Source organism: Balaenoptera acutorostrata, chromosome 9, assembly GCF_949987535.1.
Source record: "Balaenoptera acutorostrata chromosome 9, mBalAcu1.1, whole genome shotgun sequence".
Taxonomy (NCBI): domain Eukaryota; kingdom Metazoa; phylum Chordata; class Mammalia; order Artiodactyla; family Balaenopteridae; genus Balaenoptera; species Balaenoptera acutorostrata.
Genome location: NC_080072.1, coordinates 52293729 through 52428960, shown reverse-complemented (window position 1 = coordinate 52428960; position 135232 = coordinate 52293729). Strand labels below are relative to the sequence as shown.

The 135232-nt window shown below is 53.1% G+C and overlaps 1 protein-coding gene across 5 annotated transcripts; it reads left to right on the top strand.

The window, feature by feature from the left end:
- Window positions 1-34801: 34801 nt before the first annotated feature.
- PDE2A (phosphodiesterase 2A) lies at window positions 34802-98525 on the top strand. 5 transcript variants are annotated; one of them, XM_007173678.3, is made up of 31 exons: window positions 34847-34965; window positions 45877-45938; window positions 67616-67705; window positions 71066-71154; window positions 78208-78317; window positions 79077-79132; window positions 84419-84478; window positions 85086-85239; window positions 85393-85445; window positions 85643-85717; window positions 85820-85861; window positions 86395-86463; window positions 86718-86848; window positions 89502-89613; window positions 90093-90132; window positions 90272-90335; window positions 90768-90840; window positions 90989-91166; window positions 91389-91501; window positions 92177-92254; window positions 93130-93252; window positions 93712-93782; window positions 94063-94185; window positions 94512-94599; window positions 94831-94878; window positions 95906-95980; window positions 96150-96249; window positions 96507-96619; window positions 97000-97038; window positions 97175-97281; window positions 97627-98525. In XM_007173678.3, the coding sequence occupies exons 1-31, from the start codon at window positions 34947-34949 to the stop codon at window positions 97835-97837; spliced, it is 2766 nt and encodes a 921-aa protein (XP_007173740.2). In that variant the 5' UTR covers window positions 34847-34946; the 3' UTR covers window positions 97838-98525. The 5 variants fall into 5 exon arrangements, with proteins under 5 accessions (XP_007173739.2, XP_007173740.2, XP_057409827.1 ...); XM_007173677.3 differs by lacking the exon at window positions 45877-45938 and having other exon boundaries at window positions 34802-34965; XM_057553844.1 differs by lacking the exons at window positions 34847-34965; window positions 45877-45938; window positions 79077-79132 and having other exon boundaries at window positions 67660-67705.
- Window positions 98526-135232: the final 36707 nt, after the last annotated feature.

Below are 135232 nucleotides of genomic sequence, written 5' to 3'. Positions count from 1 at the left end.
TCCTAAGCCCCCTGCCCACAACTGGTTGTTTTTGAAAAGCAGGGGTGTGGATGCCAACTGGGCAGATGCCGACACTCCCATCTACAAACTAGATTTGGCTGAGTTCCTGAGGTCTCTGATCCTCAGTGTTCTCTTTTGTACTTTGGAGATATTAATAGCACCCACTAATGGGAGGATTAAATGAGCTAATAAGTGTGAAGTACCTAGCACTGTCCCTCGATAACCCCTTCCCAAATATGTCTGGGGAGGCATCATGGCATCCAGAGTCCTTTCCAGGCCCAATATATTTTCATTCAACAAGCATTTCTTGAACACCTACAGTGTGTTCAGGGCATCACTGAACAATGAGCCAGAGCAGATGAATAAGTCGCGTGGGGGAAGGAGGAGCTCTTCTGGTTGGGGGAATTGATCAAGAAAGACTCTGAAGAAGAGGTGAGCCTGGAAGGACAAGCAGTGTTTCTGCAGGTGGAGTTGAGAGGGAGATATTTCTGGGAGAGGGAACGGCATGAGCCACAGGCAAGGTGATGTGGCCCTGCAGCGAGCAGCCTGTTGTGGTTGGAGCTTAGTGCACCACTGTCACTCCAGGACCTGTCCCCCATGCCTCTGGTGTTGGGGTCTTCCCCAGCCAGCTTCCTTTAGTCAGCTCTGTGACCTGAGTGACCCAGACTTTGATCTGGGGTATGTTTGTCTGTCTGTCATATACATAGAAGGATAGCTGGCATGAACCTCCCAACCTCTCTTCCAATATGACCCCTCCTTCAGGAAGCTCTTCTGGATTGTTCTTTCATCCAGAAGAACTTAGGGTGCACTTAGGGTGTGTGTGTGTGTGCACACATGCATGCACATGTGTGTGCCCTGGCCACTTGCATCCAGCTAGAGACTGGCCCAGAGAAGAGCTGTGAGGGACAGGGTTCCCTGGTCAGACCAAGCTGGTTCAACCCCAGCGTATTCCCCTCTCCCATGCCACTTTCAGCCTGTGGAAATTTCCGCATTTTCTCTGCCATGGTTACAGCTCCTACTGCTGTATTTATCACCCTGGAGACACAGTGGCACAGGCACACACATGCCACACACACACTCATGCCCTGCACACACGTGGTGCCTGCACACTTTCTCCTGAACTTACACACACACACACACACACACACACACACACACGCTGCACGTGTATGAACGCCCCTGCACACAAAGCTCTCTAGGAAAATTGGCCCCCTCCCTCCCGCTCCTCCTCCTCCACTCTGTCTTCCCACCGCCACCCACCTCAAAACACTGAGACCAAAGAGATGGGCTGGATGGTGCCTCCCACCACTTGTCAGCTTGGGAGGCCCTTCCCCCTTCCTGACTACAGTGTGTTCTTCCCCACCACCCCGCCCTTCCCCCTTCTGCGTCTCCCCAGCTCTCCCTACCCTTCCCTTCTCTCTGCCACTCCTCTGCACTCCTGCATGTCTCTCCCTTCACCTCAGTCACTCTGAGTCCTCTCTGTGTCACTCTTTTGACCCTCTGAGGTGGAAGCTGTCCTGTCTCCCTGCCCTCCCTCCTGAGGGGCACAGGATGGGGACCTCACAGGCACTGATGGAGACAGAGGGACAGGCCAGGGGGGCCCAGGGCCTGAGCCTCCTCAGCTTCTGTCACTTCCAGTCCCTCCTCCTGGGTGAGGGGAGCGCTGTGTGCCTAACACCATGGAGACCAGCGTCATGGCAACAAAGCCCGGTGGGCATAGCCTTCCTCCTCCGGGGGCCCCCAGAGCCCCCTAGGAGGAGCTGCCAAGAGGCCCTGAGGAGGTGGGCCTTGTGCTGGTGCCCAGCACTGCCTGCCGTGCCCGCCTCCGGCTCATACCACCCCCAGATCACCCCCATCCTGACCAGCTCTCCTGCAGCTTCCACTACCACAGGTCACTAATCCCAGTGGGGTAAAATCTTTTTGCAAACATGAACTCCAGAGCTGGGGACCCTGAGGGCTCATTTATAGACTGAGGGCCAGAGAGGGCAGGGATTTGCCCAGGGGCACACAGCACGTCTGGCCGAGCTCCTGACTCTTAGATCTCAGTTCTCTCCTCTGGCCTCCCACCTTCCACTCAGATCAGCTGTCAGTGGGGTGAAGGGGTCACTTCAGCCACCTGGGAGGTCTCTAGCCAGTCCTTAGTGTTGGCAGTAATGACGATGCAGATGACGATGCTGATAAGCCCTAATGAAGCACCCACCACCTGCTGGGCTAAGGCTTTGCATGTGTCATTTTATTTAATCCTTGTAACAAACCCTATAAAAAAGTTACTTTTTGTTCTCCTTTTATCCGTGAAGAAACTGAGGCATAGACTTGCCAGTGTCAGGTGACTAGTAAATGGTAGAGCTGGAACAGGAATACAGGTCTTCCCCAGCCGGCGCGGGCAAGCCAAGGCTTTATGCCTGGTTTCCTCCCCAGCAGGCACTCTTCTAAATCAGTGACAAACTGTGTTTTCCGTTCTGTCTTTCCTTCTGGAGAGAGTTCCTGGGGGAAGCTCTGGGGCTTAGTCTAGGTCTGGCCTTAGGGTTTCCAGAAGTCAGGAGGTTTCTTTTCTAAGGTGATGGAGAGGGAACAGCATGCTTAGTTCTAGGGAAAACCTCCCTTGCGGTCCGGCAATGCATAAACTAGTTCGCAGTCTCCAGGTTCTTTTAGAGTCCTGTCTAAACCCAGGCTGGAGCCTCAGGATGGAGGGAGGAGATCCTCCCTCCTGGGCCCAGACGCAACTTCTCTCCCGACCTTGATGGAGTCACGTTGCAGCTGCTTCCCTGCTGGCTTATGTAATCATTCAAATATAGCAGCTGCCTTTATCCCACTGAGTCACACCCCCTCCTGCCCCCCCCCCCACTCAGGTGCAGGGAGCTAAGGGGGAAGAGGTAGATTAGGGCTGAGTGGGTGGCTCGGGCCTCCTGGTAAGGAGGATCCTAGTGTGCTGGATTGGAGGGTGGTGGAGGTGAGGGAGCTGGGCCAGGGCGCCAAGGAGAGTAAAACCTTCCCCAGAGTTGGAAGCCACAGAGTCACTTCTGACCTGTCCCTGCTGAAATTACACATTCCTGGGGATCCCTTCCCAGGGTTACAAGCTGTATCTGCAGATTTCCCTCCCAGCCCTCTGTCCAGCTGGAGGAGGGGAGGAGGAGGAGGAGAGGTGAAAGATTACAAGAGGAGGAGCTAGTCCAGTGGGGCAGTGACCAGGAGTCCTTGGTCATAGGCCCAGCCCTGCCCTTTACTCACTGCGACCTGGGTGTGTTTCTGCCCTCTCTCACCTGTTTCCCCATCTGTACAATGAGGGATTGGACTCTACTGGCTCTAGCACCTTATGCTGCCTGATCCGTATCCCAGGAGATGACCTTGACCTTAGGCAGAAGGCACTTCCAAGTGTCTGGTCCAGCCCCATCCTAGGCTGACATCCCTCTCCTCTTTTCTGTGCCCACCCTAAGTCTGCCCATCTTCCCTGGGCCAGTTCAGCACTACCACCCCATCCATGGGGCAGTGTAGGTAGAATGCTAGGATTCTGAGCTGAGGGGCTGCCTCTCCCCTCCCTGAACTTGCCACCTGTTCCACCACTTCACCCCCCCTGCCTAGCAGGAACGGGGAGCTCACTGCCCCCACCTGAGGTCACCCCTTCCCCCATAGGGCAGCTCTGGCTGATCCTGGAACCTGAAGTAGGCCCACAATGCCTCAGCCCTCAGTTTCTGCATCCCCAAAGCCACCTTCCTGAGATGTGGAAGAAGCCATTCTGGAGGCAGTGGTGGCCTTTTGTTCCTTTCAGCAAAGGCCTTGTCACCCATGGTGTGGTGGGGTCTGTGCTTAATGTGGAAATACAGGGAAGTATGCCAGGCCCCTGCCAAGGACATGGTGCTCCTCTAGCCATTGTCCTTGGAGCCACAGTTGGCAGCTTCTGGCTGAGGAGGAGAAGGAGAAGCACTGTGAGATGGTTCCCTCTGATGCCTTCCCCCACCTCCCTGCTGAGATCTTGTTGCCAAGATCCAGATGTAGACATCCTGGCGCCCAGCCAGAGGGAGTCACCCAGGAGTTTTCGGGCCAACCCTCCGTGAAACCCGTGTTCTGCCAATAACCAGCCTTCCCCCTGGAGAGCAGTGGGCTGTTTCACGCTCCACAGCTTCAGTCTTTTCCCTACAGGGGAGGAGAATTCCCACGGCAGATTGGTAAGGCCTGCACCACCTGTGTCCTCACATCCACCTGCAGCCTCTTATTGAGGGCTTGCTCCAGTGTGTCCTGGACTGAGCTCTGAAGTGCCCCATCTCGTTTCCACACTCACCTGTGTCTCCTTCCTACTTTCCTACCTCAACATTTCTCACTTGTATCTGGTGAGGCTGCCCAAAGGCTGGGGCCTGGAGCTGAGGTGAATAGGACTTCGGCCTGTCCTTGAGGAAAATGTGATCCAGTAGGAGAAAGGAGATGGGCCTGAGCAGGGGGATGAGGTGCTGGGACAGGTGGCAAGTTAGGGAGGGGAGAGACAGCCAGACATGCTCTGCCCAGAATCCAGTTACCCCTCCTGCCTACCCTGTCCCTGGTGGGTGGGGGCAGGTGTGTGTTGAATTGGCCTAGGAAGGCTGGGCCAGGATTTGGGATGGGCAGAGAAAAGGAAGACAAAGGGAAGTCAGCCTAGGAAGGGAAACAGACTATACCAAGTCAAGGAGGAGGAAATGACTAGCATGTGCTTAGGGACTAGACCCTGCTCCACCTGGAGCAGAGGGTGGAGAGGTCAGCCAGGGTCGATCATGAGAAACCTCAGATGCCAGGCTGAGGAACTTGGCCTTTATCCTGAGAGCACTGGGAACCAAGCAAGGGTTTTGAGGAGGAGTTAACATGACCAGCTAGATGTCTTAGAAAGTCAGTGCTAGAGGCAGGATGGAGATGGAATAAAGGGATTGAGTTGGAGTAGGGGTCTGGAGAATGACCAGGGAAGGGGGAAGTAAGCTGGGGCTCAGCACAAGGAGGGAGTGGATAAATGTGAGAGAATTACAGAGGGAGAATTGACAGGCCTTCATGACAGATTTGACAGAGGAAGTGAAGGAGAGCGAAGAGTCAAGGCAACTTTGAAGTTTCCAGATTGGGGATTAGACGTTTGCTGATGCCTTTGATAAAGACAAAAGATGTGTTGATGTTGAATATTTGAGTGTGAGGGGCCTGTGAGATGTTCCCAGAGGATATGTTCAGGAGGTAGCCTGTACTGGACAGCTGGAGCTCCAGAGAGAGGGCTGGCCCACAGGGGGCACTCGGGAGTTGGGGTGTTGGGGGAGCGCTCCATGCTCCGTGGGGGTGGGGTGGATAATGAGGGGAAACAGGGTCCGGTCCTCCAGAGAGGGGGCAAAAATAGGAAGAATCAGTGAGGGAGACAAAGGAGCGGCCGTGTGGAAGGTGCGAATGAAACAGCCGCCTGGGAGGGGCCGGGGAGGACAATGAGACGAAGCCGCCTTCTTTGGCAATGAGGAGGTAGCTGCAGCCTGTGGAGCCTGCGGTCCTCGCGAGGCGGTGGGCGCGGAGCGGAGGCCGGATCCCAGAGGCTGCATCCTCCCGTCGCCTTTGGCAGCCACCCGCCTCCCAGGAACGTCCTGCTTCCCTCCAGCTCCCCAACAAGCAAAAAAATGTCTGCTGGCCGGCTGCGGGGCAGCGCGGTACAAGCTGATCAGCACCCTGGAGAGCGACCGGGGCGGGGCCTGCGGTGGGGCGGGGCTTCGCCGTAATCTCACAGGGCCTTTGGTTCCCGCACTGGCTGGTTTTGCAGGCCGGTTCGAGGTGGAGGAGTGAAGAGCAGGCCCGGACAGTCTCAGGCCTTCTCTCTTTTCAGCACCTGCCCCTTCCCGACACTGCCTTGCAGGAACCCCTACCCCAACATTTGGGGCTGTTACTCCCTTGGCGCCATCATTTCAGCCTCTTTAGGGGAGGGAAGGGGAGGAACGCACTATGTACCAGGAATTTTGTGGATGTTACCCAAACCTCACAACTCTATGAGTTTGGAATTTGTCACCCATCTTTCAGGTGAGAACACTAAGTTGAAGTTCAGAGAGGTTAAATAACTTGCCCAGAGCACATGGCAGAGCTGGGATTTGAACTTATACCTGCCTGGCTCTAAGTCCTGGAGTGCGCATAGTCCTGGATCTTGCACCTCATTCCTACAGACTCCTTACTTCCGGGGCAACTGTGGAGGCTGGTGTGGCAGTGGGGTGGGCAGGAGACCCTCCCTCCCCCCTGATTTGCTTGAGCATAATCCTGGGAGATTTTTGAGGATGAGACATCTACCATCATTTCCAGAGCAGGAGAGGAGAAAGAAGGCTGAGAGGCAAGTAAGGCCTCAATGCACCTGCTCCCCTCCACGCCCAGGAGGCACCCTCCTTTGAACTCCTCTGACTCAGCTTCTGACCGCCAGGCTCCTCAGGGCATGAAAGGGAGCTGTGCAAGGCCAAAACTGGATGTGGTCCAGGGCCTTGGCTTTCTGAGCCCATAGAATGCCTTACTAGCTAGCAGGCATGGAGGGGCGAGGTCCTAGGCATGGGCCAGGTTGAGGAAACCATTTGCCCAGAGCTTTCGGAGATCTAAAATTCCACCTTCTGGGGCCACAGTGGGAAGCAAAGGCTCCCTCACATTTTCTTTCCTGATGCTTCCTAAGTCACAGACAACTGCTTTCTGTAGCCCTCGGCCTGGGCAGGCCTCCTGCACAAGCTCGCTCATTCCTGTCCACCCCCGTCCCTGGACGCACCCACACCCCTCAGCAGGGTCAGGTTTCCACTCAGCCTCATGGGCTTTTCTGCCTGGAGCTCGGTGTGTGCGGCAGGGATTACTCCCCGCCACAGCTCAGAGAGGTGGGGTTACTGGTGAGGGTTATGTGTAGCTCCTCTATCCTGGAATACACCCCGTTTTCCTGGGGCTCCCTCCTTGCCTTAAAAAACCCAGCTGATATCCTCTCTTCTAGAAACGCTTGCCAATTGCTGGACTCCCTCTGGGCACCATGGACCCTGTGCTCCCCTCTGTCACACAGCAAGTACCCCCTTCCCCTTGCCTGGGTGCTGTTCCAAGGCAAGGCACAGTTGAGTCATATCTGATGAGGTTGGCCAGTGGTAGGTGTTCCTGAATGAATGAATGAGGAAGTTAGTGGTGGAACCAGGACTTGAACCCCCATCTCTTGCCTCCAGGTGTGGAGCTTTCTCTCCTCTGTCCAACAGGAGCTTTGCTGAGACAGTTCCCTATATGTCCCATTGCCTAAAATGCCCCTATTCCATTGGGTTAACGCTTCCTCCTCAGGAGTCAGGAGTCTGTCTGCCCTCAGGGACATGGCAGAGGTGAAGCAGGCCCTCCCCTATGCCTGTGGACAGTGAAGCCATGTGGGGCGTGCTGTGGCCTGGGTGCCACAACTCCTAGTAGAATTCCGTGCTCATGCATCAGCTCCCACAGTGTCCGAGCTAAATAGAACCACCAAGAGGTGGACTCTGTGATGAGGCTTTGAGTCCAAAGGCCATCAGCAAAAGACCCCTGAGCCTCCTGTGTACCCAACTCCATGCTGAGGATGCACCCTAGGACATGATACAATCCCAGTAAGGGAGGCCAGAGAATCTAGTTCTGCCAGGAGGCCCTATGGCCCTTCCATACTTGAGGAGGGCATGGGAGTGTCCCCTTGACCTGAGGGTCTCGGTTCTGTCTACCTGCCCCTCATACCCAGATCTCATCCTAGCTCACAAGCATTGAAAATGCCTCAAAATCCCTTATCTTCACATTTCTCTCTCTGGGCTCCTCTATCAGCTTTTTCTCTCTCTCTCTCTCCATTTCCATGTCTTTTTTCCCCCCTGTCTTTGTTCCTCTGTGTGTGTGTTTTCCCTATGCCTCTCTGATCTTTTGTATTTCCATCTTGATCGCTATGGGGCTCTGATCCCTCTCTCCTCTCCTTCATGTGTTTCTCTACCCCTTCCTGTCTCTGTCTGTTTCTGTCTCTCAGTCTCTCCCTGTGTGTGTGAGTCTTTCTTTTCCTCTCTCCCAGCCAGAGTCTCTCTTTACCCCTCCCTCCCTCTCTCCCTCTCTGTCTGGGCCTCTCTGTTCCTCCTCCCTCCTCCCTCCCCCTTCTGCATTATCAGACCTGCTCCAGCCTCCTCCCAGAGTAAGCCTAGCGGCAGAGGCAGTGGCAGCCGGAGAAGCAGGAGCATCCAGGGCAGCAGGGCTGGATTGGGGTGTTGAGTCCAGGCTGAGTCGGGGACAGGCCACTGCTCTTGGTCCCCGTGCCTGCTGGGCCAGGCGCCCTGCCTGGAACCCCGGGCAGGGTGGACAGGGCGAGGTGCCACTCTAGTCTGGCTGGGGAGGCAGATGATGAGGAGCGATGGGGCAGGCATGCGGCCACTCCATCCTCTGCAGGAGCCAGCAGTACCCGGCAGCGCGACCGGCTGAGCCGTGAGTACTGTTGAGGGGCTGGGGTCCGGGTGAGTGGCTGCAGGAGGTGCCATGGACAGGGTCCTGGGAGTCCCTCCAAGGAGCTGGGGTTGGTGTAGAGCTGAGCCACGTGGGAGGATCGATCCTGCTCCAGGGCACCCGGTTGCTGGACTATAGCATAGAGGGGGGGTCTCTGTGCAGGGCGGGGGTGCCTGATATCAACCGAGGGCGTGTTGGGGCTGGGGTCCCATAGAAGGGGATGGTGGCTACGGGAAGGCTTGATAATGAATGTGAACCATCCCTTCAGGCGCAGGGGGTTGGGGAGGTCTGTGTGGGTGGGTGGCGGTGTGTGTGTGTGTGTGTGTGTGTGTGTGTCCAAGGAGCCCTGGAGTCTGATAGACTAATTCAGGACTCTGGAGAGGGATGATGTCCCAGACCAGGGCGTGTGTGTGTGTGTGTGTGTGTGTGTGTGTGTGTGTGTAGAGAGAGAGAACATGAATTATGAATAAGAGTGGCCCTGGAGCAGGAGAGGGTCTGGGGCAACTGCTCTCCATGGAATGAGGATTGGGATTCAGAGCTGCCAATTTAGGCAACTTTGTCCCCAAAGCCCCTATCCCAGAGAGAGTCATGGGGCTGGTTGGGATGAGGCTCCTGTGCACCAGCCTCGTGAGCACCCACATGCAGCAAGATGCATGTGCAGGTGAGTGGAGGGGGGTTCTGTGGAGATGCCCTTTCACCATCTGAGGGCTGCCGAGGTAGCAGGCAAGTGACATGTGTCTCCAAGTCTCCAAGTCAGTGGCGGTGCAGGTCTATGCCAGGCTATGTGAGGGGGTGTGTGTGTGTGTGTGTGCATACATGTGGGGGGTACAAGGGACATGTGGGGTGTAGAGGGGCATGTAGAGTTCTGGGGTCCTTGGTGGTTGGATGTGCAGCAGCCTGTCAGGGTGTGTGAGCATCCCGGTGTGACTCTCAGAGTTTTTGTGAGAGTATGTGTGCAGGGGTGTGTGTGTGTATGCGTGTGTGTGTGTGTTTGAATTTGTATATTGGCATGCATGTTAATATGTGTGCTGTGTCTGCAAAATAGAGTGACTCAATATTGAGCATGTTGTTTGATTCCATGTGTATTCATGTTTGTGTGTGTTTGTTAGTGTGTGAATATTAGTACTACCGTGTGTGTGTGTGTGTGTGTGTGTGTGTGTATACGTGGGTGTCTGTATTAGCATGTGTTCCGGTGTGGGTGAGTGATCATGGTGCTAGTGTGCATGAGTGTGTATGTTGGTGCTTGTGTGGCTGGTGTGTGTGTGTGTGTGTGTGTGTGTGTCTATATTGTGTGTTCATCTGAGTGTGTGTGGGTGGCTGTTTCCTTCCCCTGGTGGTTGAGGACACAGTTGGGACACTGGCCCACCGAGGCCGGGCGGGGGAGGACAAATGTGTGACCACCTGCATGAGCTCAGGACAATTCATTCTACACCCTGTGGGGAGATGCAGAAAAGGAATAGGCAATAATGGCTCTGCTCTCTGGGGCCTCCTAAGCTTCCTAACATAAAATAGCTTGAAAATAATTAAGCAGTAAAGACCAAGATCAAGCTAACAGGTGGGGGTGGGGCATGGGTACAGTATAAGCAAAGGCCCTGGGTTGGGATGGGGTGTGTGCCTGGAGCAATGAGGAAGCTGGAGGGGTAGGCAGGAACCACATCGTGCAGGACTTTGAACTCCAGGCCTCTTGGGCTTTATCCTGAGGGTCCTGGGGAGTCCAGAAAGGTTTTGTGCAACAGAGGGACATAATCAGATTTGGGATTTAGAAAGCTGCCTCAATGGCACTGTCAAGGTTGAACTGGAAGGGAAGGGTGGGAGCCAGGAGGCCAGTGTGGAGGCTAAACCAATGTGGGTATCAGTGAGGTCTGGGGCCACGTGGGCCAAGGAGCAGATGAGACCAGGGCTTTCTGAAGGGAGAGGTTGGAGGGCTTGGGAAAGGGGATGGGGAAGGGGAGCATGGAAGTGGCTCAGGCTTGGGCTAGGGTGGAGGGGTGTAGTGGCGGGACCTCAGAGGGTCCAGATGTGGGGAAGGAAAAGCTCTTGGAAGGCTCAGACAAGGAAGGTAGTGAAGGGACCCTTGCAGGGTTTCTAGCCAGGGTGCAGAGGGTCGGAGACTGTGGAGCCATCTCTTCCCAGACAGGGAAACCAAAGCTGTGGCATTGTCACTCTCCTCCGGCTGCGAGGCTGGTGCTGAGCCTCAGTCCTCTTCCCCTTCGGGCCTGCACAGGACCTCTTGGTTGCCTGAGCTGGATGGCTCCGTGAGGGTTAACTGCCTTCATGCTCCTGCACCCCCCAGCTCCCCCTGCCCACCAAACAGCTCCTGGCTCTCTTCCTGCTTCCCACTCCAGCCTCTTGTCCCTGGGGATTACTGATGGCTTGGCTGGGATCTAGCCAAATAGGGGAGGCAGAACTCCCAGCAATACCTCCCTTCAGTCTTAATGGGCTGGGAGTCTCACCCTCAGCTACGCTGCTGTCACGTCCAGCCTGCACTCCTCAGGCTTCTGCTGCTTCGGCCTCTCCAGTCTACCTACTCAGTGTGCTTCCATTCCTGCATCTAATCATTCATTTATTGATTCCTTTACTCAACAGAGATCCCCCAGTGCCTGTTTGGTGCCCGCTGGGTTGGCCTCTGAAGACACAGGACACTGACTCAGACCCTGCTCTCAGGGAGTGCCCAGTCTGATGAGGAAGGCAGCAGTGGAAACTTACAGTGGACAGTGCTGGGCAGAGAGAAGCTGTGGGAGTGGGGCCCGCACCAAGCCAGGGCTGCCCAACAAGAGACATTTGAGCTGGATCTTGAGGGATGGACAAGAATTGCCCAGGCAGGGAAGCGCAGAGGGAAAAGCCTGTAAAAGTGGGTAGATGTGAGAAAGCACAGTGTGTTCAAGGGGCAAAGAGAGTTTGGGTTGGCAGGAGTGAGAAGGGAGTTGAGAAGAGGAAGAGAGGCAGAAGGGGCCAGATTCTGTAGGGTCTCAAGTGCAAGGCTAAGGGGCTTGTAGGGGCTTGGATTTTCCTCATAAAATTAGGGAGCTAGGGAAAGGCTTCTGCATAGGAAACCTCCCCTAGGAAGCCCTCCTTGGTTTCCCGCTCCCTCTGACCCCATGACCCACCCTGAAGTCTTTCTCCCTGATGGTACAGGGTCAGGAATGCAGCCCCGATTCAGCCTTCCCCTGTGATGTGCCCTGTGTGTGAGCTCCTTACCCTGCCAACCAAGGAGTTCCTCAAAGGCAGGAGCCACCTCCTTGTGCTTCCCCACCCCACTCACAGCACAGGGCTGGGCACCAAGGCTCAGTGCAGCCTCCAAGGGGGAGAGGACATGAAGAGCGTCTGGGCCACCTTCTGGCAGTTACTTCACTCCTCTCTACAGCTTGGCCGCAGATCTATCCAGCCCTGCTTACATACCCCCAGGGGCAGGATGCTCATCCCTTCCCTCTTGGGCAGCCCTTCCCTTGTAGGCCCAGCTACTCCAGGCTGCCTGGCCTTGTGTCATTTCTCCATCCTGGGTCACTGTCCTTCTTCCAAAGCAGGGCCAGGCTGGGACATAGTGGTTCAGTAGTGCTATGAACACACCCTGGGCACAGAGTGGGGAGAGATCAGTGGCCTTTATTCCAACTACAGATGGTAAAACTGAGATTGAGCAGTCCCTGCGCCCTCTCCAAAAATAAAGAAGCAGGCATGGCCAGAGTAGGGAATGAGGATAGACAATGAGGAGAACTTCCTACCAGCACAGAGGGCCTATGGAATCTCCTGGCTTCACAAGAGCGGGCTGTGGGCATGAGGGGAAGTTTCCCAGGACAGGAGGGGGAGTTGGAGGCAGAGACACTATTAGCCCCACCCCTCCTGCAGGTGAGTGATGCCATCCAGGGAGAGGGGGACTGGAGGGGCTCAGATAGACAGGGGAGGGGGCTCAGGATTCATTCCTTCCTTCTTTCAGCAGCCATTCAATGGATTGCTGCCCAACCAAACATGGCAGCTCTTCAGGGAGAGGGACAGAGCCAGTGACCACTTGGAAGCCTGTGGTCTTTCCTACCTCTGCCGGTGTCAGACAAAGGAATTTAGGAGGAGGGGCCTTGGGGCTGGCCTTAAAAGGAAGAGTCACTTCTCCAGGCAGAACTGAGAGACAGCTCCAGGAAGAGGGAATGCCACAGGCCTTGAGGTGAGCACAAACATGGTTTTGTTTATGTGAGGACTATAAGAGTTCAAAGTGGCCTAAGTGTGAAGTTCAAGGGTGGGGGAAGGACTGGGCAGAGATGGAGTAGGAGAGGAGTGAAGGAATTGAGGTTAGAGTAGAGGAAGCACTTTCTGCCACCAAGGTGTCCCCCAACAGCTTTGACATGTAGGCCTGGTGCAAAATCTTGGGCCTGCTGAGGGTCTCCTCCTTGTTTGAGAATGGGGTGTTCAGTGAACAAACAGAGACTCTGGAAATGAGGGAGAGGCAGCGGCTGAAGAAAGTGGGCCCCTTCCAGAAAGTGGCATGCAAATGAATGCAAAGTAATATGCAAATAAACCAGCTTGGGCTTGGCAGCTTTGGCTGGGAGGATGAAACGTCACCCCCTTCCATGCTGGCCTCCCACCCCCTCTGCCCCAGCCCCCAGGACAGCCGGAGCAGCCTTGTCTGCTGCTCTGAGCGCCTCAGTTTGTCAGAGCCACAAGATTGTGGCCTCCAGGACAGGGGCTACAGGCTCCCTGTCAGCAACCCCATCCTCTCGGGAAGTAGATGTATTTAGTAACGGATATTTTCAACACATTTATCTCCCATTGTTCAGCTGCCCATTCCCTGGGAGAGGCCAGGTCCCCAGGGATGTGACCCACTTCTTTAAGTCCCTGAAGTCACCCTTCTCACTGCCTACCCTGAAAAACAGGAGGCAACTGGGGCTTGGCGCAGCAGAAAGGATTTAAATCAGACAACTGGGAGGACTTCCCAACAGTGTAGTTGCTGAGATATGAGAACGCTGTGTCTTCTGGGCTCTCACTCTTGAGATGGCTACCCTAGGTTCAGAGGAAGCTTTGAAAATAGAATAGAGAAGGTAGCAGACAGACATAGGTTCCAGTTTCAGCACCTTTACTCTGTATGGTCCTGGTCAACTTAATTAACTTCTCTGAATCCCATGTGGATAACGGAGTGGGAATAATAATACTTTCCTGGCGGGAAAACTGAAGGATCTGGAAGTGGAGCACTTAGCGCCAGGCATGCAGCAGGTGCTCATAAAGGTTCGCTGCTGCCATTATGAACCACCCACACTCACCTACCCTTTTAGAAAGATTCAGTGGGGGGCTGGAGGGGGAGAGACCAGAGCTAGTGAGCCCAGAAGCTGTCATCCCGTGGGAGAGACAAAGAGGTCTGAAATGGAGCAGTGGTGGTGGGAATGGTGAGAAGTGTGGATGCTCCGTGGGAGGGGCCGAGGGGCCTCAGAGACATGTGACCACTTCCCTGGGCTGCCCTGTCTGGTCTGAGACTAATCCCCAGGGAAAACAATGGAGGAAAGGGCCTGATGAGGGCTTAGGTCTGTGGCCGCGCCCATGGAAGTCTGTGAGTCGTTCTGGGAGTTGTAGTTTCCAGTGAATTTGCAGTGAGTACATTTTGTACTGCCACCTTGGATCCAAATCCACACCCTGCTGCTGAGGCTGGTGGGGCAGGCCCTGGTGAATGTTGGAATATTCGAGGCCCAAAGGTGAAGCAGCCTCCATCCCTTCCCTCAGGAATCGCTCAGCCTGCTGTGTGTTGGCGGGTGCAGGGATAAAAGGATTAAGCCATAATTATGACTCTTCACACGTTCACACAGAAGTTTACAGCTTCCAGAGTACTGTTTTCACATCTATGATCTCATTTAATCCTCACCACAAACCCCAGAGACTGCTGTCTTCTGGATGAAGAGACAGGATCTGAGAGGGGAAAATAACTTGCCCAGAGGTATTCAGCTAATACCGAGAGAACAGGTCTGTCTGCCCCCCAAAGCTCCTGCCCTTTCCATGGATTATTGTCCCAGATGGCAAAGGCCAGGCCTCGAAGGACAGGGAAGATATGGAAAATTAGACATCTCAGCAAAGGAGCAGCTGAGCAAAGACCTGGCTCAAAAGTAAGAAGCAAGGGCTGGTCTCTTTGGGATATGAGACTAAGAGATGGACTGGCCAGCCCCAGAGACCTAACTCCAGGCTGAGTTTGGACTTCTTGCTGTGGCCCACTAGGACTTACCCAAGGTTTTGAGCAGAGGCAGGACCTGATTAGAGCTGGGCTTTGGGAGAATTGGACTTGCAGTCCTGGACTGATTGGACTGGAGTAGAGAAACCCAAGAGAGCCTGAGGCTTCTGAACTCCATTCTTGGTGCTCCCAGAATTTTGCTCCTCTTCTTCCAGCACACTTCTTCTCAACTTCTCCTTCTTCCTCTCCCCCATCCTCTTCTTCCTCTCCCTTCTACCTATTCCCCTCCATCACTGGGGAGTGATGACCATGTATCATAGAGCTGTGCTGTAATGCCACATATCTCCAGCAGGGGTGCTGTCACACACAGTCTATTCTAGCCTTCTTTATGTTTGAAGAGGCTGGATAAGGAGCAGAGATGAAGGGTGGGGAGAGGGCAACCCACTGTTCTCCACTTGTGTTGTGCTGGGGGTGAGAGGGCCCTGCTTAAATGGCATAGGGAGGAAGTAGGCTGGAGAGACTGGACCCCAGTGTCTCTGGCAGGGACAGACACACTGGAGGGGTTGAACCTGGAAACAAGAAATTTTTTCCTCACAGTTCTGGGGCAGGCTTAGATGTGGAAATGGATTTAGATTGACATTGCAGTTGGTGTCTGGATTTCTATTGGATGATGATTTTCTTGATACTGAGATGGGGGCGAGATTGGTTGGTTTCTTTGTGTTTCTGTGTGTGTGAATGTGAACTTCCAGTTGTACATGTGTGTATATGGGTCTGAGAGGGTAAGAGTGTGTGGATCAGTGTTTGTATACAAGTGTGGACATATTCATATGTGTGAACATGTGAGTGTCCATTTTATGCCTGAGTTATTGGTAGATGGTGGCTTGTTTGTATGTGTGCCTGTGTGTAGAGTGTTATGTACATTGTTCTAGTAACACTGTGTAGATGTATATGTCTGTGTATGTGGGTGAACGTGTCCGAGTGGGAGAGCACAGATGAGTGGATGTGTGTGAAGGTACCTGCTCTGCTGACAGCAAGGCCATGCCCAAGGTATAGCTACTCAACACTTTCTCTCCTGGGTACCACCTGCCTAAAGGGAGAGACAAGATGTGTGTGGACTTAGGCTGAAGGGGCTGTCATGTGCGGGGCTGGGCTTCCCCCCAGGGACTCTGGCCCGCTTCTAGTCAGTGAGGGCCCTGGAAGGAACAGATTGTCTCTGTGTCCAGGCTCAGGTGGGGCCAGCCAGGATCCTGGGCCATCAGACTGAGATGCTGGACATGGCTGAGAGGTGTCTAGCTTCCATTCTCCCTGGGAACTCTTAATGTCTGTACCTGTTCCCCGCTAGAGAGTTTCAGGGACTCTCAGTCCAGTCTTCTCATCTTATAGATGCATATATTGAAGTCCCAGAGTGGGGTTAGTGATTAGGCCAAGGTTACACAGCAGGATCCAGGGAGGGATGGCAGGGCTTGGAGCAGAGAGAGGGAGTATGTCTGGCCTGGAAGGCCTCCCTCCCTCCAGCCTCTGGAGCAAGCAGGGAGCTCAGAGTAGAGATTCAAGTCTGTGACATGAGGCCACCTCCTGTACCTGGGCATTTCCACTCCTCCCAGGCCTCAGATCTCCTTTGAAGTTTCTACCAGAGCTTCTGCTTGCTGTGAGACTCCTCCCAGGAGCTTGTGAAGTCTGTCATTCCGTGGAGTATGGAGACTCGATGGAGAAGAGTCCAGCAGTGGGGTGGAACCAGGGAGGGGCCTCCTCTAGAAGCCTCAATGTCCTTATCTTTGTATCAGATGTCTTTTTAGGTTTCTATTGTTCTAACATTCAAGGCTTTCCCTAAAATCTCTCCTTGGTCTCCTAGTACTGAGACTTTGCTGGGATTTGGGGGAGTCCTGGAGGCCCAGCTGGCTCAATGTGAGGGGGCCAGGGTAGCCCCGTAGGGAAGGGGCTGCCCTGGGAAAGAAGGATGAGCTTCCTGTCCATGGGGTAGGGAGGTGAGAGCAGGGGCTGGGCAGCCTGGTTAGGGACGTGGAAGATGAGACTCCTGCCCTAGCAGGGAAGTTGGTGGCAAACTCTCTGAAGTTTGTTAATCTGTATCTGCCCTGGAGGGACCAGAGGACATGCCTCTGCCCATTCTGCAAGGGGAGGTTTGAGCCCCAGAGTGCTCCCCCTGACGGCCTGGGCAGTGGGAAGGTGTGAGGTTAGACCATCCAGCTGGAGGCAGGGAGATCCCCTTCCTAGGGGGAGCTGGAGAGAAATTTGTCTTCCTGGAGATTTGGGATTGGAGGCAGGGGGCTGGATGTGAGGACACTCTGGTGGAGATAAGAGTGCGATAGGTAGGACTGGCCAACTCTGCGGTGGTTTTGCTGGTTCAGCACTGGCGGGGAGGGAGCAGACAGGCAGACAGAGACGCAGCTTCCTTTGTGCTGAGTCGTTGGGGGCCTAGGGTGGGAGGCCCCTGGCTGGGGGCTCAGACATTGGATCTGGGTGGAGCAGGGATGGAGGCTTTCTGTTGCTGGGGGCTGGGCGGGAATTAGGGTAGCAGAGGAGAGGAGCAGGCAGCCCAGTATTGCATCCTTCCAAAACCAGAGAATTACAAGTTATCTTTTCTTTTTTATAAATTTATTTGTTTATTTATTTTTGGCTGCATTGGGTCTTTGTTGCGGTGTGCGGGCTTCTCATTGTGGTGGCTTCTCTTGCTGCGGAGCACGGGCTCTAGGTGCGTGGGCTTCAGTAGTTGCAGCACGCGGGCTCAGTAGTTGTGGCGCATGGGCTTAGTTGCTCCGTGGCATGTGGGGTCTTCCCTTACCAGGGCTTGAACCTGTGTCCCCTGCACTGGCAGGCAGATTCTTAACCACTGTGCCACCAGGGAAGTCCCCAAGTTATCTTAAAACTTCAAGTGGGGTGGGGTTTAGGGACTAGATGGAGAGAACAATGTTTACAGAGTGCCCTTTATGCAGTTGTCCCTCGATATCCTGGTCCCTCTGTGAACACCAAGCTCCGAGAATGCTTAAGTCCCTTATTTAAAATGGCATAGTATTTGCATATAACCTCCATGTACTTTAAATCGTCTCTAGATTACTTATAATACCTAATATAATGTAAATGATCTGTAAGTAGTTGTAAATACAATGTAAATGCTATGTAAATGGCAAATTCAAGTTTTGCTTTGTGGAACTTTCTGGAATTTTATTTTTTTTCAAATATTTCTGATCCATGGTTGGTTGAATCCAGGGATGCAGAACCTGCAGACTGGAGGGCCAACTGTATGTTCAAGTCACCTCCTTCAGTCACCTCAACTAGCCTTCAAGGAGCTAGCCCTATTTTGTAGAGGGGAAACAGATGACACACTCAAATGGTTTAAATGAAGGCAGTTTGATGCAGCAACGATTACAGAGGTGGGGTAGGATTAAGGGAACCAACAGGGCATGTGGAGGCACTTAGGACTAGCATCTGAGAGGCCCAAGGAGCAAGGAGAGTGCTCCAGATCCAAGCCGGGTCCCGGATGAGGGCTGCCCTACAGAGGCTGTCAGAGGAGGTGGGGTGGGAGAGGGTGTAAATACCCTGAGCCCCCTCACTTCTCTCTCTGCTCTCCTGCCCTCACTGGCAGAACTGGATTGGAGGCTAGAGGGCAAGGGAGCTTGACAAATCAGCGTTAGAAGTCATCCTCTGGGGCACAGAGAATGGCAGAAAAGGGTGGAGATTTGGAGGGACAAATGGGTGATGGGAAACTGAAGCCCAGAGAGGGTGCCGACTTGCCCAAGGTCACACAGCCAGTAGGTCTCAGAGCTGGAGCCAGAAGTCAAGCCCTGCCTCTGAATACCCACTTTGTCATGTCCAGTGAGGCCTGGTGAGTGTACCCAGTCGTCTGCTGTTGGGTTGGAACTACTTCCTGCCATGACTGCCCTGCTCCCTATCTGGGCAGCACTGGGGCTGCTGCAGAATGTCACTCAGGCCATGGTCAACTTCAGGTTTAGGAAGCTCCAAGTGAAGGGTGAGTTAGAGGGGCCAGTGAGGAGCCTGGTGTGGAGACCCAAGTGAGAGGCAAGAAGGCTGCATCAGGGGTGGCAGAGGATGTGAGTTGCATCAACAGGTCAGGGGAGGAGTGACAGCGCCCACCCCCCAGCTCACCTGCCTCAGCTATGGCCCTAGTTCCCCAGTGTCTGCCCACCTATGCAGGGATGTGTGACAACTCTAGATCCCCCTCCAGGGGCATTCCTCCCTGCCTCATCCTCCCTGAGGCTTCCACACTCCAGAGCACCCATCCATGGCACCCATAAGCCATCCCCTCAGACCGTGGCCCCCGAGAGCAAAACTGTGTCACTGCTGCCTCATCTCTTAATAACACTTATGACCTGTCTACTGCCAAGTCTAATTAAAGTCCTCCCTTTTGAGACCTTCATGCTGGAGTTTGATCTCAGTCCTTCTTGCTGTTCAGAGCTTGGGCCTCGGGCCTCCCTGGGGGATGAGTCAGGGAGGTGGCCCCTCCTGGTGCTGGAGCTGTTAGGGGCCTTGACCAGCCAGCTCATCCGAGTGCCCTGTGCCAGTGGGGACCCACTTTCAGCCTCTGCTGGACCTCAGGCTGCTGACTCATTATCAGTGGTAATTAGTATCTCCAGTGCAACATTCCACCCCACTAAGTGCTTGACAGTCGTTAGGTGCTATTGTGAGCGGCTGCATGCCGGCTCTAGCACCCCTGGCCCAGGCTTCTTCTCAGGGACCAAGTGCCCTGACCACAAAAACACAGCTCCAGGCATGGGAGAAACAAACCCAAACAAAGAGAAAAACAGACACAGGAGCCAACATACAGAGAAGCAGACCGCAGACCGCAGACCACTGCCCACAGACATGGAGAGTCCCACAACACAAACACACAACACAAATATCAATACACGCTGAGAAACAGACACAGGGTGAGTCTAAAGGTCGACCTAGACACAGAAGAAACAGAATGAACCACAGTACCCTTGCATATAACCCAGATACACAGACCGCAGACATGCAACACAGATGCGGATTCAGCACATGCATGGTGCACAACCACAGAAACACTCATGCTAAGCATAAACACAGAATACCCATCAGGTAGCCAGATCGAGCTACCTTGGATTCCCCACCTCTTACCTCTGGACTGTTGCATATGCTGTTCCTTTGGCCTGGAACACCCTTCCTCGACGCCCCCTCCCTTCACTGGCTAACTCCTATCATTCAACAGGTCTTGGTGGTCCTTCCATACTCCCCAACCTCGGAGCTCTCCTGTGCCACATGGCATCACTGCTATGTTTTCCAACCAGTCTTTACAAGTTTGGGGATGAAGGCTTTTGGCCTGTGCCCCGTGAGATGGTGACTGAGTTCTGAGTGGGCTATTAGGGCCGAGAAACTAGGCAGAGAAAAACTTTGGGGGGAGTGAGTCAGGAATAGCAGCGAGGAGCCCTGGCTACTCAGGGCCTGAGCAGGCATTTAACTCACTGGATGGCACAGCTGGATGCCCTCTGCCTCATTTTTTCAGACTCTGATTTCTTTTGCATTTCTTCCAGGCTTGTTACCTGACCCAGTTCCCTCCTTCCCGAAGGTGGCTCTGCCTCTTGCCACCTCTCCGAGCTCACACACACACGCTCACTTGCCATCTTTGCTTGGGTGTGCTCCCCTCTACTTCTAAGCCTAGTGAAAACCTCATTATTGGAGGCCTGGGGTCAGAGGCACGACTTCCGTGCATGGCTTCCTAACCCATGCCACTTAGTGTGGGAAAGGGAGGTGGTAGAGGCGAGTGATTATGAGCCCAAGCCTTGGGGACTGCCTCCTGGTTCAGCTCTCAGCTCCTCCACTTCTTAGCAGCAGGACCTGCGCTGAGTTCTACCACCTTTGTCTCCTTGTCTGTAAAAGGGGGATGATAATAGAGCCCATCTCATTAGGGCTGCTGCAAGGATTAACTGAGACAAAGCTTGTGATGCACATGGCGCGAGGTTCAGCTCCCTCCCTGGGCCACGTGAGAGCAGGAGAGCTAATGAGATCAAGTCAAGTGCACCCAGGAGATGTCTAGTGAGTCCTTGCTAATTGGAACTGAATGAAACCAACATCTACAGTGTGAGCACCTACTATGTGCCCTCTGTAGCTGGTTCTCTGCACCTCCCTGCCTCAGTTTCTGCATGGCTGCCAATTTTGCACAGCTGTTATGCGATGGGGACCCAGAAGGTGGGGGTGTGACTGCTTTTTAAAATTTTTTTTACATTCATTTTATTGAGGTATAATTTACATACAATAAAATCACCAATTTAAAGTATATGATTCAATGAGTTTTGGTAAATCTCTACAGTCATATAACCACCCTTTCAATCAAGAAAAGCATATTTTTATCATCCCCCAAGACTTCCCTTGTGCCCTTTGCAGTCATTCCCCATTGGAGGTGACTTCATCTAGGGCTGTGAGAGGTGCTGGGGTTTCCTTGAGCTGACAACCTGGGCACAGAGAGGGGACTGCCTCTGTATGCTGGGAGACACCAAGGAACGGCTTGCCCTTTCTGAGCCTTGGTTCCCGTGGACTGGTAGAGGCCAAGAGGCAAGAGGCCAGGGAAAGGAAGGGATGCTCAGGCCATAGTATCCTGAGGGCAGGCTCTGGGTCTGAGGGCTGGGTCAGCTGTGAGTGGTGGCCTCAGAAATCTACAGAGTGGGTGACAGAGATTAGGGAGTTGGTGTTCCCCAAAACCTGCCCCTGCATGCATCAGGTGTGCCCTGTGGCCCAGGTGGAAATGGCCATATATATTGGTCCAGACTGGAGCAGGGGCTTGTCCGACATGATTCCACTTGTTTCCTTATCTCCACCAGGGGCCATAAACTCCCCTGGGGACTAGCAATTCCCCTAAAAGAAGGGGAGCTCTTTTGTTCCCCAGTCCTAGACCCAAATATTAAAGCAATTATGTAACTAGCAATAAATTACTTAAAGTAATGACTCACTCAGCTTAATTAGAGCACGAGCAGGGAGGGATTAAGGTATTTTTAGAGCACGCACCTCACTCCCTCCTGTGGAGGGAGACCTCTGTGCAAGGTAGGGGTGGAGAAAGGGCTGGGAGCTCATGGAGGGACCCCAGGTGTCTGCAAGGGGATGAAAGCTGGTCCTCTGACCCACTGAGGTCCCAACAAAGAGAGGGCAAGTCAGAGCTGCAGCAGGAGGGACTCAGGTAAGACTCAAGGAACACTTTCCAGTGGTGCTGATTGGAGAACTGGGACAGGTAAACTAGATTATGAACTCTTTGTGGGCAGGGACTATGTCTGTGACCCCTTCTCCACCTAGGAACAGAATAAGAATGAGACTTGGGGTCAGTCAAGCCTCAGTTTGAATCCCACCTTTACTGGATACTAGCTGTGTGGCCTTGGACAGTTCCTTTATCACCCTAAGCTTCCATTTCCTTCACTGTAAAATGGGCATAATAATATCCACCTTTGTATATATTGTAAGGATCAAATGAGTTAATGTGACATGTAAAACAAACCACAGTACTGACTTTACAGAACCAAAATCTCCAAAAGGGCAGGAATTAGGTCTGTTTTGTTTACTATTGTATCCCAAGCTCCATTCACAGGGCCACGCGTAGTAGGTGTTCAATAAATGCTTGTTGAGTGAATGCATGTTAGTTTCATTTCCATTCTCCAGCTCCATATGGGTTCCTTGTTTCAAGGTTTTGTGAATAAAGGAACTAGGTGAGAGGAGGGCAGAGGTACCTCACAGGTGGCATCTGACCTTTCTCTCGCAGGCTGAGAGGAACAGGTGACTTCCAACAGAAAGAACCAGACTTCCAGGGAAAGGCCTGGTAGGGTTCAGGACCACGGACAGCCCCAGCCTCTGTCTTCCGGTTGCCAGGAGAGTTCCTGGGATGAAAGGGTCCACCGTGTGTGCCCTACACAACCCTGGCTGGGAGGAGGAGCCAGCAGTCCAGTCTGACTGGGGAGACCAGAGCCTTCACTCACCATCACTGGGAGTTCAGAGGAGGGGGTAAGAGTGCTGTGTGGGGCATCCTGAAAGGCTTCCCAGAGGAGGGGATGGAACTGGCCGGAAGGATTTAGACAGAGAGAACATCCAGGCATCTGCAAAATGCAGTAATAATTCCGACCCTGTAGGTTTTCTGGGAGGATTAAATGAGTTACTTCTTAGGAATGCCTGCTTGGAGAGGGCACAACATATGGGTTTACTTCCTTCCACCCCTTCTCAACCCCTGTGACATGAGGAGGGATGTCCCCCTGCTCTACTGAGGACAGCAGGGCCTGGACACTGCTCACAAGCCCTGGGGTGGGGACTTCCTATTCCAGCCTTCACTGACCCCCACCTCTGAGGTTGGACTGAGATGGACAAACAGTAGGTGCACAGGACAGACTGGGGAAAGGTCTGGGCTCCTCCTTCCTACCAGGGCATTGGGAGGCTGAGGGAAGGACACAGCTGGATCGGGCCGTTAAAGTTTAATCCCTGACCCTCCCCCAGGCCCACAGCCCCAAGGCTCCTGCCCCAAGTGGCTGCTCTGATCAGTTCTGACCAGCTCTCCTCACACCTCACTGGCTTCCCAGGGCCTGGGCGATGAATTACTGATGACAGCATCGCAGCATCACTATGACGACCAGGCATTTTCTTAGCCTCCAGTCAGAATGCAGCGGCAGAGGCCAGAGACCTCTTTGACTCTGGGCCTTTGTACTGGTGTGTGTGACAGGGGCCAAAGGGGAGTGGGAGATGGGGCAGGACCAGGCATGGGGGCTCCATCTGGAGTGGACTAGAGTTCATTCAGATTGTTAGATCCAAGGGGACCTTGAGGACAGTTGTATCTCTCTGTCCCTCCTTTCTTATCTCTTTCTTTTCATTCCTCCCTCCCTTCCTCCTTCCTTTCTTCCATGTCCCTAAGCCCCTTCCCTGTTGGAGGCCCTGAGCTGCCCACCACCTTCATCCCCTGGGAATGAGGCCCAGCCTGACCCTCACCCTTGGGAGCTCAGAGTGAAATGGGGACATAGACACTTCCTGGTCTAGGCTCCAGAGAAGGTGTGTCAGCCACTGGTGGCTCTGTTTGGGGGGTCTGGCTTAGCTCTGCCAGGGGCTGTGCAAAAGGCTTTGCAGAGGGGGTGATACTTCTTCTAGCCCTATTGAGCGAGGAGGGGATTTTCCAGTGGAGAGACAGAGGTCCAGGGAATTCCCTGGCTGTCCAGTCTTTAGGGCGCTGTGCTTTCACTGCCGGGACCTGGGTTCAATCCCTGGTCGGGGAACTAAGATTCTGCAAGCCAAAAAAAAAAAAAAGAGAGAGAGAGAGACAGAAGTCTGGAGGTGAACTGGTGAACCACAAGGCATGAGTCCAGAGGTGAAACCTAAAGAGAGATGAGAGATTGATAAAAGTCCAGAACAGCCTAAGTGTGGGGTCTGCAGTGGGGAGCACGGGAGGAGTGGAGCCTGGGGAAGGACTGGGAAGGAGTGGACACAGTGAGGAGTTTGCAGTTTGTCCCACAGGGTAAGAGGAGCCCCTGAAGAATTTTATTGTTGTTGCTTGTTTAATTTTAGGGATGGGAAAACTGAGGCTCCGAGAGGGAAAGTGACTTGATTAAGCTCAATGAGGTCCTTAGAGACAGACTGAGACTATGGGCTCTGCCAGGGTCCAGCTAGACCCCAGCTAGGACCTCTCGCCCCAGACTTGCTGGCCAGAATTTTTCCAGATAACCACTACCTCCAGTGGGTGGGGAGGGCCCATGGGTGACTTTACCCTCAGTTTTAATGAAATTTGCATAGGCAAGGGCTGTGCTTATGGCCCTTCCTGCCTTGGAAGGATTGGGTGTGGGTGGGAAGTTAGTGGGGGAGGGCATCCAGGGAAGGACCTGGGGAAGTCAGGGGCTTGGCTAAGGTCAGCCAAGAGATTAGGGTCAGAAATTGAATCAAACTTGGGTCTTTGGGCTGCCAGCCCCGACACAGTGCCACATCCCCTTACTCCACACCCTCAGGGATCCTTGACTGAGTTGGGCACTGGTATAAGAGGTAAGGGCATCTCTGAGCTCCTCACATTCTCCCCAGGGCTCTCCCTGGCCCTCGTCTGATATTGGGCCTGCTGAGGCTGGAACTTATCTGGGCAGAGAGAGACATTTAGCCCCATTGTTCTGATGAAGAAATTGAGGTCCCAAGATAATCACTCAGTAACGGGTCAGCACTAGACTGGGCCTGGCTGCCTGGCCCTTGGCTCGTCTACACTTCCCCTACCTGAAGCTGTCCCTTGCTTCTCTCCGTCCCGCTGTGCAGCATTGCTGGGCCTGCCAGCTTTGATGGATGGCCCCATGGCTCAGTCTCCCTCCCATTCCTTTCCGGATGCTGGGCCGTTAGCCTCCTAATCACCAGTCCCACCTGGTGGCCGCCAAGCCATCCATCTCTCCTGCACAGCCTCACCCAGCACAGGTGGGTTTTTTGGGGTGCAGCAGTTCTCCCTTCTCTGAGACTGAGCTGAAAGTGTGGCTGCAGACCCTACTCTAGGGGAGTCAAGGGTTAGGGAGCAGTTTACACCCCCTTGCTAGAGTTCCAGAAATCCCCCCTGGGCCTTCCAAGGGAACCTACACATGCATACATGTGTATGTACGCGCATACACGCTCACAGTAACAGTATTAAAAGCTTTCATGTATCAAAAAATACTGTATGCCAAGCATTGTGCCAGAGCTCTGCATGTATAATCTCATTCATCCTGTTAGTTGAGTACTATTGGTAACCCCACTGTACAGATAAGGAAATTGAGGCTCAGAGAGGTTAAGTAACTTGCACAGGGTCACATATCCAGAAGATGGAGGAACTGGGATTTGAACCCAGGTCGCGTGGCTCACTTTTGTATTTGCAACTCCTCTCTTCTACTGACTTAGCACATGCACACACCAGCCTCCATGTCAGCCCCTGCACTGCCCATCTACCTGGACCAGGTTCCTGAGGAATAGGGAGAGTGCTGGGCTGAGGAAGAGATGAGGGGGCCCTGCTTATTGTCCAAAGGCGGCCCCCAGACTCTCACCCTGACAGTGACACTGATCAGCCTGAGAGGCTGCATGGAGGAGGCAGCCTCCAGGCAGCAGGAAGAAGTTGAGAGGCAGTTGATCGATCATCCCTGCAGCGCTGCCTTCCAGGAACTTAGGCCCAGGGGAGTGTGGTGCCGTGGGTCAATCATCCGGGCTGTGGCCCAGGTTCAGTGTGCGGGGGGTGTGTATGTGGAGTGAGGCTGGCGTGGGTCCCCTGCCCGCCCCTCCCCCTGCTTTCCCTTTCACCTCCCTCTCACCTTCAGCCTGCCAACCCTGCACCTTCCCCTTGCTCTCCCCACTGCCCCCCACTGTGGGCCCTGCAGCTGAGAATGAAACTACCAGTTCCCAGACACCTATGTGTACCTATTGCTGTGGGGTTACCCTGCCCCAGAGGCTGATCCTGGGGTGGGTGCTGCGAAGTTGGGGGAGGGCAGGCAGGGAGGCCAGGGGTCAGGAGCTGCAGGAGGTGGAGGCGAGCCTTCAGAGACCTCAATGGACAATTTAATGAGATAATGAATGTAGAGTGCTTCTTATCACCAGGGCATGCAGTAGGCACTTAGTCTTTGCTGGTTCCTCCCTCAGGAGTCTGGAGAGAGTGAGGCTGATGGGGGCAGATGGGGCGCCTCTGAGGGCACACGAGCTCCCAGAGTAGCTGCCAGGTGCCACTGACAGTGTTAACAATCACAGGAAAAATTAGCTCTGAGAGAGAGAGAGATTAGTACCTGACAGGTGACAGAGTCTAGCCAAGCACTATCATCTTTCTGACATGGGGAGAGGGACAGCCGGTGCTGGGAGGAGTGGTGGCCAGAGCAGGGCTTGGGACCCGCCCCACATTCCTACTGGGAAGTACCCCTGAACAGGCCTAGATAACGCCCCCTTCCTGGAGCAGCTGCTTCCACCCTGGCAGAGGGGCTTCCGCCATGCCCTCCAACTTTCACTAACCCCAAAAGACCTGGATTCAAGTCCTGGTTCAGGCACCTGCTGGCTGGTAGTGGTTAGGGCAGTCGCTTTCCTGTCTTCTCATCTGTAACAGGTTACAGTGAGGATTAAATGAGATGTTCCCTGTCCAGTTCCAGCCATTTCCCTGCCCCCAAGGGGCCATGCCTTTCTGAGTTCCCCAGAGCCTGTCTTCCCTAGTTGCAGCCCTGAGAGGGAGAGCTGTGGGCCATCTCTCCACTGGATGCTGTCTGCTCCATCCTTGGGTCCCCACTGCCCTGACACAGGGCCTGTTGTTGAGGAAGAGAGAAGTAAAGGGGGTTCCATATTAGGCTCTGTCATCTTCTCAGTCACTCTGGTAGGGGGACAAGTGTGCCTCTCTGTACTGATGGTGCCTCCACAGGTAACCAAGGCCTAGTCTGACTCAGATGGGGGCGGGGAGTGGGCTCTGGACTGGGATTCCCAAGGCCTGACTTTCTGCTGTTCCAGATACTGCCTCACTGTACGAGCTTGCACGTGACCTGTCCCTGGGGAGTAAGAGACACATGGAACCTTTCTGACCAGCCTCTTTTCTGAGCGTCTGTTCCTAGATGATTCTGTGTTCTGGGGGAGAGGCAGGGTGGTGGGCTGGTGGTACAAGGCTGGTGACGCCCATGCCGCAGATGGGCAGACCCAGGAGGAGGGGCTCAGGACGGGGGCCAGCCCAGGACTCTGTGCTCTTGGTGCCCTTGTCCTCGTACTGCCCCTGCCGCTGTCTGCTCTGCCTTCCAGTCCACGTTGTGTTGCCCCGCCTGCCCCTCCATTTCTGGTCCTCTCTTGCTTTATTATCTCTCTATTGCCTCCTGCCTCAGGCTTATCTCCTCCTGTCACACTTCCATCCATCTCTCTCATTCCCCTGTGGCTTCCTCCCTCTCCCTCCCCAGGAGTTGGGCTTGTCTGGGAGTCAGTCCCTCTCTGCCGCTTGTCTGTCTCAGTGGTCTCTGAGTCTCAGCTCTTGCCTTCTTCCACCTTCCTGAATCTCCCTCTCTCTGATGGTGTCTCTGCCTTTTGCTGTCTCTGAACCCCCTTAGTCTATCTCTGTAAGTCTCTCTCTGCCCTTATCTCTGGGTCTCTGTCTCTCAGAACCTGCCTGGTCCTGCCGCCTCTGCCTCCCTTCCTCCCCTTGCCAGCCCAGCCAGGGCAGTGGGTCCAGCCTTCCAGCCAGGAGAGCGGAGTGGTCCACCCTCCCTCTCTCTTGCTGGCAGCCTCCGAAACCCCTGACAATTGCCCTCCGCCCTGCACCACGCGGGGCCTCGTTGCTAGGCCTTGGGCTGGCAGCACCTGGCTTCCATAGCGACGGGTGCCTAGAAACAAAACGCGAAGTCTCCCAGTCCCACACGGAGTCTTTGCGGATTGAGCTCCTTTTGATCAATCAGGATAGGAAACGTGGCCGACTCTTGGCTGCCTCCAGCTTGGAGAGGCGAGAAGAGGAGACCACGGTCTCTGCCTTCTGGAGCCTGGGGGGCTGCTGGGGTGGGAGGAGCTGCTCCAGTGTGGCCCTGAAGCCAAAGAGGGAGCCCCCTCCCCCTGGGCTCTTCTCAGGAGTTGGCCTGCTACTGGGAGGCATGGGTTTGCAAGGGACCGGGATTGGATCGCTGTTCTACTGTTTCTAGCTGTGAGACTTTAGACAAATGACCTCATGTCCCGGGACCTCAGTTTTATCAACTGTAAAGTTGGGCTAATAATATCATGAGAATTAAATAAGAGAATCACCCGGGTGGCCCTGGCACTCAGTAGGTAGTCCCTGACGGCATTGCCCTCCCTGCCCCTTTAAAGTTGTCTAAGATTTAATTAGCAGAGAGGAGGGCGATGGAACCCTAGGCCTGGACGGTAGTGTGAGCAAAAGGTGGAGGGTGGAAGGCAAGTGCAGGGGCTCACAGGGGCCCTCACCTCACCGGGTATTCACAGAGACGCAGCCCACAGACCATCAGGCTCTGAGGGCTGTGGAAACACTGGAGCTAGAATCCTGGAGTCCCGGCACTACAGGCAGTTAGAATAATAGAATGTTAGAATCTTGGGCTCCTCCATTCTCAGGACTCCAGGCTCTCACATTCATAGAATGTAAAAAGCACAGACTCTTCTAATAATGGGATTTATAATAGAGGCTCTGATTTTCTTAGATCACAAAGCTCTGGGAGTTCTTGGAACGTGGAAGCCACAGACTGGGGCTCCCTCTGTGACAGTGTCTGAGCTGGCAGGGAGTTTCCAGAGCATGGAGCCTCGTGTCCCTGTTGCTTAGAATTTCTTGTGCCTTGGCATTCCTCATGGGCTCAGCTCTGAGCAGTCCTGGTATGTGTGTGTGTGTGTGTGTGTGTGTGTGTGCACGCATGGGGGACTGGGGTCAGTGACCAACTGCAGCCTGAGGCACCTCTGGAGCAGGGCCAGCCCAGGAATAGCTGGTGAAGGAAAGCTGGGCAGCTTGTGGGCTGCAGCTGTTCAGGCAGGGCTGGGTGGGACTCTGGCAGCCACCCTTGGCTGAGGACCTGCTCGCCTTCATCCACCCAGCCTGCCCAACAGGGCTCAGGAGGAGGCATCTCCATGGGACACTAGAGGGCTGGAGTTAGAGCAGTCCCGCAAGGTCCTGCAGACTGGAGGGCAAGAGGCCCCGGTGAGGGGAGGAGATGGGGTGTGGGGGGGGCTTGAGGGATGAGAGAAAGAGTGCGCTCAGTGAGGGGATGGGGCTCAGTGGAGTCTGCTGAAGAGTTTCTCAGCACTGAACTCTCTCTGCACTGCCCCAGACTCCTGGGGATAGTGGTTGGTGTTGCGGAAGCCTGAGCACCTTGAACCTACTTGCCTATAGTAGCCTGGGGCAGGCTGAGAGCCAAGAGCTCCTTTTCCCACCTCTGCCCAAAGCTGGGAAGGCTGGTAGAGCTGTTGGGAAAGCTGGGATCTGCTGCTCCTTTTGCTCATCTTCCTTCCCGTTTTCCATGGGAATCATGGCTCAGGATGATCAGGATTTGACAGGATGGCGCTGTGGGAGGAGTCAGCACCAGGCAGAGCCATCCCACATGGAAAGGGGTTGGCTGCAAAGAAAGTGAGCTCCCTGTCCCTGGGAGTGTGCAAGCAGAGGCTGGATTGCCAGTCAGGGTGACTTCAGAAAGGGGCTCGGATGGGGGAAGGTGGTCAGGAGGCCTCTTCTCCGGGAAAGGTGGGCTTTGTATGATCGGCCAAGGTGGCCGCCCCTTCTAGACATCCCTGTGTCTCGTTTAGGGGGTCACCATCTGCCCCCCATACCCCACTCCTGCTGTGTGTGCCTGGCCCCATGCTGGATCTGCTGCATACGGACACGTGGAGCTGAATCAGACCCAGTCTCTTTTGGGTCTGATGGGGGAGGCACATAGGGAAACAAATACAGTTGGGCAGGTCTTCCATAAGGAGGCAGATCAGGTTGGAAGGAGGGTTCTACCACTGATTCCTATAGTCCACAGATGTCTTCTTGAGCAATTCATCTGGGTCAAGCCTTGTTCTAGGTGCTGGGGCCACAGCAATGAGCAAAACGGAAAAAAGAGTCCTGCCCCCTGGAGCTGACAGCATAGTGGGGTGGTCGAATGCCTGGTAAAAGTACAGAAGTGTTGGTTGGAGGATTGGTGAGCAGTGAGGGGTGTGGCCAGAAGGCAGAGTGTGGGGCATGAAAGGATGGTTTGGAGGCGGGATTAAGGACCAAGAAGGGCAGGACCGGAACTCCAACTTTATCCTGCGGGCAGTGGGGACCCGTGTTGGGTATGGGTGAGGCAGGGTCAGACTTGAGTGAAGAAAAGATTACTCCAGCAGGTATGGGCATCGGGGAGAAGGAGACACAGTGGTCCCTGAAGGAGGTACTAGGGCAGGTGTGCCCACCAGTGTTCTATGTGCAGGAGCTGTGTGAGCAGGCGTATAGGGATGTGAGTCTGTGTGTAGGAGTGTGTGTGTGTGTGTAGGAGTGATGGGAGTGTGTGTGTCTATGGAAAGACAGTGAGTGTGTGGATGATTGTGTGTGGCCTGCGGCAGCCTTGTGTGACAAAAGGCTCTTGGGGTTTGCAGAGGATAAGGAGCAGATACCAAGGTGTGCCAAGGCCTGAGTCCCCTGGACCTCAGCCCCGATGTGAGCTGGCAGGTCCTGGACTAGTCCTGGACTAGAATCCTCCAGGCTCCCTTCCCCCGCTAGGGTCGTGCAGCTGGCCATCTGCTGCAGACAAGATAAATGTGTATGCAAATAACATGGAAATGGACGAGACCTGTGGTTGACCCACCCCTCTCCCCTCATCCCTTGAGCCTGAGCTCACTCAGCCTGTGCTCTTTCCCAGTTAGAGCTGCTGCGGGGGCTCTGGGAGCAGGCCCTGCCCACTCGGAGCCCAAATCCACATTGTCCCCAACACCTGCCTGCGGCCAGATCCTTTCTCTGTAAGGGCCACCGCCACATCTGGAGCCAATGCCAGCGGACACACAGAGCTGACCGGGGCTAGTGGCCATGAGCAGCACCTCTGTTAGTTGTGAACTTGAGTACATGCAGACTCACACATTTGCATCTATGTGCCATACTTGGACTCTTGTGCACACACACAATTGTATACACATACTTACATGTGTGCATACACACTCACACCTGTGCACACCTACCTGTCTGCACACACACACACATATGCACATTCCTGTAGATACACACACATCTGTATACACACACGCAAGCTCAGCTGTACAATGAAAGCATCACATATCCTTACAAAGATACAAACTTACAAAACTGTACTCTGCCTTCACCCACATCATGCTCACAGACCTGCATGCAGGACCTTACACACATGCACACACCAGGGCTAACTAAGGGTGGCTCACAACCATGCCCTCTCCGGGGCTGAACACTGCAGATGGGCTCTAGCTGGACACAGAACCCACAGAGATGTCAACTTCCTCCTGGGCCCTTCTTGGACTGTCCCCGGGCAGGGCCCCTTGGATGGTGGAACCCTCTTTTAGTCCATGGGCCCCACCTCAAGTCATGGAGACACTGAGCCACACACACTGCCTCCTGAGGAGCTCCCATGTTGGGATCTGGCCCTCGCTCACAGTCCTTGGGCCTGGCATGCCCGGGCAGGCCTGCCTGCCCCAGAGAGCTGCCTTCTGCCCCGCTAGGCCTACCTGGATCCTGCCTTCCTTCACCCGAGCTGCCTGAGTCCTCAAAGAGAACCAGGCCAACCTTCACAGGGCCAGAGCCTTGCATGAGGTCACCCAGCATGTCAGAGCAGGGCTCAGGTTTGAACCTGGGCTTCTGGGAGTCTGACCATGGCTAGCAGCAAGAGGATAGATGCATGTCAGGCACACAGACAGGCTCCTGGAAGCAGGACACATGGTCATGGAGGATGGGAGCAGATTTGGGGTCTTTGGAGGGCCTGCTGGTGTCACGCTCTTATATGGAGAGATGACGAGCATGAAAGTCTGCTCACCAGTCCTGGGTGAGGAAGTAATTTGTAAGCACAGTGGTCCAGAGAGGGGTCATTGTTAGGAACAAGGAAGGGCTGGTTCTTGGACAGGGCCTGAGGTTGAAGGGCCCAGTACCCAGGTTGACAGGCTGTCAGCTGAGTCACCTTTTCCTAAAATACCGAGTCTGAGGTAGCTGGGCCACTGGACAGCTTAGTGTGACCTGTAAGGTGGGGAGATGAAAAGAGGTGGCTGTGGAGCTGAGCCAGGTACCCCTGAAGCTGGGCTTCCTCATGGCAAAGGCGGGCCGAGGGTTCAGGGGCTGGGAGTGTAGGACCCTGACTGCATTCTTGGGGACAAAAGGAGAGGTGGGAAAATTAGTTTTTCTCACGTGCCTTTCCTCAAGAGGCAGAGAATGAATATAAAGCACAGATTGGAGCCAGATGGCCTGGGTTTGAATTTTGGCTCTACTACTTATTAGTTGTGTGACTGTGGGCAAGTTACTTAGTCTCTCTGTGCCTCAGTTTTCCTTATCTGTAAAATGTGGCTAATAATAGGTCCTACCTTATAGTGTTGTTGAGAAGATGAACTGTGAGTCACAGAGTAAGTGCTCAGCAAATGTTAAAGCCCAAGAGATGCTGGCTGTGCCAGGCCAGGGTTGGCCCTTGACTGTGAGGTCTGAGATGGCCTCTCCTGAAGAACAAACACCTCTGGCGAGTGGCTGTAACAGATGCCTCCTGGATGCCTTTGTCCCACCCGCACTATCTGGAGCCCAAGACTGAGCTGATGACAGATGCTCAGGATTTACCAAGAGATTTGTGCACTGGCCTCAGACTCAGTCCTTATAATAGCCCTTACATTGGTCACTCCCTTTACAGAGCAAGAAACTGAGGCCAAAAAAAGAGAAGGGAGGCCCTTTTCTGGGCCAGAACCTTTACATATCTTAGCCCATGTAATGTTTTCTACAGCGTTAGTAAGTAGGACAAATTGCCCCCAGTTTGAAGATGCAGTAAAATAAGATGCAGTAAAATTGCCCCCAGACATGACTCTTAGGAAAGATGCAAGAAGGGGGACCCAGAGGACTGAGGTAGCATTCAGGGAAGGCGTCCTGGAGGAGGTGGGCCTCCGACTGGCCCCTGAAAGATAAGCAGGCTGATAGGATCTAGAGGACATTAGGGTTGGGGTGGCTGGGTAAAAGCCTGAAGGTGAGAATGAGTCAGTCACCCATCTGAGTAGAGCAGGAAGTATAAATTTAAGGAACGGTGGCAAGAGGGTCAAAGCTGAAAAAACAAGTTGGGGCTAAGTCATAGAGGATCTGCCATGTCAGGCTGAGGGTTGGGACTTTATTGTGCTGATGGTAGGGAGCCACTGAAGGTGTGTGAGCAGGGGAAGAGGCATTGTCCAGAGTTGGCCCTCAGAAAGAGAGGTGGGAGAACTCTTGGCATGGAGGGCTTCCCCCTGAGCTGTGACACAGCTAGGACTCTGCCCAGCCTGTGTGCCAGGTGCCTGGACTGTGCCCAGGACTGGGCTCAATGACTCAACCTTGAGGAAATCACTCCCCAGGGAGAAAGGGCCCCGATGAATCAGCCCAGTGAAGTGGGGAGCTGGGAAGCTGGAGGGTCACTGAGTCACCCTCCAAGAGGGGTGGCGGGTGAGGGTTAAGGGGAGAATTGCAGAGAGAGGGGACCGCAGTACATGGGAAGGATTCAGATCAGACCACAGCGAGGGCTGTCAGGGGACTCTGGCTGCCTTCGCACCATTGTGGGGTTGATTCTCCTGGCAGTCTTGTGAAAGAGATGGGAAGACTGAAGCCCAGAAACCAACTGGGGAGGGGATCTGACCAAGGTCATGCAGTAAGTAGCTAGCCGGCAATGGCCAGGAGACACCCAAGAGCACCCTCCAGTCCAGACACGTCCCACCGCCCCAGCCGACCTCATGCCAAGCGGAGGCTAGGAGCCGGTTGGGTCCAGGCAGGGAGCTGGCCCAGGTGACCCCTTTCCCCTCCGACACCCGCCCCTCCCGCGCAGATGGCAAATCGGGCCGGGCTGCGCCGCCGCGCTGGCACAGCAGGGGGCGCAGGAGCGTCACGGCTGCAGCGGGTGCCTGAGCACAGAGGCCGCTCTGCGGTGAATTGCGCTTCGGGGTCTCAAGTCCCACCGCGGAACTGTGGACTGTGTGGCCCTGGGGCCTGCACCCTCTCTGGCTTGCGGGGACGCCAACGCAGACCTGCCTGCCCAGTGCCCCTACCCACAACTTGGGAATGGTGCGCCTGTGTGTGCGCTCGCGTGTCTGTGCGCACGTGTCTCCCTCCCAGATTTGCTACTGCTCCCAGGGCCTGTCAGACTCGGAGCGACCTCTAAAATTTCCCCTGATTTCCCCCCTTTTTCCTGGAAGAAGAGCAAGCCCAGGGCTCCTTGTTCGTGCCAGTGGTCCCTTCCCCTCTATCTCCCCCTCCGGACCGCCCCCCCCCCCGCCCCCTCACTGCGCTGGTCTCTGCCTTGGGACTGTAGCCTGGCTTCAGGACTTTGTAAGTAAGTGGTGGAGGGAGAGGATGTGATCAGGAGAGAGGCTCAGAGAGGCGACCCCTGAGAGGTAGTGAAAGGAGTGGCGAAGGGGCAAGAGAAGGGAGCGAAGGCTGAGAGCCGGCTATCAGGCGGGGGATCCTAATAGCGCACAAGCTGGAAGAATCTTGAGAGCGGAGAGATAAGGGAAGTGAGAGCTGGTGGGGGGCTCTGGTGGGGGTGGGAAGATTGGACGAGCTAAGAGGTGCTGTCCACGGTTGCGGAAGGTGGGCGGGGCCGGGGCGGTCGGGGGGCGGGAAGTGGGCGGTTCGGGGCGGGGCCAGGGCGGACACTCGCGCGGACCAGGCGAAGCTGTCGCGGACGCCCTGGCCAAGCGCAGCGGCCAGGCCGGCGGGCGGGCGGGCGGCTGTGAGCATGGTCCTGGTGCTGCACCACATCCTCATCGCTGTTGTCCAATTCCTCAGGCGGGGCCAGCAGGTCTTCCTCAAGCCGGACGAGCCGCCGCCGCCGCAGCCATGCGCCGACAGCCTGCAGGTAGGGCCCCCCCGCCCCCGCTCTGGGCACGAGGGGAACGGGGTGTTGGGTGAGCGCCCAGCCGGGTCCTCCGCGGAGCGTGCTGTCGCCGGTCCCAGGGTCTACCCCGTCCCTGAACCCTCCTAGGGTGGGGACCCCTCCCCTAGCTGAAAATCCCACTTCTGTGCTGGGACTGCAGCTCATATCCAGAGACATTGAGTCCTCAGCTCACAGTTCAAAACCTCACGCCAGACTCTGAACCCTCTTCAGATCTGGGACTCCACCCCCAAGCACTGAACTCCCAATCCACAATGGGACCCCTGTCCACACCCAAGAGTTCTGTTTGAGCCTGGAACCCCCTGCCTCCCAGAATAGTAGAGGACCCCTGCCCATACCCCTGGACCCCCAATATATTTATCAGACTCCAGGCACACCCAGAACACCTGAACCCCCGACTCTCAACCAGGACCCCACCTCAGAGCTGGGGCCTCATCTCAAGCCCCTGAACCCCTACTCCACAGGCCTCATCTGTGTCCTCACCCAGATTCCCACTCAAACACCTGGACTTCAGTCCTCACACCAGACCCCACCCAGGGTCCAAATGCCTCTTTCCATTACAGTTTGTCTCTCCTTCTCTGCAGGATCCCCCTCCCACCCTCTTCCTGCTTTCCCTCCTCCCTCCTGTATAGAAGATCCTAGTCTTTTCCGGCTTGTCTCACCCTCTCCTCTTGTTTCTCTCTGGGTATGGTGGCCCCAGTTTCTCCTCCGGCTTCTCTGAGCCTTTCTGGGCATCTTCTCCCTCTGCTCCTCTATTTCTTTCTTGTTTGGTCTCTTTTGCCCACGTGCCCGCCTCTCTCAGTCTGCCCATCACTCCCCCAATTTCTCTAGGTTTCTGTCTTTGTTCTAGGGCCTTTCCCTGTGGTCATCCTTCCCCTTATATCAGCCTCTACTTTGGGGTGGTGAGGGGACAGGCTCAGAATGCCACGCTGGTGTCCCCAGGACCTCTACCCCTCCCCTGTTGTCAGGCATGGCATGGTGTGGGTGCTGGTGGAAGGGGCTAAACATGGAGCAAGCAGCCCTTGGGCGGTACCGAGGGATTTAAGGTGGGTGGGGATTGTGCAGTGAGGCACTGGGGTTCATAACTTATAAACCCCCTCATCCCTGCTGAACTGGACTTGGGAAGCCGGGGGCTTGGGATGAGGGAGGGGAGGAATAGCCTGCAACCTGGTGTCAGTCACTTGTGGTGGGAGGTGTCCAGGGCTGGGCGAGTCTGGGTGGTATGTGTTTGAGTAGGATGAGCTGGGTTGTGTGTGTTGGGTGTGCCTTGTGTGTGATCATGTGTGTTGTGTCATGTAGTATTGTGTGTGTCATCAGCAGTGGGATTATTTGGGGGAATCTGGGGGGGCTTATGATGAGTGTGAGGACTGTGAGTGTAGTGGCGTTGCATGGCGTGTGCAGCTAGGGAGGCCGAGTTGTGAGTGTGGAGTGGTAGATGTATGTATGACTGTTGTGTGTTAGGGGAACTTATGTGTACGTGGTTATGTGTCATCGTGGGGTGGAGTAATTGTAGGGGCAGCTTACATGGGGGATTGTGTGTGTATTTGTGTGTGTTATGGACTGTTGTGTGTAACCAGGAAGAGCCACTGGAGGGATCTGATGAAAGGTTTCATTGGATGTCTTGGTAGAGGGGAGTTGGGGTGGGAGAGCTGTGTCTGAGTGCGTTTGCAGCCTAGGTGACTGGCTTCGAGTCACCGAGTTACATCCTGGAGTTGCTCGGGAAATATATTGGGACGTGTGTGTTGGTGTTTGAGTGTCATGTGTCTGTGTGATGACTGTTTGTACAGCTCTGGGTAGGAAGTGTGCAGCAGCCAGGGTCCAGGGGGCCAAGGCAAGAACTTGTTGACTACGTGTGTGTGTGTGTGTGTGTGTGTGTGTGTGTGTGTGCATGCCCAAGTGCATGTGGGGAGGAGGCAGTGTGCAGGCAGGACTGTCTGTGCTAAGGAGCTGTGTGTGCCCACAAACATTTGACATTTTGGTGTGACATTAGGTGTGCACATTATCTATGCAGGGTGTGTCTCTATGCCTAGGTGATGTGTGTGTATTGAATTTAATTGGAACTGTGTGTCTGTGCTTGGAGAGGTGAGTGTCGGGTGTGTGAGGTGCGCTGGGAGGTTGAGTGTGAGTGTGGCATGAAGTGTGGGTGTGTGAGCTGGCTGGCTTTTCGGTGTGACACGTGGATTATGTGATCTTCTCTCCCTGTGAGCTGTTTACGTGTGAAGGGTATCCAGTTAGCTAGGGTATGTGTGGGGAGAGGGGGGGTGGAGGGCTGTGGAAGGTGCTGCAGGGGGTGAGGGAGTGGGTGTATAAGGTGTGTGGGGTGAGGAATGAGGTATGTGATGTTCGGGTGTGCAGAATACAGCAGGTGTCCCATAAATGTTTGTGGAGTGACGTGTGTGTGCAGGGAAAGCTTGGCTGCCATCCTGTTCTCGCTTCCCTCCCAGTTAGGTCCCCTGAGATGCCCAAGCCAGGCTGCCTCTACCCTTTGCCCTTCATCCTCCCCGCTTTCACCAAGGCCTTTGTCTTGGGTTTCCGGCTGAACAGGCGCTGGACAGGCGGGCGGCGGGCGACGTGGAGGTCCTGGAACCTTTGTTCTTTTCCTCTTAGCCTGTCTCATGTTTTGGGCCGGGATTGGAAGGGGCGGGGAGAGGATGCACGTGTCTCGGGCTCACTGTGTTTACTACCACCTCATGGTTCTCCACAGAGGGTGGGGGTCCAGGCGCAGGTGCTGAGACCTGGGTGGTATCCCCGGTGGCGCCTCCTCGGCGCAAGAGCGGCTGGGGCTGGGCTGGGAGTTAGGCAAGTTTGCCAACCATGATGTCTTAGTCCCAAGTGTGGCCCAGTGCCCTTCCTTCTCATGTCATCTCCGGGGTGCTGAGAAGCCAAGTGCCCCCTTCTGCATGCTGCCCGGTCCTCTTCCCTTCTCTGTGTGGCGCCCAGAGAGGGTCACTGGGCTGGGAGGCAACCAGGAAGACCTCAATCTATCTCCACTTGTGTTGACCCCATATCTGATTGGGGGATAGTTCCTTTCCTCACAGAGACCTTTTTCTGAAAAATGAAGCCAGATCACACCTTTGGGGACCCTCTAGTCTGATCGACCCAGTAGGAGGATCCAGGTCATACCCTCCAGAGAAAGCTATGGGGAGACCTAAGTGGACAGCCTGCCAACAAGGACTCGAGAACATGAAAGGCCAGGACTCCTTGTGGTTGGAAGGCACAGAAACCATCACAGTCAGTCAGGGGAAGGGGCTCGGGGCCAATGCCTCAGCACCACATTCCAGAAGGTTCTCTGAAGTAAGTGGGCTTGAGCTGAGCCTTGAAGGGGGTGTTGGATGGGCAGAGAAATGTGGCCTGAGGCTGAGGAAAATTCTAGCCCAACTGGAAGAAGGAATCTTGAAGACTGTTGATCATTCCCAAGCAATACTGTCTGGTTTTGGATGGCCATCCCTGGGCCTCCTACCTTCTCAAGCTTTCATGTCCAACCTTTTCCCATCCTGTTGTCTTTGGGCAGAATCATCATTGTCATCATCTTCATCATCACCGTTTAGGCAGCTCTTTCCAAATTCCAAGCTCCTTTCACAAATGTCTCCTTTAACAGGAGCTCATTCTGTTGTCTGAAAGCATTTATTGAGCACCTGCTATGCACCAGGCAGGCACAGTGTTAAGTGCTGCAGTCATAGCAGTGACTAAATAAGCCTCATGGGGCTCCCATTTTCTGTGTCTAAGAAACCCCATCTTCGTGGCCCAGCCACACTGTCAGCCCCTCAGGCCTTGGGCAGACGGCCCTCCCTTCTGTTTCCCGCAGCCTGACATGCACATGATATGCTCCAGGCATGCATCCCATGGTGTTGGGGTCTGGCTCCTGCCAGAATTCGAGCTCTTGAGAGGCTGGGCTGGGTCTGCCCCTCCCATGTGTCCTGAGCTGGGCTCAACATAGATGCTCATATTGATCATCAGAGGTCCCTATCCCCCTGTAGGGGCGGCAGCCCTACTGCCATCTAGGGAAACTGAGGCCCAGAGCAGGGAGATCTTTAGGGAGCCTCCTCTTAAGACCCTCCTTTGACCAGCATTACCAGAGACCAAGAGAGGCCAGGTGACTTGTCCAGGTTTCACAGCAAGGTGGCAGGACTGGTCCTAGAATACAGCTCTCCTGGCTGCCAGGCTGGGCTCCGGCCCCAGCTCCATGCTGCTCCCTGGCTAGCCTCCGTGCTGCCTGTGGCGGGTAAATGATTATTAATGACACCCCTGGCAAGGAGACAGGAAACGTTTCCCAACCACAGCTGGGAACCTGCTCCCTGCCAGCCCCAGCCACCCATACCCACCCTGGCCATGGTGTCAGCACTGATGTTATCTCCATGCCGCCTTGGCCTTCTTTCTTTCCTCTTGCCCATCCGAATCCCACCTCCCTTTCCTTTAAGGGGTAAAGGACAAGAAGGAACAGAGCTTTCTCTTTCACATCTCTGTCTCCAACCTGCTTCATCTCCACCTTCTCCCCTGCCCCAAACCAGCCAGAAGTAGCTCCTTCTCCAGGAAGTCTTCCCCGAATGCACCACCAGCCCCTCCAGTGGCCCTGTCCTGGGCTCTGGTCACTGAATCTCCCTCATTGCAGACTCTGGTCCCACTCTGATGGTTTGCCCTGATGGCCCTAAGGCTGGCTGGGGACTTCCTGTGGTCTGTCCTCAATTGCTGTTTTAGGACTGACATGTGGAGGATCATCCCAAATGCTTCCTCCAGGAAGTCCCCAGCCCAGCCCAGGGACTCTCACTTCCTCTGAGCACCCCAGCCCTCCCTGTCCGTGCCACACACTGTGTACTGCCAGGCCTTAATAGGTAGACAGTTAGTGAGCACCTACTCTGTGCTCAGCAGAGAGGGTAGGTAGAGAGAGCATGGTGGGGGCCTTAAATTTCGGCCACACATTCTGCCAAGTCTGAGCAACAAGGCGTCTGCCTCTTGGCAAGTAGACAGACCCAGGTACCAGGGCCAAGGGTGGACAGGTGATAGGGTGGCGGAGGGGCACAGACAAAGATTGATGCTGGTAGATTGTGTGGGGGGAAGGCAGCGATGGGGAGAAACTTGGGGGCCATGGTGGGACAGAGCAGGGGCCCCGAATTCAGCCCAGAGTGGGAGGGAGGGCAAGTTGGGAAGCTTCCAGGAGGAAACATTTAAACTGAGAGCTGAGGAATGAGCCAGGAGAAAGTTCTGGACAGAGAGAAGGAGAGAATGGCGAATGTGAAGGCTTGCTGGTGACAGACAGAGGGAGGGAAGCATTCCATGGAGCTGGATGCTGGACAGCCAGGGCGGCTGAGTGATGGAATTGGTGTGTGTGTGTGTGTGTGTGTGTGTGTGTGTGTGTGTGTGTGTGTGTGTGTGTGTGTGTGTGTGTGTGTGTGTCCTGGGCACTAGGGGAAGAGATGAAAGCAGGTCAGGCACTGTTCAGACCTGCTTGTTATGAAGCTCCCTGGGCCATGGGGTGGGGAGCACATAGCAGGAGTGAGGCAGGAGGCTGAGGCAGTGTGGTTCAGACATGGGATGATGAGGCTGAACAGGGAAAAACCAAAGTTGGAGGGGAGGGGACAGAGGGGGCAGAGGTAGAGGAGGGAGCCGGTCAGCTGTAGAGGTGAAGGGAGAGAGAGCGCCACCCCGGGGTCTGGGTGGCCACATGAGGGAAGACAAGGGTTTGAGGGCACATGCCTGGGCCTGGGTCAGGGCCCTCTAAGGAGCAGAAGGTCTCAGAACGGCGTCCCAGGTCAGGAGCTTTGAGGCTAAACAGAAACCAGGGGACCTGGATCCCACTGGGGGCTGCTGCGTCCTTGTCTGTAGCGTGGGGATGCGGGATCTGCCCTGGGCGAAGAGCGTTCAGAATTCAAAAATTAAAACAATCTGTAAAATATAATATTTAATAAAATTCAAATTCAAAAATGTATGAGTACATTCCAAAACGAGTTAAAATGTAAATTTATGAAAACGCTAAACATACATCCGTGATGGTTTAATATCAGCGGTAAGCCTTCACTGCTTCCCTCCTCTTTGATTCCAGCTTCCTTGAAGCTGCTGCTTCTGGTGCGCCTGGACCCCCAGGGGGTCCAGGACGTTCTGGTCTCTTGTTCAGGGCACCTCCTCTGGGGAGCTTGCTCTCTGGCTGGTAGCTTCAGGGGGCAGGCATTTTGCTTTTCTTGTCCTCCACCCTGAGAGACTTGACCCCTCGAACTTCACCCATCTATTGTTGTCTTTATTTGAGGGGCCTGAGTACAGACCCAGGGAGGGGGAAAGGTGAGGGAGTTGCAGGAACCAAGGGTAAGAGGGGTGGAGAGATGAAGTGCCAGCTGCAGGGCCCAGTGGGGGTGGGGTTGGGAGGGAGGAGAAATGAGCAAAGCTAAAAGAGCAGCATCACTCCAGCTTGAATATCTGTATTCCCGAAAGTAAAAGTTGCGCCATTTCCGGAAGACTGGGTTACTGAGGTCCCATCTTGCAATCTCGGAGCTGGGCATTGCTTGGCTCCTACTGTCCAGTGATCTTGCATAAGGCCACTTTCTGGGCTGCATTTTCTCACCTGTAAAAGGAGGAAGTTGCGGTGGATGAGCTCTCTGGAGAATCTGGCATTGTCAGTTAGTGGGGTTCCAGCCTTCCATGACTCTCAGCTCCCGGCCAGGGCTGTGTGGATGCGTGGTTGTGTGATTCCGACATTCTGTGACTTTAAGTTGCTGAGACTCTAGGAGCCGAAGAAGCAGACGTTCTGTGATTCCAGGATTCTAGGATTTGATGATTTGATGATTCAATGATTCTAAATGGGGTTGCTGGGAAGAGCTGCAACCACCTGCCTTGTTAATGTCGATGTTCAGTTATTAAAAACATAGCAAAAAGCAATGGAGACAGCTTGGGGGTGGCGGGGTGGCCCCCACCCCCAGGGAGGGAGGGGAGGAGGGGCTGGCTTGGTGTCAGTGGGGAAGGAGACCGTCTCAACCTGGGTTGCACGGATAGTTTCTCCTGCCACAGCAGAACTGGTGTGCGTGCGTGTGCAAGATCCACCACTCCCTAAGCTTTCAGGGTAAGGGGTCATTTCCTTCATCCCTCTGCCTCCAATCTTCAGTCATTTCAGACTATGGCAGAGAGAGGAGTACCCTTTCCTTCCAGCCCCTAAAGCCTCTGGGGGAAATGACCACAGTGGAGGAAGGAGAGGCCTGCTTACCCCCACCCTCTCCTTCCCTGGCAGCCTCGGCCTGAGGGGGAAAACAGGACATGAACACTTCCTGGACACAGACACGGGAATGCACGAAGCCCTGCCTGTGAGGGCCCAAGTACAAAGGGCCTCCGCCTAGGGCAGAGGCCAGGCAGCCAGAGGAGCAGTGTGGACATCGGCTAGGGGCCCATCGGCACCCCTTGAGCGCAGGCCAAGGAGGGAGGACCCTGCTTGTGCCCTGGGGGTGGCTGTGAGAAGGGCTTACGGAAGGAAGGTCCCAGGCCAGGGGGCCTGGAGGGCTGATGACCGATGGGGGCTCCCTTGTAGCACAGGCCTCCCGCCCAGCACAAGGCCAGCTCCTTTGTCCAGCGGCTTGCTGCCTCTTGGATTGTGCACAGTCTCAGCACCCACATCAGAGGTGGGGGAAGAACCTCCAGGCAGGAGAGAAGGATCTCAGCTCTCTAGAGAGCCCGCCCTGGCTGGGTCCCTCAGAACCCAGTACTGCTGTGCAAGACCCAGCCTGCTGGGTTCACAGATCAAGTGATGGAGGCTGGGAGTTGGCCCCGATCCCACAGCACAGCAGGGCCTGAAACATGGCTTCCTGATTCCCAGTCCTGGGAGCTCCCCTTTGCCTGCAGCTCCCCCCTTTCCCCTGGAACACCTGGAGAGCTGGAGTGGAGGCAGGACTCAGGTCAGGGGGGCAGAACATTTGTCTGTTACCTACCATCTTTCTCCTCCCACAGACCAGGAGACAGGTGGGGTGGTGACAACTGCTCCCTGTCATGCGCAAGGCTGCATTGTCTACCACGTCCTGTCTTGGCCCTGAGGACAGGGTCCCCAGCAGGGAACCCCTCCCCAGCTCCCTGACCCACGATGGGCCTCCCTGGGATTCTCCTCTCTCGTCCTCCTGCCATCCCACCCCTCGCTCTCGTCTCTTCTTCCTTTTGGGCTCTCTCCCCATCTCTATAAGGTTCCATCTCTGGCTGTCTTTGTGTGTCAGTCTCTCCAAAAGATTGTTAGACTTGTAAGGGCCCTAGGAGGTCATCAAGTCCATTCCTTTTATTCTTCAGATGAGGACAGTAGCTCAGAGAGGGGAAGGTCCTGTCCAAAGTTGCACAGTAGGCTGTGGCAGAGCCCGGGTCACGGAAGCACCCTGTCTTGGCACCAGGCATCTAGGGTTTGAGGACTGACTGTGTCATGACCAACCCGACAGGCTTCTCTCCTCAGCCCTGAGCTGTTCTCCCTTCTTTTTCTTTGTCTTCTTCTCTGCTGCCTGGCTGACCCCTACCTCAGGCAGACCCTGCCCTTGGGACACAGACCAGAGCTGGGGACTCCATGACTGGGATGCACACCCATGCACACATGGACACAAATACACTTGCAACTACATACAGGTCCCAGGTACAAACCTATACCACGTAGTTAGGAAGCTGTCCTGGAACCTAGTGTTCTCTTCCTGTGAGGTACCACACACCTCCTCCAGGAAGCCCCCCAGGACCTCTCTGCAGAGTCTCCATCCCACCAGCCCCTTTGTGACAACTGAGCCCTGTTGAGCCTAGATTCCTCCTCTGTGATCCCAGGGGCACGGCTGAGTCTCTCTCTGGTCCTGGAGCCCCTCCTTCAGTGTTCCCTCCTTCTGTCTCAGGAGGGGCTTAGCTTCCTGTGGCTGGGTGGGGAGAGTCCTGAGGTCCCCAGAGGACAGTGGGACAATGGGGAGGCGGTGACAGATGAGACATTGCGTCTTTCCCAAAGTAGGCTCCACCCTACCCTGATCTCCTGGCTGGTGTCTGGGGCACAGTCCTGGCCTGTGGACCTCTTAGGACTAGGGTCCTGGTCTGACACGCCGCCCCCTGCCCTTTCAGTGCAGAGGTCAGAGCATCAGAGCCCCTGACCTCCAGCAGCAGCTCTCTAATTGGAAGCTGTGGAGTCCAGGTCCCCATGGTACCAGCAGCGTATTAACAGAGTGGTGTAGCTTCCTGGGGCCTCTGGGAGGGGTGAGCTGCTCTGAGTATGGGGTAGGCAGGCAGGTGGTAAACGCTGAGGCTGGGGCGGGATTATGGAGGTGCTGTGAATGCCTAGCCAAGACCCCACTCATCCTGTCCACCTTCCCTGTTCTTGAAGTGGGTGATGGGGACCCAGAGGGCGTGGGGCAGGAGCCTCTTCAGGGAGTGGTGGAGAGCCTGGGGGGCAGTGAGAATCAAGTGAAACTAGCACTGCTTCTCAGGGGCAGGGGAAGGGGCTGTCCTGGGGCAATTCGGTGGTGGTGGGTGGACCATTGGAGGCCAGGGTTAAGTAAAGAAGGCTTAGGCTTTCAGACAAAAGGGATGGGCCCTGAGGTCAGGCACTTATCTTGGTCCGCGTCATTTCCTCTGCCGGACAAGGCTGGGTTAGTGGGGTCATCGCACAGAGGGAAGGAACTGGGCGAGCCAATGCACACGAGGCCCTGCAGTAGACGCAGGCGCATGCGCGACCTTGCCATGCCCTGGGCTGCAGACAGTCCCCCATCAAGGCCCAGCCATGGAGCCATAGTTGCCCTGGGAGATGGTCCTGTGTAGACCATCGTCCCCCATCCCCCCCAGACCCATGCATCCTGGGCGATGCTCAGGCCCAGCTGAAGGCACTGCTGGGTAGAGAGAAGCCCACAGGACACAGGGACACGTGGGACAACCAGACACCTTGCCACAAGCATCCACACGCTAGGTGCAGCTACTGTCACCCCTATGGTCACCACTAAGGAAAACCATAGATTCCAGCAGTCACGGGCAGGTGTCCAGAGCCTGAGTGAGAAGACAGGGGCACCAGGCAGGGAACCCAGAACTGCCCCCCCATGCTGGCTTGTGCCGTTGCCCCAGCTCGCTGAGCGCCTGAGGCTATTTCCTAGCAGGGATGGGTGTCTCATCCCCCCTCCCCCTCCCCATCCCCACCACACGCTTCCGAAGCTGCCAAATCAAATCAGCCCCCGCGCCCGCACCAGGCTGGCATAGCGGCCAGCAGCTGACGGGAATGAAGCCAGGCTCAGAATATCCCGCCGCCTGTGCCTGTCTGATGCCTGGGTATGCTTGTGGATGGGGGTGGGGAGGGACAGCCAGCCCCTGGGCGGTGCCTCCCAGAGCGGCTGGGGTTCTGGATGCCACCCAGGTGGTGGGCTCCTGAGAATGAGGAGCTCCTGAGGCAGTGGCTTCTGTGTGTACCAGCCCTTGAGAAGCCATGGAATAGTGCTTATAGGATGCAGGTTGTGTGTCCGATTGGAGCCCAGACTGGGTTGAGGACTCCCACGTATGGTCCCATTCACTTAGGATTCACAGCAACCCCAGCTGGGAGCCCAGCCCAGTGACTGTGTGAGCTGGGCACTACAAATCCCATTTTATAGATGGGAAGCTGAGGCTTAGAGAGGGGAAGTGAAGGGAGAGAAGCAGAAGTGGAGAGGACCACAGAAGGAGTAAAAATGCGGTTTTCCACTCCTGAGGAGCCCCAGGCTTAAGGAAAGAGTTTAGCTCTGTTCTCAGAGTTGGGGGACTGAGAATACACCAGAGCCAGAGGCCATGGGAAGCAGGGTGCCCTCAGGCAAGGCTCCCTGGAGGAGGCCACCTGTGGGAGACAGGAGGCCCCAGGTCTGCTAGGGGCTGGGGGAGGGGCAGCCTGGGGAGAAGGGGAGAAGGCCTGGCAGGCCTCAGCCCCTGGCCTTCTTGTCTCTGCAGCCAGCCGGGACCTCCTTGCACAGGAGCCAGTGCCCCCAGGGAGTAGAGACGGCACGCTGCAGGTGAGAGCTCAGCGGAGGGAGGAGTGGGTGGGCTTGGGGGGGTGGGGGGCGCAAGCTGGGGGTCAGTCTGAGCATTGCCCCCACCCCTGGGAGGACTGGGAGGCTGGAGCCGAATCCCAGCCCCACCCCCTCCAGCCTAGGGTCACCCCACACCAAGACCACCTCTCCCACCCTAGAGTTCCCTCCCCCTGAGGATTCGTCCTCCTCCCAAGTCACCTGGGTGTCATGACTCCTCCCTTGTCCTCCCCACCCTCACCCAACAATTCCCTATTGATTCTCTGCCCTAAGTATTTCCTGAACTCCTCTCCTGCTCTCCCTCTGCCTGCCCCAGTCCGGGACTGGTCATCCTTCCCCTGGACAGCCACTGGCTGTCTGCTTTCAGTTGCCCCCATTCTCCATGTGGCTGCCAGAAGGATCTTTCTAACACACAAACCTGAACTTGTCACTTTTCGGCTTAAGAATTCTCCATGCTCCCCCTCCCCCTGCTCCCTCTGCAGCCCGGGCAGGTTGCAGTGCCCCCTTCATCCACTCCTGCCTCCCTAGAACCGCTGCTGCTGGCCTCTTCCCCCCTCAGCTTCCCAAATCCTTCTGGGCTCAGCTCTAGCCTCCCCTCCTCCAGGAAGCCCTCCCTGCCTCTCACGCTCCCTCCTCTGAGCTCTCCTGCCCCGGCCATCAGCCGCTGGGGCATTCTGCTGTCTGTGCCTTTAGCACCCTGTTTTCTCCATTATGTGACTCTGTGTGTCTTCCGCTCTGAACTGTGAGCATCTTGAGCCCTGCCTGGGATGTGCCTTTTTCATTCGTGGGTCTCCCACCGCCCTCCAAATGGTACCTGGTGAGGGCTCAGCAAGTGCCTTTCCTTTGAGATGAGGGGTGCCATCCCAGCCCCTGACCATGCCTTTGGGGGGCCTCATAAGAATCGTCAGTGTCCATGGGGCCTTGAGCAGCAGAAATGGGGTGGGCCGGGGGTGGTGAACGTTGGCACAGAGGAGGGGTGTGTATGAACTCGGACCAAACAGCAAACCATAGATGAGCCTCCTTTGTGCCCAGGGCCTGGCTGAGAGGAAGGGGAGGCTGTTGCCGTATCAGCCCCTCCTCTGGGCCAGGAGCTTTAGACACGCTTCCCTTTTAATCCCCACAACCTCCCTGGGAGGCAGGGGCTGTTATTCGTCTACTTTGGGGAAGCTGAAGCCCAGCGGGGTCACACAGTGAGTGAATCGGAGGCAGAGCTGAGAGTGGAGCTGTGTCTCGTCGTGCCCAACCCTCGCTCTCTCCCTGCCCTCGGGTGAGATGGCAAAAGACGCTCACACAGGGCCTGGTGCCTAGTGGGGTCAGCGTGGGCTCACTGCTGGGACATGGAGCCCAGCCCTGAGAGTGTGCCTGCAGCTGGGCGCTGGGGAAGGGGGAGAGAGGAGGGGAACAGGAAAGTCATTATTAATTTATTTATGGTTACGGCATTCCCCATGGGGCGGGGGCTCCCCACAGAGCTGGGACAGATGGTATTCCTGGGAGCCAGCAGTGTCTCAGCAGCTGCTGCCACCCGCTAGGAAAGACTGGATTTGTCATCCTCCCAGGAACTGGAGAGGGGAGAGAGCTTTGGAGAAGCTGAGACCATCCTGGGCAATGGGAGCTGGGTCCCAAGGGAAGGAGTAAGGCCCAGGCTTCTTGTTTATGCCTCGTTCATAGCCTCCTTTCCCTAGGCCCTTGGCCATGCTCCCTGCAAATTCAAGTTCTGCCCTTCCTTTCTTCCCCTCCCCATGAGGCATCCCCAGATCATCCGCATTTGCTCCCTCTGCCTTTCCTTGGCCTGGGTCCTGCTGCCCCCTCTCTCATACTGAGGATCTTGGGCTTTGAGCCCCTCAGTTCTTAGCTCCTAGCTCCTTAGCTCTTAGCTCCGTCCTGCCCCCCAGCCCCACACCCACCACAAAGATGGCAGGTGTCTTCCTGGCCTCTGGGCAGAGCCTGCTCTGTTTCTGGGTTTACTTAGCACCCTTTCCCCAGTACCCAGGCCCACGCTCAGCCCTGCTGGGGAGAGACAGGTTGATGCAACATAGAAAGGATAGGACTGGAGAGAATAGGGACCCTAGGGTGTTGCTCAAACTATTGGGACCACTGGAGGGAAAGAGGGAAGAGGGATGGGAGACTGATGAGCAGCCCTCCTGAGGGAGCAGAGCCTGGGGAGATGACGGCATCATCCAGTGAACAGACCATGGGGTCAGATGGGCATGAGTTCAAGTCCCAGCTTCACCACTTCCTAGGTGTGTGACCTTGGGCCAGTCCCTTAACCAGCCTGGGCATCAGTTTCCTCACCTGTCAAAGGGGGATAAGAAGCTTCATCATTATTGGACATAATCACTATTATTGGGCATAATCACAGCAAAGCTGCTGGGAGAAGTGACAAAGACAGTATGCGTGAGGTGCCTGCCTCAGGCCTGGCCCACAGAAGGTCCTTGGCGGGAGTTGGTACCCTCCCTGCTTCCCTCAAGGGTGAGATCCTTGGAGCCAGGTCTAGACAGCTGTGCTCTGTGAGACAGGGTGCACTGCAGGGCTGGGCTGGTGTTCACGGAGGTTCTGTGGGTACAGCACGTTCTCCTGGCACTGGCAGCACGACAGCCACGAGAGCAGGGCTGCCAGGACCCATTCCCACCTAGCGGGCGTCTGTTCAGCACACCAGCTTGGGATGGCTCCCTGGCCCCTGTGCTAGCTGGCCAGCTTGGGGGAGGGGCTCTTCAGGCACAGTCTGGAATCATCCTTCAGCACCAGGGCCATTACTCTCTCTGGATGTCAGGGCTGAGGCAGCTCAAGTAGTAAGCTGAGCACTCTGGGTCCATGCCCTCTCTGTGCTGGCTCTCAGAGCCTAGATGGGGGCTTGGGAGCCCCAGCTGGGGCAGGGGCTGGGGAAGAGGCAGACATGGACAAGGGTACTGGTATCCACACTAAGCACCCTAATGCTCTGCCTGGCACTGACTCCTCTATTCTTGCCCATGGGATAAGGAAAGACCACACCCTTGTCATGGCATTGCCAGCCATACCTGCTGGACCACCTCATGTCCATCCCTTGCCCCCAGACATGGCAGTGCTCACTTCCAGGACACCCACTCTTCCTGACCTCCCTGACTTTGTTCACACTGACCCCTCTCTCTGGAATACCTTTCCTTTTTTTCTCCACCTACTCCCTTTTCAAGCCTCAGATTAGATGCCACCTCCTCTATGAAGTCCTCTCAGATTGCGTCCTCCACCCAGCTCAAGTCAGCTTCTCCTTTTTCCTGGGCACTCACAACCCCAAGCTTCCCTGAGCTTACAGTGGGATAACTTGTTACCCCATGTGGTTATTTATTCTTTCCCACATAGTTGTAATGGCTATATATCCTTTCCCACATAGTTATAAACACCTGGCAGGTAGGAACCAAGGCTGAGTCCCCTTTTTCTCTCCTGGGCCCACGTGGTATATAGTAGATGCTCAATAAATGCTTCCTGATGGAATGAGAATGGTTGTGGGTGGGGGGCAGGGGGCAGTTGGAGTAGTTCTAAGAAGGGGGCAGTTGCTGTATTGGGTGCAGTCTTGGAGACTTCCTGGAGGAGGCAGCCTTGGAACTTTGAAGGATTGGGGGGGTCAAGGTCCCTGATGAGACCAGAGATCAGCTGGATAGAGCCACATGGTCGACTTCTGAGAGAACCTCCTGAGGGCAACAAGGACCAGCACAGGACTGGGACCAAGAACACAGAGGAGCCTGGAACAAGGACTCAGGGCGTGCTGCAGGAGGCTGGCTCCATGCTGAGAACGCAGCTCCAAACACCCCTTCGCCCCTGGGTCCTGGTCTGAGGAACGCTTGGTCTCAGAGTCTGGAGTGAGGCTGAGGCCAACAATGGTGAATAAGTGGGCCCCCGTGGTGGGATAGCCATAGGCAGGGGCAGGAGCCCAGCTGGTCCTGTCCGGTAGGATTGCTGTGGGGGTTGGGAAAGGCTTTGTAGGTGAGAGGAGCAGCTTGTGCAAGGGCTTGTGGGAAGGGTGCCCCCAGGTCTCCACAGGAGAAGGCTGACATGTGAGTGGAGCCCTGGTTACTATGCAGGGAGCATTGGGGCGAGGCTGGAAGGGCTGCTGCAGGCAGCACTTTCCAGGCTCATATTTAAAATTCTTAAATGAATGCTCCTAACTGGCAGATGTGCCAGCCTCCTCCTGGATTCCGCACATCAGGAGCAAGTGGCCTCCATGATGCCCCACAGCCCCAAGGGAGCTGCTGACAACAAGTTGGCCATAGCATCTGGCATCCCTGGGGGCCCAAGGCCCTGCCATCTGTCTGGGCCCACCTGTCGGGCTGCACAGGCCCAGGGTGTGCAGGAACTTGGGCCAGGGAGGTGGTCTCAGCTGCCACCACAGCCTGTTTCTCTGTCTGTCCATCCATCTGTCCACACCACTGACTGACCAAGGACAAGGCAGAGATGGGCAGACGCAGGTCCTGCCATTAGAGAAGCCTAGTCTGAAGGGGGAGGCCTCAAGCACCAGGGATTTTCACCCAGAGAAGATGCAGCTGAAGCTGGGCCAGGCTTGTGGGCAGGCCAAGGCCCAGGGAGGTCCCCTTGAGGGCTTGCAGTGGAGGTTCAGAGAGAGGTGGGGACTGACTCAGAGTCACACAGCAGGTCTGGGGCAATGCTGGGCCAGATGCTGTGGGCCCCAGGGCTGGACGAGGTTCCTCTGGCTGGCCCCTCCCCTCCCCCCACCCTGCCTGGCCCTTGGCTGTAAACACAGAGAGAACAAGTTCCGTTTCCCGGGAAATATTTATCTTCGGCCGTGTGGGGAGCGTGCGCTGGCCTCCGCCTGTCCTTCCTGCGGGCTGGCCTGGGCAGGAGGTCAGGGGGCTTGGCGGCCTTGAGGGGCAATCTGGGGGGCTCGAAGGCAGGGCCAGGAAGGGCGTGCCCTGCGGCTCCGGCCTGGAGCTGGAGTCTGAATGCTGGTGTGAGAGAGAAGGGAGCAGATGGGAGAGAAACCGTCAGCCTAACCTCACCCCCTCTCACATTCGTATCTTCATCCCTGCCAACCTGTCTCCTCCGGTTCCTGCCTCCAAGCCTTTGCTCCTGTCTACTGCCCACACCTTGGGATGCCTTTTCTTCCACTTCCTTGTCTGTCCCAGCTCTCAGCTGGCTTCCTCTGGGAAGCCTTCCCTAACTCCCTAACCCCCTAACCCTGTGTCCTCCCCCTTTCACGCCCAGTCCCTCTCCTCTGGCTCCCAGCAGCTTCAGTCTGAGCCCCGAAGACTAGCTAAGGTCTTGTCCCAAGCCGCTCAGACAATGCAGACAGCTGCGTCCAGGCTGCCGAAGAGTCCCCCTTCTGGGAAGCACAGGCCTGGGCACTCTGGGAGTGGGGCAGGGCCCAGAGGTCACCTCCTTTCAGTGACACAGCACAAGCCCAGGTACACGGGGGATCCAGGTTGATTGAACAGGGGAAAATCCCACGGGCCCAGCAAGGACAGGGGCAGGTAGAGGGGCCCAGGGCTCCTGCCAGCCAGCCGGCTCTTGGGCTTTAGGCTGTGTACCCAGGCTGGGCCAGGCCTGACTGGGGCCCTGACAACAGGAAATCCTTGAAGGAACAGGCAGTGGCTGAGGACTCTGAGCACAACAACAGGAAACAGCCTTGACATGGGGCAGCAGCTCTGGCGACTGGACCCAGGGGGGTGGGGGTGGGGGGAGCTTGTGGGACCCAGGGCGATGCTGAGGGTGACACTGAGACACTGATTGTGGGGCAGCGGGTATTCTGCTGTGTGATACTGAGCTTGTGAAATCATGGGATACTGTGTGAAGAGTGGGTGAGTCACTGAGTGTGACACTGAGTATGTGACACTGAGTGATACCGAGTGTCTGACACCACTTGTCGAAGACTGTGTGAGACAGTGGATGTGCCACCAAGTGTGTGACACCGATACTGTGTGATACTGATTTTGTGATGCTGAGTGACCAAGTGTGACACTGAGGGTGTGACACCGTGAGGATGAAATATGTAAACACAGATGAATGACACTGTGCAATAACAGGTGTGGTCCTGAGTTTGGGGCTCAAGTGTCTGACACTGAATGGTCAATGTGGGCCCCAGGCATATGGTGAGTCTGAGTGTGCAACCAAGGGTGTAACACAGAGTGACATCAAGTGTGTGAAAACCAGGGTGTGATACTGTGTGACCCTGACCCTGACATTGAATGTGTGATTATCTGTGTAATGGTTGTGACAACGTGAACTGTGAGCACACAACCCTGTGTGTGATGCTGTCATGGGAAGAGCCCGATGGGTTCAGGCAGGGAAATGACATGATCCAGTCTATGGTTTTGAAAGAGTCTGTACTCTGGCTGCAGAGTGTTTGCGGGGGACCAGTTGGAGGGGCCAAGAGGAGACGGGCAGACAGTTGGAGGCTGCTGCAGCCACCTAAGCAGGAGATGGTGGTGCCTGGGCTAAGGGGTGGGCAGAGTTGGAGAGAAATGGACAAATCTTGGAGATATTTGCAGGTGGAAATGACTGAACTTGCTGATGAATTGGAGGATGAACCAGAAGGAAAAAGGGAGGATGGCTGCCAGGTTTCTGGCTTGAAGAACCAAGGGATGGTTGGTGGAGATGTTACTGGGATGGGTAAAGACTCGGGGAAAGTCAGGGTTCATGGGATGGGGGAGGACAAGGAGGCAGAAACTGACAGACCTGTTTCGGATGTAAGTCAAACATCCAGGTGAAGACGTCCAGTGGGCAGCAGAGGCCAGGCTGGGGATATATTTGGGAGTCAGCAGGCAGAGCTGGTTTATTAACCATGGACCTTGCTGGGATGACCTAGGGAGAGAGCATAGTGAGAGAAGAGGTGAGGACTGAGGACTGAGCCCTGAGGTGAAGAGGAGCAGCAAAGAGACAGAGGAGGAGCTGCCAGGGAGGTGGAGGAGACCAGACAGGTGAAGCCGGAAGTCACGGGAGGGGAGAGGTTCAACAGGGAGGGATGCTGCCATGCTGTCAGGTAAGATGGGATCAGGGAGATTGTGCAGGGCTGGGCCACGTGCTTGAATAAGCCTGACAAGAACCCTGTTGGTGACGGGGTGGGGCCAGAAGCCAGATGGCCTGGGCAGGTGGTAAGTGGAGGTGAAGACAGAGCATAGTCAGCCCTTTGGAGACCTTCCACTGTGAAGGGATGCAGAGGAGAGGCATGGTTGCTGCAAAGAGGTGTGAGGTCAAGGGAGAGTACAATTTTTTTTATTATGGAATATTTTAAACGCACAATAGGAGGGAGAAGAATACAATACGCTTGCCATACACCCATCACCCAAATCTAGCAGTTATTAAGATTTAGACATATTTAGTTCATCTACCCCTCTTTTCATTTTCCTTTCTTGAAATACTTTATTTAAAAATTTTTAATTGTGATAAAATGCACATAACATAAAATTTACCATCTTAACTATTTTTAAATGTAGAGTTCAGTGGTGTTAAGTACATTCACATTGATGTGCAGCCATTTTCCAGAACGTTTTTCACTTTGCAAAACTGAAACTTATACCCATTAAACAAACTCCCTCTTCCCCCAGCCCCAGGTAACCACTATTCTACTTTCTGTCTCTATGAATCTGACTAGCCTAGGTACATCATATAAGTGGAATCATACAGTATTTGTCTTTTTATGACTGACATTTCATTCAGCATAATGTCCTCAAGGTTCATCCATGCCATGTTATAACATATGTCAGAATTCCCTTCCTCTTTGAGGCTGAATAATATTCTATTGCATGAATAAACCACATTTTGTTTATCAGTTCATCCATTGATGGACACTTGGGTTGCTTCCACCTTTTGACTCTTATGAATAGTGCTGCTGTGAACATGGGTGTGCAAATAGCTCTTTAAGATCCTGCTTTCAATTCTTTAAGATATATAACCAGAAGTGGAATTGCTGGGTCATATGGTAACTTAATCTTTGATTTTTGAGGAACCACCATACTGTTTTCCACAGCAGCTGTACCACTTTACACTCCCACCAACAGTGTACCAGGGTTCCAATTTCTCCACATCCTCACCAACACTTTTTTTTTCTTTTTTTTAAAATAAATTTATTTATTTATTTATTTTTGGCTCCATTGGGTCTTCGTTGCGGTGTGCGGGCTTCTCATTACAGTGGCTTCTCTTCTTGTGGAGCACGGGCTCTAGACGCCCCAGCTTCAGTAGTTGTGGCATGCGGGCTCGGTAGTTGTGGCGCACGGGCTTACTTGCTCTGCGGCACGTGGGATCTTCCTGGACCAGGGCTCGAACCCATGTCCCCTGCTCTGGCAGGCGGATTCTTAACCACTGTACCACCAGGGAAGTCCCCTCATTGTAGTTTTGATTTGCATTCCTTGATTATTAGTGCTGCTGAGCGTCTTTTCATGTGCTTGTTGGCCATTCGTACATCTTTACAGAAATGTCTATTCAAGGCCTTTGCCCATTTTAAAATCAGGTTGTTTGTTTATTTTGTGGTTGAGCTGTAGGACTTCTTTGTATATTCTGGATACTAACCCCTTATCAGATATATGATTGCAAATATTTTCTCCCATTTTGTAGGTTGCTTTGCTGAAGTATTTTAACACAAATCTCAGACATGATGTCATTTCACCAAAGGTGGATATTTTTAAGGTCAGAAGGTCCTGGATGATGCTGAAATGAGACAGTGCAATACAGAGCCAGCTTGGAACTGTGTGTGTGAGGCTATGTGAGGGTGACACTGGGGACCTTGAGACACAGTGTGTGACACTGAAGGTGGGCCACCCTGATTGAGGGCAAAAGTGATAGTTTCACTGTGTGTGGCCCCATGACAGTGATGTGTGACACTGTGGACACCGTGAAATGATTGTGTGTCACTGAGTATGTGGGACATGCCATATGAAGGTGACAGTGATCGTGTCGCCCTGAGGTGATGAGTATGACACAGAGTGGTTGCTGCGTGGGAATGAGAGGGATTGCGGTGTGTTGTGGTTGACGGGGGTGTGTGCAATCGTGTCGGATCAGTGCCAGCCTCAGCTGCTGACCGTCAGACGGAGGACAGACGTCACAGAGTGGACAAGGAGAAACGCTCGATGGGGACAGAAATGGTGTCTGGGCCCAAGTATGAGCCGGCGTGAGGCCTGTTCCTTCCTCTGAACTCTCCAGGAAGGCTTCCTGGAGGCAGGGCGGGAGCACGGTAGTGGGACGCCGCAGATACCTGTTAAGCTATGGTGTCAGACAACCCTGTCTGGCTGTGACTTTTAGCAAGTCATTTTATCTCTTAAGCCTCAATTCCCTCAAGTATAAAATAGGGCGGTTGGGAGGATTATGTGAAACGGTGCTTTTAAATGAACACAGTGCCTGGCACTGAGCAAATGCTCAGTGGTCTCTTGGGGAGACCACCCCTGAAATCCTTGTGCCCAGGCACCTGGTGTGATGGGAGCGCCAGTGGGTGCGCAGAGAGGGTGCACAGAATGAATGATGTGTTCTATGCCCACAGCCCTCCGCCCTCCCTCTCCCGCCCCTTCTGTCCCCTGCTCAGCATTGTCAGGGCCTCCCCACCCCAGCTTGCTCCCCCCGACTCCTCTCCCTGGCTCCTGCCGTCCTCGCCCGCTCTCAGCCTCCAGTCCAGGCTCCTGCAGCCTCATTCAATTAGGCCGATGCAATTTGCTCAAGAAAAAAATGCCATAATTTGCTTAATCACACCAGTAGGGGATCTGGCCCTGGTGGGGTGGGTGGGGATGGGTAGGAGATCCACCCCAGTAGCTGAGAGCACAGGTCTGGAAGTGCCTGTCTCTCGGGAGAGACCCACCCACTCCCTTGGGCTCCATTCTGGAGCCAAAAGAGTCCAGAGCTTGGGTCTCCCCAACTCCAGCCACAGAGATCTTGAGACAAAGGCTTGGAATGACTGGGTTCACTCGTGTCCCTGGAGGGTCCCTGGCCCTTTCCATGTCTCCGTCTCCCTGTCTGACAATGAGAGTGGGGTGGGGGGTAGTCTCTGAGCCTCTGGCCAGCATAGCTGGTCTCTGCATCCCAGATCTGGTCAGTCCCCCCTTATGGCTTCTGTAGGGCCTTCCCTTGGGCTTTGGAGAGGGTGGGGTAGAGGGTGGGTGAAGGGGACAGAACCCTACGGGCAGTTAGGAGGGGGCGGGTATCCTCAGAGCCTCATCTCTGTCCAGAGTCAGAGACCCTCTAGTCCCAGGCTGCATACCTGGAGCGAGGGCAGGAAGAAAGGGAGCTAGTATTTCTTGGTCACCTGCAGGGCCACAGCTTCTAACCTCGCAGGTTGTACCTTGCTTGCACAGGGCTCCAACAGAGGCAGGGTGGCACTAAAACCCAGCTCATTCTCCCCCACCAATCCTTGCCCCTCAGGCTGCATTCGCCCAGAGGGTTGGGGTCACCTCTTTGTAACTTGCACAGAGGTGGCCTAGCCCCTAGCTGGGAGCAACTTAGGCAGGACCTCATGGTTCCACTTGAGTCTTCTCAGTGGCTCTGGGAGAAGGCACCATTTTATAGATGAGGAAACTGAGCCCAGGGAGGTGAAAAGCTTGTCCAGTGCCACACAGGTGGTGTGTGGCAGGGTACGGATGTGAGCCCAGGTCTGGCAGAGGTGATGGAGGAGGTGGTGGGGTCCACGGGGCAGGAGAATCAAACCCCCCACAGGCACAGATGCCAACAGTCAGCCATAAACTCATTCACTTGCTCGGAGACAAAACCAGCCACTGGTGCACTCACAGTTCCACAGACAGCTACACACTTGCTGCACACACCCAGGCTCACACAGACACTGACAACCCACATCACACATGCATGGGCACCCGTACGTGCAGACGGCTCGTGCACAGATGGTGCCTCAGGGGTGCTCACACATTTACACTTTCACACACATTCTCCCAGAGTCACAGACCCACATGCTTTCACACAGATATCCTCCTAATAACCCAAGGGTCATATTCTGCTGTGGTAACATGAGGGCCTGTAGGGACACGCATTATGGACAACTAATGGGCAGGCCACACATGTGCTTAGGTCACTAGCAAAGCAGGAGCGCCCTACACAGTAGGAAAAAAAGTCAGTTGTGATGAGTGTATTCAGAATTTTGCAATCAGAAAAGTCACACAAATGTGATTTTAATGTTCATTTCCAAGACAAAATTTATATAAGGTCTGGTGAGATTGGGGGACATCCTCATCTTTTTAGGGTTTGGGGGCCTCTAAAGGACCTGCACAGATTCACAGGCACAACAATCACGTGAGATCTCCTGGGCTCACATATTTACCCGGCCCTGGGCTCTGTGTGTGTGTGTGTGTGTGTGTGTCTGTGTGTGTGTGTGTGTGTACACGCACTCAGTTGCTCCCGGATCCTTGAGATATGAGGATATGAGGAGGGAGAGTAGGAGAAATTCCAGAGACTCCGGATGTTTGTTCTGTGGCTTCCTGGGCCCTCCAAAGGCAAATGATTTTGGATGCCAGCCTGCCTTCCCTGGGCGGAGTGGGTGGGGTGGTGGGTTGTGTGAGGAGCCCTGCCTCTGGAGCCCCAACGAGGGGGACCCTGCATAATGATGCGGTGTGACCGAGGCCCACGGCCAGCTTCCTGTGGACTTGTGGACCCATCACCGCCCCTCTCTGGGGCTCAGTTCCCCCATCTGAAAAATGGAGGCAGAGAGGAGGTGAGACTAGATGGGCTTTCACCCGGAGACTGAAATGGAGAGACATTCCAGGCCCAGGGTGCAGAAGAGAAAACCAAAGCTGGGGTGGGGAGATGGAGGGGCCAATAAGGTCCAGGGTTCAGCGCAGGGTGTGGGGCCCCAGAGCCTGCAGTGTCTCCCCAGTGTCCCCTTCCCTGGAGAAGGGCTGTGCCTCAGAACTTTGCTTGGGGCAGCGGTGGCGCGGAGAGGCTCAGCCCTTGCTGATCTGCCAAGGGGAACAGTGGAGGGGAGGTGGGGATGAGAACAGGACCGGGGAGCAGGATAGCACAGCGAGGGGTGGGCCACTGGAGCAGACCTGGGCTGAGCCTGGAAGCAGCGGTCCCCAACCTTTTTGGCACCAGGGACCGGTTTCGTGGGAGACAATTTTTCCACGGATGAGGGCGGGTGGGGGGGAGGGGGGAGGATGGTTCAGGCGGTAATGTGAGTGATGGGAAGCATCGCGGCAGATGAAGCTTTGCTCACTCACCCACCACTCACCTCCTGCTGTGTGGCCCGGTTCCTAACAGGCTGCAGCCCGGTACTGGTCCACAGCCCGGGGGTTAGGAACCCCTGCCTGGAAGGACAGGAGGGGAGAAGAGAGGACATCTGGTGCAGGAAATGGAAAAGGAGGAGCCAAGGCCTGGAGGTGGGGGGATGAAGGGGTTGGGGGGTTAAGGTTGGAGAGTTGGGAAGAGTCTAGAGCGTGAAGCCTGGACCAGGGTGTCAGCAGGAACAGCAGTGCCCTCGTCTGAGGTGCTTCACAAACAACTCCAGCAGGTCCGGGAACTCAGAGCCTATCCCAGGGCCCTGGGAGCTGTGGCAGGCTTCTGCAAGGGAGGAATGCAGCACTGCAGCTATAGGTTGGGGGGGGCTCAGAAAGGCCCCCCGCTCTGGGGAACAGAGTGGTTGGGAGCCCAGAGGCAGGGACATGCCTGAGATGAACCCTGCCCAGAAGATTGCTCATTCCAGCCCCCAATACAGTGGGACTATTTTTAGGAACAATTAAAGTGCTCACACATTCCTGCTGGGGCAGGGAGAAGGAAGGGGGGCCAGGAGCCAGTGCAGAGGGAAAGGGTGGACCCTGCTCCTCCCTCCAATTCTGGCTTTGTCCTCAGGACTGGGGAGACTTGAAGACCCTGGCCAGCCCGGCCTCCCCAGCCCCGTCCCCAGGGTCCCCTCCTGGCTCTTGTGTCTGTCCCTCTGCCTCTGAATCGGTCCTCATCTCTGTCCCAGTCTCTTTCTCATACTCACCCTCCCTCCCAACCCCCACCCCCCACGCCAGGATTTGGGGAACAGCTGGGATGGGCCAGGCCCTGAAGACAGAGCCAAATACAGTCATGGGACCCAGCAGTGAGGCTGTGGGAGAGACACATACCAGAGAAGAACAGACTGAGAGAAAGAGGGACAGATATGGAGAACCCAGGAAGGCTGGGAGGGAAACAGAGGGCTCAGGTCAGAGCCAGGAGAGCCCCATGGCAGTGGCAGCCGCTCTGTCTCCTGCTGTCGGTCTTGTGCTGGAGGAGATGCTCTGCCAGACCTGCCCGCCCTTCACCCTCAGCAGTCCCTCCCTAGGTTAGCCCTTCCTCCCTGCCCTCTGCAGGCCCGCACTGACCCTGGGGCCAGTGCCGTCCAGCATTTACCTCCCACTGTGGGTACTGTGTCTGGCACAGAGGGAGAGACACGAGGCCCTGTCCCTGGCCTGGAGGAAGACACCCAGCCCCACCCTGCACCTGAGAGGGGCTCAGCCCATCCGCTGGCCAAGGCAAGGTACTGGAGGGGCCACTAAGACAAACAGTGCATAGCAGGGAGGGAGCCTAATGTGTCCTGGAGGCCTCTGGACTGGGGCAAGGGCCTCCTGGCTCCACGTGAGACCCTGGGCAAGTCCTGTCCTGCCTCTCCTGGTCTTAGTCTACCCTCATCAAGCCGGGGATTGGGCTCCATGGGCCTGGGGCCCTGTAGACTCTGATCCTGTGGGAATTCTCAGGAGGCCTGGGAAGAGGACAAGTGACCCATCCAGGAAGGCTGCCTGGAAGAGCCTTCATGAAAGAAGGTGATAAAGATAGTGCTCCTCTCGGGGAAGAGCCCCTCCTTCCTGACATGCTGTCCCCTGCCCTGCCTGCACTGGGAGGTGATCCTGAGGCAGAAGAGCCTCCTGGCCTGCAGAGATGCCTTGGAAAGGTTGCCAAAAGTTCCCAGCACAAGGCACCCTCATACCTTAGGCTCCTCTAAGACAGTCACTGTGCCAGACTTGGGAGACTTTGAGAGGGTGCAGCTGTCTCCCCAGCCTGGGGACCTCCGGGAGTCATGGGGTCCACCCCTCTGCTTGGTAATGGCATATACCCTTCACAGCCCAACAGCCCTGGGCACTCAGGAGTCCAGTTATCATTTTATAGCTCAGCAAACACCTCCTGACACCTGTGACAGGCTGCGTGATACCGGGGTCCCCAGGAGGAATAGGGCACAACCTCTGCCCTCTAAGAACCCCCAATCTGATGGGGGAGCCAGATGGACAGTAGTGGCAACTCTGCATGCCATGCCATCATGGGTAGCACAGGGCTGTAAGAGCCCCTGGGTGGGAGGCTCAGATTGGCCTGAGAGAGGGAACAATGACAAAATGTTCCTGGAGGGAGGCCCAAATGAGGGAGGCTCATTTATTCATTCATTCATGTATCCAATTGTTCCTTCAGCCATCATTTCCTGAGAGACATTAACTCTTCTCTGACGCTAGTCCAGTGGGTCACTCGGCTCCATCCTCCTCTCCAGCTTGGGCCACTGTGCCTGCCTCTCAGAGGCTCCTGGACTTGCTTTGTCCAGCTCCCAACCCACGCTGAAGGCCATGGAAGGGGTGAGGCTGAGGAGGGTTTGAAGACATTAAGAGTCATGGAACCCAGAGCTGAAGGCCAGCCAGGCTCATCAAGTCCTTTCTCATGACACAGTCTCCCTAGCAGGGCCCCTGTCCTTGTTTGCACACCACTGGGGTCGTGGAGCTCACCTCCTTCCTGCCCAGGCTTCTCCTTTGTGGTATGACTGACTCACAGCCAGCTTATACCTGCCAGCCCGCTGTGCCGAACTCTGCCCACATGGGCCCTTGGCCAGGAATCAAGGACAGTAGAGGCATCAGGTATTTGGGAGAGCAGTGATGAGGGGATGCTACTGATGTGCTTGGGAGGAAGACTGGCATCGAGAAGAATGTGGGCAATGGGGGTGGAGGCAGCTATTGGCTCTGCCATGTGGATGAGGCAGCAGGACGTGGGGGGCTACGGGAGAAGCCCTGAGCCTGTCCTGGACCCCCCCGAGGCCATCTTCCCCCTCGCACACTCGGCTCTGCCCTCCCTCCCTCTTCCCACTCAGCTGTTCCCTCACCCCATCCTTTCCTCCCTCCAGACCCTGTGCTAGGGACTGAGGGGGCCCAGCGAGTCAGGTCCTCGGAGAGCTGACTGCTCATACAATTCCTGCCTTCCGTCCCCAATTCCTTCCCCTTCTCCTCCTTCATCCAACACCAAACCTAGCCCTTGAGGAATCCAGGGGGGCCTGGGACAATTGGGAGGGCATTTTGGAGGAGGCAGGAGCTAGAGTAAAAGCTGAGACTGGCTTAGAAATGGTGAGGGGCCTGGGAGGAGCTGTCTGTAAATGTTGGAGGGAAGGAGCCCGCAGGATGGGGCCGAGCTCATCAGGGAGGTCGGGGCACGGCGTGGGGGAGCGCCAGGACCAGGCTCAGGTGTATTCTACAGTGCACGTGTCTCCAGTGTGGCTCGGAGGCTGGAGACGCGGCCCTGTTGGAGTAACAACTGAAGCCAGAGTCTGCGAAGGGTGGGGGAGGGGAAAGGGGGGACCCAGAGGAGGGAGGAGAGGAAGAGAAGGAGAGGTAGGAGGAAGGGGGAAGGGCAGGTCCTGCTTTTAGGGCTGGGCCCCTGAGCTCCAAGAGGCCCCTTCCACACACCCCGGTCCCATGTCACCCCACTGTCCCCCCTCACTCCTTCCAGGACGCCTGCCTCTGCCTTCTTTGGGGACCTTCTCTGAGGAGTCCCCCCTCATGTGGTGGAAGTGGCACGGACTTGCTGCCAGAAGCTGGGTCCTTCTCACCCGAGCAAGGCCCCTCCCCTTTGATCCTTAGTCTCCTCACCTCTAAATCGGGGTGGTCAGAACCGGTGCCTCCCAGGGTTGGAAGGAGGATTAGAGAGAGTGTGTGTAGCTGGGCCTCAAAGTGTGGTCCCTGGGCCGGCAGCAGCAGCAGCATCTAGGAATGTGTTGGAAATGCAAATTCTTGGCCTCATCCAAGATCTACTGTATCAGAAACTCTGGGGGTAGGGCCAGCAATCCGGATATTAACAAGCCCTCCAGGGGATTCTGGTGCACAGTCAAGTTTGAGAACCACTGATGGATGCCTCTAGCACACAGTAGGTGCTTGAGAAAGGTGCCTTTTCTCCCCCAAAGCCTGATGCCCCACTCAAGCAGGGCCCTGACATGTGAGCTTGTCCAACTGTGGCCTGGGTCTCTCTCCTGCCGCTTCCTCAGATCAGGTCTACCAAGGGTCACCAAGCCTCTTTCCTCTATTTTCCTGCCCCTGGTCCAGCTCAGCCTTGTTGAGGGGAGGTCTGGGGCAGCAAGATCTTAGCACTCCTGGGCAGCTCCTCGCGTATTTAAGGCCCCAGTGTCTGTTAGAGGCAGCTCCTGGGCAGGCGGCAGGTCTGGGCCGGCAGGAGGGGAGGGAGGAGGAGGGGCTGGCTCTCCTGCTTCCTTGCTGTCTCCTGATTCTACAGGGCCAGGCACGCTGTGAGGACTGTGAGAGTCACAGAGTAAGCTTGGGGTGCTCGGGCTCGGCTGGGGTCTGAAGCCCAGCCCACGGGAGCTTCTCTGGCCTGAGCCTCCAGGAGGCCTCCTTTGGGGGAGCTCTGCCAGTCACCCCGGTGGAGCAGATGGGCTTGCAAGTGTCAGGCACACGCTGGGCTCAGAGACAGATGTGCTCCTTTACCCTTGAAGTCCCTGCTCTCTGGGAAGAGAAGAGACTGTGTATAATGCCCACCAGAATGGGAGGCAGGAAGCAGAAGAATAGATGGCATCTGCCCTGGCAGCCCTGGTTTCTCTCGTCATGGCCACTTTCATGGGTTCCCTCGTCCTGTGGGTGCCCATCTTGGGTCAGGGGCTTTCTCCCCAAGTTCTCGAGGTAACCACTTAGAGGTTTGGGGGAGGAGTGGGCAGGAGAGCCAGGAGTTGGGGGGAGGGACAGAACCATACAGGAGAGAGAGGGCAGAAGCCATCTGAGAGGAGAGAGGATTTGGAGGTGGGAAAAGACATTGAGGTTCTTGGAGACGAGACAGGAGAGCAGCCTGTGACAGAGATGGGCGTCAACTGAGGGAGGCATGGAGAGAAGGAGAGAGACCCACTTGGAGAGATCAGGGAGACAGAGCCTGAGAGAGAGACACAGCCCCAGAGGGAAGGAAAGAGGAATAGAGAGGGAGAGGGGCTCCAAAGTCCTGGGGGACCTTGAAGGTCCCCCCTTTAGAGAAAGGGACACCAAAGCCCAGAGAGAGAGAGCGCCCGCAACCCCAGGCCACACAGGGGACCTGGCACAGGCAGAGCTGGGTAAATCAGTATGTATGGCCAGTCCCAGTAACACAGCTTGTCTTAGGAGGCCCCTGACTGCTGGGTTTGATGTTACTACCTTCTTCTAGGCCGCCGTGGGGGCACTAGGAGGCTTCCCTCCAGAGAGCAAGGGGTGGGCTCTAGGTTCCAGGCAGCAGGGAGAGCAATAGAAGGGTCAATGGAGGTGGGGAAAGACATAGAGACTCATGGAGACAAGGCAGGAAACTAGCTTGTGACAGTGACACTGACCTTCAAGAAGGCCATCCATGCCTGTGCTAGTGGCTCCAGAAGGGATAAGGCCAAGGTCTCTGGCTTCATATAATCCATTAAGGAGTTAGAAGTAATTTTGTCCAGACCCTCTCCCCTGTCCAAATGAGTGCAGAAAGACTGACCCAGCCCCAACGCTGGCTCCAGAGGAGCCCTCACTCAGAACTGACTCCCCTTTCTTGGTATCTGAGGTGAAAGACCAGCGTGTGGGAGTGGCACTGTCTATAGTGCTGAGTGGACCTACCTCCAACAATACAGCTGCAGGTAGGGAGCTGGGGAAAGTAGAAAGTCTCCATCCACCCATCCATCCATCCACCCACCCACTCATCCATCCATCCATCCATTCACATATCCATCCACCCATCCTCACTGAATTAAAACACAAAATCATAGAATTATATGTTGCAAGCTGGAAGGGCCCATTTTTACTAATGAGGAAACTGAGGCTCAGAAGAGGAAAGGGCCTACCAAGGCCACACAGAGCTTCCGCAGTCCATCTGGGACAGGACTGGAAATCGCTGCTCTTTCCTACACACCACAGATTCTCCTCTGGGGTCTGGGATTGCTGGTTGTTATGCTGATATTTATACTGATGGCTGTTCAAAAAAGCTGCAAAAGCAGGAAATGTGACCTCTTTCACCTCACCCTGAGCCTGGCTGTGTGTGTGAGTGTGTTTGCATGTGCGTGTGTGTACATGCCTAAGTGCATATTTATGTGTGCATTGTATATAGGGTTGCATTTTTATCCGTGTGTGTGCGTGTTTGTGTGAGGGTGTGTGCATGGCAGTATGTATATGTATGACATGTGTAGACGTTCATGAGAACAGGCATGGCTCTGTTTGTACTTTTCCTTTCCTCATCTTTTTAAGATTTCTGGGGTTTTAACCTCTGACTTGAGCCTTGTTAGTCCCACCTGGGCCTCCAAATTGGGAATTTTCCTACTTTCCATTCTCAGCTGCTCCCCATTGATTCTCTTCTCCTTTCACTGGGGCAGCCACTCTGTCCTCTGAGCCCCCCATGGACTTTGGAATTTGAGCTATTTCCTCCCTGAGTTGATGCAGGAGGTGAAGTTGCTTTGAGATCAGGGAAGATTCAAGGAGAAGGTGGCATGTGAGCAAGTCTTAAAGGCCAGGTATGAAGTGGCCTTTCCCAGCTGTGGTTCCTGCACTCAACAACCCCCATCCTGGGGCAGGCAGGGCGGGGCCAGGAGGTGGGTGGACAGAAGGATTCCAGGCAGAGAGCACTGGGCTTCATGGGCCATGTCTGCATCCAGCCCACTCAGGGCCCCCTCCCTGCTGCTGCCCCAACTCTCCCCAAGTTTCCTTTCCCATTCCCCCCTCACCGCCATTATCCTGCCCTCTGCCTGAGGAGTCACAGAAAACTGACCAATCCAAGCAAAGGCCAGACAGGCACCCACCAATTCCAGTAAAGGACAGTTCAGGGCATTCCCCAATCCAAGTAAAGGGCAGGTCGAGGAGCCACCAATCAGAACAAAGGACAAACTATTCTCTCTAAGCCCCCTGAGGAGGGAGCTGGGGGTCGGGTGCAGAGCAGGAGCAAGAGAGAGGCTGGAGATCCAGAGTCATGGGTTCTGGACCTGGCTGTGCCCTGACTGGCTGGCTGACCACAGATGGGGCATTGCTTCTTTTTGAGCCTCAGTTTCTTCATCTGTCAAATGGGGACACTTAGCTGTCCTAAGCCTATGGCTTTGAGAAATGTCTACCCCTACATGAGAGCTTACTCCATCACCTTGGCCCCTCTTCTCCAACTTCCACACTATACACATAAACTCCACTGGAGGGCAGGGCCCCTCAGGGCTTAGCTTGTGCATCCCCACTGTCTCCAGGCAGGAACAGACCTAAACCAGCACCACCCTCTGGAGCCAAGCCCTGGGAACCCCAGTCTGAGGAGCCTGGGTTGACAGACTTTATTCTGGGATTATTTGGGGCATCAGCTCTTCCTCCCTGCTTTAGTCTGCAGAATTGACCTTGAAAGGCCACAATAGCCCATGTGTATACTGTGCGTGCAGGTGTTGCTGAGTCCTGGCCCTGTGACTCCATAAGGAAGTAGCTGCACCTGTGTGAACCTGTACGTGTACCTGGAGGGTGTCAGAAGGCAGGCTGGGGCGTTTCTGAGAGGACGTGAAGGTTTATGGCTGTGTGGCTGGGTATGTGTGGTGCTGAGGGTGTGTGAACTGTGATGAGGAGTGCCTAAGGGTCAAAGGACAACTGATCCAATTTGGGGATTGTATTGTTTGGAATGTGCAACTTCTGATGTCCTAGGATGGAGACACATCTTCATGACCAAAATGTGTCTTCACTTGAGCAGTGAGGGGGATAAAAGAGCAGTTGGGGGTTCGAGAAAGCAATGCCAAGTGAGCATTTGGGGAGAAAGCCCACTACTGCCCCCCATCTAGCAACAAAGGACTGGGTGGGAGTGGGAGGGGGGGTAGGGGAGGAAATTGAAGCCAAGAAGATGCAAGGTGAAATCTGGAGCTGATGCCTAGACCCTAGGCTTCATCTGGACCCCAGTGCAGGACTCCCCTCTGTAGCCACTCTGAAAAATGGGCATCTAGCCAATTTTTGCATACCCCCATGTATGGGGAGCTCACTTCCTCTCTCTCTCCTGGTGGCCTCTGCCTGTGCAGCGTGGCTCTGCCTGGAAGAAGTTCTTTCATCTCACTGGGCCAAGGCCAGCCTCCTGTGAAATCCTATGGGTCTCCAGGCTGTCTCCAGGGCCACAGAGTCCAGTCCCCCTGCCCAAGATAGCCTGAGATATTAGAGTCAAATACTGAGACCCCTGGGTTCTGCTCTGCTGCAGACTAGGCACCCCTAGATTCTCCAAGCTTAGTCACATGCAGGACTTGATTTCCAGTTCCCTCCTTACATGGGTCACCTCCTCTGAATGAGTCTCATCTTGTCCTTACCTGGGACACAATGCACTGAGGATGATTGAATCAGCCCCTGGACGTGGAGGAACTCTCATATTCCCTATTTAGGCTAATGGATCTTTATTAATACGGCCTGCAGTTTCAGCATTTTAATGTGTTGCCAGCCACATTTACACTACGGGCTCATGCTGAGCCTGTGGTCCACTAAGACCCTCAATCTCATACCACTTTCACAAGAACGGGGCCACACCATGTGTCCTGCATCCTACAGTTAATCACTTTGCTTTATGAACTCAGCCATCCACAAGGAAGACATCAGAAAGAACTTCCAGGGGATAGCGGGGAAGGCATAGCTGAGTGGATGGTATGAGTCACAATTCTGCCTTGGCCCTGGATCCTCTGTTCCATTACCTTTCTCTTTGATCCCCATGGTTCTGGCCAAGTTAATAGAGCGAGAAGCAGGGACCTTTCTTGTCTCTGTTCCGGCTCTCCAAGGGCGAGGACTGTTCCTGGGACGGGAAGGCTGTGAGGCAGTCAAGGCTGATTTCTCCTTCCCCTTCTATCTTGCCAGGGGCTGGCCTGTGTTTCTCGCATCTTGTGGGCTCACGCACCCCTTGGATTCTTGCTACTCCCAGCCCCTCACTAGGCTGACAAACGAGACTGTGTGAACCACCTCCCTCCTCAGGAAACTGAGTGGGACCCAGATTCAGCAAATGTTTAGCTGAGCACCTGTGTGTGCAGGCACCCTGTGAGGCACTTCTAGGACTCAGTTTCACTTTATCTTCACATTAGCCTGTAGGGGGAGATAGCCTCAGTTGCCCCCAATTTACAGATAGAAGACTGAGGCTCAGTGACTTGACCAAGATGCACACTGCTAATAAATAGTGGAGCTAGGATTCAAATGTGGGACTTTTTGTTTGCTTGTTTTGCTTTGTATTGATGTGGAAGCTTGTACTTTCCCTGCTTTCCTGAGTTGTCCTTGTCTGAAGGACAAGAGACCTGGGGTCTAGTCTAGACTTGACCTCTTGACTCACTGTGAGCTCTTTGCTAAGTCCCTGGCCCTTCTCTGAGCCCCAGTCTCCCCATCTGTAAGATGAGGGGACTTGGACATTCTAGGGCCTTAAGACTGGTTGGATTCTGAGATCCTAAGATCCTGGGATTCAAGTGTCTGCGAGCCTTGGGCTCTGGTTTAAGCTGGGAATTTGTGTTCCCAGCCGCCTGGGTAGGGGGGTTGCCCTGGCCTGCCTGGAAAAGGCCCTCACTGCCCTTTCCTCTCTTTCAGGATGCTTTGCTGAGCCTGGGCTCCGTCATCGACATTGCAGGCTTGCAACGGGCTGTCAGAGAGGCCCTGTCAGCTGTGCTCCCCAGAGTGGTAGGTGCCTTGTCCCACGCTTCCTCTGCCCCCCTAAACCTTTGCCCAGCTCCTTGCTGTACCTACAGGGTTGAGAAGGAAAGAAGAAGCAGGGCCCCCCCTCCCCCCGTGAAGGGTTTGGGTGAGTGTTCTGAGAGGGCTTCCTGGAGGAGGAGGACTGAAGCTAAGCCCCCAAAATGAACTTATATAGGAATCCTGGAATGTCTGGGACAAAAAGGGCTTTAGAGCTTAATTGGAAAGATCATGTCTCAGATAATGGAATGGATTCACCTAGGATAATAGCTAGGACATAGTGGAGTCAGGTGGGCTTTGGAATATGTACAGCAGGAAGGATTGAAAGTAGACATGCAGAAGAACTTCCTTGATGTCAGGTCTGGGAGGTGCTGAAATGGGGCTCAGCCTAGATGAATGGATCTGTGCCAAGTTAAAGTGTCCTGTCTGGAGTCAGGAGGCTGGACAAGGTGTCTTCTAGAAACCTTTAAGCTTCTCTCTGACCCATCCCAACGCCATAGATGAGGTTGCAGACTTGGGGAGACTGTGACCCTCTTCAACTGCCCAGGCCACTCCCCAACCTGGCTCCAGTGGCCACTGTCCATCCCTTAGGCAGTAGGATGGATAAACTGGCCCTCAAGACCCAAAGCAGAAGTGTCTCAGTTGTGCCAGATAGAGGGAAGCAGGGACTGTCAGTCCAGGGAGGGAGGCTGTGACTTACCCTAAGGCGCATGGAAGACTTCATAGAGGAGGAGATGCCTAAACTGAGTCCCCATAGCCTAGAATGTCCCCTCCCCTACTCTAGACATCAGCCACCAGCAGAGCCCATTGTGTCTGAATCTGCTGGGTGGATGAACCACCCAAGGCCCAGAGAGGGAGGGCACTTCCCCCAAGGTCACACAGCGTGACAGGAACAAATGGGGCTTGGCACCTAAGCACCCCCATCCCCTTTCCTCAGCTCTGCCTTTTCAAAACCTCCTGGAAGTTCAGAGCCCAGGAGGAGGGCTAATGAGTGAGCTTTATTGACTGTGAAATTGGTAGGAAATGGGTGGTATGTTGGTTCCCAAAATAAATCCTCCCGGAGATGGGACTGAAGCAACATCTGGCCTGGGGTGGAGAAACATCTGGAAAAGAGGAGGTGGGGAGGTTGGCAGGTCAGCGTCCGCGAGGCTGTGGGAGTGGGAAGGAGGATGTGACTGGCCTGGTCTTCACAGGCAGGATGCCTGGTGGTTGTGCCAGCGTAGACGCCCTGTACTGGATTAATCGTATCCCCAAAGCTGGGGGTTGGGAAGACAGCTCTGGTCCAGGTGACTAGGTTCCTGGGACAGTGGGAAATGTCTGCCTTGGCCCACCCCGGAGACCTGTATGAGCTAGGGAAGCCCTGACTTTGTGGAGCCCTGCTGCCTTGATTGCATGGAGGGGCTCAGCCCTCCAAAAAGGGGTGGGGAGATGGGAGGCCTGCTCTACCCCTAGGGAGGGGTGAGGAGATGGGGGAAGGGTCTCCCTACCCCCCCCCACCCCCCCAGGGAGGGGAGTCGCTGGCACCTGGCTCCCTCATCAGCACCCATTGTGGCAGGCAGTCACAAATGCAGATGGTGCTGATGTGTCTGAAATGGTTCCCTCCTTCTCTGCAATAAACTCAGCTAATTTTAACCCAGAGGGCTGTGAGTGAGGCAGTGGGAGGCTCCTCCCTGCCTCCCACCCTCAGATTGCCCACCCCTCTCTCTGCCAGGGCAGGACTCTCTGTGTGACCCTGGGTGCTGGGTAGTGTTTTAACCTCTTTGAGGGGCCAAATCCTTCAGGCCCCTCCCAGGCTGCTTAAAGAATAAGGAGGCTGCAGACAGATGAGGCGTGGGTGGCTTCCTTCCCACTGATTTCTTCATCCCTGAGCTCCTCGACTAGACCCTCACCCAGGAGGACAGAGGGGCTCCAGGTCTTCCTGTGTCTGCCCTTCTCACTCTCCTCAGGCCCTATCATTTCCGGCCCACGCCACCACTAAGCTTGGCTCAGATTCTCTTGAAGCGAGACTGGGATATCTCCTGGGGGTTGGGAGAGGGTGAGGGGCTGGCTGGGGACAGCCAAAGGCAACAAGAGTGTCTGACCGGATTGTGGACTGTCACAGTGGTAAAAGGCAACTGCTTCTGCTGAGAAGGATTCCACACTTACTGAGGGTGGGCCTTTAACATTTAGCTCCAATGTCACCTCCTCCAGAAGCCCTCCCTGATACAGTTAGCAGAGAGGAGAGCCCTCCATTCTCCCACTGAGAAAACAACGCCTCTCAGGATACTTAGCTGGGCACAAGGGTGCCCCCTCGATAGGGTGTAGGCTCTGCTGAGCCTCTGGGTCTCCCTCATCACCTGCAATGCGGGCAGTGGAGATGCTCTGCAGGTTGTGTTGGTTGTGGGTCCCTAAGTGTAGCCAGTCCTGCTTGGAGGGAATGTGGATTTTCTCCTGTGGGTCAGTGAGGGCAAGTGCTTCTGCCAGGACATAGTCTGGAACTGAAGGCAGGACTGCTCTGGGCCCTTGGGGAGGGCGGATTGACAAGCTGCAGGCTTGACATTCTTCAACCAGAGCTTTGATCTCACTCTGGGGAGTGATCATTCCAAAATACAAATCAGCTCCTGTCTCACAGGGCTCACCAGCCCCTCCCTCCCCAGCAGCAGCCCCTCCCCCTAACACCCGCCCCCAGCTCCCTTCCAGCTCAGCACTGGGCTGACCCCAAGCCCACCTCCGGTGCCCGCTGCCCCCACCATCAGGTCTGTCAATGCTTTGGGCCCTTTACACCTACATATCTATTACTCGGCCCAGAAGCCATTCTTCTGTGCCTCACCCACTCCCTGAATGTGTCTAATTCCCACTCCAGTTACAACTTTAAAGTCACTCCCTCCAGGAAGTCCTCCTGGCTTGGGTCACAGTTTGTGATTTCTTGTAGAGTTGTTTGTGTATCTGAGGTAGGAGGGAAGCTTCCAGGGTGTTCTGAGCCTCTCCTGCAGTATGGCCCTGAGTGGACACTCAGTTATTGTTTGCTGAGGCTGGAGTCTTGGCAGGGAAATATCTCAGGGCTGTGGGGTTGGGGGGATTTGTCTGTACCTTCAGCCCTTCAGACCCTCCCCAGCGCCTTGGATGTGGGATGATAGGTAAGGAAAGCCAGCAGGGTGATGGGTCACTGCCTGCCCAGAACCCCTCCAAGAGGAGAGAGTGAGGTGATGAGGTCATAAGGGAGCTTTCCTACCCTGACTGCACTTAGGATCACCTGGGGAGTAAAGACAAACAGATGCCCGTGAACTTGTCATCCAGACCTGTGTTAGGCTGGGACTGGGCAGCTGGGAGGGCTTCTCCTCAGGATCTCATGAGTGCCTTCTGTCCTAGGAGACTGTCTACACCTACCTGCTGGATGGGGAATCCCGGCTGGTGTGTGAGGAGCCCCCCCATGAGCTGCCCCAGGAGGGGAAAGTGCGGTGAGCTGTTCTCCACCCATTGCCTCTCACACAGTCAAGGGTGACCACAAGGTCTGGTCTGACCCTCCCCATCTGACCTTGACCTCAGCCTCCCTGCCAGGTGGGGTTCCAGTGGCCAGGTCCACTGTCTTCTCTTGTGTTGTGTTGGGGGAGTGGATGGCACAGGGAAAGCGCCAAGTGGTAGGCTTTCTCCTGGAGAGCTGTTCTAAATCGCTGTAGCCTCCTCAGAGCAAGTTTCAGAAGATCGGGGCTACAGTTTATCGGTTAGAACCCCAGCAGGCTACGAGAACTGCCTGGCAGGTTCTCACAGAATCATAGAATTTGGAATCACAGAATGCTGGACCCGCATGGTGTCAACTCTGAGAACAGGGAGATCAGAAGCAGTGTCCCGCTGTGGGTTCTGGAGCCCAACCACTTGGGTTCAAATCCCAGCTCCCATTTACTACCTAGGGCAAGGTACTCAGCCTCCCTGTGTCCTGATTTTCTTGCTTGTAAAATGGCAATAATAATAGTACTTACCTCATAGTACTATTATGGGAGGATTCTTGGGATGATTAAATGAGTTTAACACATGTAATGCACTTAAAACTGTATCCATAATGAATGCTAAATGTCTGTTTTTATTTTCATTATGATAGAACATTGGAATCACAGACTTTAGGAACATGGGCTCAGCACCCTATGGTCCCTTGATACCTCTGAGCTTACTGAATTCAGCCTCCCTATTTTCCAGATGGGCAAACATCATGAGACGTGTCCAATGCCACATACCTGGTGTGAGGCAGAGCCAGGTCTGGGACACGGTCTCCTGGCTCCTGGCTGTCTAGGGGACAGTGAAGGGAAGTGGAGCTTGTCCAATGAGAAAGTGTTGACGGGCAGGGGTGCTGGTTCAGAGGAGGGCAGGCCATGGAGGACGTGGGCACTGCCTTCTAAGCACCGCAGGGCCATTGTGGGCCCAGAGAGCACAGGGTCAGGAGCTGAGGGCTGAGTGGACACCAGCGGGGGTGTTACCAGAAGGCAGCACTCCACTCCAACAGGCCAAGCAGTCAGGGATGTGGCTTTTTCAGGTAGTAGCTGAGGCTGGCAAGATACTCACCTTTCACAGAGGCCGTGGAAAGAATGCCAGAGGTCCTGATGCTGGGGATGCTGGTGGTCCTGAGGTCCCCCCTGGCACTCGGAACCCTGGATTCCTTGATGCTATTCTCTCCTCTGGCGCTTCCCCGTGGAAGGGGCTGGCTCCCCTCCAATAGCTCTGAGCCTTCCCACCTCCTGTTCCCCCATTCGATTCCCTCATGGGGTGGGTGGTGGGTGACACTGTCCCCTTCAGCATCTCCTGACAACTCCTCCCCTCTAGGACAGTGTGAACCAAACCAGCCATGCCCCTCTCTGGCCTCTAGTGTCCCATCTATAAGACAGCAGGATAGGGCTGGGAGGTCTTTGGAATCTTAAGGGAAAAAAATGCTATAATGTCCCTTCTGAGCCTTCCCTAATTAGCCCCTAATCCTTAAGAACTTTGCTTAATATGAGTTTGCCCGATCCAGGAAGTTTCCTCAAAGCAGCCTGGGAAGGCTCTTTTGGGAGAGGGATGCAGGATCGTGGGCTCAGAAGGCAAGAGGTGAGCATCCTTCAGGGTTTGCTCTGCTCCTGAGCCTGTGATGCTCCCCGTAGGCTTCCTACTGTGAGCTGGGGATGGGATGGAGGTTGGGGAGGGCGCCTGTGGTCCAGGCATCTTTGAGGGGGCTCAGATCCTCTGCATCAGCAGCCCTTTCAGTATCCCCGCCCCCAGCCACCTCGGATTCAGTAAAGCCTTTGGAAAAGGTACACACACACACACAAAGCAATTAAAAGTGAATGTTCCAATGCAATTAGCCCAGAGTTGAGTGGAAATGGGGAGGCCTGCTGGGAGATGGGACTCAGAAATCCCAGGAGGCCGAGGAGGTGAGGTGGGTGAGGGGGCAAGAGGGATGAGGCAGTGGGGCGTCCCACCAGCAAGCATTGGGGGTGAAGGTTCAGGCCAGTCCTCTCTTCTGAAATCTGTGCTCTGCACACCCACACACCCACCATGTGTCTGGTGGTGAGCCCACCTCCTCGGCTCAGGCTGAGACTGAGGTTTGTGGAAGAGGCAAGAGCACTTGAATGGCAGTCAGACAGGCCTGGATTCTAGCCCGGCCCCATCCCTTCCCCACTGTATCCCCTTCCAAACCTGTTCTCTTACCTATGGAACGGAGCTAACAGTGGGCCCTGTCTATTAGCTTAATGAGATCATAGCTGCCGAGGGCTTAGCCCCATGCCAGCACACAGTAGGAGCTTAATGATTGCTGACTGCCCTCCCCACCCCAAGTCCCAACACATTTACTCATTGGGTGACCTTGAGAAAATTACTTCCCTACCAGGGTCCTTCCAAAGTTGGCCTCTGTGGCTCTGGCCCCATCAGGAGACCAGGCACCAGCCCCAGGCTGAGGTGGAGCCTGAGCTCTGGCCATGCCCAGTGGAGGGGGCACTCCTCCAGGAAGCCCTGGAGGGCCGGCAGGGCTGGCAAACAGCAGCAGGTGTGAAGTGGAGGTGGATCATAAAGACAGATAAGGGCCCAGGGTGGTGTGGGGAGGCAGGGTGGAGATGGGCCAAGGGGGAGTGAGGAGGCCCCATCAGCTACCCAGCCTCTCCTGCCACTGCCCTGTACCCCTCCATGGGCTCACGGATGCCGTTTCACCCCCCAGTGTGTTTTAGATTCCCTGCCTCCTTGTGCTTGGCTCGTGCTCTTTCCTCCCCTGCAAAGTCCTTCCCTGTACCTTCTCCATCTCTACCAGCCCATTTCCCTTCTCTGCCATGGCCCAGCCAGAGGGCCGCTAGGAGGCCGGCTCCGTAGATCCCCGGCACTAAGGAGGATCCAGTTTTCAGAAAAGGTGTCTGGGTCTTGGTAGCCTCCCTCAGGGATGGGTCTGTCCACGAGAAGAACCCTGGGCTGGGAGCTGGGACAACATGGCTGCAATCACAATCTCATGCACTCTGGGCCTCAGTCTATGCTTCTGTGTGGTGATAAGATGGGACACTGTGATGTCTGAGGGATGGTCCCACTATGAACCCTGAGGGCTGCAAGGGGGCTTCAGGGCTGGAGGGAGAGAATCCTGGAGGGCTGCCTGGGTGAGAGGCTTCCTGGAAGCCTTCGCCTCACTCTTCTTGCTGCCCCAATCTCCCAGCCTATTTCAGTCCCCAGCCCTGCCGCCTTCCTCTTCTCATTGTGTCTCCTGCCATCTTAAAGCCTCTGATTATTTGCTGCTGAGTGCAGTGAAATCTGGGCCTTTCAGGCTGCAACGGAGATACCGCCCACACCGGCCCCAGCTGTTTGTCTCCTTCTGCTACCATTTGGGGGGCCCAGGGCCCAACCTCGAGAAATTTCTTCCTCAGAGCTGACCTGGTCCCCAATCACTGCAGAATCTGTCTGTCCCTCTGATTTATCTCAAGGGACACAGAGAACAGTCTTTTCCCATCTCTGGAGTCTCACATTCTGGGAGAGGGAGAGGGAGAGAGAGAGGAGGGTCCGGGTCCTGGCCTGAATCATAATTCGTCTCCCAGAGAGATGAAAGGGTGAGAGTGAGGTTGAGGCCCCCGGAGAGGGGGGCGGCTCAGTCAAGGGGAGGGGGCCTCACCTAAGAAGGGGTTCAGAGGAGTGGAAGAGGGCCTGGCACTCTTTCCAGGCCATTGACTGTACTCTCCACTAAGCAAATAGTTGTTAAAGGGACGGAACTGTCATAAAATCCACGCCTGTTCCTCTCCCCACTTTGTGCCCATCTGTCTTTATCTTCACTGGGGCAGCCCACGACCACCCAGGCACCCAGGGCTGAGTCACTAGCCTTCAATCTGGAGAGCGGGCCCTGGGCTTTGGCTGGGCCGACCCCAGCATCAAGGTTCACCCCCCAACATCAGCCTGGCAGGGGAGGGGGCCATCAGGAGGGGAGAGGAGGCAGAGCAGGGGCTCTGAGTTGAGGAGAAGTCATAGGGGATGCGAGCAGTAGATGAAGCCCCCAGCCCCAATTGGGTGGGGGAGACACAGCCTCAGAGTCCCCTCCCCCTTCCGATATCTTTGAAACCTCCAGGGGGACAGCAGTTCTGGGAAGGGTGAGGCAGAGGAAAAGGGCTCATATAGGGGTGGGTTGAGGTGAGCATGGCCTGGTGCCAAGGTGTGGGGACTCCTGAGGATGGAGGATCCTTGGAGGCCCCAGTGCTTGGTGGAAGATCTGGACCCAGTCAAGGTTGACCTGCCCCAGCCCAGCCTCTCCTCTGCTGTCCAGGGACTGCTGAGACTACGGGGCCCTCACTGAGACCCGGTTTCTGTCTCTCAGATTCTCCCTCTCCAGTGAGAGTTTTACGCAGCAGCCAGCACGATCAGCCTGAAATTGAACCTGACCTTCACCTTTTCCTGCTCAAGTCCCTCTCAGGGCTCCCACTGTCCTCAGGATCAAGCCCAGCTCCTCAGGGCCCTGGCTCTCTCCAGCCTTGCTCCCTGTTGTCTGGCCACACCAGCCTCCTTGCTGTTGGACCATCCAGCAGACACACATTCTTTCTTTCCTCTGAGCCTTTGCCCATGCAGTTCCCTCTGCCTGCACATCCTTTCCTGTCTGCTCTGCTTGTCCTCTAGGACTCAACTCAGGCATCTCCTCCTCCAGGAAGCCTTCTCTGACCCCACTTCTGTCCTGCACCTGGGTAGGCTGGGGCCCACTCTTCCTTCCTTTCTCAGAGCCCTTGTCCCTGCACTCAAGTGTGGGTCTGTATATCATTCCCCGCACGACACCACGACTCCTCTTCTTATCTTAGTCCTCAGTAAGGAACCTGACCCAGAAGGACTCTGGAATAAATAACCACTCTGTGGAATGACTTTAAGTAGAATGTTCCCATAAGTATTTTAGTTGAGAACACTTGCCCTGACTCTGGTTGGGGGGATGGACTTCAGGGACCCGACAGGAGGCAGGAGGCGAGGGGAGAGGCTGCTGCAGGTTCAGGGGAGAGGTATCTCTGTTTCAGCTGGGCAGTGGCTTGGGAATGGAGAGCAGGGGACAGTTATGAGAGATGCATGGGAGGTGACTCACCCATTGGATGGGGGAGGTGAGAAGAGGAAGGCAGCTAGGACAGTTTGTGGACAAGCCGCAGGGGACCCGGTGGATGGTTGTGCTACTTCGGGGGAAGTGGTGGAGACGATAAGTTCCAGTCGGGACTTGGGGCCTCTGGCAACTTCAGGGACACCCAGGGCAGGCCTCCAGGAGGCCTTTGGGGATCTGGGGTCTGGAGCTTAAGAGACGGGGGAGCTGGAGAGTCATGAGGCCATGAGCACAGAGGAGTTCTGTGCAGAAGAGAAGAAAGGCTGAGGGCAATTCCTTCATCAGGGTCCCGGGAGGAGGAGGGGAGAGGCCAAGGCAGGCCACAGTCTGGGGTTGGGAAGAGAGGAGTCAAGGGTTAGTGAGATGAAGCTGCGGCGCTTACTAACCAGCAGTGCAGGGACCAGCGCCACCTTGTGGCTGCCCAATAACCAGATTGTCCAAGGCCAAGTGACTGGGTGGGGTCCACTAGAAGGGGTTTGGCTGAAGGTCAATAAGGCCAGCCCCCTGCCTCCACGAAGCCCCAGCCTTTATCAACTTAGTCACCAGGAAATGTGGCTGCCATTGCCTCCTGCCACCCTAGCTCCCTATTCCTTCCTAGGGTGATTGGCACAGTTGGACAGCTCAGAACTGGAGCCCAGCCCTCCAGGAGCCTAAAGGGTTAGGTGTGAGGGCTGGAAGGTGGGAGACACCACTGGTTATTGTAGATTCTGAACCAAGGAGCCAGGAGTGAACCGGCTGGGTTCAGAATGTTGCGTGACCTTGACTGAGGCATTCAACCTCTTTGGTCCTCGATTTCTCTAGCTGCTGTGACCTCCTGATCTGGTGACTTGCAGGCTGCCCCCTCTCTTTTCCTCACCTGACCTTTGCTGGGCTCCCCTGAGTGACCCCACATGCACACACCAGAGTCCTAGGCCCCCAAGCTTCTCTTCTCTCCAGTCCAGGCAGTTCCTACAAACACAATTAAGTGGAGGCAGCATGAGGGATGAAGAACCCAGGACAATTAATCATTAGGGAGTGACATTTGGTGAAAAATCAGGCGCTTAATTAAGCAGGAAGAGCCAGAGGCAGGGATGGGGTGAGAGTGGGGGTGGGATGTGTGGTGAGGGCAGAGAGAAACTCATTCTTCTTCCTACTGCAGCCTCCCCTGTCTCAGTTCCCACCTCCCCCCGCCCCCCCATCACACCTATGCCCTTTGCCTCCTCGACATTCACGCCAGTCCCTGTTGGAGGCTCAACCCCCTCAGGTCTTTAGGAAGACTCTAGTGTACTGGTTAGGAGTATGGGCTCTGGTGCCAAATGCCTGGGTTCAAATCCTGGCTCTACCACTTACTAGCTGTGGGACCTTGGACAGGTTACTTAACCACTCAGCACCCTAGTTTCTCCACCTGAAAAATGGAAATGATGGTAATATTTAATCCATAGGATCACTTCGAATTCTGAGTTCATCTGTGTCAGTTGCTTGGACGTGCATTGCCCAATAAACTCCTGAAGTCCCCTTCCTGTGCTTACCACCAAAAGTTGCTCCAAAATGATTTTCTGAGGATGCTGATGTTTAGGATTCTACTCTCTTCACCCTAGTTCTCCCTGGGAGGCTCAGAGAGGTTAGGTCACTTGCCCAAGATCAAGTAGTAGCTGTGGCAGGTTTTAACCCAGACAGCCTAGCTCTGAGCCTTGGCTTTACTCGCTCTGGGGGATTTGTGAGGGATCCTGAAGGTGCCTTTCCCATATCTACCAGCAGGAGGCACCAGAGGCCAGACTGTAGCTGCCTGCTCCTCTACATTGGGAGGGTAGAGTCAGGGTCTGAGACTCTTATTTTTGCCCTCCTCATATCCACCCTGCAGTGGGTCAACTTGTCCAGATCCTCTCAGATGTGCGGGGTTCAGCCCACTGTGTGTCCCCAGGCTGGGGCCTGTTCCTCTTTGATCCAGGGACTGAGAGGTAGAATCATATCCTCTTTTCAGAGAGGCTGTGATCTCCCGGAAGCGGCTGGGCTGCAATGGACTGGGCCCCTCGGACATGCCTGGGAAGCCCTTGGCCAGGCTGGTGGCTCCACTGGCTCCTGACACCCAAGGTAAGGGCTGGGAGCTGGGCAGGGGCAGGGAGGGACTGTGGCCCCTGCTCCCCAGAGCATATCTGTCTTCTATCCCTGTCTGCATCTCTCCGTCTCCTTTCTCTTGCTCTGTGTCTCTAGCAAACCTGCCATCTAATTCTCTCTCTGTTGCGCTACTAACCTCTCTGAGCCTCCATTTCCTGATCCGTAAAATGGGAACAACAGAACCTACCTTGACGGGGTGTTGCTTGTGCTGGTTGTTAGACGGGCTGTAATTGTCATGCTCTCTCTGTCACTGTCTGTTTTTCTTTCTCTTCCTCTCCATGCCCCCTGTCCGCCATGTCTCTCTGCCTCATGTCTCAGTCTCTCTAGGTCTCTGTCCTCTGTCTCGATGTGGAAAGTGCACAAGACTGGGAGTCAGGAGACCTGACTTGCTGTGTGATCTTGGGCAAGTCACTTCCCCTTTCTGGACCTTAGTTTCCCAATCTGTAAAATAGGGGTGCTCAGCCTTACCTGCCTCCCTCCATCCCAGGGTTGCTGGGAGGATCACGAGAAAGTTGTCAAGTGAGGGGGTTTCCTTCTATGCAGGGGTCGTTGCTGTGGTCATTGTTTTCACTGCCTCAAGACCCATCTCTCTGTCTCTCCGGGTCTCTGGGTCTCTCTGTGTCTCTGTCCTGGCCTCTGTCTGTCTGTGTCTTTGTCTCCCTCCCTGGGTCCTGGCTCAGTATCTCTGAGCCTCACTGGCCCCGCAGGACCACCTCATTGCCCTCTCCCCCTCAGTGCTGGTCATACCGCTGGTGGACAAGGAGGCCGGGGCTGTGGCAGCAGTCATCTTGGTAAGAGCAGTTGTGAGTAGGATGGGGGGGAGGAGAGCAGGGGAGGGAGCAAGGGAGAGAGCACTGGATGGAGCCCCACTGGGGTGTGTGTGTGTGTGTGTGTTGAGAATAGCATGCTGGGCTGGAGCTGGGGAAAATGGGGGTCTGGGAGGAGCCTGGGAGGAGCCCTCTGCCCCACCTTAAATGGGCAGAATGAAGCCGCAGGCCCCGTCAGCAACTTGCGGAAGGATGTACAAGCCCCATCTGAACTCTTACCACCACGGAGCCCCTGACACGGCCCTGACCCTACTTCCTCTTTGGCATCCTCCAGGATGGGTTGGGGGCAGTGTCCCAAGAGGGCACGAATGCAGCGAGGTGGGAAAGGACTGAGAGGCGCTGAGGAGGGATGGGCAGATATGACACCAACAGAGACAGTGTGGGAAAGTCAGTCAGAGATTGGGGTGGCTGGAGCTAGGCGGCTTGAGGAGAGGAGGCCCACGGGGCAGGGCTCCTGGGAAGGCATCCAGCCCCAGCCAGACCTATGTCCGAGGCTGGGACAGATGCCAGGCAACGGGGCGGGCTTCCTGGGGCGGGTGACGGAGGGGCAGGGGCCTCAGCTAGAAGGGGGAAACCCTAAGCGGGGGGAGTTAGGCGGGCAGTCCGGGCCAGGGCACCCCCCTGCTGCTCCCTCGCGGAGCTCCCTGCTTTGGGCTCCCCCGTGGGGTTGGCAGAGCTTTGCGGAGTCCGGGTTCTTGAGGTTCTTCCAGTCTCTCCTCCCATGTGGAAGTGGGCGCTCAAAATCTTTGTCCAGTCCTAAGAACCGGAGGGTTAGCGCCCCCAAATCGCCCTCACTGGGGATCGACTTCCGCGGAGGCGGCCGCCACCCCAAGCAGGGGCGCGGACAGATAAATGAGCCGGTCTCGGTGCGCCCGCGGCGGGGGGACTCCTCCCGACCTCATTAAAACGGAATTAAAGGTTTCCGAGGCGCCTGACCTTTCCCCAGCTGCTGGCGAGGGAGGGCGGTGGGCGTGGGGGGGCGGCCGCGGGGAGAGGAGAGGAAGGAAGGGATACTTACTTGGCTTGGTCTCCTCAGCGCCCCATCTGCCTGATTGAGGGGGATGCGGCCCCCTTGGTTTCTCCTGAAAGCTGCTCCCCCACCCCCAGCTTCTGTTTCCCGAAGGGAACGGATCTGCTGTTGGCACCGAGTTCTCAGCGCAGCTTCGCTCCCTCCTTTGGTCCCAATCTGTACCAGAGCTGGTGGCTTGGAGGAGGACCGGGACTAGAAGCACTGTGCAGAGGTGCACGTGGGAGGCAGTGACTCGGTCGCCCACCTCTGTTGACGGAAAGGGGTCTGGGGGTGCCAGGTTCCTAGAAGGACTTCCTGTGCTGGGGCTGCGAGGGCTGGGTCAGTAAGGAAGCAGCTCCTGCAATGGGAAGATGCTTGGAGGGTTGTCTTGTGGGCAGGAGGATGGTTGTTGTGACCGTTGTTCACCGTGGCTCAGGTCTGGCTGGGAGTCCAGGCTTCAGCCTTCTCCTGGGGGTAGGAAAGGCATGTGTGTGTTGGGAAGCGGATGGGTCAGATCAGTTGAACTTACCCCACCCTAGCAAAACTCTGCTCTGGGCCCTGTCCCAGGACAGGTGCTGGGGCAGAGAGAGGAGTCAGACCCATTTCTGCCTTCTAGAAGCTCAGTCTGGGGGAAGGCAGGGTCACCTTCAGACCACCACTGGCCAAATGAAAGAATGCTGCCAGCAGGAGCTCTAGTGGCAGAGGCTGGAGCACCAGGGGGTGCCTCACAGTGCAGACAGCATTTGAGTGGGACTTTGGGACACAGGTAGGGGGTGAACAGGCAGAGAAGAAGGAGACGGATATTCTCAGCAGAGGGCCCAGCATGAGCAGAGGCAGGGTGGTGGAGTGCTGGGGGAAGAGTGTGATCCCTGCAAGGCTGAGAAGGGGGGTGCATGCTGGTGAGCAAGATGCTACCTGTGGCTTTGGCTGCCAAGAGAAGTTCCCGATTACTGTCCCCTCACCTTCTCAAATACCCTGGGCAGTGAAGAGCTCTTGAAAGGTATTTGGATTGTTTGCCATCTGCCTCTCCTCCAAGCCTGAGCCTTCCTACTCAAGTAGAAATGTTCTTCTGCGGGACACCCCCTCCCCGGTGCATACACATCTGATGGATCCCGTCCTGCTGCTCCACCCCCATGCTCCAGGGGCCACAGGATCTCACATCCTCTGAGAGCCAGCATAGGCAGCCCCAGACCTCCCAGCTGTTGCCAGATCCTGAGGACTGAGGGTCTAGAGGGGAAAGGGGGTGCCGCAGGACAGATCTATCGGGAGGGCTGACTCACCAGCTCCTTCCTCAACAAGCCCCATTCCCCTCTCTGGGTCTCTGCTCTTGTATTCATCATCTCTCCATCCATCAACTCACCCAGCCATCAATTGAAAGCATATTTCTTGAGCACCGCCAGGCACTGTGCACTGGTGCTTCAAACACAGCAGCAATGACTGAGACAGACCTGACAGGCCCTGCTTTCACAGACCAAACAGTCTGGAGGGGTGGGCATGCTGGACATTAAACAAGTGAGCAAAATAAAGAGAGAATTGCAAATGACGGAAGTGCTAGCAAGGAAACCAGGGGGCCCTGCAAGGACTGTTGGGGCCTGATAGAGATGGGGTCAGCGGAGGGCGCTCTGAGGAATATGCCGTCCTGTGCAGGGCTGCCTGGCTGAGCTCTGGGACTCTGCAGCTCGCAGGTCGAGGTGCCTTAATTGCAGATTCTTCATGTGGAAAGAGTCTTTGGCTCTGTTCTTCAATTATGGGATAATAAGTCCCTCTGAGGAGCGGGCAGCCCTTGGTCTCCGGCATTTGATGTGTGATTTGCGCCCACTCTTCCCCTGAGCTGTGCCAGCACACCAGATCCTTACATGGGGGTGTGGTGTCCATTAGCCACGGTGAACTTGGTGAGGGTGAGGGGGTGGGAGCTGTGCTGGGCTTTCAACCTTCTCTGCAGCCCCAGTGCCCACTCTTGAGTGCTCCCACTGGGCCCCAGACCCGCCCCCTGGTTAGCAAGAGTAGGTGCAAGAGTATGTTCTGTTAGTGAGAAGGGAGCCGTGTGTGTGCTGGTGATTGTGTTTGCATATCGGTTGGGGGTGCAGGCAGAAGCGTGTGCATGGCTCTCGGGTATGTGAACACAAGTATCCTGTGTATGGGTATGAATGTGCACGTGTGGATGGTAGTCACTGTGAGTGTGGGTGTGTGGATGTCTTCGAGTCTGTGACTGCACTGTGTGTGTGTCTATGTGTGTGCAGGTGCGCACATGCCTGAGTATCTCTATGGGACAGTGAATGTATGAGTGTGTGTGTGTGTGTGTGTGTGTGTATGTGTGTGTTGGGGGGCGCTAAAGGTCTCCATGAAGTGTGTAGTGTGTTTGTGCACATGCTGGGTAGGGATGGGCTGAGGCAGCCCAGGAGTGTGTGCAGGGAGGGGTAGGTCCAGTGGGTGGAGGAGGACTCCATGATTCCTTCCTTCCCTCCAGCCCTCTGAGGCTCTCATTCAGTCTCCCAGCTCTGTACTGGGACCAGGCTATTTCGCCAGCCCAGGAACCCCACAGCCCTAGAGAGGTCCCAACTTTCCCTTTTCCTGAGAGATGAGTCCAGGTGGAAAGAACAAGAAGGATGTCCTCCCCCATCTACTAACAGTAAAATGCCCACATGTTTCTGTAAACCATATGCAAATGAACCATGCTCCCAGCGCCTTTCAACAACCTGTCTTATAGGAGTCATAGATGGAGCTTCATCCAGAGCTTAACCTTCAAACCACCCTTGGCGGCCCAGCCCTCTTCCAGGTCTTCCTGCCTCCAGTCTTGCTCCCCCCAACTCCCCCTACCTCGTAGACCATGGTCCGCAGATGCTAAAGTCTGCTGTGGATCCCCAGTACAATCAAGCTAAAGTCCAATTCCTTAGACTTGCACCCGCCCTGTGGTACCATGGACCGCACCACTGCCCAGGTCCTCATCTCCCCATACCACCTACTACCCAGCACTGCCAGGACAGCCTCCCTCCTGCAATGTCCCCTCCGGGCTCTGCTTGTCTTCCTAGTTCTGGAAGGCCCCCAGGTGCCCTCCCCTCTCTGAGCTCCCACAGCCTATAAGTTCCCACCCACTCAATCTGCCCTCTCCTTCTTCCTCAGGTATGAAGTTCTGTACCCCCTTCATCACATCCACCACTCCATCCCACCCCAGCCAGACTGTGAGCTTCCTGAGCACCTGCTGGTCTCCTCCTCTCCATCTGCTCCTGGCAGGGGACTTAGAGCAGAGGCGGGCAGGGGCTGCTGAGTGGGGAGGGAGGATGAAGGAGGGGACCCCAGTGCAAGCACTGTGGTGAGCCCTGCAGGTGGTGAGCAGCTCTGAGTAGGTGCCCAGGAAGCTGGTGACGCAGGTGGGGAGGCTTGCTGGCAGGGCCTGCAGTGCTCCCCCCTTCATTTTCCTCACCAAGCACCCAAGCAGGGCTGGGAGAAGGGACTTCACAGAGCATGAAAGATGGGCTGAGGGGATTCCAGGTGACTGACACAGGGACGTTGGAGAGGGACAGGATGATGGGTGTGATGGTGAGAATGGATCTGGAGAAGGGAAGGTGTGGGCAGAGAAGGGGAGGGAGTGGGTGGTGCTGTCCCAACTCTGCCACTTTCTGCTGTGTGACCTTGGGCAAGTCACTCAAACTTTCTGGGCCTTGGTTCATCTGCAAGGTGGAAGCTTGCCTTACTTGTTGGTGAGAATCACATGCAAGGCAAAGCACCTTATCACCCCATTCATTCATTCCTTCATTCATCCTCCCAAGTTCTTTAGGCACAGCAGATGCATCATAAATGGTGGACCTCTTCCCCTACCCCAGACTTAGGGGCAGCTCAAATCCCAACTTAGAAAGGATGGAACTGGGAGGCTGAGGCTAATACCACTGATTCCATAATCAGGGCCTGAAGGTCCATAGACTGAGAGATGGAGAGGGGTCCAAGGTCACCCCGTTTCCCTCACTGTACAACTGGTTTGTGCTGTAGATGGAACAGTAGCTGAAAAGGCAGAGATCAGAAAAGTTCCACTTCTTTGGATGAGCCCTCGAAGGCTTCCTGGAAGAGGGGATTTTCCTGAAGCCATCTGCTTGGTCAGAGGATGGGCTTATCATTGAGGCCCACAGACTGGAGTGTGTATGTGTTGGTGGGGACAGGTGTGTGCCGGGCATGGGGAGGGCACTCTGGTAGAGACAAGAGGCTAGGGGAGGTAGGTCACAGCTGGTCCCCTTGTCACTCCCCTCCAGGTGCACTGTGGTCAGCTGAGTAACAGTGAGGAGTGGAGCCTGCAAGCCGTGGAGAAGCATGTGAGTGGGGGTAGGGCCGAGGTAGGATGAGGGCTGCTGAAGACCCTCATCACAACTGATGGGAAGATGATCTGGCCTGGGAGATGGACAGACCTGGGTTCCAGTCCACTACCTTTGGGCTGTGTGACCTGGAGCAAGTCACTTAACCTCTCTGAGCCTCGGTTTCACATCTGAGAATGAGGATAAGGATAGCACTGACCTACTGAGGGTATTGGTGAAATAAGGGGAGTCAAATATTTTGTTATTACTTAGGAAGGGCTATCTACATAATGATATTGAGGCTCTTCCTGGAGATTTTATGATTTTGTGACTTAAACAAGAACTTACGACTCCCCGTGGGTGCTAGAGACAGAGAAATCTGACCCTGTTCTGCCTTGTAAGAGTCTGGGGGCTAGGCGTGGAGACAAACCCTGCACTTATCTGATCATGGACCGAGGGGCGCTCCGGGGGCAGTGGGAGTCCACAGGAGGGTGGAGCGCTGAGGGGTGAGTTGTTTGGGACGCGGGTGGGGGGTGGGGGCGATGGGCACCGCCGGCAGAGGGAAGGGCTCGAGGAAAGGGCGATAAATGTGGGGCGTGTGGCTTGCTGACCGCTCCGCCCGTCCCAGACCCTGGTGGCCCTGAAGAGGGTCCAGGCCCTGCAGCAGCGCGGGCCCAGCGCGGCCCCGGAAGCGGTCCAGAATACTCCAGAGGGGGCGGCGGGAGACCAGAAGGGTGGGGTTCCGTACACAGACCAAGATCGAAAGATCCTGCAGCTTTGCGGTGAGGACCCGGCTGGGGCAGGTCCTTGGGGGCGGGGAGGGGCGGGGTCGAACCTGGAAGGGAGGGGCCCATGGGTGGGCGGGGCCTGAGGGTGGCGCGCACCCTTGGGGGATTCTGTGGGCCCTCTCTCTGACCCGCGCCCCGCCATTGCAGGGGAACTCTACGACCTGGATGCCTCTTCCTTGCAGCTCAAAGTCCTCCAATACGTGAGTCCCTGTGCCCCTCCTACTGTGCTCCTCCCGGGACCGAGGTCCCTGTGAGCCGTCCATCTCAGTTCAGATTCCCGTGTCTTGCCCCTCTTCTCTTCCCTACCTACCCGAGGAACCTCAAAAAGGCTAGAGGGTGGGGAGTGGGTTTGCTCCCAGATCCACTGTCAGCCTCTCGCTGTGTCCCTCCCTCTCAGCTGCAGCAGGAGATCCAGGCATCCCGCTGCTGCCTCCTGCTGGTATCTGAGGACAATCTCCAGCTTTCCTGTAAGGTGAGGGCCCAGGTCCACTGTGGAGCAGGGCGAGGGACTGGGGTCTCTGAGAGGAAAAACCTTGCCCATCCTTTAACCAGTCCACATCGCTCTGCCCATCAGGTGATTGGAGATAAAGTGCTGGAGGAAGAAATCAGCTTTCCGGTGAGTCCTGCACCCCCTGTGTGGGAGTCTGCAGAAGCAGTTAGAGTCGTCTAGGCTCTCCTAGGATCTGCCCAGAGAGATTGGGATCTGCTAGAATCTCTTGGAATCTGATGGAATTATCTGGATCTTGGGGTCTACTTAGAAATGTTGTGAGAGAGCACAGCCTCTCATGATCAGGAGCCATTAGGAGAAATCTCTCACAATCTACAGAAAGGCTCACCTGGGACCAGTTCACTTCTGTTGGAGTATTTCTGGATTTGGCTCTCTTAGAATCTATTAAGATCAGTGAGAATCCTTGGATTCTGCTTTCCTCTCTCCTAGTTAGGGAAGACCCTCAAGTCCTCCATAGGAGATTCTGGCCAAGAGCCTACTCCCCCACCCTCACCCCACCCTCACTCCTCAGTGTTGACTCCATCCACGGTTTGGACTGACTGAAGAGGTAGTTGAAACTTCCAGACTTGGGGGGGAAGAGGTCTGACATCGCCTGATCTTGGGAAGAGCTGGGCCCTGACTGGCTCTCCTCACTCCCCCAGTTGACGATGGGACGACTGGGCCAGGTGGTGGAAGACAAGAAGTCTATCCAGCTGAAAGATCTCACCTCTGTAAGCCATGGCCTGGCTGGACTGGCGGGGAGCCAAGGGGAGAGCCCACTGCCCAGTCCCCAGGGCCAGAGTCTCTGGGCCAGGGAAGCCTAGGGATGGGGGGAGACAAGACCCCACCCCATGTCATAGCATTTCCCACCCTGCATGAGCTCTTCAGCCCCTCCTGTTGCAGAGTGTGGTAGAGGGCGGGGGGAAGGAAGCATATTCCCTCCTTCCCTGCCCTGACTTGCCTCCCCCTTGCCTCCCCTTTGCAGGAGGATGTGCAACAGCTGCAAAGCATGTTGGGCTTCGAGGTTCAGGCCATGCTCTGTGTCCCTGTCATCAGCCGGGCCACTGACCAGGTCGTGGCCTTGGCCTGCACCTTCAACAAGCTCGGAGGAGACTTGTGAGTCTGGGTGGAGTGATGTGGATCAGGAGACGGAGCTGAGAGGCCGGGCAGGGCTCGACTAGGGTAACAGTGCAGGAAGGGTACTGGGCAGGGAGTACTATTCCAGCAGTGGTAGGTTGAATGGTTTGTCTGTGCAAGAGACTGTGAGATTATGGGAGCGATAGACCCTTGCCGCTGCTCCATGTTGACTTTGTAAAATCTTGTTGCAGTCCAGGCAAGTTCCCCTTCTCTTTGCCCACTTCCTGCAGTTTGGATTATCCACTTTTTGGTACTGGCCTTTCCCCCACTTGCCATCCTTTGTTTTGGCATTTCTGCTGGGAATTGCCTGATGGAGGAGCAATACGCTCTAGGATGGGTGAACTCTCTGGGACTCGCAGAGCATCACCGACCCAGTGGACAATGGCTCAACGGAATAGGCATGGGGGCTGGGCTAAGCTGAGGGTCTTTAGAGGCATTGATAGGGCAGCTGTAAGAATCGTGTGAAACAGCGGGGTAGGCAGGACACACAGTCAGGTAAACAGGCTTAGTCCATATCTCAAGAACTGAGGTCAGATTTGAGGCCTAGAAGTGGTATCATAGATTTCATGTCCTACACCAACTCATTAATTGGTAGCAGCTGCCTGAAGCATTGTATTAGTTTAGTGAGAAACAGTGCTGTGATTGATCCGCCATGTCTGTCCTGGGTGCAGCTTTAGGATGTGAATGTTGCCACACTTGGTCCAGCAGGCCTAGCAGTAGGGCGTAGTAGGCAGGTGAGGGGTTGCATTCTGATTCCAGGATGCAGAGAGATGCTGTCAAGATGCTTGGCCCCTGGGGCCCAAGCAAGCAGGCTGGGTCTGAGGGCTCGGACCTCCTGCCGGAAGTGGAGACTGGAGATGTTGGGACTAGAGAGTGTCAGAAGCCCAGGGATGGGGCCTGCAGGGGTGGGGCAGAGATTTGGGAGTCAGAGATCTGAGTAGCAGGACCTGCCAGCATAGAGCTCTATTGGCAGTTGGACGGGCCTGGGAGAATAAAGACAGGGACAAGGCAGAACCTGCTGAGGCAGGGGGGATATAGGATCTGTGTCATTTGTCCCATCCTAGTGGTGGGAGCATTTGTGCCATTCAATAAACACACATTGAGTACCTACTGTGTCTCGCCCTATGCTCCCAGAGGGGAGGGTCCAGCAGGGTTTGTGACCTCTGGCTGCTAGCTGTAGGCTTGGGTACTGAGGTGGCCCTGGACCTGGAGGAGAGGTGGTATCAGAAGGGAAACGAGATGGGGACTTGGTGACAGCCCTGAGGCCCAGGGCAGGGGCAAGGTCATCTCTGGGTTCCACATATTTCAGGGAGTGAGTGCTGAACAACTGCATGAGCCAAGGTGGCGCTCAGCTCAGAGCAGACACTGCAGAGAAGCTGCCTGGAACTCAGAGAACAGGGACTCCAGAATCCCTTTAGCTGGGAGTGTGATGGGGTGGGTGGCAGGGGCAGAGGTATGGTTACAACATTTAGCAAACACTTTTCAAATATCTCCCCTGTACCAGGCTCTGTATTAGACAGGGGATGATACAGTCATGGTCCCTGCCTTCAAGACTTGATGTTTATTTTTAGGGCGTAGAGGGAGGAGGGTGGGAAAGGTATTCTAGGCAGAGCGAACAGTGTGGGGAAAAAGCATGAAGGTGTGAAAGAGCCTGAGGTTTTCTCAGAATGATGAGGATCTCACTGTGGCTGAAGCTGAGAGACGCCCATAGAAGAGGGGAGAGAGGTGGGTGGGACTAGATGGAGAGGGCTCAAATGCCATGGGAAGGAAGGTGGGCAGATAGACACAGGGTGGTGGGGATTGGGGTCTAGATCCGAATCACTGGACGGCAAGCACTAGTGGAGGATACCCTGGCAGAGAGGAGCACTGAAGGCAGCCCCCAAATGGGGAAGGGACTAGGCAGGGAAATCTGGGGGCTGAGAAATGGTCAGAATCTCTGAGGAATGCTCCATCTCCCCATGATCCCCATCTGGAGGAGCTTACCCACGTCCCCAGCCCAGGTCCCACCTCCAGCTTGGTCCATCCAGTCCCACCAAGCTCCCTGGTGACAAATCATTTGGTGACCCCATTGAATGACCTCCTCAGGATTTTGGGCTGATCTTGTCCGTTGTGAGCCAGCTCCATGAATCTGATGGGCACTGCCCTGCCCACAGCACCATAGGACTTGTGGAGGCACCAGATCGGGGCCTGCAAAGTCCAGGGAGGAGGGTAGGACAGTGACAGGAGCTGGAAAAGACAGGGCAGTGCCACCGCCCCTCCCTGAGGCTGGAGGGGCCCCTGGAGAAGAGCAGAACACCCAGCCCCAGTCTGAGGGAGGAGACTCAGCCTCAGTCTGGGTAAATCTGAAGTCAGAGGAGGGAGACATGGCTCTGGCTTCGAGAAGCAATAGTCTGAGGAGGAAAACACATTTTGGTCAGGGGAGGATTAGAACTCCCTCCCTCAGGAGCCCCCAGTCTTAGGGGGAAGCTGGCCCAAGCCGCCTGTGCAGTGAGCAGCCCCAGCAGAGGAGAGTGAGTTTGCTGGTGGATTTCCAAGTGGGCTTCCTGGAAGAATGAACGGAAGTAAGGCAGAATGGGGCGAGCAGTCCGTGGTCTGTCCCTCTCCGGTGACCCCCGCCACCCCACCCTGCCAGATTCACAGACCAGGATGAGCGTGTGATCCAGCACTGCTTCCACTACACCAGCACGGTCCTCACCAGCACCCTGGCCTTCCAGAAGGAGCAGAAGCTCAAGTGTGAGTGCCAGGTGAGTGGCCTGCCTTGCGCCTCTCTCGGGGACCAAGTCGCCCAGCTCTCAGCTCCAGAGAGTCAACCACAAGGGAAAAGCCCATGTCTTTGGGGGCTGGTGGCAGGGAGACTACCTATGCTCTGGCGGCCTCTTAAAGAGGGAGGACAGTAGCTCTTCAAGACGGCACCTCTGGCTGCAGGCACTGTATGCGATCGCCCTCTAGTGTTCAGATTGGGCCCACAGCAACATCTGGGTGGCTAGAGCTGGAGGTGCATGCGCACCTGAGACTCAGGATGTCTATGCACCCTCACTGGGGCTATTCCTCCCACTCCTTCACTTAGTAGCCAAATGATATAATTAGACTCTTCCAGTCTCCAGTCTGTCCAGAGAGCCCTAGGGGAGGAATGAGAAGACCCTGGAGCTGATGGAGGCAGGGGGCTGGAGAGGGTGACCCCCTGCAACCTGATTCCCTGTGATCTCCATTTTCTCCATTCCAGGCTCTTCTCCAAGTGGCAAAGAACCTCTTCACTCACCTGGGTGAGTGCACTGCCCTCCTTCATGCCTAGCTGTGAGGTGGGAGTGGGGGGTGGCGTTTTGAGGAGGGGAGGTGGGCAGGCTTGGCCTCAGCACTCCAGCCTGGTCTCACCACTATCCCCCGTGCTTCTTGCTCCCACAGATGACGTCTCTGTGCTGCTCCAGGAGATCATCACAGAGGCCAGAAACCTCAGCAATGCTGAGATGTGAGTGAATCCACCCCGGGGTAGGGCGAGAGAGGCCTTGGGCCTCAGTAGTGACCTCTTCTTTCCTTCCCTCTTTTTTTCCCCTCCATTGTCTTCTTGTGGGACCCCATCACGTTTTGTGTGATTCTTTATTTTATGCCTGTGTCTCTCACTAGACTGTAACATCAAGTGACAGCAGGGGTGGGGCTTACTTTGCTGGCCATGGGTCCTCAGCTCCTAACACAGTACCTGGCACAGAGTAGGCGCCACCAAAAAAAAAAAAAATCATTGATCTGGACTAATGTCTGGAGTCAACCAGCCCTGAGGAGAGTCTCTCACCATGGGTCACTCCCTCCAGGCCTCAAAATCCAGGCTTTGCCTCTAGTCGTGAGATTTGAGGGGTGGAGGGAGAGGGGTGTCAGGGCCCTGTGGACCAAAGCCATCTCTCCACAGATGCTCTGTGTTCCTGCTGGATCAGAACGAGCTGGTGGCCAAGGTGTTCGATGGGGGCGTGGTGGATGATGAGGTGAGGCAGGGCCTTGAGGAGGGAGGGTGTGGCTGTGGTCCTGGGGGCCGGGAGTACGCAGTGGGCGCTGGGGAGCAGGCCTGATGGTTGATGGTCCGCTCTGCGACCGGCCACCAACTTCCTCTCTACACCATCCCTGGCCCGGCAGAGCTATGAGATCCGCATCCCGGCCGACCAGGGCATCGCGGGCCACGTGGCGACCACGGGCCAGATTCTGAACATCCCGGACGCGTATGCACACCCACTTTTCTACCGCGGTGTGGACGACAGCACCGGCTTCCGGACACGCAACATTCTCTGCTTTCCCATCAAGAACGAGAACCAGGGTGCATGGTCCTGGCGGCTCCGGGAGGAGGGGCGGGGCGGGGCCTGAGCAGGATGGGGCAGAGCTGAGCGGAAGTTCCACAAGCCTTCTCCACCACCCTAGCGTCCCTAAGCCGAAGGGATGGGGTTTCCCAAATATGTGACGTCCCTTGAGGACACCCTGGGAGGGTAGATCTCCGTTGGACATATCCACTGGTTCATCCTAGCTCCTCTTTGGTCCCCAGAGGTCATCGGTGTGGCCGAGCTGGTAAATAAGATCAACGGACCATGGTTCAGCAAGTTTGACGAGGATCTGGCGACAGCCTTCTCCATCTACTGTGGCATCAGCATCGCACATGTGAGGAGGACAGGGGCGTGCAGGACCCTCTGTTCTCCTCTCCACATTGGCTCTCCTTGCTCTGTCCAGACGGGTCCATGCCCTGCCCTGGGGCTCAGAGCCCTGCTGCTGGGTTGCTGTGCAATCTTCAGTACCTACTGGTCACCTCTGGCCTCAGTTTCCCATCAGAAAATCGGAGATACTACTTCCTGTCCTGTACAGTTAGCCTCCCAGGACTATGGGAGATCTGTTTTATTTCCCTCCGTTCTCTGGAAGCAACCTCAACCCAAGCTCCTGGTTATTCTTTTTGGGATATGTTGGGTCTCATTATCCAGAGCTGGGAGCTCTGGCCCAGGAATCCAACCCCTAGGCCCCCAGCACTGTTCCCCCTTCCTTGCTTCTGTCTCTCTGTTGTGGGCCTCAGGTTCCATCACTGAAGCCTGGGGCAAGCTCAGGAGAGTGTGCAAAGTGCCAGCTCAAGTGCTAAGAGGCACTGGGAAGGAGGAGCAAGGGGAGGTCTGGATGAAAGTTGGAGGGGGCTCCCTACTCTGGGCTGGAGCTTGAAGGCTCAGACTGGGCCCAGCATGGGACAGGAAGGGGGCAGGGGTTCTATCTGATCCCTTTGTCCCAGTCCTGGACATTCTGAGATTTCACAGCCACCTTGCCTGAGCCCCATCTTTCCCTCTCTCCCCCCAGTCCCTCCTATACAAGAAAGTGAACGAGGCCCAGTATCGCAGCCACCTAGCCAACGAGATGATGATGTACCACATGAAGGTGAGCCCTGCACGGAGCTCCTGCCTTCCTTGTCAGGGCCCCAGGGTCCCCTGTAGCCCACCTGTTCCTCCCCCGCCTCCCCAAGTCCTCAGGCGCCCAAGACAGGCTGGGCTTTCTGATCATCCTCTCTTGAATATAAGAAGATAGACCCAGAGCAATGCCTCGCCTTTTGCTCTGCTGCTCTCCTTCGGAGCAGCCTGCCTTCAAAGCAGTTTCTGGTTCAGCCCCAAGGCTGGCAGCAGGACTTAGCCCAGGGAAGAATTGGTTCAGCCAGGTGTTCCCAATGTCCAGGGATAATTCCCATCCTGGGGATTACTGAAGGCTGGGAAGCCCACCCAGGGCCCTTCTGACAGATCCCTTAAATACAGTGGTCATGCAGTCCTGGGCAGTCCCATTCCCAGATCTTGTGTTAGAAAAGCTGTCCCAGATTTTAATTCAGAGTATGTGGTGGTCATTGTTCATTTGAACGTTCCTCTCATCTGTGTCTAAACCAAAGTCTCACAGACTTTGTGGCTACGGTCAAAGCTGTAGCAGGAAGGATTGAGGTTAGACTCTGGGATGGTCCTCCCAAAAGAAGGAATCTTTAATTTATTGTCTATGAAAGGCTACCCATGCTGTCATGAAGAGGAGTTCTCTGTCTTTGACAAGGATAGGCTGTTACAGATGAGGGTGGTCACAGGAAAGGAGGCATAGTAGGTGGGCTGCAGGATGGTGAGGGGAGGGTGGTGTTCTCCTGCCCAGTGATAACCCACGGAGTGGATGGCCCAACTGGGGTGCATTCTGAGTGGGAGGTCCCTGCCACTGTGGGAATTTGAGGTTGAAGACATTGGATTGGGTGGAGGCCGTCCTCTAATACCCCGGCTGGTTCCCTCTAGGTCTCTGATGATGAATACACCAAACTTCTCCATGATGGGATCCAGCCTGTGGCTGCCATTGACTCCAGTTTTGCCTGTTTCACCTACACTCCTCGCTCTCTGCCCGAGGATGACACCTCCATGGTGAGCTGGCCTGTCCCACTTGAATGTGGAGGTGGAGAGTGTACGGCCGGAGGTTGAAGTTGGATGTGCATAGGAACTTCCTGGCAAGACAGAACCATCAAAGAAGGCTATGGAGTCTCCTCAGAGATGGAGGGGGCATGTGGTCTGCCAGCATGGGCCGCAGGGCCTGCCCAGGGGCCAGGGGCTGGGCTGGAACCAGCGATGGCCTCAGGATTGGCACCTCCCTCCCTGTTTTTCTAAGATTTTGTGTGAACTTGGTTCCAAGAGTTCTTAGATGTCATATTTCTAAGTTCATGGCTCTGAGAATGCTTGGCTCTACCATTTTATAGTTCTCTAGTTTAGATCTAAAGTTCCAAGACTCCAAAGTTTTGGAGGCTCCAAGAAGGGCCAAGGCTGGGGGCGGGGCGGCCCATCTTGAAACTGACGATCCCTCTGATCCCTCCCTTCCACTCTCTCCAGGCCATCCTCAGCATGCTGCAGGACATGAATTTCATCAATAACTACAAAATTGACTGCCCGACGCTGGCCCGGTGTGTGTCCCCAGCCCTCCCCTCCGTGCAGGCAGCCCCGTCTCTGCCTCCCTCCTAAGTCTACTCTCACATCCATTGCCCCCCGCACTCTGGGAAGGACTCTCTGAGGATGACTAGGGGAGGCCCACTCTTGTGAGGGTGGGGAGGATCTGTGAGTGAGAAGCAATTCACAGACACTGGGACCACGAGGATAGGAAAGGAATGGGGCAGGGCAGAGCCTGGAGGGTTTCCTGGAGGAGGAGAGCCTGAGGCCCCTGTGCTGCCCTCTCCCCTCCCCCAGGTTCTGTTTGATGGTGAAGAAGGGCTACCGGGATCCCCCCTACCACAACTGGATGCACGCCTTTTCTGTCTCCCACTTCTGCTATCTGCTCTACAAGAACCTGGAGCTCGCCAACTACCTCGAGTGAGTGACTGCACTTCCCCGCATCTGGTAGCTGGTGGGGTCCCCTTCCCTGGGACAGGGCAGCACCTCCTGTGTGGCAGGCTTTACACACACTGCCTCACGGGACCCTCTTAACAGCCCAGTTAGAAAGGTACAAGGCCCCTTTCCAAGAAGGGGACCCAGGTGTCCTGAGCTCCTGTCGAGGTGGTTCCTGGACATCTGCAGTCAAATACTCAACCACTGAGCTATTCCCCTTATCCTGGACATCTCATCCAGCTGGCCCTCCTTTGGAAGTGTGGAGAGGCAACAGTGGCTGACCTCCTTGTCCTCTGTCTCCTCCCAACCAGGGACATGGAGATCTTTGCCTTGTTTATTTCCTGCATGTGTCACGACCTGGACCACAGAGGCACAAACAACTCCTTCCAGGTGGCCTCGGTGAGACCCTGCCCTCGTCACAGTGGGCACCCTCCCCGAGGTGTCTGGGAGTCTCCCCCCTCCAGCCTGAGGAGAGGCGGGAGTTGGTGAGACCAGGAGCCAGTTTAGAGATGGGAGGAGGCTCTCCTAGGCTTTGGGAGATGGCGGGAGGAGCAGGGCAATTCTGAGCCTAATATGGCAGCACTTGCCTCTGGATGTGAGGAGTGATGGAGTTTTCTCGGGCTTTTCCAGAAATCTGTGCTGGCCGCGCTCTACAGCTCAGAAGGTTCTGTCATGGAGGTACCACCATTCTGCCCAATATCCCCGTTCCCACTGTCCCCTTAAGGCCAGTGACGTAAAAAGTTAGACTGTGGCCCAGCTCCTCCCCCTCCCAAGCCCTGCTCCTCAGACAGGCTATGAGAACTGCAGCCACCCCCAGGGCACGTCTGGCTCTTGTTCCTGGATGGGCTTGGAGGGGTGCAGTTGTGGCTGGGGGTACGAATCAGGCAGCAGGTTCCGCCTGAGCCCAGGTTTGCCAAGGGAGGACTTGGATTTAGCATGTTTCTCTCTGCATGTCTGGGGACACCCTATGAAACCCCCTCCCCGCCCAGCCTGGCACGGGCTTCACTCCCATCATACTCAGCTTTGCCTTAGACTGATGTGGGTCTGCACACCCCCAATGGGAGCTCCTGGGGGCAGGGACAGAATCAGGGACATCTCTGAGTTCCCTGCACCTGGCACAGGGCTTGGCACAGTGGGAGTCAAACTTCCAAGCTCGCCTTGCCCCACACGGCCCCCGCAGCCCCCTTCCAGAGCTGCTCCCGCTTGCACACCCCCAGAGACGAGGGGCTCGCTTCCTCCTGGGAGGCCTGGAGGCAGCCCTGCTTCTGCCCTCCATGCCCTGGGCTTACCTGCCCCTCCTCTGAGTGACAGCCCTTCAGCATCTGGAGACAGGGGCCTTGCCCTCGCCTCACCGCCCTTCCTTGTCAGCACACAAATGCTGGCTGCATGAATTAGTGTCCAGGACTCCGAGGGATCATTTCAGAATCGTTCCAGCTTGAGAGGCCCTCAGAGCTTACCTTGTTGTGTCCCTCCATGTGACAGCTGAGGAATCCAAGGCTCAGAGGTGGCCAGGGACTTGCCCAGGGTCACATAGAGGGTTGAAACAGAGCCCAGAAAGGGAACGGGCCCCCCCCCGACTCCCCAGTTCTGCCTGCTCAGCTCACCTTGGGGGCCGGGGCTGGGCCGGCCCTGCTGCCTCTCTTGGGGTCAGTGAGGAGGGAAGCCCCCCACCCCAGCTGGACCCCCATCACTCCTCTCCCCCCAGAGGCACCACTTCGCTCAGGCCATCGCCATCCTCAACACCCACGGTTGCAACATCTTTGACCACTTCTCCCGGAAGGTGATGAGGCCGGGGGTGGGGTTGGGGGTGAGGGAGTGGGAGCTGGGAGCTGGTCTGAGATGGGAGAAGGAGTGAAGCCGAGGGATGGAGGTTCCTGAGGTCTGGGGGTGAGGGTGGGGTGTCTGGCCAGAGGCCTTGACACCCTCCCCAACCCCCGGCCCTGGCCCAGGACTATCAGCGCATGCTGGACCTGATGCGGGACATCATCTTGGCCACAGACCTGGCCCACCACCTCCGCATCTTCAAGGATCTCCAAAAGATGGCCGAAGGTGCCTGCCTTTAGCCCAGGCCTCAGGGTTGGGGAGGGACCACCAAGAGGGGGATTCTCCTGGAGAGCATCCCCAGGGGTTTAGATCCACCCTCTCTGGCATCAATCCACCAGGCAGACCCAGCCCTACATCCCTGGCTCCCATCCAGGGTGCTGAATTCCCTGGACCACTTTGGGGTGGGCCCTGGGGCCTTGCCCTCAGAGAGAGGGTACCAGGATGCTGGGGCCCTCTCCTTGACCCCGTTCTCTCCCCAACAGTGGGCTATGACCGAACCAACAAGCAGCATCACAGCCTCCTTCTCTGCCTCCTTATGACCTCCTGTGACCTCTCTGACCAGACCAAGGGCTGGAAGACCACGAGGAAGATTGCGGTAAGTGCTGCCCCAGCCTGGGAAGGCGCAGGCTGTACTCCCTGCCTGGCTCTGTGTGGCTCCTGCAACCCTCCCTGTGCTGAGCTCAGCCTGTGGGGGAGACAGAAACCTGGACCACCTCAGGACGACAGGTGGGGAGATTCAGGGAGGGGCATGGACTCACTGGGCAGTCACTCATAGCAAATCAGTGGCTGGTGGAAGGTGGGCCAGAACCCAGCCCCTCCTCCCCATCTGGGGCCCATCCCCCTGCCAGCCCGGGGATGGTGAGGGCAGGTCCTGAGGTCACAGTGCCTCAGTTTGCCCCCTTGGGAATGGGCTGTGGAGGACTGTGGGTGGATGGATCCCACTCACAGGAGGTAATGAGAGTGTTGACCTTTCAGGAGCTGATCTACAAAGAGTTCTTCTCCCAAGGAGACTTGGTATGTGGGGAATGACCGCAGGGTGTCCAGGTTGGGGGAGGGTTCCTAGCCTGGGCCCCGGGAGGGGCTGGGTTAGCCTGATCCGGGTGCTTACGGAGGAAGGAGAGGGCCAGGCCTGACGACTTGATGCCTGCAGGAGAAGGCCATGGGCAACAGGCCGATGGAGATGATGGACCGTGAGAAGGCCTACATCCCCGAGCTGCAGATCAGCTTCATGGAGCACATCGCAATGCCCATCTACAAGTGAGCGAGCTCGTGGGGCCTGCTGGGGACCCCAGCCAGGGACGGCAGGGTGGGTGGGATGGGGCTGGCTGTGGCCGTCACAGCAGACACAGGTGCTGGGCTGGCCTGGCTCTGCTCCAGCTCATCCACTCCCTGCCTCTGGGCACAACCTCTCCTGCTTTGCCCCTAAATGGGCCCTTCACTTCATCCTTGGTCCCTTATGGAAAGAGACTGCCATGTTCTCCTTGTGCTTCCAGTCCTACGCCTCATACTCTTGTGGAAGTTCTACCTGTGGTCCAGCCCTAATCCTTCTTGCTGCTCACAGTCTAATTTCTGACCTCTAACCCTGCCCCCGCACATCCCCAGGCTGCTGCAGGACCTGTTCCCCAAAGCAGCAGAGCTGTATGAACGTGTGGCCTCTAATCGTGAGCACTGGACCAAAGTGTCGCACAAGTTCACCATCCGCGGCCTCCCGAGCAACAACTCGCTGGACTTCCTGGACGAGGAGTACGAGGTGCCTGACCTGGATGGTGCTGGGGCCCCCATCAATGGCTGTTGCAGCCTTGATGCTGAGTGAGTCCCTCCTGGGACTCCTCTTCACCCAGGCCTCCTCCCACAACTCTCCACTGGCCTGGCCACATGCCCTGGGACCAGAGCCACGGGTCCTGGATTCTAGACCAGGACTTCCCATGTGACCCTGGGCAAGGCTGACCTTCCCCGGTCTCAGCTTTCTCGTCTGTATAATGGAAGACTTCCAGCCTCACCAAGACTTTGTTATTTGTCCTCTGAGAGCACAGGGATGACAATGAGCAGTGCGCCCTGCTCTGCACCTCTGACCACACCTTGGCAAGTGGCCCCCCCCCAGGCCACTCCTCTGAGGCAGCCTGGATGGTTTCTCCTGGGCCCCATTCCTGCCCCACCAGATCTGTGCCCTTTTCCTCTGAGGACACCCCCTGCCCCCCGGGATCCTCATGCAAGAAGGTGAGACATCTGAGTGGGCAGAGGGTTGGTCTTAGAGACGGTCATCAGCTTGGCTGGAGGACTAGAAATAGCCATGGGGCCACAGGTGGCCCTGAGGACTGCCACTGTACTTATAGTGGAGACTGGGACCTGGGGAGATGAAGGTGTCCCATAAGGAAGCTGCCAGGGGGGCAGCTCAGTGCTCTGGGAGAGGGGGCTCAGGAAGAAAGCAGGATAAGAACAGTGGGCAGGAAGGATCCCTGGGCTGGGGGGCAGGCCCAGCATGGGTCAGCAGTGCTTCATCCTGGCTGTCCCTGGGCAAGTCCCTTCCCCTATCTGGACGAAACAGGAGAGTGAGACAATCCATTCTCTAAGACCCCTTTTAGATCAAAGTCCCCATAGCTCTGTGGAGTCCCAGGAGAGGCCATGGAGTGTCCCTGGCCCCCTAGGGCAGAGAGCCGACACTGAGTCCCTCAGTGGCCCCCTGAGTGTACCCCCTTAGCCCGAGCCCCTCCTGCATTCCTGCAGCCAGAGGGGAACCTGGCCTCAGCCCTGGTAGGGCTTGTCTCCTCTTCAAGGCCATATCCACCTGTGCTCTGGGGCTTGGGAGACCCCATAGGGCCGGGCCTCTGGGGTCATCCCGGCCGCAGGTTCCTCCTTTCTCTGTTTTGTTCAGTACGCGTTGTGGGCTGGGAGGAGGGGGCCACCTGCCTTACCTATTCTGAGCTGCCTTTAGAGAGATGCGTTTTTCTAGGACTCTGTGCAACTGTTGTATATGGTCCCGTGGGCTGACTGCTTTGTACATGAGAATAAATCTATTTCTTTCTACCAACCCTCCCCCACAGGGCTGTTTGCAGACTTTGTACGTGGGGTTGGAGTGGGGGGTGGGGAAACAGCCCTGCGGGAGGCAAATGCCTTTTAGAACTCTCAGGCTACTGGAGCTCCCACCTCTGCTGCCTAGCCCCTCTTCTGGGGGAGTCCTAGACCTGTTGGGGTATTCCCGGAACAGTCCTGTGACAGATAGTGGGGACTTAGGTGTGGATGGCAGATACAGAGGCCTGAGCATGGGGCAGCAATTGTGGACTGGAAAGGGAGAATTGAGGGGCTGAAGCAATCAAGGAGGCTGCCTAGAGGAGGTGACCTGGTGCTTCTCCTAGACCCTCTGTCTGCTGGCCTTCCTTAGTCATGAGTGCCCATACAGCCAAGGCCTGGGCCTCTGAACCCCCTCCTAGCCACGGGGATGCCTGTCTGTGTCCCTGTAAATCCAGCCAGAGGGGTACCCTTGAGTCTGACTCTACCTCAGATACAGCCCTGGGTTGTGTCTGCGGGGTGGGTTCCCTGCTCTCCTGGCTGTGAGAGTGTTTGCTTCTGCACAGACAGAGAGGGGCAGGTCCCAGATTGGGGACCATGAGGAGGCTCTGACTGGCACAGTCTCCATACCCCACTCCCCACCTGCCTATACCCCTCCCATCTTCTATCCCTGTTCATCTCTCCCAGATCAGTAAAGGTTGGCATGTTAAGGGACTGAGCACTGGGCTCTCCTTTCCTAGGAGAGGGAGGGCTGGGAGGAGATGGACAGGAGCATCTTGAGACCACCCACAATGGCCCCAGGGTGCCAGCCGTGCCTTTGGGACCACAGAGCCTGTCTGCTTCTTCTGCCCCACAGTCTGTCATGCTTTGGAATCTGCTCCTCTGGGCTGAATGGTCCCAGGGCTCTAGCCTCCCCTTGGGGCCATGGGGTCCAGGCCCCTCCCCAGCCCAGCCCCTGCTTTGGGCTCCCCCAGTCTGTCTGCCCTCTCACAGCACAGGACCCAGGCTGACCAGTGGGCCCCCAGGTGGGGATGAATGAGTTCGTGGCCCAAGGCTGACACGGGAGGACTATTCTAATGGTGCCCAGCTGATGCCAGCGTCGGTGCGGGCTGACATAGGTGCTCCTCTACCTGTGACCCCCAACCCCGAATGTGTGTGTGTGTGTGTGTGTGTCCTCTTCCACAAGCCTTTGGCAAAGCCTTTGGGCAAAGTGGAAGCACCACCTGGGTACCCACCCCTGGGCCTTACTCCCCCTCCCTTGCATCTGCTGTCTCCAGCCCAGCACTCCCTTGAGGACATTTAATCCCGTTCGAGGCCCTCCTTCCTTGCCACCAAATTGAACAACTCACAAATATTTCCTCATGCACTCGGGACCCTATGCTGAGGCCCAGAGCTAAATTCATCCTTGTCCCTGGTCTGGAGGGTCTAACAGCCTGGTGGGGGAGACACAGGCCATGATACCTGTGGTCCCAGGCAGGGGCCTGAGAAGAACAGCAAGGTTTGGAAGATGAGCAGGCGTTTTCCTGCGGGCAAAGGGGGTTGGGCACTCCTGGGAGAAGGAACTGCTCCTACAAATGCACGGAGGAGGTGAGTGGAGTGGCTGGCACACGGGGAGTGGAGAGTTGGAGGGGGAGCTAAGGCCAGATCAGGGAGGGCCATGAAAGCCAGGCTGTGGAGTTCGGCTTGATTTTGTGGGCAGTGGGGAGCCAGGGAAAGGTTTTCAGTGGGGAGTGGCTCAGACAAGCATTTTAGAAGCTCCAGCAGGAGGGCAGAGCAAGGACTGGGCGGGAGAGGTTGGGCAGGGATCATTCTAGGGCGATGCTCCGTGCCCTGGACGAGGCGAGGGAGGAGGAATTCAAGACGCATTGGACTGACAGAATTTGTGACCAATTGGATGGGGGCGGGGGCGGGGGGCGGAGGGCGGACTGGCAAGTGCCCTGGAAAATGAGCTGGAAAATGAACCGGCTCATGAACAGCCCTGGGCAGATTTTCAGCACCACCTTCACCGGCCACCAGGTGTTGGGTGGAGCCTCTAGCTGGAGGTGAGCTCCCTGGGAAGATGGGCGGGGCAGCTGTTTGGGGCTGCCAGGGGAGGGGGCGGGAGGAGGGGTGGGAAGACAGATGGGAGGAGGGCCACGCATCTACAGAGCCACGGGCAGCCCTCACCAGGTCAGAGAACCCAAGGCTTGGCCCCAGGGCTTCAAGTAGCTGCCCTGCTGTCCCAACTTAATGGTTTCATTTTACAGGAAACGTCACGAAACCTCACGATTCTTTTTTTTTTTTTTAATTTAATTAATTTTTTATACAGCAGGTTCTTATTAGTCATCCTTTTTATACATATTAGTGTATACATGTCAATCCCAATCTCCCAATTCATCACACCACCACGCCCCCCCCCCGCCCCCCGCCACTTTTCCCCCTTGGTGTCCATACGTTTGTTCTTTACATCTGTGTCTCTATTTCTGCCCTGCAAACCGGTACAGATGAACCGGTTTGCAGGGCAGAAACCTCACGATTCTGTGGCGTAGATACTATTATCTCATTCTGTAGCCAAGAAGCTTGAGGTTCAGGAGGTTAAGTAATCGGCCAAGGTTGGTGTGTGAGCCTGACTCCTCTCCAAGGGCTCTTTCTCTGAGATAGAGGAAGGAGATTCAGGAGGGCAGGGTCTCCATCTGCCTCCGCAGGACTGTGGTGGGTAGGGGTGGTGAGCAAGTTGGCTGGGGCCCCAGAGAAGGGTCTGGGATCAGCTCTGTGTGCCTGAGTTGCCAGGGAGGGTGGGGCACGAGAAAAGGGGTGAAGAGGATGGTGGCCTGTAGTGCAGCTCGTGGCCACCAGGTGGCGCCCAACCCTTGCTGTCCTGACCTCTCTGGAGGTCTGAGAAGGGCATGTGAGGGAGAGGGGTGTGATGGGGGCTAACCTCACTCCTGTCCACTCTCTCACTGGGGTGATGAGTTCTCTGGAAGGCGAGGCCTTCAGGGTACAGGAGGGTGTGCTGGGAGGCCACCGTGTTCCAGGGAGTTTGTGTGAGTGAAATCTGCTCAGAGACGGCACAGCCAGATTGTTCTCTGAGGGCATAATAGGATGGGTCCGTACAGGATGTGAAGTACACCCTCAAGTCTGAAGACTGGCAGGGTAGATGTGAGAACGGAGGTGTTGCAACTCCCTGACAAGATGGCTGCCACTCTCCATTCCTAAATCATCCCTGGAGAAACCATAGGACTGAGCGGGAAGCGGGAAGCATGGAATTCTAAGAACTAACAAAAATAGTCTGGGGTGCAGTGGGGTGGGGGGAGTTGGGGAGAGATATAAGCGAGATGCTGGGTCAGCAGAAAGCACTTGCCTCACCCTTATTACCTTGGACAGTCAATCATTGCCTGTCCCCTCACTTCTGCACAAACTCCTGGGGCTTCTTCATCTCCTCTTGGCAGTAGCTGGAGGAAAAGAACGATCTCTTGATTGGGAGGCTCTCCCAAGGATGAACAGGGATTATTGTCCCCTTTGTGGTCTAGAGAAACTGAGGCCCAGAAGCTCAGCTGGTGGGAACCTCCTTCAGAGTAAAAGGAGCTTAGCCTCCCCAGGGTCAGATGAGGAAACTGAGACCCGGAAAGTCTGCACAAAGATCTAGAGGCAGAGCAGGGATGGGCACCAGCTCCCACTTCCTGGCCCAAGGTTCTCCCCCTTTCCCAGGGATGGCAGTCTTTGCTTCCTCAGGTCCCACCTGGAACTCACACTGCAGGCTAGACCTGGGGAGCTGGTCTATGTCTCCCACATCACTATGTCCCCACATCCACGCAGTGCTGGGATCAGGGTCGGGAGGGGATGGTGTGGGCTAGAACAGTGGACCCTCTTTTCTCTTCACATCTGCCCTGAACCATTCCTCTGGCTCTCAGCTTAGACTCCTCAGGTGGTGTGTGCCTGCTGGGTGCATGTGGTGTCTCTCCTCCGTTAGACTGGGAGCCTGGTAAGGGCAGGAACAGATCTGCCTCAGCTCTGGTTTCCCACATCCCTCCTCAGTGTTTGGCACATAGTAGGTGCTCAAAACAAGCGTGTTGATTGACAGAAAGTGGCAGAGTCAGGACTCCAATGCATGCATTGGTCAAAACTCAGCTGAACAATGAGGGAGACCCTCTGAAAATCTCCAGAATTCTCTCTCTCTGCAGCTCTTTCATCTCTGGCACTCTGCCCTGTAAACTCTAGCCAACTAGCCTCTTCAGACTCACAGCTCCATCTCCTCAACTCAGGGGGACTTCCAGGCTTCACCTGGTTCATCCTGCCTGCGTGGTGGCCTGGAAACTCTCTCCAGGCGGTGTGGGCAATGGAAGGGTTTACATGTGTTCTCTGCCTCTTAAGATCCCAAACATTGCCTGATAACCAATGCCTTGAAAACCTTTATTTCATACATTTTGTCGAGTTTTGTTGTTGTTATTTCAAGTAGGAGGGTAAATTTGGTCTTTATTACTCCATCTTTGATGGGAGTGTAAGTCTATTTTATAACTTTCATTGCAATATAGTACACCATGTAGGAATGTTGACAGACATTTGGATATTAATGTTTTGGCTATTAGAAACAATGACCACATGACTATTCTTGTATATGTATATATTTTGCGTATTCCATTGTATGAATATCTTTACTTCGATTGTTGATGTATATCTTCTAGCTTCCATCTAGGACCATTCCTTTTTATCTATGAACACTCTTTCAGTATTCCTTTTATAGCAGGTCTGCTGATGATGAACTACCCTGGTTTTTGTTAGTTTGAAAATGTCTTTGTTTTTCCTTTATTCTTGAAGGATGTTTTTGCAGCTATTGAATTCTAGGTTAGGGAAGTATTTTCTTGTAGCACTTTGAAGATAACATTCTATTCTCTTTTTGACTTTCATTGTTTCTGATGAGAAGTCAGCTATCAGTCTTTTTATTGCGCCTTCAAAAGTAATGCATCTCTTTCACTGGCTGCTTTTGAGATTTTATCATTGTGGTTTTCAGCAGTTTTATTGCAATATGCTTAGATATGGTTTTCTTTGTATTTAGCCTGCTTTAGAATCATAATGTGTCTTGAATCTGTGATGATTTTCCCTCCCCTCAATTCAATCTTCATCAAGTGTAGATAAGTCATTTCTCATAATTCAATGCATGCTAAGAACATTCTACAAAATTTTACTGAAATCCTGGGATAACAAGAAAGAAATAATGATGCAGAGGTGGGGAAAATATTTTTAATCAACCACTAGATTCTCATCCTTGGGGTTCAAATTCACACCTCTCCTTAGGAGAGAAGGGTCACCAGTGGTGGTCTCTCTCCTTAGCTCCTGATCTATAACTGAGGATCTGTCCCTGACCAGACATCCCTACCTGGAATCAAGACTTTCCACCATTTGTCGAGTGGCTGATAAGAGGGAAAAACTACTTTCTCTCTGTCTCTCTAAATTTTGCCTCTTAGTCAACACATTTTAATGCAGAACAGTTCAGTATTTAATTGTTTAGAACTTCTACATATCAGAATAGGAGTCTGGATTTACCATCTAAGGGAATTCCCTTCATGATAGTAAGTAGATCCCTGAGTGCTGAGTTCTAGCCCAACAGAATAAAGAAGGGCCAGCAGGCAGCCAGGGTTCCCCTGCCCTGGCAGGTTTCTTACTCTTTGCTTTGACCATTAGGCTTCAAGTGCACCTGTATGTGGAGGTAGGAAGGCATCAGGGAGCAACCGTCACACTTCTATCTCTATCTCTGTCAGCTCATTTGCTGTTTCAGTGGTGAATCAAAGTGGAAGCACCCTTGTACCTGGTCTGAGTCACCATTGTCACCAATCTTTGCACCTGGGCGAACACTCTGTGATCTGTCCCAGCTCACTGGTCTGTATATCTTTTCTGAATTTCAGATACAAACATCCAGTTGCCCAGTCCCTTCTGGATTGCTTTCCTGTGTTATAGAAGCTGGAAAACTAAAGTAACATTTCCCACATTCCACGTGGGTTTCACGTGTAACCTGGGTTCCATATAGAAGGTGTTCCTTTCTCTTTTTTTTTGGCCACGCTGTGTGGCTTGTGGAATCTTAGTTCCCTGAACACGGATTGAACCCGGGCCCTCGGCAGTGAAAGCACAGAGTCCTAACCACTGGACCGCCAGGGGATTCACAAGGTGTTCCTGATAAGACATGGAGGTGGAAGGAAATTATGGGCACTGATGTCTGCATGCAGGTAGATAAGATCACCTGGAAGGCATCTGTGATGGGGGTGTCTGGGTGGTCTAGGGGCATCCGTGGAGGAGTTTTTAATAGCCATCACCTCACATAGGTGCCAAGCAACAGATGGCAGGCTGGTGATATTTCCACTAGAAAATTCCCCTGGTGTGGATGGGTGTTTGGGCTGATGCTCTGGCCCTGACCTTTAACTGTGTAGCACTGAGCCTGATTCTCTTCTCCTTCTGTTTAAACCTGTATGGATTATGGTGTAGACAACCAAGAACCTCAACTGACAGTTCTCTTGAAGCACTGATCTCATTAGTTGTGATTATCCATCTCCCCCAATAAAATGTGAGCTCCCTGAGGGGAGTGACTAGTACCCAACACAGAGCCAAAAACAGAGTAGGCACTCAGAAAATTTATTGACTGCTTAAGTGAAGTGTTAGGCATTATAAATCCAACCGAAGTGACTGCATCCTCTGAGGGGTCTGGGGCTGACCTGCATATCCTGAGGGGTATCTCAGTAGTGATCATGGACATGTAAGAGTTACCACATTCAACAGAAGAAAATAGTCTTCTCAGTAAAACCATGCCTGCATGACAAAGTCAGGCCTCCCATTAGAGGAAATCATGTTCACAGTGGAATCAGGCTTGCGTGACCAGCGCTGAACATCAATCAAAACAAACTGGCTTCCAGAACACCGGCAGGCTCCAGGATGCGAAAGGATATTCACCAGGAGTAGGCCTATAAAAGTAGAACAGAGAAAAATAACTGAATTTATATTATATCAATCATCAAATGAATTTAAAACTATCACCAATGGAAAATTCCTCCCTAAAGAAATGTCACCCCAAACTACATCTTGTTTTCATCTCTTCATGTGACCTGTGACTCCTTATCCCTAGGTCCTCTTAACAACCAAACCCAGGCCCCCAATTCTGTGTTCTCTCTTATCTCTTAGCAGTTTTCTCATGACACTCTTCTAAGTTGCCGGATGGGTTTACCTGGACCCTCTTGGCGGCTGGCAGATGTACCACCAAGGGAAGCAGCTAGGCGGTAGAGTGCGGTGGTGAAGGATGTGGTGTCTGCCGTCAGGCAGACCTGGATCAAGTCTCTGCCTGTTCCCTGCTGTGAGACTGTGTGTGAGGCACTTACCTTCCCTGAGTCTCAATTTCCTCATCTATAAAATGGGAAGAATGGTAAATCTTCTTGAGGTTGTTGTGAGGATTAAATGAGAAAAGGCAGGAGAGCCTTTGGCCACTGTCAAAGCTGCCAGCTGTGGAATTGCAGGGCTCTATCAGAGTGCATTTCTGGGAATGAGGAGCATTGCTTCATTTTTGGCAAAAGCTGAGGGGTCAGGGGAGTGGTCCCAGGAAGAAGGCTTCAGTCTCAGATACAGAAAGGGCAGGTTCAAAAGAGTTTGAAAGAGGTAACTGTGGCATTCTGGGTTAGTGTATTGAATTGTGTCCCCCAAAAGATATATTCAAGGTCCTGGACTTCCCTGGTGGTCCAGTGGTAAAGAATCTGCCTTCCAATGCAGGGGACACAGGTTCGATCCCTGATCGGGGAACTAAGATCACACATGCCGCAGAGCAACTAAGCCCGCGTGCTGCAAACTACAGAGACCACGCACTCTGGAGCCTGTGCGCCACAACTAGAGAGAAGCCCGGCTGCCACAAAGAAAGATCCCACGTGCCTCAACAAAGATCCCGCGTGCCGCAACTAAGACCCAATGCAGCCAAAGAAAAAAAGAAAAATAAATAAATAAATTTTTTTAAAAAGATATATTCAGGGGCTTCCCTGGTGGCACAGTGGTTGAGAGTCTGCCTGCCAATGCAGGGGACACGGGTTCGAGCCCTGGTCTGGGAGGATCCCACATGCCACGGAGCGGCTGGGCCCATGAGCCACAATTACTGAGCCTGCGCGTCTGGAGCCTGTGCTCTGCAGCAAGAGAGGCCGCGATGGTGAGAGGCCCGCGCACCGCGATGAGGAGTGGCCCCTGCTTGCCACAACTAGAGAAAGCCCTCGCACAGAAACGAGGACCCAACACAGCCATAAATAAATAAATAAATAAATAAATAAATAAATAAATAAATAAATAAATAAATAAATAGTGGATCTGTGTATATAAAAAAAAAAAGATATATTCAAGTCCCATCCCATCCCTCGGTACCTGTGAATATGACCTTATTTGGAGATAGGGTCTTTGCAGATGTCATTAAGTTGAGGTCCTTATGAGAAGAAGGAAATTTGGACATAGAGACACACAGGAAAAAGACCATGTGAAAGCAGAGGCAGAGATTGGAGTGATGCTGCCATAGCCAAACAACGCCAAGGATTGCCAGCAACCACAGAAGCTAGGAGAGGGTCAAGGAAGAACCTCCCCTAGAGCCTTCAGAGAGTCCTGCCAACCCTGTGATTTCAGACTTCTATCCTCCAGAGCCCTGAGAGAATACATTTGTTTTGTTCGAAGCCTCCCAGTTTGCAGTATTTGTTACAGCAGCCCAAGGAAACAACACAGTAGGTGAGGCAAGGGGCAGGGTACTTCAGCTCACAGGTCACAGATGGATTGGAGGGAGGAGGGGACATAGCTGACCATCATTTTCCAGCTTTGGTGTCTTGAGGCCAGCTGGCAGGACACCTAATCACTGAAGACCATCTGGGACATACACACCAAAGCCTGGACGTCTTGCCTCAAAATAGGACAGCTCTGCAATACAATCCATGATTTATGCTCCAGACCCTCCTTCCCCACCAGGCTGAGGCTAGGGTCCCCTCAGACCACATCTGTCCTCAGTTCTTTCCCCTTTCCTGTCCTGCTTGCCTCACTCCCTTCCAGGTTGTTTCTGACAAACACTCTCATCCCCATCAACCATGTGGCCACCATCACTCAGAGCGGTCAGTACACACTTCCCCAGGCCCAGTCATGTGCTGCCTGCTGGGGGGTGGTGTTGGTGCAGAAAATTTAAGGCAGGTCCCTGCCCCGAGGGAGCTCACAGTAACCTGGGTGAAACATTAATTTATTGATTAATCAACTAGTTAATTAATTAAACAAACACACATTTGTTGAAAACATACTATGTTCTGTCCCTGGCTGGGCATTGGAAAGGCTGCAGAGAGATCAACGAAACCGGACAACAAGCTTGTGGAGGGATAAACAATCAAACTGAGATAGGCTGGGGCCTGGGACCCTTTAGTGCAGTGCTTGCACCTGGATAAACGTCTCTTCAAGCAACAGAATACAAAGAAAACATAAAGACTAAAAGTAACTACACGCATGCGCAGTTGAGGCAATTAGGACCAACAAGCTACAAAAAGGCCACAAACCTACTGCCAGTTGGGAAGTGCCAGGAGCAAAAGCAGGGACTGTGCATGATTCCTGTACACAGCACCACCAAGGGGGTGGGCAGACCACTTAAGCCACCCCTCTGGCCTGACCCACTAATCCGCCCCTACCCTCACCCCATGTAAGGAACCAGCACCCCCTCCTCGGGAGCGAGCAAGGGCACCTGTTACTTGTTTTCATTCCCTTGTGCCGCAGCACAAGTCCCAGTAAAGCCTTGCTTGAATTCCTCATCTGGCTTCTTATCGATTTCTATTGATTAAAGAGTCCAAGGACCCGAGTAGGTAACAAACTCACAAGCAAGTGTAGAACTGTAACAATGCCAACTGGGCCATTAAGGAAAAGTAGATGTTGCTACAAGAGCCTTTGACAGGGGGATTTGACCTGGTCATGGTGGTTAGCGGAGTCTTAACAAAAGGAGGGAGGCTGGGCTAAGACATCAGGTGGTAAGAGTTAACTAGGCAAAGAGGGGAGGGAACAGCATGTGTGGAGAGCCCCCATGGCTGGAGGAAGCACAACAAGAAGAAGGGACTTCAGCAAGGTCAGTGGAGGGCGTGGCTGGGAGAGTATGAGAGGAGGAGGGGACCGTGTGTAAGGCGCAGGAGGCAGGCAGAGGCCAGGCTGTGTTAGAGAATTTGGGCTTTATCCCCAAAGGAATTAACATTAAGGGTTTTCAGTAGGCAGGCTATCTGGTCAGAAACGGAGACACCCACTCTGGCTGCAGCACGGGTAAGAGCCCTTAGGATGGCTTCAGTGCTGTGGACAGAACAGCGAGGGAGCTCTTGCAGTGGTTCAGGTGAGAATGTGATAGTAACACGGGTCATGGTCACGGAAGATGGAAAGAAATGCACAGATTTGAGGGACAGCCTTGGTGATGGGTTGGATATGATGTGTGGGAGGGAGAGAGGTGGGTTGATGGTTACTCTGCTTTTCTGGCTGTGCAAACAGATAAATGGTGGTGCCATTTGCTGGGAGAAGGATCCCTGAGAGAGGACCAGATTTGAAGGAGAAAATCCTAAATTCAGGCAAAAGTCCTTTGTAAACCCTATGGTTGAGGCATGTCAGCTTTTACCATCTACTCATTCAAAAGTTATTTAATAAGCACTTGCTGGGCTTCCCTGGTGGTGCAGTGGTTAAGAATCCGCCTGCCAATGCAGGGGACACGGGTTTGAGCCCTGGTCCGGGAAGATCCCACATGCTGTGGAGCAAAAAAGCCCATGCGCCACAACTACTGAGCCTGCGCTCTAGAGCCCATGAGCCACAGCTACTGAAGCCCACATGCTACAACTACTGAAGCCCACGCGCCTAGAGCCTGTGCTCCGCATCAAGAGAAGCCACCGCAGTGAGAAGCCTGCGCACCACAACGAAGAGTAGCCCCTGCTCGCCGCAACTAGAGAAAGCCCGCATGCAGCAACAAAGACCCAGCTCAGCCAAAAATCAATCAATCAGTCAATCAGTCAATCAAAAAAAAAAGTGCTTGCTGTATGCTAGGCCCTGTGCCAGGTGCTGGAGATTAAAGGGAAGGGAATTAACATTTGGTGCACAACTCTGCGAGGAGGTGGGGCAGAGAGATTAAGATGGTCATCATGGTATTAGACAGACTTGGCTTTGAGGCCCGGCTCTACAGCTTTCTAGTTGTATGACCTTAGGCAAGTCACTTAAACTCTTTGTGTCTCAGGAACCTCTGTAAAATGAGATTTATCAATACATCCCTATCTCCTAGAATGTTGTATGGGTATGGTGACAACACATGTAATGCCTTTAGCACAGTGCTTGGCACACAGTAAGTGCTTAATAAAAAGATGCTATTATTGGTTCTCTATGTAAGGCACTGTCATGTGTCATTCTGTTCAATATCTAATCCTTACCACAGCATCATGAGGAGAGAATTATTGCTGTATCTCATTTCAGAGAAAAGGCAGCCCTGCTGATTGTCTCCCCAACAGCCTTTCCCCTCTTCCTCACTGTAAGGAAGTAGGTTTTGTTTGAGTGTTCATCATTCTACATTCAGGAAAGCTGGCTCTCTCTCTTGTCTCAGGGTGTAAATCCTGATTAGTTTAAACCAATCATGGTAAGTCCACTCCCCTATCCAATGACTGATTTAGGCAGTCATAGGGTCCATTCCTACCCAGTTATGAACTCATTCACGTTGCCCAGGAATGTCCTGGTTTTAGTACTAGTAGTGCTGATTCCCAGGAAACATGTCAGTCCTGGGCAGACTGGGTTGGTTGGTCACCCTGCTTAGCCACTGAGACCTGAGCAGGAGACTTCTACAGGTGTCTGTGTGTGTGTGTGTGCGTGTGTGTGTGAGAGAGAGGGAGAGAGGGAGAGAGGGAGGGAGGGAGGGAGAGAGATGGGGCATCTGGAAAACTTTCTCTTTGCTAAGAATAAATGGTAAAGGCATATGTGGGAGGACACACCCTCTTTGCTGGATGTCTTTGTTTCTATATGCTATGCTTGGAGTTGCTGTAGCCATCCTGTGACCACAGAGGAAATAAACGACATGCTGAAGATGGCAGGGAGAAGAAATGGAAAACACCTGAGACCTTGAGATGGCTGGGCAGGAAGTGCTTAGCTCAGGAGTTGTTGCTATGAGAGTGATAAACTACAATATCTACTGATATCTGTCACTTGCAGCCAAAAGCATCCTGGTGCAAAATGTCACCCAGCTGGGTATGAGCCTGTCTCCATCCTGATGTTCATATCTTAATACTAAACACTAGGACAGAGATAAGACAGACTCTGGGAACAATTCCATTTGCCTAGGACAGTATTTCTCAAAATATGTTTCTTCCATGAGATGCTCTTTGCAGAAGGATTCCATGGTCAAGTGGGCTTGGGAGACGTGACATGCAATATTCTTACCAATACATATTAATCTTGGGTTAACTCAAGAGTTTCTCAAAATCATTTCAATGTGGAATTTTTAGGTGTTTTTTTTTTTTTTGTGAAGCCCTATTGATATCTCCCAGGTGTTCCACAGAACACAGTTTGGGAAATGGTGAGGTAACAGACGAAGAAGCTGTCTGGAGCATCAGACCTTAGTGTTGGGCTCTGGATAGGAGACCACACAGGCCTTGGTTTGCCTATTGTCTGTTGTGATTATCAATGGTGCCCCTTTCCCTCTTCACTGTGTCCCAGTTTGGGATGATCAACAGTGTGATCACTCAGCTCTGGATGAGGAGGAGGGCTTCCCGGGCAGAGGAGGAAGTGAGGGGCCCCTTAGGATGAGAGATCACTGCTTTCCCCCAGGGAGCAGGATGGTGTGGCCAGAGTGTGTTGGCTGGGGCGATGGCACAGCCCGTCAGGAAGAATGAGAGAGTATGAAGTTGAGCTTCTGCACACGCTGTACATGTGATGCAGAAAGGGAGGTGGGGCGGTGGTGCAGGGTGATTAGCCTGGCTGGGCAGAAAGGAATGGCACTTTTACGTATAGTACTGTACCATTTTGACATGTACCATTCCAGGCTTCAGTATACAGTCAGGCCTGTTCTTCACAGTGTATCTTCATAATAAATAAGATAGTTCTGGCAAAAAAAAAAAAAGAAAAGAAAAGAAAAGAAAAGAAAGGGATGGCAGTGGCTTGCAGGCTGCAGCAACACGGGGTTGGCCTGGGCACCGAGGCTGAGCACAGCACCCTTGGCGGGTGTCCTCCCAGGCCCGTACTTCCGCCAGGAAGCAGGGCTGGCTAATGAGTCACTTGGGCCACAAGAACCCAGATGTGTAACCAATCTGGGAAGGCAGAGGCCTAAAGGGAGCTGCCCAGGGCTGAGTTTGTTAATCCTGCCCTCTCCAGCCCTGAGTTTTCCTTTCATTTGTCACCTGTCTCCCTCATAGGAACAGAAGCTCTCCAAGGTCAGGTAATGTGTGTGTGCTGCTCATAGTTGTATCCGTAGCACCTGAGGCTGTTCCTCATCCACAGTAAAGGCTCAATAATTATGTGTTGAATAAATGAATCTGAGAGGGAGAAAAACATCTTCCTAAACCACCTGGTATGGAGAATCAGAAGGGCATCAAGACTTAATGAGTCTCTACTGCGCCCTGGAAGCTTGTCAGCAGGTTACCTACTACAGCATCCTCAGGCCCCATGGCAGAGGTCATGGATGGGCTAATGATATGTCACCAAATCCCATTCATCTTCTGAGGCTCAAGCCCCTCAACCTCCAGGAAACCTTCCTCTTCTGAGCCACTTCCCCTTCGCTGAGCCTCCTCTCCTCCAAGCTTTATAAAATCCAGCTCTTGACTGCATGCTGTTCAGTGTGGTATTTCATCAGACTGCCTCCCACTTGACTATAAACACTTTAAGAACAGAGGCTACATGTCTTGTTTCCAAGTCTCCCCCACAGAACCAGGAGCTGAATTGAAGAACAACAACCCTCTGTATTCCTTAATTGATAGGTTTATCTTTAACACTGGTCCCAGCACGACCTTGACTCAGAGCTCTCTTCTGGCAGTTAGTTCCTGCTGCTCTGTGTATTCTCTCTGTTAGGACTGCTTTCTGCTCTGCCAAAGAACACCTGACAAGCAGTGTCTTAAACAATCAGATCACTTAATTATCTCACACGAGGAGAGGTCTGGAGGCGGGCAGCCCAAGGCTGGGGCAGTGCTTCTAAGATGCCATCAGAGGCTCAGACTCATGGAGGCTTTTCGCTCTGCCCCCCTTAGTGTACTGGCTGGTTGCCTCATGGTACAAGGTGGCTGACGAAGTTTCAGGCGTCACATCTATATTCCCGGCAGGAAGATGGGAGATAGGGGTGAGGCCAGCTAATGTGTCCTTTTGATCAGAAAATCAAAAGCTTTCCCAGAAGCCTCTAGCAGACTTCTGCTTCACCATACTGGCTACACTAAATATAAAGGAGCCTGAGAAAACAAGTTAGGTTTTCCCACCTTTGTAGTTAAGGGGACAAAGGAAAAGTGGTTTGAGGATGAGTGTTACATTAGCCATCAACAGTGATTGCCATACAGTCTATAGAAAGAAGAGAGAAAAAAATAATCAGACTTGTCATTCTCTCAGACTGGCCATTCTGAAATGTCCTCATGCCAAGCAGGACCCTGCTTAGATTTATTTGTTTCCAGAGAGACACTCTAAGTTCTTGATTATAAATAAACATAAAAGGCATGGTCCACGCCCTTCGGGGTCACAGAGGCAGGTGGGGAGGATGTGAAGGGCTGGCGGAGATAAAGCAATCATCTCCATGATGTGTGCTCCATGATATGGGATGAGGAGGATCTAACTTCTCATTTGGGATGGTTAGGGAAGGCTGCCCAGAAGTAGTGATATATGAGGTTGAAAAGGCAGGTAAATATATGAGGAAGGGGCTGGAGAGGATATCCTTGACAGAAGAAAGTGCGTAGGCAAAGGCATGGTGTTGGAAAGAGAGCATAGCACATGTGAGGAGCATCAGAATGTCTGTTTTGCTGGAGCATGAGGTGCCTGAAGGAGAGAGATGAGGTTGGTGGGGCCAGGTCATGAAAGGCATGATGTATCCAGCTTGGGTGCCTGGGTAGCTGGTGGTGCCATTTTCTGAGATAGGAATTACTGAACTTAGTTTGGCAATGTTGACCTTGGGGGTCTCAAGCTGTTCTTACTCTACAGGATTTCTCAGTATAGTCTCACCTACTGCCTTGACTTCAGTTACCATCTTCTGACTCCTAAATCTCTATGCCCTGTTCAGATCTCTCTTCTATATTCCCAGCCTGCATATCCAATGCGGCTTCTTTTGCTACATGACAACCGTGTCCCAAATTTAGTAGCTTAAAACTAGAACTGCTTATTTAGTTCCTGAATCTGTAGGTTGGCAATTTATTTGGTCTCAGAAATTAATGTCTCCCTTAAAGACTTAAAGGATACAGGGGTGGTGGCTCCCATTATATCTCCCACTTAGTCTACCTGTATTAGTATCTGCAAAAACCATTTGGATCATGCTAGATTATGTTGGATCTGTCAGTGTGTTCTTTTCAATCCCCATTAGTAAGGAGAAGAAAGAGCATTTCAGGTGCATATGGGAAGAGTAGTCATTCATTCATGGTCATGCCCCAAGACTATGATAACTCTTCTGCTCTCTGTCACAGTGTAGTCTGCAAAGACCTCGGTCATCTTGACTTCACTTCAGAGCATCACTCTGGTCTACTATATTGATGATATCATGCTAATTGGACCTCGTAAGCAGAAATATGGTGTTACTCTGAATGTCCTAATAAGACACGTATGTGCCAGAGGATGCGGAGATAAACTCTACAAAGATTCAGGAGCCTACTACATACGTGAAGGTTTTAGGGGGTCTAGGTCTGGAGCATGCTGGAACATCCCTTCTGAGGTAAAGAACAAGTTATCGCACCTTATACTCCTCATTGATAAGGAAGATGCACATGTTTTATGGGTCCTTTGGATTTTGGAGGCAGTATATGCCACACTGAGAATACTACGCCAATCCATTGATCAGGTAGTTAGAAGTCTAGCAATTTCAAGTGAGGCCCAGAGGAAGCGAGGCCTCTGCATTAGGACCAGGCTGCAGGACAAGTTGCTCTGCCACTTGGCTATAGGGTTAGAGACGTCTCATGAGGTAGGGATGCTGGGCGGAGAGTCTGGCAAGCCCCAGTAGGAGATGCATGGCACAGTCCTCTAGCTAGGCCATGACTTCTGCATCAAGGAACTATTCCTTCAAAAAGCAACTCATGATGGACCAGTGGGCCCCATTAGATGCTGACCAGGGGACAGACACCAAGTGATTATGAGACAGGAGCTGCCTATCATGAGTTGGGTATTATTAGGTCCATCAAGTCATAATAAGGTCAGGCAGGCATAGTGGTAACCCATCGTATGATGGAAATGGTACATTCAGGCCTGAGGAAGTCCAACAGGCACAAATGAGTTACACAAGCAGGTGGCTCAGAGGTGGCCCATGTCATGTAATCTGTTGCACTGATGCCTCTCCTGCAGCTCACACTTATGGCCTCATGGGGGCTTCCCTATGACCAGATGATAGAGAAAGAAAACATCTCGGCCTGCTTCATGTATGGGTAGGCTGATGTGAGCTGAAAGTGGACTGTTGCCACTCTAAAGCCCTAGGCAGTGGTGGCCCTAAAAGGCAGTATAGAAGGAAAATCCTCCTAGTGGGCAGAGCTCTGGGCAGAGATTTTGGTTGTGTGCATTTGATGGAATGAGAAGTCGTCGAAGGTAGAGATAGACGCTTCTTTTCTGAGCAGCAGTGAATCACTGGCTGGCTGGTCAGGGTCCTGAAAGAAGCACCATGGGAAGATGAAGGAAGAGGCATGCAGATAGGCCTCCCAGAGTGGGCACCAATGTGAAGACGTTTATGTCTCACATCAGTGTTCACTAGAAAGCACTGACCTCAGAGGAAGTACTCAACAGCCTCGTGGATGAGATGACTTCTCTGGCGGATGTCAACCAACCTCTGTCTTTAGCCACCCCGCTGCTGGAGCAATGGACCCATGAATGGAGTAGTCATAGTGTCAGGGATGGAGGCTCTGCACTGGCCCAACGGCATGGGCTGCCGCTCACCAAGGCTGTTCTAGCTGCTGCCTCTCCTGATTATCTAACTTGTCACCAACAGAGTCCCCAGTGCCGCTCCATCCCTCAAGAAGATCAAGCAAGTTGATTGCATCAGATCCCTTCTAACCTGGAGGGGGAGTGATTCTTCCTCATAGGAACTTAAACTAGCTGTGGGTATGGGTTTGCCTTCCCAGCTTACAGGGCCTCTGCCAGGACCAGCACAGAGCTGATGGTGTGACTGATTTCCCAACAAAGCACTCTGCCTCACCCTAACAGCCCCATTTCATGAAGGTGTGCCCCATTTCACACCTTCACCCTTTGAAGGTGTGTCAAACGGCACATTCCCATGGGATGCACTGGGCCTCCTATAGAATGTGTCACCTGAAAGCACCTGGCCTGAAAGTCTTAGTGAGGGTGCTAGCCTGGGGATGACTCCTTGTGGGGTCGAGTGCTGTCCCGGAGGATGTGTATTCCTGTACTGTGCTGTCCTGTACAACGTATATTGAACCAATGGCTGTTATGTGGTGCTCTGTCTCCACCAGTTGGAATACAGGGGTCCAGGAACACAAGTGTAGAAGGAGAAGTGGCCCCTCTTACCATCATTTCCAGTGACTCACTTGCAAAAGTTTTGCTTTGTGTTCCTACAACTTTAGGCTCTGTTGGAAAGAAGCCATAGTTCCCAGGGAGTGGTAAGCTCTTCACCAAAGGACACAGGAGGGTTCCATGTAACCTGAAACTATAACAGCCACCTGATCACTTTTGGATCTCTATACCAGGGATGCAGAAGGCAAAAATGGGTTTGTGATGGTGGCAGGATGTTATCAACCCTGATTGTCACGAAGAGGCAGGGCTGCTGACGCTTAGTGGGGCAGAAAGGAGAGTGCCTGGAGCTCAGATTCCCTAGGACACATCTTAGTGCTTCTGCGCTCAGTAAAAACACTGCCTGGGCAACTGAGGCATCCTTGGTCTGACAAAGACAAGGCCACGAAGGGCTCAGATCCCTTGTGGACAAAGGTCTGGGTCATCCCCTTGGCAAGCAGCCTGAGGGTGAGGGAAATTTAGAATGGGCTGTGGCAGGGAGAAATGGTAAGTATCAGTTAGAAGTGCAAATTCACACTGCACTGAGAGACCATTTCTCACCCATCAGATGAGTATAAACCCCACAGTTGGACAACAATTTCTCTTGATGTGGCTGTGAGGAAAAGGCACACTCACACATTACTCGGGGGCGGGGGTCGCAAAATAGTACAGCCCCTCTGGAGGGAACATGGCAACACCCAGCAAAATGACATGTGCGTTTACCCATTTCTAGGAATCTATCCCAAATACACACTGGCAAAAACCTGAATTGACATTGGCACAAGACTGCTCACTGCCATACTATTTGTGTTAGCAAAAGACCCAGAGGAACATCATCAAGAGAGCTGCACTTCTTTTTTGTGGCAGCTGTTGGGAAGGGTTGGAATCCGGACAGAATGCTGGGTGATTTATTTGTTTCTAACGAATGTGTACTGAGGGCCTGCTATGTGCTTGGTAGCTTACATATGTCACTCCATTTAAACTCAACAATCTTTCATACTCTCTGGAAACACATTTATATCTGCAATCTCTAGCACAGAAATTCTAAGAATACATCATGAAAAAAATGGCAACCATTTTTCATGCACAAAGTTGTCTACTGCAGTATTATTTTTCAGAATTACTTTTTACATTTTATCAAAGTTATGTAGGTACATGGTTTTAAAAAAAAAAAAAGCCAAGCAGTACAAAAGAGCTTATAATGGCATCAGCAATCCCCAGCTCTTCATCTTCCTGTCACAGCCTGGCCTCCGGAGGTGGCCCCTTTGAACCATTTCTAGTTTTGTATCTTTAAGAGGTTCCTTCTGTATCTTTAAATAAAATGTTTGCTTGTGTGACTCTGCTTTAAGCAAGTTTAGATATTATGTATTGGCTTTCTGTTATAGATTACATTAGGGCTTGTTCAAAAGCAAACACTACTTTTTATTCTCTTTAGAGCCCCAGGACCTGACCTTGGGCCTGGCAGGGAGTGAGTATTAAATAAATATTTGTTAAATAAAGGAATAACCTGGGTAGTTAGGGGTGGGGGGAGGAGGGCATTGGAAGCAGAGAGAAAAACATGAGCAAAAGAACAGAGGCCCTTTCTTTCTGACTAATAGGACCTGGTTCTAGTTCAGGGTGGCTATGTTCCACCTAAAATTGCTCACCTCCCATACTCCCTTGCAGCAAGTAGAGACCATGCCGAGTACAGCTTCTGGGAAAGGTTTCCAAAGGAAATCTGAGGTAGTTGGTGTATCTTAGGCTCCTTTTCGCTCTTCCTTATTCTTCCTTCCTGGAATGAGGATGTGATTTCCGGAGGCTAGGTAGCCATCTTGCAATCACATTCTAAAGATGGAGGACCAAAACAGGGGAAGGAGCTGAATTTTTGAGGACATCATGCGGTTCGACACCAGCCTGGACTACCTATCTCTAGACTTTGTTATCTGAGACAGAGACTGCTTTTATTTATTTAAGATCATGTAGTTGGTTTTTCTGTTGCTTGCTGCTTCATGCATTCTTAAGGGAGGGAGATGGAAAAAGAATGGCCAAAAGTTGGTGGTTATTGTTGGTACCAAAGGGATCCTGAAAATTTTAGGTAATAAAAAGTTAAAAGAAGTAAGGACGTAAAAAATACATATAAATCATCCTTGTAAATATGATTTCCAAAACATTTGGCAAGACATCTGGGCTTCAGAGGTTGTTGCTATGTCTTGTAAGCACACCTTAACCTCTAAAAAGTCTGGGTTTTTTCTGACCGTGCCGCGTGGCTCGTGGTATCTTAGTTCCCCGACCAGATTGAACCTGGCCCCACGGCAGTGAAAGCATGGAGTACTAACCACTGGACCACCAGGGAATTCCGAAAAGTCTGTGATTTTGATTGGTTGTCTTAATGTTTTATGCTGGTGATGACATTTAAATTGACATCTCCATTTTGGGGGGGTGAAACAAATACCTGTGAATTATCTCTTTTTCACCAGAAGGGGCTCATTGGTATGGCATCTTCCTCAAAATTATACATGAGGTAACATAAAACCACTCTGCAGAACTTCTTATTTAAACAAAGAGTTTGAGAGTTTTAACTCATTTAAATTAATAAACTAATGAGAAGCTAAGAGCAGGGGTTGTTGAGCCCATGCAGAGCTCAAATATATGAGCCAACCAAAGGGAGGCAAAATTCATCCTCATGTATTGGACTCTTGCGCCCCACCTCACACCCTGTTGGTCCAGTTTTGACTCTGGCCAAATTGCTGCTGCAACCAGATCTGTGTAGGCGTAATCCAGCATGCTAGGCCTCAGCTGTATTGTGTTTCTCTCACTTTCTGCCCAGGGCTTCTTTGAAGCCACAGTGGGAAAAGCCTATGGGAACTCACAGGCCCTCAGGCATATGAGCCCTGAATGTGGGTGAAATTAACACTCCAAGGGGCAATGCTTAACTAGTAAGGGATGAGATGCGTCACATGCTCCCCAGTTCTGAGATGCATCTTAGAAGGTCCAGTGGGATCCAACCAACTCATCAGCTCAGCCTTGTACTGTTTTTCCCCCTCTGGGGCTAGCTCTCCAGTTCCTATAGTGACCAACTTCTCCCAGTTTGCTTGGGACTTTCCCAATTTTAACAATGAAAGCCCTGCCTCTCCGGGAACACCTCAGTCCGCAGCAAACATGGATGGTTGGTTACCCTGACAGTTCCTCACTCCTGTACCCTGGGATCACCTCCCAAATAAATCCTCTCCATGCAAGTCCTTGTCTCAGGCTCTGTTTTTAGAGGGAACCCAGGCAATGACAACCCATTTGGATCTCATTGGGGCACCTGCTTGTCTCTGAGATCTGTTTCTTTTCTTTTCTTTTGGAATAAGTATCAAATCCCTTTATTGTCTCCCAAGCAGCTTAATTTCAGCTGTGACTATCGCGTGCCACAGTTCTCAGAGCTCCCCCATCCCTACCCAAACAGGTCTTCTCCTAATACCAAGGTTTTGCGAGGGTCCCCCATCCCCCAGTCCTTCCCCTGACTCCCCAGCATGCATAAGTTGTGAGTCACCAGACCATATTGGTTGCCAAGGAGACACACACCATCCCAGTCTACCTGTCCCTTTGGGTCTGGGGCTGCTGCTCCCACTCTACACATGGAAGTTGGGGGATTGTGGTGAGGCTGTGAATCACCTCACCCTGCCCCTTGGTATGCTCATCACCCCTCTGGGTATGGGCCCCGCCAGGGAGTAGGGTGCTGATTCCCCTTATTCTCTGAGACCTGTTTCTAACCAGTCTGAGACAAGGACATCAAGTTGCAGCTGGCTGAGAACATCTATAGAGCATTGGGACGTGAAAAAGTAGTTTCTGCTTCCTGTTGTTGTGGATTATTGTCTTGTGGTTTTTGCCAGATGTTCATGGGTATGAATCCAGAGAATACAGGTGGAGTCTTATCTGTGAGCCTGCCAGCAGTCAGAGCAGATGGAAGGGCTCTGGTGCTTCTGACTCCTGGAATGAATGTTTCTAGTTTCTAGGTTAGAATTTTATCTGTTTCGAAGCTGGAGTGATTTCTTTCTGTTCGAATTAAGGCTCAGCTAAGTGAGTTTTCCCTGGAGGCTCCAAGAGGCAAAACTCTTGGACCAGAGAAGACTGTTTTCCCCCAGAAACAGGGAACTACCGCCCCCTAGAGGATAAATAAGTATATGATGGTCAGGGAAGCTCTGGGCAGCTGTATATTTTTCTGAATTTATGCAGGGTTTCTTCTCCTTAGATGGAAAAAATGCTATTGCTTAATCTTTAGATTGTCCAATAATTTAATAACTTCTTCTGTTGTTTGAGTGAGAGATTGGCTCCACTTGCAAAAGCCCAGCTGTGTTGTGTTTGAATTGGTATGAATTGAGGGATTGGGAGTGGGGACCCAAGGATTGGAACCCCAATAGATACAAGCATTCAGGGATCTCTTGAAACCAACACAAATAGGAAATCCACTGAGGTTGACAGACATTATAGAAGTGTTTTCTAAAAATCTACAGAGGGGGCCTAATTAATTCAGAAGTATCTTTGATATCAAACTCATTACTGTGTCATCTGTGGAATGTCCAGAACAATCCTCCAGAAACAAGCACTTGTATAAGTCTAAACTAAAGGGATAGGGCTTCCCTGGTGGTGCAGTGTTTGGGAATCCGCCTGCCGATGCAGGGGACACGGGTTCGAACCCTGGTCCAGGAAGTTCCCACATGCCGCAGAGCAACTGAGCCTGTGCGCCACAACTACTGAGCCTGCGCTCTAGAGCCCGCAAGCCCCAACTACTGAAGCCTGCGCGCCTAGAGGCCATGCTCCGCAGCGGGAGAGGCCACTGCAATGAGAAGCCCGCGCACCACAATGGGGAGTGGCCCCCGCTCGCCACAACTAGGGAGAGCCCACTCGCAGCAATGAAGACCCAGCGCAGCCAAAAATAAATAAATAAATAAATTTATTTTAAAAAATAAAGGGATTCAATGTGTGTTTGGGGGAGGGTGGGATTAAGAATGCAAGCCACACCTCCAGTACTTTAAATGTGCTAGCCCTTTATGAAAAGCCCTCCAGGCTGAAAGAAAAATAAAAGAAAACCTTCCAAATTGCAGAACACCATGTTTACAAAGAGGCTTGAGCCATAAATTGCACTCTGTAATTTATGTTAATACATTTAAATAAATTAATTAGTTTTCAAAAGAATGAATTTTTTTTTCTTATTTATTTATTTATTTGTTTGTTTATTTTTGGCTGCGCTGGGTCTTCATTGCTGCACAAGGGCTTTTCTCTGGTTGCGGCGAGCGGGGGCTACTCTTCGTTGCGGTGCGCGGGCTTCTCATTGCGGTGGCTTCTCTTGTTGCAGAGCACAGGCTCTAGGTGCATGGGCTTCAGTAGTTGTGGCACGCGGGCTCAGTAGTTGTGGCTCACGGGCTCTAGAGCACAGGCTCAGTAGTTGTGGCGCATGGGCTTAGTTTCTCCGCGGCATGTGGGATCTTCCCGGACCAGGGCTCGAACCCGTGTCCCCTGCATTGGCAGGCGGATTCTTAACCACTGCGCCACCAGGGAAGCCCCAAGAATGAATCTTTTTAACAGTTTTTTTTTTTTAATACTTTATTTATTTATTTTATTTATTTATTTATGACCGTGTTGGGTCTCTTAGTTTTCGTGTGAGGGCCTTCTCTAGCTGCGGCAAGTGGGGGCCACTCTTCATCGCGGTGCGGGGGCCGCTCTTCATCGCGGTGCGCGGGCCTTTCACTATCGCGGCCCCCCCCCGCTGCGGGGCACAGGCTCCAGACGCGCAGGCTCAGCAGTTGTGGCTCACGGGCCCAGCTGCTCCGCGGCATGTGGGATCTTCCCAGACCAGGGCTCGAACCCGTGTCCCCTGCATTGGCAGGCAGACTCTCAGCCACTGCGCCACCAGGGAAGCCCCAACAGTTTTTAAATTAGAAAAATGACTTCCAAGTGACAAAGCAAAACTACTCAGTTGAGTATTAAGACCTTTGGGTAAAAGGTAAATTTTATATTCTTAAAAGAATAAAACAGAATATGTGAAATAACCTTGGAAAATAGTTTGTTAATACAAATTTAAACACTATTCCTGTTTTCAAATCTAAGCCTTTTCTTCAACATGTTTTTGGATGGGAATCAGGAAAATCTAACTTTGGTTTAATGGCTTCATGATTCCTGCTGAGTTTCAAAAGAAATATGCATATCAGGCCCAATGATATGCAAATTCACACCAGGCCAAAAATTGGTAGTCACAAAGGTTTTAAGAAACGCTTCAGTACTAAGACTTCTACTAAGGTTCAGAGAATTCTGTTTCTCTGTAAAGTAAATATAAGGAAGCCCTTGATCCCCTCTGCCAAGTGGCCTGTCCACAGCCACAGCCCAGGCCCTCCCAGGTCTGGAAATTATGGGACTTCCTTTTGCTGCTTTCAAACATGACACCACCGCCCAGCTTATAGTTTACTGAAGACAAAGAGATTCAGTATAGTCTCCATTTGAATTCTCCTGTTGGGAACCCCCAAGCTTCCTCATTTCCTCTCCAGAGTTCCCTTTTTTCTAAAGCAATTTGTCCTTTGTTTAATTATCTGGAGCATATTACCAGCAAATGACAATGTGTTACACAAATTACTGGCAATGCTTTTCACCTTCTTAGTTTTAGTCTCTTCAAGGGTGTTTTCCCCTTATTTATGTTGATGACCCATCTTTTTTCCCAAGTCAAGGGAAACAAGCTACTGGCCTGCCTGAGAGTTCCAGAACCACTTTGAAAGACTTGTGATAGATGCTCTGGGTGTTGAGAAACGCGAGTTAATGTACACAACACGCCCCCTGGTGGCTGCACTTGTCTACGGTTTGAACCAATAATGACAGGCTACTGTATTAAATGTGAATTAGTTGGTTCTGTTGCCAGTACAGCCTGGAAGAGCTCATAAGTGACTGGATGAGGGCTGGATCTCTCACTCCTTTGATGCAAATGAACACCCTAGTGAGGCAGGAGATAGATGAGCCCCAAGCTGAGCAGCTGGAGTTTGTCCCCTGTGGACAGATACTCCAAGATGAAGATAATAGCAGGAGGATAATAGGAGAGGCTGAGCCCTTCCCAGATAAACGACAGAGACCACATATTTCTCATTCTCAAGGTCAAGGAGACCTTCCCGACTATACATGTGCAGAAAGGCTCCTTGGAGGTCAAAAGGGAGTGATGTCAACCTTCCAGCTCTTTGCTGGAATCCATCTTGGCTAATAGATGCACGCGCACACATGGGAGAACCCTGAGATAAACCAAATACAGACTCGGAACCAGGCAAAGCAAGATAACTGGCCAGAGGAAACCCGGGAGAAATGCCGGTAGTTTGAATAAGTGATTCAAACTACCACGAGGGCGCCTCTCTCTCTCTGAGCCCGCCTGTGTGTGCCTATTCACACATACTCTTTTTCCTCCTAATAAACACTTTACATTTCACTACTTTCCTTTTCTTTGTGGGAATTCATTTCTACAAAGCTGACAGTCCAGGGGCCTTGTCACTGGCCACTGGTCCAGTGGCTAGGATGCAGCACTCCCACTGCCACGGCCTGACTTCAGTCTCTTGCCAGGAACCAAAATCCTGCTTCAAGCTGTTGCAGGCCTAGGCCACCTGAGAGCACTAGCATTTTCTAACCTGTACACAAAACTTCTCTGTGGGTGGGAATGCTTCTACCCTCTCCTGCACACAAACGCTTCAGCCAGTGTGTCTCCTGAATGTTTCCCCATTTTATCATCTTCTAAGGAAATATCTGGAACAATTAAGTTGTTTGAATTCTAAGAGAAAAATGTTGGTTTCTGCTGAGTGGGTATTTGGAGTTTTAATTAGCTCAGCTTTCCCTGCAGCACAGGCCTATGGTGTGTTTCCAAAGATGGAAGGACCTTTACTGCCCAGTAGTGGGGTGGACCAGCTACTGATTCTGTCCCAGCAACTCTTACCCTAACCCTTAGGGAGTGTCCTCTGAATGTTGGTTTTGTTTCACTGAGAATCTTGCCAGAATCTGAAATCGTGGACTTGTGATCTGCATGGGTCCCTGAGAATCCTTGCGTTTAGGAGAAAGAACGTGTTCTGGGTATGAATGTGCATTGTGTATGACCCTTCTCTGTTGCGGAATTAATCTTAAACAAGTGTAACAGAAGCCCTCACGGCCAGAATGGGGCTGGATGGGACAGATTACTCTGTGAAATCAGCTGCTGTTTGTGATTTGGAATTGGAGGAGGAAAGAAAAAAGAAGGAAGTAACAGCCATCTAATCTTGCCTGTGTACATCATCAGATGGAGTTCTGCTTTATATGTCCCCCGGGTATTTTGTAGCAATGTGCCTCTAACAACTATGAGTTTTACAGGCAAAGTTCTCAAACAAACAGACATAAAATGGAAAAGTAAATAAATACCAGGAAATTAAATTCCAACGCATGTGCCCTTAGTATTTTCGGTCAAGGCAAACCCTTTGAGAAAATAAATTATACTGTGAATTTTAGTTAAAAGATGACTATAGGTCTTCTTGATTTTACCACAGTGGGAAATGAAAATGCAAATGTGGTATTTTAGTTCCTGCCAGACTTTGAATTTAATTTCTTGATCCCCCCCAACCAAAATCTAAATTAAGTGGAAATTTCAAGTTCCCTGATTATTATTACTTACACTAATATTTGACTATGTAAATGAGTATTAAACTAAATTTAATTATTTTACAGAACCAGTATTTTATAAATTGGTTCTTGTACTACTGGAACTTGTGTAATAGTTATATAATATTGCAAATTATGTACATCTACAGTTTTCACTTAAAATGCATAATGTTTTGTTATCACATTTCTCTTATAAATTCTTATAATCAACAGTTATTGTTTACTGTTAACTTAGTGTATTTTCTTTTTTTTTTTTTTTTATATATATATATTTTTTAAATTAATTAATTTATTTTATTTATTGATTTCCAGCTGTGTTGGGTCTTCGTTGCTGTGCACAGGCTTTCTCTAGTTGCGGCGAGCGGGGGCTACTCTTCATTGCAGTGCACGGGCTTCTCATTGCAGTGGCGTCTCTTGTTGCAGAGTGCAGGCTCAGTAGTTGTGGCGCACGGGCTTAGTTGCTCCGTGGCATGTGGGATCTTCCCGGAACAGGGCTCGAACCCATGTCCCCTGCATTGGCAGGCGGATTCTTAACCACTGCACCACCAGGGAAGCCCCTTAGTGTATTTTCTAAAATCTGTAAATGATTCTGAATCATAGGTGATGAAATATTAAGCAAATTAATAAATTACTATTGTTTATCTGGAGATTTTTAAAGAAATTAAAATCCAGAGAGACAGAGAAAATAAAGTATATGGTTACCGTATAATCCCCAGGCAGATTTCTAACCTATGTATTAATTTTCTGTGTATAAATACATTTGGTCTTTGAAATATTCCAATGAAGAGGGTAAATTAATCAAAGTATTATAAACATTGCTTTATTATGTGATTGATAATATTAATTATGATTTAAAAAACTAGATATTGTCATTTAAGCATACAGTTTGGTGTGATTATATGTGAGTATGTGTTTAACCTCAGACATGGGCTTGCATTTGAAGGGGATCAGGATATGCCAACCCAAAATATGCCACTTTAGCATAAGAGCTATTTTGGCCTGAGGCATTTGAGTTCCTGGAATCCCTTATCTGCCTAAAAGCAGAGCCTCCCAAAAGAACTCAATTGTCATAAATCCCTTCCCCAGGAGCAACTCTAACCTTGGAGGCTGGAAGTTGGCACCACATCCAACCAGACTTTGTCAGAAGACTATCATGTCTCCTATTTATTCTCCTAAGGGCCTATTTATCTTTATAAAAAGTCGTTTGTTTTCTCATAAGTGCCCTTTCTCGTCCTTCTCTTCACCTACTAAGTTAGGTATATAAGCCCCAAATTCTAACCACTCCTTTGAATTGCTCAATCAGTAGCCCTGCATATATGCGCATTACATGCAGAAATAAGCTCTTTTTTCTCTTGTTGATCTGTCTTTTTTCAGTTTTATTCACAGGCCCTATCACTGAACCAAAGAGAGTAGAGAAAAAGTTGTGGGGTTTTTTTCCCTTCCCCTACACATTCAGGCAGCTTATTTGGGAAGTGATCCTAAAAGCAGAAGGGCAAGGCCTATTAACACAATACTGTAAATCAACTGTACTTATACAATTAAAAAATAAAATTAAAAAAAAAAAGGGCAGGGCCTAGAAGTTGGAACAGGAAAGGAGGAAAGCCAACATAAGAATGCATAACAGAGTGGACCACTGCTGTGGGCAACTGGGGCTTGATCCTTTGGGGGCCTCTGAAGAGCTTTATGAAATGAGCCTCAGAATAGTCCAACTGTGGGACAAAAGAGAGACATGTTTATCCTCTGGCTTATGACCTCTGTTGGTTAGGGGTTGCCCCAAGGAATTTTGACTTCCCCACACTTCTGGGTTGCAGAGGTATGAATGCAAAGTGGGTTCTCCCAGGCATTCTGTGCCTCTGTGTTAGACAAAGCTAGAGGCAGGAAGTGAGAGGCACAGTACACTGGGGAGATGTGTGTCAACAGGAGGCAGCATGGAACTCTTCACTACAGATGTGATGGGAATTGTTGGCGAGGCTGAGAGTGTGAGGTGGTGCACGAAATGTGCACACGCGTACATTATGCACATGTATGCACATGCATACATTATGCACATGTATGTACATGCATACATTAAAGTTAATGATTGAAAAAACCTCCAGAATAGTGACTGGTTGTCCAGAGAAAAGGAAAATGGTCTTTGGTTATGCAGTCTGCTCTCAGCATGAGGTAATAAAATTTTCTCTGTATTTTCTGCTCTGGTAGCAAAACTTGTTGTGTCCCGTGAATCTGTAGTCTTACTTCTCAGAAGTCTGTTCCCATTTGTTTTGGTTCTTGCCATGCTTTTGAGTACTTCATGACCTTAGACAATTTTGGGGGGAAGAAAACACTATCTACTCACTAGTGAATGAACTAAAATTTCTTATGGTGTTTATGTTACCTTCTACTATGGCTATCATAATATATTGTTACTCTGATTAATAACTGAATAGGCTATAGCCATTTCCTCTTCTCAGGCACTTTTGTTCTCATTTGCAATCAACTTACGTCTTTCAGCATCTCCTTCAGATGTTGCCTCACTCTAAGATCAGGCTCTATACTCATAACCTTTGGAGACTGACCAGGGCATCTTTTCTCCCAGGTCACCTTCAGTGTTCCCCAAATGGTTGGTTTGCAGCACCAAGGGTTTTCTCTTTCGTCTTGTACATGTCACCCATGGCATGACACCCATAGCACAAAGGGAATCCAGGAACAACTAGCATGTTGGAATGCACCAGAATTTTCAGAACTGTTCAACAGTATTTTTTTTTTTTTAATTTGGTTGCACCGCGTCTTAGTTGTGGCAGGCAGGCTCCTTAGCTGCAGCTCGTGGGCTCCTTGGTTGCGGCTCGTGGGCTCCTTAGTTGCAGCAGGTGAACTCTTAGTTGCGGCATGCATGTGGGATCTAGTTCCCTGACCAGGGATCGAAACCAGGCCCCCTGCAGTGGGAGCGCGGAATCTTATCCATTGTGCCACCAGGGAAGTCCCTCAACAGTATTTTAAGAACTACACGTTTTTCAAGACTACAATGTGGGGGGAATTCCCTGGCGGTCCAGTGGTTAGGACTCAATGCTTTCACTGCCAAGGGCCAGGGTTCAATCCCTAGTCAGGGAACTAAGATCCCACAAGCCACTCGGTGTGGCCAAAAAAAAAAAAGAAAGAAAGAAAGAAAAAGATTACAGTGTGGGGAAAAACGTGTTAAGACAAAGAGAGAAACTCAACTCCTACTCCCCCACTCCCCCACCCTGTCCCAACTTGGAAAGATAATTTTATACACATGAATAGAATTTAATAATTTTAAAGCAAGTCCAGGTGCAAGAATTGATACAATGTCTGTTGGCAAAGAGTTCTAAAGTTTTTCTAAAGGCTTATTCTTAAGCTTGGATTAACTTTGTCTATGAATAGTTTGTAAAGGCCTATTGAATCATGAAGGCCTTATATGGCTCATGTTCGTCTGGACTCAGGGAAGGTGGTGAAACTTCACAATGGAATTCTAGGGACTTCCCTGGTGGCGCAGTGGTTAAGAATCTGCCTGCCAATGCAGGGGACATGGGTTCTATCCCTGGTCCGGGAATATCCCATATGCTGAGAAGCAGCTAAGCCCGTGACCCACAACTACTGAGCCCGCGTGCCACAGCTACTGAAGCCTGTGCGCCTAGAGCCCGTGCTCTGCAACAAGAGAAGCCACCACAATGAGAAGTCGGTGCACTGCAATGAAGAGTAGCCCCCCCCCCGCTGCAACTAGAGAAAGCCCGCGTGCAGCAACGAAGACCCAACACAGCCAAAAATAAATAAATGAAATAAGTTAATTAAAAAACAAAACAAAACAAAATGGAATTCTAAAGAAGATTAACTGGTCAGGGTTTAAGCAGAAACTGAACTAGAGTGGCCAGATGCCCGTAAAAGCATGACATCTACCACAAATGAAGGCTGGGACTCTGCACCTGATCCATCCATGGGAGGCCTGTGCAATTTTTGGTTACTGCCCCATGGCCACTCCCTGGCAGAGCATTTGTGGGCAAGATGATGTTGTGTTGATTATTTCAAAGCACTAGTGATGCACATCTAAGCATTCTATTCCAGGTGCAACTACCAACTGACCTCCATAGACAGAGGAATGGCAAAAGCTGTTGAGATCACACAATGTTTATCAAAGGAAGACATCACTGGAACTTCATTGGAAGGGACCTTTTCAAGCCTTGGTAAGTACTAAACTGGCTGACAGGTGCCAGATCCTTCAGTCTGAGATCCCACGTTCTCACTATAAGAAAAATGTATCCCATCCGTCTAACAGATTTTTGCTATGAACCTCTGTTTTTCTCTTAAACACAGGGACCAATTGCTTCTCACTCAAGGTCCAGGGAGGATAGGACAGCTTCCAGGAAACTCCTGGTAGTGTAGTGTTACAGAGCAGCAGGCTTGTCCTCTACTCTAACCCTGACCTGTGGTTAATTGGATTTCTATATGAAAAATGATGAAATTTGACTTCTCCTTCAACTATACTCCAAAATCAATTCCAACTGGGTTGGTGATCTATATGTGACAAAATAGCAAGCCTTCTAGAGGATAACACTGGAGAAATTCTTGATCTTGGGGTAAAGAAAATTTTCTTAAATTGAGCATGATAAACACCAACCATAAAAGAAAAGACAGTAAGTTGGACTACATTAAAATGAATACTTTCTATTTCTGTTAAAATAATACAATTAGGAGAGTGAAAAAGTAAGCCACAGCATGGGTGATAATATTTGCAACATATATAGCCAACAAAGAGTTTGTTGAAAGACTGTATAAAGGACTCCTAAATATCAATAAAAGAAATACAGAAAGCCCAATAGAAAATAGGGCAGGAGGCATGAGTGGCATTTCACAAAAGAGGATTCTCAAATGATCAATAAGCATATGAAAAAATGATCAGCTTCTTTCATGAGAGAAATGCAAATAAAACCACAATAAGATGCCCACCAGAATGGCCAAATTATAAAGATCAGCAATAGCAAGTACGGATAACAAAATGGAGCAACAGGAACTTTGTTCACTTCTGGTGGGAACGTAGACTAATAGACCATTTTGGAAAATTGTTTGGCTGTATCTACTAAAGTTGAACACCAACTTATGGGACATATATCATATGTCCCAGCTATCCCACTCCTAGGTATATACCCAAGAGAATTGAGTAACGTGTAAAAATATGTACACACGTATACAACAGGTACAACAATGTTCATGGTAGCATTATTCCTAAGAGTCAAAATTTGGAAAGAACAAAATGCCATCAACAGTAGAATGGGCAAATAAATTGTCATATATCCATACAATGAAATATAATAGACCAATGAAAAGGAATAAAATGCAGCTATATGCAACAACACGAATGAGTTTTAAAAATGGAATTTTGAGTGAATCAAGTCAGACACAAAAGAATACATTCCATATGATTCCATTTATGTAAAATACTAAAACAGGCAAAATGAACTTCCAGGTTGGTGAACACGTGGAGGTGCTGGGATAGTGGCTCAGAGCGGGCATGGAAGCTCCCAGTCCCCCATACCATGCCTTATGCATCTCTTCCATCTCACTGTTCTTGAGTTATATTCTTTATTTTTTCTTTTCTTTTCGTTTTAAATTTATTTTTTAAATTTATTTTTGGCTGCATCAGGTCTTAATTGCAGCACACAGGATCTTTGTTGCAGCATGAGGGATCTTTCTTTGAGGTGCACGGGCTCTTTGTTGTGGTGCAAGGGCTTCTGTCTAGTTGTGGCATGCGGGCTCCAGAGCGCGTGGGCTCAGTAGTTGCAGTGCATGGGCTTAGTTGCCCTGTGGCATGTGGGATCTTAGTTCCCTGACCAGGGATCGAACCTGTGCCCCCTCCATTGGAAGGAGGATTCTTACCCACTGGACCACCAGGGAAGTCCCTTGAGTTATTTTCTTTTATAATAAACTGGTAATCTAGTAAGTAAAAATAAAACAGGCAAAATGAATCTATGGTGTTGGAAGTTATAGCAGTGGTTACCCTTGTGGGATGCAATGACTAATGGGTGCACAGGGGCTTCTGGATTGGTGGCAATGTTCTCTTTCTTGATCAGGGTGCTGGTTACATGGGTGGGATAATTTTGTGAAAATTCATCAAGCTGTACCTTTATAATTTGTGCACTTTCCTGTATGCATGCTATACTCTAATAAAACATTTAAAAAATAATGAAGTCCCCACCCCTCCCACACCCGCATTGCCCTTGATAACTCCAGATCTGCCTCTTTGGCTGGGTACCTTGAGGTACCTATTAATTTCTCCTCTAATAGCTTTCCCATTCATAGAATGAAAACAATTTATTTCTTCAGTAAAGTTTTCCCAAGCTCCTAATACATGCCAGGCATTATTCTCAGTGCTTGGGATATGTCAGTGAAGTAAACATACAGAGATCCCTGCCCTCTTGGAGTTTAAATTCTAGAGATGAGAGAGAGACAGGCAATAAATAAACACACACAAAAAATAAATGATACAGGATGTTTGTAGGTAGTAACTGCTATGGCAAAAAGAAAATTTAGGACAAGAAGAACCAGGAGTATGGAGGGGGCAAGTTGCAATATGAAATGGCATAAAAAATACATGTACAGTATTTTAAATTGTGACAAGTGCTAAGGGGAAGCATAGAGCAGGAAAAGGGAGAGAGAGAGAGAGAGAGAGTGTTTGTGGCAGGGAGGCAATTACAATTGCAGATGAACATGGCATACCTCACTGAGAAGGGGGCATTTGAGTATAGCCAGGCAGATGTCCGGGGGAAGTAAGCTCCAGGCAGCAAGAACACAAATCAAAGGCCCTAAACCAGAAATATGCCTGCATGTTTCAGAAATTACAAGGAGGTCAGTGTGGCTGGAGCAGAATGAGCCATTTGGAGAGTGGCAGAAGATGAGATCAGAATGTTTATGGGATGCCGAATTGTATATCGCTTTTTCAGACACCGTAAGGACTTTGGCTGTTAGCCATTTGAGGATTTGAGCAGAGAAATGACATGTTTAGACTTAAGTTCACAGTCATTTTGGTGGGTGAGAGTAGAAGCAGGGGGATCAGTTAGGAGGTTGTATCAGTCGGGGTTCCGTGAATGAAACAGAAACCGCCCAGTTATTTTAAACAGAAAGGGATTCAATATAGGGAATTAGGAGTTTACAAAATTGTTGGAAGGGCTGGAGGAGTAGAAGTCAGGAGTCCTCACTGGCATTGGTCTTCAAAGTCTCACCACTGTGATGAAACTCAATTATTAAAAAGCTGATTCTAACTCCTGCAATTATTCCTACACCCAAAACTGGCTCTCACACCCATGAAGCTGGTGGAGAGACATTGGAAGGAATAAGGAATCAAGAATCTGACCACCAGGGCTTCCCTGGTGGCACAGCGGTTGGGAGTCCACCTGCCAATGCAGGGGACACGGGTTCGAGTCCTGGTCTGGGAGGATCCCACATGCCATGGAGCAACTAAACCCGTGTGCCACAACTACTGAGCCTGCGCGTCTGGAGCTTGTGTTCCGCAACAAGAGAGGCCGTGACGGTGAGAGGCCCGCGCACCGCGATGAAGAGTGGCCCCCACTCGCCACAACTAGAGAAAGCCCTCGCACAGAAACGAAGACCCAACACAGCCAAAAATTAATTAATTAAAAAAAAAAAAAAAAAAGAATCTGACCACCAAAATAGTCCTGTTTGTCTACATTGGCTTGCCAGCAGTCACAGCAGTAAAAAGATGACCTCCACTTCCCACCTTCTATTGTATATTTTGTGTGTGTGATTATTATCAGGAACTAATTGACAGACCGTAATTGCAGTGGGGTCTGGGAAATATGGTTTTTAACTCTCCAACCTCTCCAAGAGTGAGGAGAGCAATGAGGGAGTTTGAGAAAGACAATCTGATTACTATCTACAGCAGAGGTCACTAAAACAATCCAGGTGGGAAATAGTGGGAGCTGAGACCAAGGTGGTAGGGGTGTAGTGGTGAGAAGCGGTTGCACTGGATTCAGTATATAATTGGAAGGTAGAAACAATAAGTTTTGCTCATGGCCCAGATGTGGGGTGTGAGGGAAAGAGAGGAGTCAAGGCTAACTCCAAGTTTCTTAGTCTGAGCATTGGGAGAATGAAGTTGCAATGTCCTCTGGAGGACGTGTTTAAGTTAGAGCCAGAAGGTGAAGGCAACATTTAGAGAGAGGTTGACGACCTGAGGCATTTTACTAACAATTCACCATGAGTTCCAGGGGGCACAGTGGAAGCAGTTCAGAAGGTAAAGAAGTGTGGGATATGGGGTTAGAGATGGGAATGTGTAGAGCCTTATGTGGATGACCTGGGAGACCTGGGCTTCATAAGCAGAGGTCAAGGGCAAAATGAGATTGGTCCTTATAATCCCCAGGCAGAAAGGGGTGGTGAGGCTGTGAATGTTGTGGTGAGGGAGGGGTGGGAGTTCTATCAAAACATTCTGGGGCTCCCCCTTGACCCTTGCTGCTGAAGCCTTGTGAACCAGGATTTATAACCAATACCCTAGGTCATCCTAACAATAAGGCCCTTGGGAATATAACGCCACCTTGATCCTAGGTAAATAACAAGGCCTGTCTGTGCCTCATGATCCTGGGAAGCAGTGGTAGCAGTAAGTACCTAAGCCATCTCTCAATTCTCCTACCTGGCTCTCTAGGCCGGCATTGGTGAATCCACAACAACCAGCAAGATTCTGTCACGAATTGGGCCAAACTCCCACAAGCATCTTTGCTCAAGAATATCACCACCTTATTTCATAAAGCAGCCTCCAGCTGCTCCCCTATTATGAAATATGTTCCTCCAGAATCCTGCTTCCCTGCGTGACTATGAGCAGAGCCCTACTATGGCCTGAATTAAACATGAACAAGAATTAAACCTTTTCTTTGTTTGCTTGTTTGTTTGTGAGAAATATTTTTCTTCTCTGAGTTAAAAAAAAATTCTCCTACATTTTTGGTAATAGTTTTGGAGGTTTATTTTTCATATTTAGGTCTTTAATTTCTTTGCAATTACTTTCACATATGGTGCAATGTAGGAATCCAATTCTGTTTTGTTTTTTTTTCACGTAGAGAGCCAGTCATCCCAATACCGTTCATTGACTCATCCTGTAATAGGGAAGAACAATCTGACTCCACATTGGATCTGTTTCTTTTACTTTAACCTTCCTATTCTATTGCTTTTGCTACAAGTTAAGAATGTTGCCTATGGCCTGAAATATACAGGATAGCCAGTTCTAAAGGCTCTGACCTTTAAAGGTATAGCACTTTCCCCTTCATATAGAGATAAAAAGTTGCCAAACAGAGAATAGCATTTGTCTTTGTTGGAAGTTTACAGGAATACATGACCTGACCTATGTGGACAGCTGCAAGAACAAGGAATTCTGACCCCAAGAAGTTTGCTACAACCAGCCACACCCCCTCCCCTTTTAGTATAAACGAAGCCTGAATTCAAACTGGGGTAAGATGGTTCTTTGGGACACTAGTCCACCATCCTCTCAGTCTGCTAGCTTTCCAAATAAAATTGCTGTTCCTTGCCCCAACACCTTGTCTCTTGATTTATTGGCCTGTCGTATGGCAAGCAGTACAAGCTTGGACTCGGTAACAATCCTTTCCTCTGATTTGTGAGGCCCTCCTGCCATATCTGGCGTGCCTGTGCCTGCATGGGTCTTTTTCTTGACTCTTTATTCTCTCTAATGATCTTTTGTCTATTATTATGCCATTTTATTATATGGTTTTACTTAGCAATTCTTTGTCGTTTGTCTCAATAGTTGGTAGGCCAAGAGCAGGGTACTCTTCAGGCATGCATGGAGAGTGGGGAATGGTAAGTGAGTTAAGTTCTGTGCCTCTTAGCCAAAACCACCCTTGGTGAGTAGAGCGCCAGGCTCTGGGTCTAGACTTCCTGGCTATCTGCATATCAGAACGTGCCTGTCCATTTCCCCAGGGATAATCAGAGTGAGAAGGAAGGGATAGATTTGGGAGCTATTATTAAACTTAAT

Excerpts from the sequence above, each read along its gene's own strand:
- PDE2A (XM_007173677.3), top strand. The coding sequence starts at position 34,846 with ATGGTCCTGGTGCTGCACCACATCCTCATCGCTGTTGTCCAATTCCTC. Across the intron at positions 71,155-78,207 it reads CCCCAGGAGGGGAAAGTGCG|AGAGGCTGTGATCTCCCGGA; the intron begins GTGAGCTGTTCT and ends TCCTCTTTTCAG. Across the intron at positions 78,318-79,076 it reads ACTGGCTCCTGACACCCAAG|TGCTGGTCATACCGCTGGTG; the intron begins GTAAGGGCTGGG and ends TCTCCCCCTCAG.